Below are 120,068 nucleotides of genomic sequence, written 5' to 3'. Positions count from 1 at the left end.
TCTCCTTGTTGAGACGGGCTCTCTCCTTGTTGAGACGGGCTCTCTCCTTGTTGAGACGGGCTCTCTTCTTGTTGAGAAGGGCTCTCTCCTTGTTGAGACGGGCTCTCTCCTTGTTGAGACAGGCTCTCTCCTTGTTGAGACGGGCTCTCTCCTTGTTGTGACGGGCTCTCTCCTTGTTGAGAAGGGCTCTCTCCTTGTTGAGACGGGCTCTCTCCTTGTTGAGAAGGGCTCTCTCCTTGTTGAGAAGGGCTCTCTCCTTGTTGAGACGGGCTCTCTTCTTGTTGAGAAGGGCTCTCTCCTTGTTGAGACGGGCTCTCTCCTTGTTGAGAAGGGCTCTCTCCTTGTTGAGACGGGCTCTCTCCTTGTTGAGAAGGGCTCTCTCCTTGTTGAGAGGGGCTCTCTCCTTGTTGAGAAGGGCTCTCTCCTTGTTGAGAAGGGCTCTCTCCTTGTTGAGACGGGTTCTCTCCTTGTTGAGAAGGTCTCTCTCCTTGTTGAGAAGGGCTCTCTCCTTGTTGAGAAGGTCTCTCTCCTTGATTCTCATCTTCATTCTTCACACCGTTTGCTGTAGCTGCATGGCTCTTGTCCAGTCAGAATGACAGGCTCTTCCTGTTCCTCTCGCTCACTCTCCACCCCAGGCTCTGAGTCTACACTCCTCTGAGGTCTAGAGACTGTCTTTACCCCAAGCTCTGAGTCTACACTCCCCTGAGGTCTAGAGACTGTCTTTACCCCAAGCTCTGAGTCTACACTCCCCTGAGGTCTAGAGACTGTCTTTACCCCAAGCTCTGAGTACACTCCCCTGAGGTCTAGAGACTGTCTTTTCCCCAGGCTCTGAGTGTACACTCCCCTGAGGTCTAGAGACTGTCTTTACCCCAGGCTCTGAGTCTACACTCTCCTTAGGTCTAGAGACTGTCTTTACCCCAGGCTCTGAGTCTACACTCCCCTGAGGTCTAGAGACTGTCTTTACCCCAGGCTCTGAGTCTACACTCTCCTGAGGTCTAGAGACTACCGGATTGGGGTTGGGTTGATTCACTGACCTTTGGGAAGTATTTTGACATGTACATGGGTACCTTGGTCGTGTAGTGTATCTTGTAGACCAGGCCCATTGCAAGTTGGTGTACTCTGTCATCTACTCTAAGCCATCCTAGGTTGTCAAAGTGGGCAGGGGTGAGGTGGGTTCTAGGAGTAAGGTCAAGCAGTAGTCTGACCAGTTTGTTTTGAGATGTTTGTAATTTTGTTTTTAGCGCCTTTGAGGTGCTTTGGTACCATGAGGTGCAAGCATAGTCGTAGTACCCTTGAATGCGTGCTCCTGCCAGAGTCTTCAGGGTATTCTTGTTTACCAGTGAGGAGATCCGGTACAAGAATCGAGTTCGTTGGTTGACTTTTTTTATTACATTGGATGCCATTTTGTCACAGGAAAGATTTTCCTCTGGGATGGAACCCAGGTAATTTCTTCTTTCCTTGTGACAATATTGTCACCCACTGTAACTGAGAAGCCGCCGGTCTTGCTGAGTTTGTTATTTGAACCGAAGAGAATGGACTCTGTTTTGCCCATGTGTAATGATAGTTTGTTATCAGCGAGCCATATGCCGATTTTGCCTAGTTCCGAGCTGAGGGTTTTTTCAACCTGTAACTTGTTCTTGTCAGAGACCAGCAGGGCTGAGTCGTCCGCAAACAGGAACAAGTTGCAGTCACAAGCTGACGACATGTCATTTGCATAAATTAGGAACAGTAGCGGTCCTAGTATGCTTCCTTGTGGAACACCACAGCTCACTGTGAGGGGGGGGCATAGGGTACCGTTTACCTCCACCATCTGTTCTCTCCCCTCCAGGTAGGATTGCATCCAGCTCACTGATAGACTATCAAAACCAATTGCTTTTAGCTTGTCAATCAGAATGGTGTGATTGACAGTGTCGAAGGCCTTTTGTAGGTCCAGCATGACCATGCCGCAGTATTTGCCCGCGTCCACCTCTTGTTTGATGTGGTCGTTTAAATAGAGAAGGCATGTGTCAGTGGAGTGGGATGTTCTGAAGCCAGATTGGAATTCGTAGATTAGATTTTTTCCCGCAAGGTACTTTTCGACCTGTTCGTATACAATTTTTTCCATGACTTTCGAGATGGAGGTAAGGATAGAAACAGGGCGGTAGTTGCCTGGGTCTAATTTACTGCCCTTTTTGTGCAGGGGTGTTACTCTCGCAATTTTGAAGTCCTTGGGGACGTGTCCCTGTTTTATGGAGAGGTTTATTATGTGTGTGATGACTGGGGTGATGGCGGCTGCTGAGTCTCTGAGGAATTTGGAGGGGATGTTGTCATCGCCAGTGGCCTTGTTAGGTTGGAGGGCGCTCAGTTTTTTGAGTACCTCATCTGTTGTTACCATTTCCAGTTTGAAGTCGTCTTTGTCACCCCATAATGCCCTGAGTGGGAGGGTAGTTTGTTTACCAGTGTTGTGGCTATGTTTGTGAAGAAAATGTTTAAGTAATTGGCTACATCCAGCGTAAAGTACAAACCTACTTTCTAGAGGCAGCTCGGAGGTGCGCTGTTTTAAGTGAGCGTGTGTTATTGGATTGATTGATTTTAGGCCCTCTTTCGAAGTCGGTTATGCTTAGAGTTTGGAATCAGGGCTGGTGGTCAAGTTTCAAGTTCAAGTTTCTTTATTAGTTGTCATACAGAAGTACACAGTGGCGTCGTTTCAGTAAAAGCCAAGGTATGGCAGGCGGTTAGGTGGCCGAGCGGAGATTGCGTTCGTCACCAGCCCCGGAGCTGTGAGCTGGATTCGCCTGTTCGAATCCAGCTCACAGCTCCGGGGTTGTCACCAGCTTGGCTGGCCGTCTGCACTAATACAATTGGCTGTATTAGAGGGTGGGAGAAGCTGGCGGGGTGGGTCCGGGTCGTTGTAAACAGCGACTCCTACAGTTCGGTCGGGGCGCCTGCTAAGCGCGGATTGGACTTGAGGGGGATAGTGTGGTCCTCCCACACGCTACGCCCTCTCAATGAGAATCCGCGCTGCCAGGTGAAAAGAAGCGGTGATTGGCTGGACGTGTGTCGGAGGAAGCACGTGGTAGTAGGGCGGGCCATACTTTTTTTTTTTTTGGAAAATCAATCGAATGGGGTGTCTAAAATACGTGTTTTTTTGTGGGGAATTCAAATATGGGATTATTTTTCTAATCGGATAACTCCTACCTACATTGTTTTGGATTTCAAAATGGCCGATTTGACCATTTTTCACCCCTTGGCCATACATGGATGCCAACATGAATCTGAAGGAAATCATAACATGCAAGGTGTCTAAATGATGTGTTTCTTAATGGGGAATTCAAATATGAGTTCATTTTTGGGATAGGATAACTCTAACCTACATAATTTTGGATTTCAAAATGGCTGATTTTACCATTTAAGTGATGTCATAATAGAACCGGCTAGAACAGGCTAGAACATTAGCTCTGCCACAACATTCTGGAACGTTCGTGATGATGTCATAGCTGAACATTCTAGAACCGCTCACGTCCCTATATAAGTGGAAGAAGAAGCATATGGAAAAGAGGGAAGAATGTTGAGTATTGTTTAAAGCAGGTACAAAGAGCTCTGGGGGATGTAGAGGAATGGGGAGACAAGTGGGGTTTTAAAATATCCGCCTCTAAGTCTAATTATATGATTTTTGGTTTTAGAAAGAGGGTGCCTAGGGGAAGGCTGGTTATGTATGGATCTCCCTTAGAGAGAGTAAAGGTGTTTACATTTTTGGGAGTTTGGTTTGACGAAAGATTGAATTGGGCTGTTCATATAGAGAAAATCCTGGCAAAGTGTGAAAGAATAGTGAATGTGCTGAGAAGTTTGGCTGGGAGTGGGTGGGGAGCGGATAGAGAGACCACGTGCATGCAGTGGCGTCGCGTGGGTAAAATAACAGGGGAAGCCAAAAAAAAATTATTAAAAAAAAAGTATTCAATATTTTTATTAATAGTTTTTTTTTTTTTTTTTTTTTTTTTTTTTTTTTTTTAAGTCAAGCAGTCACCATGTACACTACAGTATGGCTCGGCGGCCAGTCAAACGTTATTTTTATTTATTTAACAGATTGCAGAATGGGTACAATACAGTACGGCTCAATACACATTTACGATGAATTGAAAATGGGGGACCCTGATGTAAACAAGACGAAAGTCTTTCTCTGGTCTGCATCCCCTTAACAATTGTATGTATTGAGCTGTACTGTACTGTACCCATTCTGCAATCTGTTAATAAAGTTTTCATTCATTCATTCATTCACACACAATTGTATAAGGGGATGCAGACCAGAGAAAGACGTTTGTCTTGTTTACATCAGGGTCATTAATACTGCTGGAGCATTGGTTAATTTTTGGTCCGATTTTTCCTTGCGCGATTTTGCGCGCCGCGTGGGAGCAAATTCGAGACACATATTCGGTTGCAAAAAGGTGTCCCACGGTCTCCTCTATGGCCGTGAATATTTTCACGCGGATCGGAATCACGGCGCGCCCGTGGGACACTTTTCCGTTTCGGCGAGTTTATTCCACGCTTTCTGTTTTCCTTTTCTAAGCATTTTAGGGGCTACATGTGAATCAGTAAAAGTTGCGGGACGCCCAGATGTTTCCACGATAGAAAGCTCGCGTGGATCCCATAATAGGCTCACTTAATACAGCGTTTTTAAAATCACACGACATTTTCAGGGTCGCGAGCCGACCTTTTCCCCTCGTTTTCGATGATGGAAGTGATTTAGGAAAAGCTTCGGCACGCCGAGAGGTCCCCGTGGATTTAATCTCGCGAGGATCGGGGCAATATTCGGCCCGTGGGAACAGTTACGGGTTAGTACAATGTTCAGAGTGCAGAGGGGAAAATATGGCACCTGCCCCGCCTCCAGGTGGAATATTATGCTGAACGTCTTCCTCCCAGCTCCGTTTTAAACTTTTAGGGTGTGGCCCAGTGGCAGTCAGCTCGAATCTGATTGGCTAGGATCGGATTTGGAGTTTGGACTCACTCTATAGTGCTGGAAGCCTGGAGAAAGAGACCTACCCACTGCTTCTCTCCTATACTAGCTGCAGTAGTGAGCACAGTCTGACAGTGTGTTAAAGGGAGTGAGAAGGAGAAGAGGGAGACATTAAAAAAAAAAAAAAAAAAAAAAACACAGATGCACAGATGAAAATGAATGTAAACTATATTAAAAAAAAATTATATTTTTTTTTTTTTTTTTTTTTTTTCATATTTCATATTTCATAATTTGATATGAAATTTATAGGGAGGCATGGCTTCCGTTGGCTTCCACAAGGATTCGCCACTGCGTGCATGATATACCAGGCGATGATCAGGTCAACAATTGATTATGGTTGTTATGTGTACGGCTCTGCGGCCAAGTCTAATTTGCGAAAGCTGGATGTGCTTCAGTGCAAGGCTTTGAGAATCTGCTGTGGAGCTTTTAAGACCACCCCTGCTTCAGCACTATTGGTGGAAATGGGGGAGTTGCCCCTAAACCTGAGGAGAGTAAAGTTAGGGCTACAGTACTGGGCAAAATTGAGTGGGACAAGTCTGTCCTTCCCAGCTAGGTGTTTACTTTCAGGAGATGGGGATAAGTATAAACCTTTTTTGGCCAGTATTGATCAGTGGGCCAGGAAGTTGAGACTGCATCAGGGGGGAGTGGCGGAGCACACTCGGTGGCTATCAGTGCCATTTTGGCTATTGCCTGATCGAGTCATTGAACTTAGGTTCTTGAAGGAGGAGGATAAGGGCGAGATTGTGGAGGAAATAGAGAGGTTCCTTCTGGAATCAGGGGCTCTGGAGGTGTACACTGATGGCTCTGTGGATCCTGAAAGTGGGAGGGCAGGATTTGGGTGGTGGGTGCCTTGGTTAGGGATCGGTAAGGGACAAAGAATATCCGATGGCAGCTCAGTATTTGTGACAGAGTTGCTTGCCATCCTCTGGGCATTGTGGTGGGTGGAGGAAGTGGGACCAAGCCAGGTGATTATATGCTCTGACTCGGCTGCTGCACTGATGGCTCTGAGTGCAGGTGGGTCTAAAGCTCGCCCTGATCTCATTCAGGAAATAATGTTGGTTTTATATAGGATTGCGAAGGCAGGCTGGTCAGTGGAGTTTTGTTGGGTCCCGGGACATGCTGGGATTGCGGGGAATGAGATGGCTGACTCCCTTGCCAAACAGAGCCTGGGAAGGGAGGAAGAGATAGGTATTTCAATGGGAAGAGTAGAACTCAGAGATAAGATAAAGAAAGGAGTTGAGGCTGAGTGGCAGGATGAGTGGGAAAGGGGGACCAAGGGAAGGCACTATTTCTCTCTGCAGCCTCGGGTCAAGATCAAGGTGGAGGGATATGGGTCAAGGAGTGATAGGGTGAAGATGTGTAGACTGAGGCTGGGGCACTGTGGGTTGAACAGTAGCTTGTTCATTGTGGGCAAACATCCAGATGGGGTGTGTGAATGTGGAGAGACTGAAACTGTCGGGCATGTCTTCCTAAAATGTGAAAGGTATAGGAAAGAGAGGGAAATCTTTTATAAAAGTCTGGTAGAGCTGGGAGTATCTTCCTTCTCCCTTAAATCATTCTTTGGCATGGATAATGAGAACCACCAGTTGATCACAGAGGCAGTGCTGACATTTCTGCATGCTTCAGAGTTGTACCAGAGGATATAGCGTTAGTGTATGTATTAGTATTGGACAGGCAAGAGGAGCAGAGAAGAAGGAGAAAGTGTGAGTTGAAGAGGCCTAAAGATGGAACACCACTAGTGTAGTATAAGAAATGAGGAGGGAAGAAATACGCCAAGAAAGAAGAAGAAGAAGAAGAAGAAGAAGAGATCATCAAAAGAAGTGCGGAGGGCAGTAATACGCCACGATGCGTCTACTCTGCCGGAAATTCAAAAGAAGAAGAAGAAGAAGAAGTAGAAGGAGAGGAAGAATCTGCTACAGTCCATAATTTCCTCTCGTATTGCATGCAGCCAATAAGGTACGTTTGGGGTCGTAAATGTTGCTATGTGTAGGCCCATAGATGTAAATTACCTTGTTGTATATTATTTGTGTTAGAATAATTTATGTGGTGCATCGCTAGCTTGAACTAGCTACTAGCTAGCTAGCTAGAACTAGCTAGCTAGCTAGGAGCTACATGTGAAGGAAAATAAGGACTTGTGAAGAGAATATAATATATCTTCTTTTTTTATTTTAGGTTGAAAATGTCTCACGTCAGAACAAGGACACAATCCTTTTCTCATTTAAATAATCTTGTTGGCACTGGGCGAGAGCTGTTGGTGTCTGACCTGCCAACTGTGAGGGATATCCTGAGGTATGGCATCTACTTGAGGGAGCAAAGTGAAGATGACAGGAGGAACTATCCAATGGACCAGCTAATGAGTGACATCTACTCCGGTCTGATTTGTCAGTGGAAGAAAGCTAATGCTCTTTTCAAGTCACCTGTTGTCAATAAAAAGGTGACCATCATGACCAAGCTCAAGGAGATGTGGAACCAGGCAGTGAGCTTTTATCTTGGGAGAAGCAAACTTGAGAGTTTAATTGTCAAGTTGGACAAGTTATTTGATATTTTAACTTGCAAGTGCCATATTACTAGTTGTGAGGAGGCAGGTTGTGAGGGTTGTGTGATGCAAGCCCACATTAACTGTTGCTGCAGCAAAGACAAAAAGATTCCTGTGAAAGATATTGCCTACATCAAGGGACAGAGGGAAAAGGTTGGAAGTAAAGGACCACACCAAATGGCTGGAGCTGATCTGCCTGAGCACAAGAGACAGGTGAAAACATTGGAAAGGGAGGGGATGGAAAAGAAGGCAGAGAAAAGGAGAAGGGGCAAAGAAGAAAGCTTTGCAGCAGCAGACAAGGTTGCCAGGAAGGATGTTGAGAGCTTCCTTACAGTCCCTGAAGTTGAGCTCATTCCTGAAACTGACCCTGCAGCTTCAGCAAAGCTACGGAAAAATTATGATGAGATTCCAAACATCGCCCTTGCTAGTGTAAGGTATGGCATAGGTCTAAGGCCAACTGCAGCTATAGCAACTGCAGCTCTGATTGATGCAGGACTCATCTTAGAAGATGACACAAGTAAAGTGATTGATAAGAACAAGGTTAAGAGAGCACAAGAAAAGTTGATGCAAGAGCTGGGGGAAGAGTTTGAGTAGAAGTGCAGGGAGGAGGGGGGGATCTCCTGTATCCTCTTTGATGGGCGGATTGACATGACCAATGTGATGATGGAAGCTGAGGGCAGTGACCAATCTTTTCCTGCAAAGATCAAGGAAGAACACTATAGTGTTGCTAGTGAGCCTGGCAGCAACTATCTGTTCCACTTTACACCAGAGAAAGCAACTAAAGAGGAGTCCCATGCAGAGAAGATTGCTAAGGTCCTGTTTGCCTGGCTGAAAGAGAGAGCTTCTGATAAGACCTTGTGGGCCATTGGAGGAGACTCGACCAATGTCAACACTGGAGTGAAGGCAGGTGTAATGCGGAAGCTGGAGCTGCACCTGGGGAGAAAGCTGGTCTGGTTGGTGTGCAACCTGCACACTGGTGAACTTCCACTGCGCCGTCTCATTATTGAAGTTGATGGGGCTACTCTGTCAGACAACAAATTGTCTGGGCCAATAGGACAGCTCCTTGATTCTGTTACAGACTTGGAGATCAATCCTAACTTCACCAGGATCTTTCTTGGCCCTCCGCTGATCAAGCTGCCTGAGAAGATCATTCAAGATCTCTCAACTGATCAACACTATGGCTATAAGCTGGTCTGTGCAATCAGGGATGGAGTGCTTTCTGCAAGGCTGGCTCTGCTGGAGATTGGACCGGTAAACCACAGCCGCTGGCTCACCACAGCAAACAGACTCCTCAGGCTCTGGGTGTCAAAGCATCAACTTAAAAGAAAGAACCTGAATAATCTACAATGCATTGTGGAATTCATCATTGGAGTGTATTATCCATGTTGGTTCAACATGAAGGTCAAGCACTCCTGGATCGAAGGGCCTAGGCACATCCTGTTTCAGCTGGACTGCCTCAAGTCTCAGAGGAAGGAGGTGCTGGATGTTGTGATGCCAACTGTGAGAAGATCTGCTTGGTATGCCCACAGTGAAGCCATCCTCCAAACACTGCTGTGCTCTGAGGATAAAAAAGAGAGAATTGAGGGGGTGGAGAGAATCCTGGCCATCAGGGGAGAGGGGGATCCAGACACTCAGCTGGGAGACTCCTGTGTCAGGATCAGAAGAACACCTCACATCAATAGTGACGCTTCCAGCATTGGTGGCTTAATCAGCTGGTCAGAAGATGTGTCAGAGCCACCTCTCACCTGCTCCCTAAGCACCTCCGAGGTGAAGAACTTCATCAACACCCCCATGGAGGTTCTCGACTGGCCTTGCCACACACAAAGCATCGAGAGGGTTGTTAAAATGGTGACTGAGGCCTCTGCTAAGTACTTTTCACAAGAAAAAAGGGATGGAGGGATCAGGGCTCAGGAGACCAGCAGGAGGCTGATGTCCAAGAATGAATCCAAGCAGGACTTGTGCAACCTGATCAAATTTAAGAAGATAGATGATTGATGGAGCCCCATGGATTTTCTCAATAGGCTACATTGAGACGTTTGTTAAAATGGTTACAGAGGTTTCTGCTGAGTAGTTCTGGAAAGAGCTCACCTATTTTGTAAGGTTTGGTTCTTTCCCCACCACGGGCTTCTTAAAGTACTGTGATGATTGGTCTGCTGCTTAAGCCTACTCGCTCTTTCCTTTTGTTTTCTGTTAGTCTTTGCATTCCCCTATTCACACGCTTCTTCCCATAGACGTCGTTGATTGGTGCTCCCCCAACCACACGCTTGTCAATCACATCCCTCAGCTGTCACTGCTTGTCAATTAAGCATTCCCTGATTATTTATACCCCGTTTCCCCATTCAAGTTTTGTTGGATCGTTTTGATATTTCAGTTGCATTCGCCGTTCCTGCTGCCTGCTGTTGTTTCCCTGTGCTTTGCCTCCAGGATATTCAAGAAGCTTTCCTCTTGGACACCCTTTCCCCGAGGCGACGCGCTCGCTCCATTCTGTTCCAACGCTCTTTACGCACAACGCCTGGGTGAGTTTTTTATGACTGTCTTTGATCCAATTCCGTTTTTCGTGTGTTTATATAACACTGAAGATTTCCAGCTTTTTATCAGACAGTCACTCACCCAGCGTTTAGCCTTTTTTGGATTGTTTCATTGGGATAATATTTTTGGCCTAACATCTCCCACTGTGTGTTTACACACCGAAGATATTATCACATTGGATTTGTATTTTGGGACTTCGCTCACAGTGTTTATTTTGCACCGAAGATATCTATCACTTGGGATTGTGTTTGGAACGTTACTCACAGTGTGTATTTACACCGAAGATTCAGTCACTTGGATAACTCTGTTTTCGGGTACAAGTCACCTCTCCTGTTCACCTGCTCTGTTCCACCTGCACTCTGAGTTAACTCGCTCCCTCTCTCTCTCTCAGTCCCGCAACCACCTCGGAGATTCTGCCGAGAGAAGTCTGCAGAGCGGCTCAGACGTCAGCGTCTGCTTCCCCTGACTACCATCCCGGGAGAAGCTGCAGAGCAGCAACATTCATCCTTGCTTGTATTCCAATCTTTGTTTGAACTCTTCCAAGTCTGTGCTGTTTATTTAGTCTTAATAAACAAGCCCTTGTTTTTTGGCAACTCTGAATCCTACTCTCTTGTGTCGTTGCGTTTGGGGTCGGTGTCAAACCATAACATATTTATGGCTGACGTTGACTTTAAGTTTGTGTTTGTAGGTTGGTGGCTAAAGCAGTACAGTAGGAGATCTTGCCATCCAAGAATGAGTCCAATCAAGATATTGGAACCTGGCAAAGTTCAAGAAGTCAGGAAATCGAGATTTAGCACTTAGGTGTTTGTGTGCATTACAAATACAATTTATTATTGTTAGTATTATTATTATTGATCTTTGGAGTTGTATCCAGTTATATACAGTTCACTTGTTAATAAATTTGATGGCTTTGTCATTATAAATGATTTCCCATATATTTTTTATCTTTGCAATTTTGTAATACAATACCAATGGGTTCAAATGGTAAAATCAACCATTTTGAAATCCAAGATTATGCAGGTTATATTTATCCTATCCCAAAAATGACCTCATATTTGAATTCCCCATTAAGAAACACATCATTTAGACATATTGCATGTTAGGAATTCCTTCAGATTCATGTTATCATCCATGTATGGCCAAGGGGTGAAAAATGGTAAAATCTGCCATTTTGAAATCCAAAATGATGTAGGTTAGAGTTATCCTATCCCAAAAATGAACTCATATTTGAATTCCCCATTAAGAAACACATCATTTAGACACCTTGCATGTTAGGATTTCCTTCAGATTCATGTTGGCATCCATGTATGGCCAAGGGGTGAAAAATGGTCAAATCGGCCATTTTGAAATCCAAAACAATGTAGGTAGGAGTTATCCGATTAGAAAAATAATCCCATATTTGAATTCCCCACAAAAAACATGTGATTTTTTTGGTCAAATCAGTTGCGCAATAGTCACTTTTGGTGAGTTGTTTCTATACAATTCACTTATATGACATTTAGGTATGACACAGGACTACACAAGCATTTTTAGTATATAAATGTGTCAACAGACTAAAGCAGGGAACCACAATATTTTGCATACAAATTATGCAGAATGTAATATCATAACTGTCTATTATTTTTCTTGCAATTGAGCCAATTTTCCTTAGGTACGGTTTTGAGGTGTGTGTTCAACAGAATGTAGTATCAAAAATACGTTCACAAAAAGTATGGGTTACTGAATGCTGAACTGCACTGTTATAATCACTAGGCCATTATAAGACCTTACCTGTGTCCCTGTATCACTTGTCTCTGCTGCCCTTTGATTAAAAAACATCTGTATGTCCTGTAGAAGCAGAAACCGACTTGGTGGATTTATATATTATTATATTATTATTATTATTATTATATATATATTATATTATATATTAGAACCATGCACTGTTTAGACTGTCTTATTTATGTTTGGACACTAGGGGGCTCACCACCCATTACAGCCCCACCTCTATAAGTAGCCTAGCTAATTACTGTGATCCCATGCACCTGCGGAGGTTTTACCTTAAAAACTGTCTCACTGTTGGAACTGACCATGGAGCAATTGACGACTGTTCTGATTTAACCCTTCATTCACTATCATTTACCTTTGGACAACAATAAACCCTGTAAACCGTACCAGCAGCAAACTTTGGACATTCAATTCATTCAACATCACAACTTTGGCACAGCGTGAAGAGAAATAATTGCGGGTGCATCGTGGACCTCATATTTGAATTCCCCATTAAGAAACACATCATTTAGACATATTGCATGTTAGGAATTCCTTCAGATTCATGTTATCATCCATGTATGGCCAAGGGGTGAAAAATGGTAAAATCGGCCATTTTGAAATCCAAAATGATGTAGGTTAGAGTTATCCTATCCCAAAAATGAACTCATATTTGAATTCCCCATTAAGAAACACATCATTTAGACACCTTGCATGTTAGGATTTCCTTCAGATTCATGTTGGCATCCATGTATGGCCAAGGGGTGAAAAATGGTCAAATCGGCCATTTTGAAATCCAAAACAATGTAGGTAGGAGTTATCCGATTAGAAAAATAATCCCATATTTGAATTCCCCACAAAAAACACGTATTTTAGACACCCCACTCGATTGATTTTCCAAAAAAAAAAAAGTATGGCCCGCCCTAACGTGGTAGCCTCCACTCTCCCAGATGATCTGACTGTGGGGGGTAAGTGCGCAGCGACCAGGAAGGGACTGGGAATTGGCATACGACTAACATTGGGATGGGAGAAAATCGGAGGAAAATGGAGAAAAAAAAAAAAAAAAAAAAAAAAGCCAAGGTATGGCAATTAGGGAGGGTGGGGGGGGTGAAGGGGGGGTTTCCCCCCCTTGGTGATTTTTTTGGTCAAATCAGTTGCGCAATAGTCACTTTTGGTGAGTTGTTTCTATACAATTCACTTATATGACATTTAGGTATGACACAGGACTACACAAGCATTTTTAGTATATAAATGTGTCAACAGACTAAAGCAGGGAACCACAATATTTTGCATACAAATTATGCAGAATGTAATATCATAACCGTCTATTATTTTTCTTGCAATTGAGCCAATTTTCCTTAGGTACGGTTTTGAGGTGTGTGTTCAACAGAATGTAGTATCAAAAATACGTTCACAAAAAGTATGGGTTACTGAATGCTGAACTGCACTGTTATAATCACTAGGCCATTGTAAGACCTTACCTGTGTCCCTGTATCACTTGTCTCTGCTGCCCTTTGATTAAAAAACATCTGTATGTCCTGTAGAAGCAGAAACCGACTTGGTGGATTTATATATTATTATATTATTATTATTATTATATATATATTATATTATATATTAGAACCATGCACTGTTTAGACTGTCTTATTTATGTTTGGACACTAGGGGGCTCACCACCCATTACAGCCCCACCTCTATAAGTAGCCTAGCTAATTACTGTGATCCCATGCACCTGCGGAGGTTTTACCTTAAAAACTGTCTCACTGTTGGAACTGACCATGGAGCAATTGACGACTGTTCTGATTTAACCCTTCATTCACTATCATTTACCTTTGGACAACAATAAACCCTGTAAACCGTACCAGCAGCAAACTTTGGACATTCAATTCATTCAACATCACAACTTTGGCACAGCGTGAAGAGAAATAATTGCGGGTGCATCGTGGACGACTGTCAGCACACCCAGGAATGACAGTCGGCCACTACATGTCCATTTTCCAAATCTGTAAAGGAATGTGAATCCCTACCCACATTCAAAACCGCTCTTAAAGAGCACCTACGGGAGGCTGCATTTAGAAACTGGCCACCGTAAATGCCCAAACCCCCCACCACCTCCTAATAGACAGTCTCCTCACCACCGCATGTAATTATTCTCTCCCCGCCGTATGTATATTTCTCTCCCACCCACCCACCCCCTCCAAATGTACAGTCTCCACCCCACCGTATGTATATTTCTCTCCCACCCCCTCCTAATGTACAGTCCCCTCCCCATCATATGTATATACTCTGTCAGGACCTATGGGTAACAGTACTGTATATTTGAATACTGTTTGTCACAAATGTATCAGTACTAAATACCTGTATGTCCCTATGCCATAAATGTCATGTATGTTGTGTATGTCATAAATGTCGATATGAATTGAAAATGGGGGACCCTGATGTAAACAAGACAAACATCTTTCTCTGGTCTGCATCCCCTTAACAATTGTGTGTATTTGTGATGGTTTCGGTGTGGTATTGAAGAGGAGACCCCAAATGCATTTACACGAGCAGAGAGAGAAGAGACTGAGACGACGTACTGAAGTGAACAGGCTTTTACTAAGCAGTCAGCAAGCAACAATGAATACAAACGGTATCAAAGGTTACTAAACAAAAGCGAACTGCAAACCCGAAAACAATACTCAGCAATGCTGGAAAAATAAGAACTAAATAGGAACGGACTCACGGGGAATATAAGAGACAAGAGGTGAGTAAGTGACCGAAACCAACTGTGATACAATACACTGAAACAAGGCAATGGTGCGACAATGAATGTGAGGAACGGGCAGCAATAAGTACTGCCCGTGATTACTAACAAGTGCCAGCTGGTAAAAGGCCAGGCATGGCCAAGGTTGAGGAACACAGGATTAGTAAAGAAACTCACATCATAAATTACAGCATGTGTAAAGGGAATATCTTAAAGGAACACCTATACAAAAAGAACAACCCTTAAGGAAACATATGTAAAGATGTTTAACACTATAAAAGACATGTGTAAAGGGGTGAACCTTAAGGAACACATGTAAAGTTAAACACTTGCAAAAACATATGTAAAGGAGATGAACCTTTAAAGGAACATGAAAAGATAAACCTTTTAAAAACACAAGCTAAAACGCACCACACAACATGAACAGAGAAAACACAGTAGCATTAATAATATCCAGAAGACCTAGGACTACAGGCCTGATGATAAGGTCCAATATCTGGAGCTGCTGCGTTTGGCCACGAGAGGGCGGCAGAAAACGACTGTTCATATTGTTCAAGCATGATCCCTGGCCGGGACCATGACAGTACCCCCCCCCAAAGGGTCGGATCCCAGACGACCGGCAAGACCGTCCGGGGACGGGTGAGGCGGGGGGCCGAGACCCCGGAAAAAACGGGGGGCGAGGACCCGGAGAGCCGGGACCGGGGGGCCGCGAAAAGAACCCAGGAGGGGCAAAGCAGCAGGGGACCCGAGGAACAGGACCAGAGGGAAACACGGGGAAGGGCGGGCGGGGCAAAGGGCCAGGGCGGCCGGAGACGGGGACAAAGGCCCGACGATGGGGGCCGAAAACGTGGACAGAGGCCCGGTGAGGGGGACTGGACACGAGGACGAAGGGCCAGTGAGGGGGACTGGAAACGGGGACGGAGGACCGGTCAGGAGGCCTGGAGCAAAGGGGCGTGGTCGTCAGACCCGGAGCAGGACCCCGGATGAAGGACCCTCCAGGCGCAGGACTCGGGGCCGGACCGGAAGGGCCGGAGCGGAGGCGCGAAGACGACAACCCTGGAGCAGGACCCCGGATAGGAACCACTCCACGTGCAGACCTCCGGACCGGGCGTGGAGACCGGACCGGGCGTAGCACCTGGGGCTAAGCTAACAGGGGCTAGGCTGGCAGTAGAGGCTGGGTTAGCTGAAGAAGCCCTGCTAACTGTGAGGGCTTTACTAGCCTTTCTAGACTTGCTAGCAGTAGCAGGGGGAGCTAAGCCTGTACTAAGGGCCGGAACCACACTGAGTCTCCTAACTGAGGAAGCCAAGGGTTTAGCTGTAGGGCCTGTAGAACTAGCAGTGGCTAACCTAGCAGGGGATGCTAAGGAAGTAGCTAACACGGCTATATTGGCTACAGGGGCTACAGGGCCTGGGCTAGCAGGGAGAGCTGAGGTGCTAGCTTTAGGTGTTAAGTTGCTAGCTGAAGAGGCTAAACTAGCAGACAGGGCTGGACTAGTTGAGAAAGCCTGGCTAGCTGAAGAGGCTAAACTAGCAGACAGGGCTGGACTAGTTGAGAAAGCCTGGCTAGCTGAAGAGGCTAAACTAGCAGACAAGGCTGGGCTAGTTGAGAAAGCCTGGCTAGCTGAAGAGGCTAAACTAGCAGACAAGGCTGGGCTAGTTGAGAAAGCCTGGCTAGCTGAAGAGGCTAAACTAGCAGACAGGGCTGGACTAGTTAAGAAAGCCTGGCTAGCTGAAGAGGCTAAACTAGCAGACAAGGCTGGGCTAGTTGAGAAAGCCTGGCTAGCTGAAGAAGCTAAACTAGCAGACGGGGCTGAACTAGTTGTGAAAGCCTGGCTAGCCGAAGAAGCTAAACTAGCAGACGGGGCTGGACTAGCTGTGAAGGCCTGGCTAGCAGAAGAGGCTAAACTAGCAGACAGTGCTGAGCTAGTTTAGAAAGCCTGGCTAGCAGAAGAGGCTACACTGGCAGTCAAGGCTGGACTAGCTGTGAAAGCCTGACTAGCAGAAGGAGCTTTGCTAGCCTCCCTAGTCTTACTAGCAGTAGCAGAAGGAGCTAAGCTAGAGATACAGACTGAGCCCACAGTGAATCTCCTAACAGAAGAAACCATTGACTTGGTTGTGGGGGCAGAGGTTCTGCTAGCTGAGTTAGCTACGATAGCTATGCTAGCGGCTATGCTAGTCGCCTGGAGAGTGTTAGCAGAGCTGGCGTTAGCAGAACTAGCTGGGGACGCTAGGCTAACGGCTGGGCTAACAGCCTGGACAACGTTAACAGCGAGAGGAACAGCACTAGCTGGGGACGCTAGGCTAACGGCTGGGCTAACAGCCTGGACAGTGTTAACAGGACGAGAGTTAGCAGCACTAGCTGGGGACGCTAGGCTAACGGCTGGGCTAACAGCCTGCGCAGCGTTAACAGGGCGAGAGTTAGCAGTACTAGCAGGGGAAGCTAGGCTAACGGCTGGGCTAACAGCCTGGGCCGTGCTAACGGCGAGAGGACTAGCTGTACTTGCGGAGGAAGGCATGCTGGTAACCGGGGCTTCGGAAGCAGAGGACAGGAGCTCCCGAATCAGCCAACGGATCACACGCCGTGTGCTTCCAGCTGGAGCGCCTGCTCGGCGCTGCGCTCACCGACAGAGATGAGCAGCGTGTACACAGTCCATCTCTCCTCTGAGGACGAGGAGAGAAAATCCCCCTTGAAGAATCTCTCCATCGAGAGGAGAGCGTCGCTCGCTCCTGCTGTCTTCGTGCGTGCTGGGATCATTGAAGGTCGCACCATTCTGTGATGGTTTCGGTGTGGTATTGAAGAGGAGACCCCAAATGCAGTTACACAAGCAGAGAGAGAAGAGACTGAGACGACGTACTGAAGTGAACAGGCTTTTACTAAGCAGTCAGCAAGCAACAATGAATACAAACGGTATCAAAGGTTACTAAACAAAAGCGAACTGCAAACCCGAAAACAATACTCAGCAATGCTGGAAAAATAAGAACTAATTAGGAACGGACTCACAGGGAATATAAGAGACAAGAGGTGAGTAAGTGACCGAAACCAACTGTGATACAATACACTGAAACAAGGCAATGAATGTGAGGAACGGGCAGCAATAAGTACTGCCCGTGATTACTAACAAGTGCCAGCTGGTAAAAGGCCAGGCATGGCCAAGGCTGAGGAACACAGGATTAGTAAAGAAACTCACATCATAAATTACAACATGTGTAAATGGAATATCTTAAAGGCACACCTATACAAAAAGAACAACCCTTAAGGAAACATATGTAAAGATGTTTAACACTATAAAAGACATGTGTAAAGGGGTGAACCTTAAGGAACACATGTAAAGTTAAACACTTGCAAAAACATATGTAAAGGAGATGAACCTTTAAAAGGAAACATATGAAAAGATGTTTAACACTATAAAAGACATGTAAAGGGGTGAACCTTAAGGAACACATGTAAAGTTAAACACTTGCAAAAACATATGTAAAGGAGATGAACCTTTAAAGGAACATGAAAAGATAAACCTTTTAAAAACACAAGCTAAAACGCACCACACAACATGAACAGAGAAAACACAGTAGCATTAATAATATCCAGAAGACCTAGGACTAACAGGCCTGATGATAAGGTCCAATATCTGGAGCTGCTGCGTTTGGCCACCAGAGGGCGGCAGAAAACGACTGTTCATATTGTTCAAGCATGATCCCTGGCCGGGACGCGTGTAGCTTAATCCCAGCCGAAGAGTGCAAGAGCGCTTCCGCATTTTGCCCTGATTGGCCGCGGTAACGCCCTCCAAATGCGCATTTTCTTTCCCCCCGCTCAGATGCCGAAATGGAATGCATGTAGTACATTGCAACGTAACACAACGCAGCTGTCAACTGTACTTTACATATTATCCAAACGAGGACCACATAATGTTATTTCCCTGTACATTGTAACGTTAACACAACGTAGCTGTCAACTGTACTTTACATATTATGGAATACATGTATATTATCGCGACACGATTCACACAGATAAACTGACAGCCCTAATTACAACCTTTATTTAATGGTTAATATTTTGATAAAAGGTAATTTACTATATTTGTATGGCATTTACACTTAAAGTAGAAAAACAAAAATAATTGTGAATTTCCTGTGAAAAAACATTTATTTTTTACAGTACATTACACACACAAATGCTACAGTATGACACATTTTTACAAAGAAAGTATATTTAGATTCAAAGACTATTTTAATAGCTTTCTTTGAATACACGGTTTCTCTCCTGTGACGTACAAATGTTCAACAAAACCATCAACATTGACTCAGCTAGACCTCTTTGTTATATCTGCAGCACTAACAGAAATAAAAACAACCCAGGCCTATGTTAAAGTGCAGCTTGGCTTAGAGGATAATGTCTTGTATGAACTACCAGTAATATAAATCATATTAACAACAAAAATGTGTTCCATCTTCATGTCAGATGATTTTCAAAAAGGAAAATGTACTCTGTCGTCTACTCTAAGCCATCCTAGGTTGTCAAAGCGGGCAGGGGTGAGGTGGGTTCTAGACCCATGTTACTGACCAGACACTCTATATCAGTGATGTCTGTTTACTGCAGAGTGGGCGGCGCGGCTGAATAACAGTAGCAGTGATCGCCTGCTGCGTCCATCGCGTGTATATATGTGTGCTAATATGGCGCGTTAGCGTTAATATGTGATTAATATGAACCAAAGCGTCGAACCAAGCGGGGATCTCATGCGCATGCGCGCGCGAGCACCTGGGCGAAGGAAAAGGAAATGCGCATTACCGTACTGGCGTATGGCGAAGAATGCGGAAGTGCTCTTGCACTCTTCCGCTGGGATTAAGCTACACGCGGCCGGGACCATGACAGTATTGAGCCGTACTGTATTGTACCCATTCTGCAATCTGTTAAATAAAGTTTTCATTCATTCCAATTTCTTTGTGGCATATTTGAGTTAGTCACCTATAGTAAAAGTCACCTAGTAAAAGTGAGATAATTGACAATATCAAAACATGCTAGGGCTGTACCGAATAGTTCGAAGCTTCGTTCATAATGTTGACATTCGAATTCCAAATCAACATAAAAAAAATTGTAATTATAAAAAAAAATATATATATACATTTTTTATTTGCCAAGGTATGGCGAGTGCCATACCTTGCCATACCAGAACGACGCCCCTGGAAGTACAGAATACTTTTATACAAAATGCTTCTTTCTGTTACGCTCCAGAAACTGTGCTAGACAAAAATAGATAATTACAAAATAAGTATAGCAAGTATAAAATAGAAGTCAAGTACGTAGACAAAAGTGTTCAGTATATACATATATACAATGTACAATGCAGAGTAGAAGTACCTGAGTTACAATACAATATACTATACAGTACAAAGCAGAAATGGGATGAGGTACAATTTAGGTAAAATTTAGAGTAAGGTGTAATGAGGTATGGGTTGTAGTGCAAATTCTTTACCAATAAATATAAAGTGTGTTTAGGTGTTCTAAAGTGGGTGTGTGAGTTGTTTGTTTAAAGTGAGTGAGTGGGTGTGTGTGCTGTGAGTGCATTTGATGGTTGTTACATAGTGTTATTGTCATTTAGCATTCTGATGGCCTGAGGATAGAAGCTTCTTCTGAGTCTCTCTGTGCTTGCCATGAGACTCCGGTATCGCTTGCCTGACCGCAGCAGTTCAAAGAGGCAGTTGTTTGGGTGGCTGGAGTCTTTGATAATTCTCTTAGCCTTACCCATGCACCACTTGTTGTAAATGTCCTGGAGAGTGGGAAGCCCCCCTCCAATTTTGCGTTCGGCTGAACGGGCCACTCTCAAGGTACCCATGTACATGACAAAATACTTCCCAAAGGTCAGTGAATACCACGATCACAACACCAGAGGGAGCTCCACAAATCATGTTAAACCCAGATTCGGCTCAAACAAGGGACTAAACACGTTTCGCAATTATGCCACATCAATGTGGAACGCCCTACCCAAAGCTGTAAAGGAATGTGAATCACTACCCACTTTCAAAAACACTCTCAAAAAACACCTAAGGGAGACTGCAACTCGAAACTGGCCCCTGTAAATGTCCGAACACAACCCCCTCCAATGTACAGTAAATTACCAAGTATGGTCTTGTCAATAATCCAATGTACAGTGTTGTTTGTACAGTTGTACAGTGTCCCCCACCCACCCCTCCTACCCAACCCCCCCCACTCCTACCCAACCCCCCCCCCCCCCCCAACCACCTCCAATGTACAGTCCCCCCCCACCTACCCAATCCAATGTACAGTTTCTACGCCTAATGTATATACTCTTTTCTTTCTGGACTCTTTTTGTATCACAAACAGTACTGTAATTGCAAATCTGGTATGTCATAAATGTATAGATGTAGCAGTACTGTCTATCTGTATGTCATGTATGTCATATATGTTACGATGAATTGAAAATGGGGGACCCTGATGTAAACAAGACGAAAGTCTTTCTCTGGTCTGCATCCCCTTAACAATTGTATGTATTGAGCTGTACTGTACTGTACCCATTCTGCAATCTGTTAATAAAGTTTTCATTCATTCATTCATTCACTCTGTAGTCTGCTACGGTCTTGTGCGGTGCTATTCCCAAACCAGGAGGTGATATTGCTCTCTTCAGGATGCTCTCTATTGTGCATGAGTAGAAGTTCTTAAGGATCTTCTGACTGACTTGGAACTTCCTTAGGCGCCTGAGGAAGTAGAGGCGTTGCCGTGCCTTCTTCACAACACTGTCAATGTGTGTGGTCCATGTCAAATCCTCGGATATGTGGACTCCGAGGTACTTGAAACTGTTCACTCTCTCAACCGGTGCCCTGTCGATGCTGAGGGGGCTGTAGTCCCTGACCCCCGACCTCCTGAAGTCCACAATCATCTCTTTTGTTTTGCTGACGTTCAGGGAGAGGCAGTTCTCCTGACACCACTGCGACAGATTCTCTACCTCTTCCAGGTAGGCCCTCTCGTCGTTGGCAGAGATCAGGCCCACCACTACTGTGTCAATCAAATTTGATGATTGTGTTGTTGTTCCGCTGTGCCACACAGTCATGTGTGTACAGGGAGTAGAGGAGGGGACTCAGAACACAGCCCTGGGGGGCCCCTATGTTGAGCGTGATGGATGAGGAGGTGCAGTTGCCTGCTCTCACCACCTGGGGTCTACCCGTCAGGAAGTCCAAGACCCACTGGCAGAGGTCATAGTTCAAGCCCAGGTCCCTGAGCTTGGCTATGAGTTTGGAGGGGACTATGGTATTGAATGCTGAGCTGTAGTCAATGAACAGCATTCTCACATAGTTCCCCTGCCTCTTGTCCAGGTGTGATGCTGCTGTGTGCAGCACATGGGGGCTATGGCGTCCTCCGTGGACCTGTTGGGGCGATATGCAAATTGCAGGGGGTCCAGGTTGATGGGGAGGGAGGAACAGATGTAGCCCTTCACTATATGCTGGGCAATGTCGTTCTGTGACGCCTGGATCTCAGTCTGTTTCGGACACCAGCTCTCCTTCCTCGCCGTCTCCCCCCTTCCTTGTGTGGGGCGCAACAAAGGATCTCAGCTGGCCATTGTTGTTGTTCAGCGATCCGATCCAGAGAGCAATCCAGTCGGTAAGTTTTCCTTAATCCAATGTCAATGAGTGACTGACGGTCATACACATTTAATGCACCAACAGTTGGTACAAATAAAACTTTGAAAATATAAAAATTAACAAAAGTAAGCACAGTCTCGACGGAGCTAACAGAACGGCGGCCGGCCTTAGCAGCGCCATTTTGAATTTTTTTTTCTTGGTCTATCGCCCTGCTCTAAAGATAAACTCTAAGCATAACCGACTTCGAAAGAGGACCTAAGCATAACCAGTTCGAAACAAGGCGGACATTAATAAATTTTTCAATCAATCAATCAATCCAATAACACACGCTCAATTAAAACAGTGCAGGTTCGTGGCTGCCACAGGCTTGCCCAGTGAGATGATTCTCCGGCGCTGCAGCTGGACCCTACTCGGATTTAAAGGGGAATAGCCACCATTTTAAGATTTCACATGTTATCCCTCTACCCCAGAGTTCAGTTCACTCACTTGTAAAGTGAAATGGCTTATTCCGTGGTTGGTAATGGAACGTTCATACAATGTTCATCAGACAATATTCCGACTTGGTTCCATGGTACTTTGCGTCAGTGTTGTAGTGCTATTTTTGGAAGTGGGGGAACACCTACTATGCAAATGTTAGTCTAACAAAAGTCTAACAAAAGAAATACTCAAGGATGAGCCAAATTAGGTCCATGACAGACCCAATACTTTTATGTTCTCAACAAGCCTGGATGAGATTGGTACAGCTATGACATCACCAACGCTTGTCATGAATCAAACACAACACACTTTTATAAATGAAAAAAGGTTTATTTGTTAGTGCTGTGTGTAATTGAATGCTACATACATACAGTTAATCTTGAATGTACACGTACTGTACGTTGCCACAATGTTTTTTCTTTTTAACTACATCATTCACATAACTACAGTACAATTTGAAAAAGCTATAGGAGGGAGCGGTAGCCGTGAAAGGAGGCCCACCGGTTCTCAGGGACAGTATAACAGGAACTAACACAGCAAGCATGCAGAGAGCGAGAGACCAGGGTCTGAAGGGTTAAGCTGGCAGGGGGAGGAGACAGCCGTGGTCCATTTGTTCACAACAGGGCAAAGAGATCCCAAGCCGGATAACTCAATCATTCCTTTCCCTTTTAAATCTATAATAAAAGGAAATGGGTTAAATTCAATAACATGGAAGATGTGGGATTCTTATTTTTTTTGCGGTACAGCACTTCACCTTCCACTTCCTCATTGTGTGTACTGATCACATCCCTGAAAACTACACCAGGGGGAACTATTGTAATGTTAGACCACCGACATTACAGTATACTTATGTGTTGTTAAATTTTTTATTTTTTTTTAAGATTAGGAAAAACTGAGAATTTGATTGTGTAATTTGGCATGACTGGGTCAAGTTCAGCGAGTTTACAGAATAACCCACCGGTTGATTCGCATGCCATATCCTCAGTCCCATGCCACCCTCAAGGCCCTGATCTTTCCTTCCAAGAATATAGATGATTCATATAGATTTAAAGAATATTAATAGAAAAAGAAAAAAAAATGAATATAAACACAAGCTTGAAAACATAAAAAATAAAAAAGATACAGTACTTCTTTTTTTCTCCTCACTGAATTCCCAGCTGTTCTTTGATGATTTTAATGCCAGATAAAAAGGAAATCGACTAGAAACAAATGACAGGAACTGTCCAAACCTCGCACTGTGAGAGAAACAAACAGACGGCAGAGAAAGAGGCTATCAATGTGGAGGCAGAGGCCTAAAAAATAACATTTTGCTCAGCTTTACTTGCCTCCTCATTTTATTAAATACTTTTCAATACTGCACTCAAACAACCATTCAAAATCACCACCGAAAGGGGGGGGGGGGGGAGACGACGACACAGACGTCTCCCCTTGAAATACTCACATCTGCCGAAAGGGAACAAACAGAATAAGAACAACAAGCATCACTGCCCTGACATCAGAACGGACCGCTGTTCCAGCCTGGGCTCTTCTCGGGTGTCTCACTGGAAGTCCCATAGCATTCACAAACAGAGTACATCAACTCTGGCATAAAACCCCACCAGACAAGACAGTATTTGAAGTTGAACATCACATGTTAGTGAGAAAAACAAGTCTTTCAAAAAATAAAATAGGAACATAACCGAACATAAAGATGCAGGATCTTCCCCCACAAACACTCCGATTGACTGAAACGGTTAAGAAAATAAAAAATAAAGGCGCAGATCTGCAAAAAAAAACAGTTGAATTTTTTTTTACATTCTCTTCAGTCTGGACCTCCCTGTTTGACAGAATTCAATGTTCATTCTTCTCTCCACCTCAAGGGGAGAGCGTCATACACACACACACACACACACACAGGGCACTCTCGAAGAAGCCCTGCAACATACCCAATACAATCACTAGTAGGACTACAAAAACAACAAAAACAAAAAGCATTTTTGTTAAAACATCTCACATGGTAAAAAGTAGCGAGAATACAAAAAGAGTCCATGGAGGGTCCCCCCCCCCCTAAAAAAGACAACTTTTGACAACTTTACCAATCGAACTGGTAAGCAGACTTGTTCACTCATCCATACTATGTACAGGCTGAAAGAGTACATGTAATTGACCGTATTCACAACACCGCCATTTTGCTATTTCTTTATTATTATTATCTTTTCCCTCCATTTTCTGAGATTTTTTTCTCCCATCCCAATGTTAGTCGTTATGCCAATTCCCAATCCCCCCTTCCTGGTCGTTGCGCACTCCACCCCCTACCGTCGATCTGGGAGGGCAGAGACTATCACATGCTTCCTCCGACACATGTGTACCCAGCCCACCTCTTCTTTTCATCTGGCAGCGCGGACTCTCATCGGGAGAGTGTAACATGTGGAAGGTCACACTACCTCTCCCAGATCCTTCCCTTGCTGTGCAGGCGCCCCGACCAAACTGTAGGAGTCGCTGTTTACAACGACCAGGACCCACCCACGCCGGCTTCCCACCCGCTAACACTGCCAATTGTGTTAGTATGGACGGTCGGCCAAGCCGGAGGCACCACAGCCGGATTCGATCCCACTGGCTCTGTGGTGGTAGACAAGACGCTTAGTCCGCAGCGCTACCCAGCCGCCCTCGCCATTTTGCTCTTATGTTGCAAAATTAGGAAAGGAATCCCAACCGGAGCATGACACAAAAACAAAATGGCAGCCGTGTGAACATGGTCAACGGAGAACTCGTTTCCAGCACATAGTCCAACAGCACTGATCTCTGTGTGGGAATATTCAGAGTACAATTAGTGTGAAATATATATTTCTATATAAGTCTATATTGAAGGGCGAGATCGATGTCAACCATAAGGTTTATTTCTTTTTTATCTTTTCTTTTTTTATGACAATAACTTGGGCTGGTTGGTTATGTCTCTCCACACCTTTTAGGGCAGGGGCGCTGCATCATATTGGTGTTTTGGTTCAAACTAGAGCGGCTACGCAGTCGTGGCCCACGTCAACATCCACATCCACTCACAAACATCATCATCGTAATCATTTCACAATAGCACAACATAACCCCCCCCCTGCCATCCCCTATCATGTGATAATAAAATAAAATTTTAAAATGAAAACAACCCACAAACACGTCTAAGCCGTGGAGCATACTGGATACTTCTTCATACATAAAAAGCCTAAAAATACTAAAGCAAAGGAGGAGGGGGGGGGGGGGGGGGGAGGAAGGAAGAACGTGAGGAGTCCGGGTATTACTGCAGGAATACGAAACAAATAAGTATTTAGTCACCCTCCATCCAACCAAAGAAACACGCACGTCAGGGTTTGTAGGACGTTGTAGTCTTTGATCCTAAGCGACAATAATGAGGTTGTCGGTGATGGGAACAGTCCTGGTATCCATCCAGAAGGGGATGGCAGAGGGGGGGTGCAGGGAGGGGGAGGAGGCAAAAGGGAGGAACGGATGGAGAGAGAGAGAATGGAGGGAGGGATGTGGTAAGAGGAGAGGAAGGTAGAAAAAAAAGTGATGTAGAGAAAGATGGTTGGAACAAAAGAGGGAGATGGGGAACAAAAGACAAATAAAGGAGGGGGCAAAAGACACAAGAAAGGGATGCAATGAAAGAAAGGGGGAGAGAAAAAGAAGGGGTTGTCCTCCTCCACTGGATGTCCAGACGGTCTCAGGTTTGGCCAGGTCAATTTAGTCCAGACGGTCTAAAGTTTGGCCAGGTCAATTTAGTCCAGACGGTCTCAAGTTTGGCCAGGTCAATTTAGTCCAGACGGTCTCAGGCTTAGCCAGGTCAACTGAGATGGACTGGAGGCGCCAATGTGATTCACTTCCCACTTCACCTCTGCAAAACATACTGCTAAAACCTTATTTACAAAACACAAAAACGAGTGGTTGCTTGCTTGATTGGCTGGTTGGTTTAGTCAAGATGGTTAATTGAGTCTGATGTGGCGATTTCAGATTCTCTTGCTCTTCTGGGGGGGGGGGGGGGGGTGGAGAGGGGTTAGCAGTTGGTCCATGTTGAGGAAGGTAGAGATTAAAAAGTGGTTGCCTGGACAACCGGAGTGATGGCAGCTATTTCTGTACACAAACAGTCAGGCTTTGTTGGCAGTAAGACAATAAGATGCGCATTGCCCCTTTTTCAACCTACATCAATGTCATCAACTGTCTGTCTGAATATGGGAACCGGGGTGGAGGTGAGGTAACAGACGAGGAGAAGAGAGACGGCAGGCAAGGAAGGAGGGCAATTGTCTCAGTGTAGGAGTGATGGGGTTAGGGGTGACTACTAGCCTTCAGGCAGGGTAGCAGACTTATTGGGGCCTTTAACACATTGAGTGCCAACGACGAGATTAGTTGTTAACTCGCTATGCGTTGAGTGCCAATGACGAGTTCTCGTCTTTTTCTTTTTTGCTTTTATTAGCAATATCCATTAATTTTTCATCCATCCAGCCTAACGTTATCATTGGGAATGGGTCTGAGCTCGAAAAGGGCAAATACCACCACCTATCGTCTCCCGGATGGTATGGCACATCATTGGATTGGATTGGGTGGGCATGTGCATCAGAAAAAAAGTCCGGTCCGGGGTTTTCCCTTCTCTGGCAAGCAGTATCTGTTACTACATTCACTGGGGAGGCTGGGAGCAGCTTTCGATTATGTGTTTTGTACTATAACGTTGGATTAGGGCTGGGCGATATGGCCAAAAATGTTATCGCGATAAAATAAAATAATTTTCATATCACTCGATATCGATAATTATCGTCGATATACATGAAATAATTATTTCTGTCAAGTTTAATTAACTTCTTATGCCCGGCACCGGCGGGCTATTAATAGATAGACTCACTTTTTTTGCTGCGGTAGAACGAAGACGTCACTACGAGACGAGTTGGAGAGCCGCCGCGTGTCGAGCCAACCCTTTGAGAAGCTTTGTGGTCCCGGCTTGAATTATCCATGAATGTGTCCATATAAATCCATTTTGTTAGATCCAACTGTACTGTCTGAATGAATGTTTCTTGTGATTATGGGTGATTTCCGACCGCCAAAACAACTGAATGTCTCGTCTCGAGTTGATGTCGTCATCAGTCCGCGCACCTTCTTCTAACGCAGTAACCGCCCCGGGCCCAGTGCATAGATTATTATATTCCACCAGGGGGCAACCTACCGCCACTGGATCATATGCATTATAAGAATGGAACTGTGTAGATTTCATTCACGGACGGTTCTTGCTGCATCCAAATTTAGTTGGCTATAAGGCCATTTATAGGCCTATGGTATTCTATATTCTATAATAATATTTCAAATAGCATGTGTCCGGATGGCAGAATTCAGTACTGTATCTAAACATTGTTTAATTAATAATCTTATTCCCTTTATTAATTTGCTTAGATTTTCTAGTATCTGTGGTCAATAACTTTCATTAGCTTCTTGAATCCCATATTTTCTACTGTGCTAATTGGCGTCATGTCTTTTACGATAAAATAACCTATTGCATTTGTAATGTCTGTGCCTTTTCGATTTTTTGTCGTAAAAGAGTGTAAAAGCAGACACTAGCGTTTGTTGCTGCAAGCCGAAAAATTACAACGTGTTTTGTGTATTCCACTAAAGAGCTATTATCACGGAATTTCTCTGGAATTACTAGAACTCTCAAACTATACTCGTATTCAAAAGAATCAAAACGGTATAAAACGGAAATGTACCAATGAAAAAACAATCCGTTTCGTACATGTTGACTGCAAGCAAGTCATTGATAAGCAAGGGGTGTTTTAGACCCATAATTTAAGATATAGTTTAAGCCTTCGCAAATTTCCCCGACCTCCCATTGACTTCCTTACTGGCACTCTAGCCCATATTATGGTCAAAGGGGGTGTGGCACTCAATGTGTTAATGTAGGACCATTGGGGAGTAAATGGGTTAAAAACCGCCAGGCTTGTCCTGCAAGTGTGGAAAATTGTATGTTTTTGAGTTTGTGAGTAGCCTGCAAGGGATAGGGGCGGTAGGGGCTGCATGTTGCAGGAAAAGGGTAGTTTTAGTATCCACACTAAAGGGAGGAATATGCTAGTGGGCCTATATGCAGGGGGCCACTGGGTAGCCCCCTGCCTCAGCAGTGTGCTGCACAGTGTGGGCCTGCAGTGATCCCAAGTCGCTGAAACGCTCACCACACCACACACACTTAAACTGGCCTTCTCTGGAGTGTGTGGTCTGGTGCTTAATCATGCGTTCCCTCTGCTTGAAGCCCTTGTTGCAGGTGGCGCACTTGTACGGCTTCTCCCCCGTGTGCACACGCCAGTGGCGGTTGAGGTCAGAGGAGTACTTGAAGCACTTATCGCACTCGGGGCATTTGAGTGGCTTGTCGCGCGACGGGTCGCAGCGGTGCTGGACGAACTCGGACGAGGAGAGGAAGCGGCGGTCACAGAGGGAGCACTTCAGCGGCTTCTCCTTGCAGTGGGAGTTCTGGTGGCGCTGCAGCGTGGAGCTCTTCTTGTAGCCCTTCCCGCACACGTCGCACTTGTAGGGCTTGTCGGGCGAGCTCGAGGATGATTCACCGCACTTGTGCCTGAGTAGCTCTCCCGACTGGCTGAACTCCTTCTGGCAGGAGGCGCACTTGAAGAGGTTGTCCATGCCATGGACGTGCTGGTGGTACAGCAGGTGGGAGGGCTGCAGGAAGCCCTTGTCGCACAGGTTGCACTTGAAGGGCCCGTCGGTGGGGTCCCTGTGCGTGCGTCTGTGGCGCACCAGCGCATACTGCTGCTTGAAGCTCATCTGGCACTCGTCACAGTGGAAAGGCCTTTCCTCGGAGTGCGTGCGCTCGTGCTGACGCAGGTCGGACGGGCGCTTGAAACCCTTACCGCAGGTGGCACAGCGGAAGGGGCGGGCGCCCTGCGGATGGCACGGGTGGTGGAGGAGCTCAGAAGACTCCTTGAAGTGCAGCTCACACAAGTTGCACTTGAACAAGTGCTCTGCGGAATGGGTGTACATGTGGCGCACTAGGTGGGAGCGGTGCTTGAAGCTCTTGTCGCACATGGCGCACTTGTAGGGCCGCTCGTTGCTGTGCGTGCGCTGATGGTGCTGCAGGTGGGACGACTGACTGAAGGCCTTATCGCAAGTATCACACTTGAAAGGCTTCTCTCCCGTGTGCACCCGCTCATGGCGCTGCAGCTCCGACAGGTGCTTGAAGCCTTTCTGGCAGACCGAGCACTTATACGGCCTGTCACGGGACGAGGGGAAGGGCAGGATGGAGGAGCTCCCACTTGCAGATGCCCTGCCACTGTTGGGATGTTGGGGATTGGTTGCCCTTGCCGAGGAGGTGGACGCGGCGTTGCGTGAGGAACCGGGGCGGTAGGTCTTTTCACGGGTGGAGCACTTCATGGGGTGGGTGCTATTATGAGACTTGTGGTGATGGGCCAGTGAGGTGAGAAGCGAGAAGCCCATCTTACACACGCCGCAAACAAACGGCTTCTGCTCCACCTGAACGCACTGGTGCTCCAGCAAGTCCGTGGCTTGGTGGAAGATCTTCATACACTGAGTGCACTGGAACGAGCGGTCCTGGCTCACCATGCACTGGTGTTCGTGAGGGTTCGCCAGGTGGGAGATGTCATGCCCGCAGACGCCACACTTGTGCCCACCCTCGATACCCACCTGCAGGGAGGGCTGCTGGGCCTGGGCAGGGTGCTGTGGTTGGCTGTGCTGGCCTCCGCTGTGCTGCTGACCCCCCACGTGCTGGCTGTGCTGGCCATGCTGAGCCTGCTGCTGCTGGAGAGACGGGGGGTCCGGCTGCAGCACAATGCCGTACACGGCGCAGCCCAGGGCGTTCTCGGCGCCCGGCGGTATAGTGTGGACGACCGGGGGTGGAGCGACAGCATGCTGCTGCCAGGCCTCCGTCATGCGGGCTCGGGTGTAGGGATTCAGTTTGGCAGCTGGCAAGGACCAACTAGGGTGAGAACGGGAGATTATTGGGAGGTTTTCTTGACCAATGCGGCGACTGTCTTTTTCTTTTCTTTTTTTAGCAAGGGTATAGAGAGAGGATCTTACTCTGCACTGAGCAAATGACGCAGGTGCTCTGAAGGGCGTGAGGGACCGAGGACTTTGTGGCTGAAACTGCGATGCAGAGAACAGGTGGAGCTGTGTTGAGCCTGGGCTGTGTGAGATAAGAGATGGAGGAAAATCCACTGGTTTCACTTCCGTCAATCGGTTCCCAAATGATAGCTGCAGCTTCTACTTCTATTCATGTGAAGAAAATAGAAGAAAAAATTCAAATTAAAAATAAATACGACATATTTTTCACAACTGGACTTAATTTATTTAACTAGACCAGTGGTTCTCAAACTGTGGTACGCGTACCACTGGTGGTACTTGGCGGTAGTTGAAAAAATTATAATATATATAGTATAATTATAATTAGATAACCTAAGTGGGGAACAACCAGGAGACCACTGTGACAGAGAGTAATGCAGTCTAAACAGTCATAAATATTTTATTCAACTTCAGCCCTGATCATAACCATTTTTATTTTTAGATTTTTTGTAATGTCAGATAAAAAATGAAATACTCCCACTTTTCTGAAAAGAGTTGTTGTTAAATCTGACATTACAAAAAACCCATCAAAATCTGTTGTTGCTAATCATTGACACATGCCTAGCCTGTAATAATCCCCCCCAGAAAAATTTACTTTGCATTTGATATATTGAAAATACTTTACTTTGTGTGTTTTTTTAACAATAATTTGTGATGCCATCACACAAACTGGCATTTAAAGGCTTACAATTCGAAAATATATTGATTTTTTTTTTTTTTTTACAAGAATTTGTGATGCCCATCACAAACACTGGCATTTAAAGGGTACATTTACAAAAATTCCTGCACCAGAATGCAGGAAATTAAGTCTTTGTAACAAAATATTTCCTGGTAGGGTACCCCCACTTAGAAAGTGACCTGACTGGGGCTATATTTAACACTATATTTCCCAGCCTGAATTATTTACCCAGTCCGGCCCTGCTTATGTGAGTTGTCAATGTCAAAGAGAGAGAATGAAGAGTTCCTGCGTGAACTGTGCATAGCTGAATAGACTGTATTTTAACGTCGGTCATATGGTGGTACTTGGAGAGCCAGCTACGTTCTCAGGTGGTACTTTACTTGGCGTAAAAAGTTTGAGAACCACTGAACTAGACTGATTCTGCAACATCAGATAACTGGAGGGGGGACAAACTGGAGGAGAGGAGAACTCAATCAGTTAAGATACATATTTTGTATTCGTTTATTCCCTGTAGCACACCTCTAGCGTAAGTGCTGTTGCATAATATTCTATATTCATAATTCATTGATTTCTTATTTTCATGTATAACGTAATAATTAGATAAATAATGTGATGCATAAATAATTTGATGTAAAAAGCTAAATTCATTGGTCAACAGTTAAACGTGATAAGGCACAAAGTCTCACGAGAGTGTCACATTTAACCGTGGAAATGACAGAGCGGCCGTGCTCTGATGGACGTCGGTTGAGCAAGTGTAAAACGCTGCTCGACAAGTTTTAAACTACATTTTATGGACGTCTGGAGTTGAAGCAGACGTCAAATGTATTTCATAGAACAAGGACTCAAGAACCTCTTTTCTTGACAAGCGGCCAACGAGGTATTTTATTTCTTTTGAGTAAATGCACCATTGTATTTAACTGATGCATTTGTACTGTGTTCATTCAATAAATATAGTTCTCACGGCGTGAGAGGGACGAGGAGTTGTGATGAGCCCAAGATAATAAACGCCCATTTATAAAGAACCGACCTGTGTCCGTGTGTCATTGTCAGTTATCTAGGTCTGAGTAGGGGTGTATATATCAGCACTGATTATCTGATTAGATTTCGATTTGATATTGGTTCAAATTAGGCTCAATGGTGCCGCTTCCAGGGAGCCAGCACCTGCCATTGTTGGCAAAATATGTAATTTGAGTCAAACTGAGTTACTGTAGTTGTTCAGCAGAAACTAGAGACGTCCGCGGGATGGGAGGCGGGCCAGGAATAACGTGTCAGTGAACATCTTCACACATACGCTGAAAAAATATCACAGGCTAAAAGACGGATGTTTGGATTTTATGATTGGATTCAACAGACGGGAGACACTCACCTTGAGGATCTTAACCACCACCTTATCATTGTTGTTGATGTTGATGGCCTCAAACACCTCACTGTACTTCCCTCTGCCCAGTTTACGAACCAGCTGGTAGTCCTCCTGGTTACTGCACAGGGCCAGACAATGAAAACTTGAAAAACATTATATATATGTATATACATAATATATATATACAGTTTAGACACCTATATATAAATATTTACGTTTTTTTATGCGTTGGCAAACATTTTCTTTACATGTTCCATGCCAATAAAGTAATTTGAATTGAACATAGTTGAAAAAAAGAGAACAAGGGATCAGAGAGAAGGGTATAAGAAATAGAGCTAGTGTACAGAGATTGCTCTGGTAACTATTACCCACACAAGGAACGAAATAGAGAAACACTTGGGGATCAATGAGCCCCGCACGGTGCACCCCTCGTCTGCTGTGAGCCCCGCACCCCTCGTCTGCTGTGATTGGACGTCACTACAGTACTATATACCTGTATGTCCCTATGCCATAAATGTCATGTCATGTATGTTGTGTATGTCATAAATGTCACTGAATTGAAAATGGGGGACCCTGATGTAAACAAGACAAACGTCTTTCTCTGGTCTGCATCCCCTTAACAATTGTGTGTATTGAGCTGTACTGTACCCATTCTGCAATCTGTTAAATAAAGTTTTCATTCATTCACATCCATATATTCAGTTCATGTTGCCTGTATATCGGGTATCGGCTATAAAATAAGTTCAGGGGGGAAACTGAAACTGTCTGTATTGCTCGGTGTATTGGATGAAGCCTGGCCACGGTACATAAAAACCACCTGCGTGTATCCATTCTATCGGAGTCGCTCACGTCCAGCTGGGGACGTGAGCCTCGTAGTCCCAGTATTCTCGGCTCTTCAGCGTGTTCACGTCTGCGTACACACGGGACTTGCTACCGGCCACTGGACCCGGCATGGCGACACCCGGGGGACTCAAGTGTTACGTGGGAAGGGGCGAGTGCAACGGAGAAAGAGGGGGGCGAAAAACCAATAACCACAGTCGCCGTTTTTAGGTGATGAGATTCTCGCTCCGTCTGTCCAGTTGAGGAGTCGGCTAGCTACCTTGGATCCCTGGAGAGAGCCAGACAGAGATGGAGATCCACAGATGCCCCTCCGGGGTTCACTGGTGTCAGTGGCGGACGAGCAGCGCCCCTTGCTCGGATTGTCAGGAGCAGAAAAGCAGACGAAGCTCGAGTGGATGATGATGTTGGTCGATCAGGACAGGACGACGATAGTGCAGCTAAAGTTACATATGGGAATGAGGAGAAAACATGGGTGGAGTGTTGAGGTAGACGAGAATAAACTGACTGGTTGTTTAATTTAATCACTGGTATTTCATTCAAATTTACCCAAAACGAAGAGTAGGGTATATCTGCAGAGCCGCAAGCCCAACGTCTGGGCGGGGCTTGTACTCTGTGTTGTTTCCTGTAAAACCGGAAGTAGTCAGTTTGTGCTGTTTATTTTCAACCCTAACCATAACCCTAACTCTAACCCGCAACACGGAACACAGAAATGCAAATGCTGTCGAGTCCTCACTGCTTGTAAAAAAATAAACAGCACAAACTGACTACTTCCGGGTTTTACAGAAAACAACAGAGTACAAGCCCCGACGCCCCACCCACGCAGTCACACAGAGTACAAGCCCCGAAGCCCCGCCCAGACGTTGGGCTTGCGGCTCTGCAGATTTATGCTATTGCCTGAATTAGAATAAAGCTACAAGGAGGGGATCCTCACTACGTTACCCGAATTTTTGCAAGTCCGAAGGCCAATAAAACAAATCCCCTCGGTGGTCCAGTATTATCAAGCAGTTGTTGGTTTGACAGACGACCAGTAGCTGGAGAGGAGAGGGGGTGGAGGAGGAGAACTCGATGTTGCGTTAGTTAGCTAGCAGGTAGCTAGCAGGGAGCTCCGGACCCAGACTTCGCACCGCCGGGGAGCGCGCGGCGCCTCGCACCGTGGGCTGAGCGCGTGGCATGTGCGAGCGGCGCGCAGGAACACAGCTCGGACTCCCGGCACGAGCCCGACGGAGGTTGGGGTTCAGGGCTCTTTCTGCACAAACAAAACCCCGGCCGAGAGAGACCGCAGGGAGGCGGATAGCGAATCGAGAGCGGAGCCACCCGGACGCAAAACAAATCTTCTTCCGGGGTAAATTTGTGGAATGCCCATCTGGCTGGCCTACCTCCGTGCTAAGAAAACACTGCCATCTAGCGTTCAGGAGATTGTCGCTTAATCGCTGCCGCGGATTTAAAGGGGAATAGCCACCATTTTAAGAATTCACATGTTATCCCTCTCATGACCCAGAGTTCAGTTCACTCACCTGTAAAGTGAAATGGCTTATTCCGTGTTTGGTAATGGAACGTTCATACAATGTTCATCAGACAATATTCCGACTTGGTTCCATGGTACTTTGCGTCAGTGTTGTAGTGCTATTTTTGGTAGTGGGGGAACACCTACTATGCAAATGTTTTGATTTAACAAATTGGCAAAGAACTTTCTTTCCATTTTTCAGATTAGCTTCTCACTGGTCTAACAAAAGAAATACTCAAGGATGAGCCAAATTAGGTCCATGACAGACCCAATACTTTTATGTTCTCAACAAGCCTGGATGAGAGTAGTACAGCTATGACATCACCAGTGCCTGTCATGAATCAAACACAACACACCTTTATAAATGAAAAAAGGTTTATTTGTTAGTGCTGTGTGTAATTGAATGCTACATACATACAGATAATCTTAGCATGAATGTACACGTACTGTACGTTGCAACAATGTTTTTTTCTTTTTCTTTTTAACTACATCATTCACATAACTACAGTACAATTTGAAAAAGCTATAGGAGGGAGCGGTAGCCGTGAAAGGAGGCCCACCGGTTCCCAGGGACAGTATAACAGGAACTAACACAGCAAGCATGCAGAGAGCGAGAGACCAGGGTCTGAAGGGTTAAGCTGGCAGGGGGAGGAGACAGCCGTGGTCCATTTGTTCACAACAGGGCAAAGAGATCCCATGCCGGATAACTCAATCATTCCTTTCCCTTTTAAATCTATAATAAAAGGAAATGGGTTAAATTCAATAACATGGACGATGCGATTCTTTTTTTTTTGCGGTACAGCACTTCACCTTCCACTTCCTCATTGTGTGTACTGATCACATCCCTGAAAACTACACCAGGGGGAACTATTGCAATGTTAGACCACCGATGTTACAGTATACTTATGTGTTGTTAAAATTTATTATTATAATTTTTTTTTAAGATTAGGAAAAACTGAGAATTTGATCGTGTAATTTGGCATGACTGGGTCAAGTTCAGTGAGTTTACAGAATAACCCACCGGTTGATTCGCATGCCATATCCTCAGTCCCATGCCACCCCCAAGGCCCTGATCTTTCCTTCCAAGAATATAGATGATTCATATAGATTTAAAGAATATTAATAGAAAAAGAAAAAGAATATAAACACAAGCTTGAAAACATAAAAAATGTAAAAGATACAGTACTTTTTTTTCCCTCACTGAATTCCCAACTGTTCTTTGATGATTTTAATGCCAGATAAAAAGGAAATCGACTAGAAACAAATACAAAATGACGGGAACTGTCCAAACCTCGCACTGTGAGAGAGACGAACAGATGGCAGAGAAAGAGAGGCTATCAATGTGGAGGCAGATGCCCAAAAAATAACGTTTCTCAGCTTTACTTGCCTCCTCATTTTATAAAATACTTTTCAATACTGCAATCAAACCACCATTCAAAATCACCACCGAAAGGGGGCGGGGGGGGAGACGACGACACACAGACGTCTCCCCTTGAAATACTCCCATCTGCCGAAAGGGAACAAACAGAATAAGAACAACAAGCATCACTGCCCTGACATCAGAACGGACCGCTGTTCCAGCCTGGGCTCTTCTCTGGTGTCTCACTGGAAGTCCCATAGCATTCACAAACAGAGTACATCAACTCTGGCATAAAACCCCACCAGACAAGACAGTATTTGAAGTTGAACATCACATGTTAGTGAGAAAAACAAGTCTTTCAAAAAATAAAATAGGAACATAACCGAACATAAAGATGCAGGATCTTCCCCCACAAATACTCTGATTGACTGAAACGGTTAAGAAAATAAAAAATAAAGGCGCAGATCTGCTAAAAAAAACTGTTGACATTTTTAGTACATTTCTCTTCAGTCTGGACCTCCCTGTTTGACAGAATTCAATGTTCATTCTTCTCGCCTCCTCAAGGGGAGAGCGTCAGTCATACACACACACACACACACACACACACACACACAGGGCACTCTCGAAGAAGCCCTGCAACATACCCAATACAATCACTAGTAGGACTACAAAAACAAAAAGCATTTTTGTTAAAACATCTCACATGGTAAAAAGTAGCGAGAATACAAAAAGATTTCCCCCCCCCCCCTTAAAAAAGACAACTTTTGACAACTTTACCAATCGAACTGGTAAGCAGACTTGTTCACTCATCCATACTATGTACAGGCTGAAAGAGTACATGTAATTGACCGTATTCACAATGCCGCCATTTTGCTCTTATGTTGCAAAATTAGGAAAGAAATCCCAACCGGAGCATGACACAAGACCAAAATGGCAGCCGCGTGAACATGGTCAACGGAGAACTCGTTTCCAGCACATAGTCCAACAGCACTGATCTCTGTGTGGGAATATTCAGAGTACAATTAGTGTGAAATATATATTTCTATATAAGTCTATATTGAAGGGCGAGATCGATGTCAACCATAAGGTTTATTTCTTTTTTATCTTTTCTTTTTTTATGACAATAACTTGGGCTGGTTGGTTATGTCTCTCCACACCTTTTAGGGCAGGGGCGCTGCGTCATATTGGTGTTTTGGTTCAAACTAGAGCGGCTACGCAGTCATGGCCCACGTCAACATCCACATCCACTCACAAACATCATCATCGTAATCATTTCACAATAGCACAACATAACCCCCCCCCCTGCCATCCCCTATCATGTGATAATAAAATAATTTTTTAAAATGAAAACAACCCACAAACACGTCTAAGCCGTGGAGCATACTGGATACTTCTTCATACATAAAAAGCCTAAAAATACTAAAGCAAAGAGGGGGGGGGGGGGGGGGGGGGCAGGAAGGAAGAACGTGAGGAGTCCGGGTTAAAGAGAATCTGTTCCGTTTGTCACATACACTGTTCTGGTATTACTGCAGGAATACGAAACAAATAAGTATTTAGTCACCCTCCATCCAACCAAAGAAACACGCACGTCAGGGTTTGTAGGACGTTGTAGTCTTTGATCCTAAGCGACAATAATGAGGTTGTCGGTGATGGGAACAGTCCTGGTATCCATCCAGAAGGGGATGGCAGAGGGGGGGTGCAGGGAGGGGGAGGAGGCAAAGGGGAGGAAAGGATGGAGAAAGAGAGAGAATGGAGGGAGGGATGTGGTAAGAGGAGAGGACCGAGAAGGTAGAAAAAAAGTTATGGAGAAAGATGGTTGCAACAAAGAGAGAGGGATGGATGTAGCGAACAAAAGAGGGAGATGGGGAACAAAAGACAAATAAAGGAGGGGGCAAAAGACACAGGAAAGGGATGCAATGAAAGAAAGGGGGAGAGAAAAAGAAGGGGTTGTCCTCCTCCACTGGATGTCCGTAGCCATTTAGTCCAGACGGACTCAGGTTTGGCCACGTCAATTTAGTCCAGACGGTCACAAGTTTGGCCAGGTCAATTTTGTCCAGACGGTCTCAAGTTTGGCCAGGTCAATTTAGTCCAGACGGTCTCAGGCTTAGCCAGGTCAACTGAGGTGGACTGCAGGCGCCAACGGGATTCACTTCCCACTTCACCTCTGCAAAACGTACTGCTAAAACCTTATTTACAAAACACAAAAAAGAGTGGTCGCTTGCTTGCTTGGCTTAGTCAAGATAGTGAATTGAGTCCGATGTGGCGATTTCAGATTATCTTGCTCCTGTGGGGGGTGGGGGTGGAGAGGGGTTAGCAGTTGGTCCATGTTGAGGAAGGTAGAGATTAAAAAGTGGTTGCCTGGACAACCGGAGTGATGGCAGCTATTTCTGTACACAACAGTCAGGCTTTGTTGGCAGTAAGACGATAAGATGCGCATTGCCCCTTTTTCAACCTACATCAATGTCATCAACTGTCTGTCTGAATATGGGAACCGGGGTGGAGGTGAGGTAACAGACGAGGAGAAGAGAGAGGGCATATGCAGGCAAGGAAGGAGGGCAATTGTCTCAGTGTAGGAGTGATGGGGTTAGGGGTGACTACTAGCCTTCAGGCAGGGTAGGAGACTTATTGGGGCCTTAACACTTTGAGTGCCAACGACGTGGTTTCTCGTTATTTCATGCCAACCGTTCAGTGCCAACGACGAGAAATCTCATTATTAATCGTTATTTTTTTATTAGCGATTTCCATTCATTTTTCATCAATCTAGCCTCACGTTACCACTGGGACTCTCTCTGAGCTCGAACAGGGAAAATACCGCCCCCTATCGTCTCCCGGATGATAATGCACCCATTGGATTGGACTGAATGAAAACGCATGGGGAAAAGAAAATCCGGAATCCACATTTTACTTATCAGGCATATAACCCGAGCCGATTGTAGTCATCGCCGACCCTCTGAACAGCGTGGAATATGTGTTTCCAGTACCCAGCATTGGATCAATAAACGCGATCGATATTTGGAATGGCGATCAGGAATTGGAATAATCTTTTTGTAGAACATCTGATCTGAGGTAAGGAATCTATTTTACCAGTCTTGGGATAATCAGAGCTTTTTTCACAGATGTGCTGATCAGGAAATAAGATAATCGATTTTTCAGCCAGCTTCTCTAGCGTGCATAAGTACACATATACTATAGATAATCTAGCGTTTATTTGAAAACAATTCATAAATAGGCAGAAAAATGACAACGTTTTTTGTGTATTCCGTTTATCACAGAATCTCTTTGTCTGAAAATTTTCAAAAACGAGCGTTTTTCAAAATGGTATAAACGGAAATGTACAGATGAAAAAACAATCCGTTTCGACAATGTTGACTGCAAGCAAGTCATTGATAAGCGACGGGCGTATTAGACACATAGCCATAATTTAAGATATAGTTAATGCGTTCGCAAATGTGCTCGCCCTCTCATTGAATAGAGCATTGGCACTCAAGCGCTAAATCGTGCGCCCCCTGCTGGCACTGAAAGTGTTAATGTAGGACCATTGGGGAGTAAATGGGTTAAAAACCGCCAGGCTTGTCCTGCAAGTGTGGAAAATGGTATGTTTTTGAGTTTGTGAGTAGCCTGCAAGGGATAGGGGCGGTAGGGGCTGTATGTTGCAGGGAAAGGGTAGTTTTAGTATCCACACTAAAGGGAGGAATATGCTAGTGGGCCTATATGCAGGGGGCCACGGGGTAGCCCCCTCCCTCAGCAGTGTGCTGCACAGTGTGGTCCTGCAGTGATCCCAAGTCGCTGAAACGCTCACCACACCACACACACTTAAACTGGCCTTCTCTGGAGTGTGTGGTCTGGTGCTTAATCATGTGTTCCCTCTGCTTGAAGCCCTTGTTGCAGTTGGCGCACTTGTACGGCTTCTCCCCCGTGTGCACGCGCCGGTGGCGGTTGAGGTCAGAGGAGTACTTGAAGCGCTTCTCGCACTCTGGGCATTTGAGTGGCTTCTCGCGCGACGGGTCGCAGCGGTGCTGGACGAACTCGGACGAGGAGAGGAAGCGGCGGTCACAGAGGGAGCACTTCAGCGGCTTCTCCTGGCAGTGGGAGTTCTGGTGGCGCTGCAGCGTGGAGCTCTTCTTGTAACCCTTCCCGCACACGTCGCACTTGTAGGGCTTGTCGGGCGAGCTCGAAGATGATTCGCCGCACTTGTGCCTGAGTAGCTCTCCCGACTGGCTGAACTCCTTCTGGCAGGAGGCGCACTTGAAGAGGTTGTCCATGCCATGGACGTGCTGGTGGTACAGCAGGTGGGAGGGCTGCAGGAAGCCCTTGTCACACAGGTTGCACTTGAAGGGCCTGTCGGTGGGGTCCTTGTGCGTGCGTCTGTGGCGCACCAGCGCATACTGCTGCTTGAAGCTCATCTGGCACTCGTCACAGTGGAAAGGCCTTTCCTCGGAGTGCGTGCGCTCGTGCTGACGCAGGTCGGACGGGCGCTTGAAACCCTTACCGCAGGTGGCACAGCGGAAGGGCCGGGCGCCCTGCGGATGGCACGGGTGGTGGAGGAGCTCAGAAGACTCCTTGAAGTGCAGCTCACACAAGTTGCACTTGAACAAGTGCTCTCCGGAATGGGCGTACATGTGACGCACTAGGTGGGAGCGGTGCTTGAAGCTCTTGTCGCACACGGCGCACTTGTAGGGCCGCTCGTTGCTGTGCGTTCGCTGATGGTGCTGCAGGTGGGACGACTGACTGAAGGCCTTATCGCAAGTATCACACTTGAAAGGCTTCTCTCCCGTGTGCACCCGCTCATGGCGCTGCAGCTCCGACAGGTGCTTGAAGCCTTTCTGGCAGACCGAGCACTTATACGGCCTGTCACGGGACGAGGGGAAGGGCAGGATGGAGGAGCTCCCACTTGCAGATGCCCCATCACTGCTGGGCTGTTGGGGATTGGTTGCCGAGGAGGTGGGCGTGGCGTTGCCTGAGGAACCGGGGCGGTAGGTCTTTTCACAGATGGAGCACTTCATGGGGTTGGTGCTATTATGAGACGTGTGGTGCTGGGCCAGTGAGGTGAGAAGCGAGAAGCCCATCTTACACACGCCGCAAACAAACGGCTTCTGCTCCACCTGAACGCACTGGTGCTCCAGCAAGTCTGTGGCTTGGTGGAAGATCTTCATACACTGAGTGCACTGGAACGAGCGGTCCTGGCTCACCATGCACTGGTGTTCGTGAGGGTTCGCCAGGTGGGAGATGTCATGCCCACAGACGCCACACTTGTGCCCACCCTCGGTACCCACCTGCAGGGAGGGCTGCTGGGCCTGGGCAGGGTGCTGTGGTTGGCTGTGCTGGCCTCCGCTGTGCTGCTGACCCCCCCCGTGCTGGCTGTGCTGGCCATGCTGAGCCTGCTGCTGCTGGAGAGACGGGGGGTCCGGCTGCAGCACAATGCCGTACACGGCGCAGCCCAGGGCGTTCTCGGCGCCCGGCGGTATAGTGTGGACGACCGGGGGTGGAGCGACAGCATGCTGCTGCCAGGCCTCAGTCATGCGGGCTCGGGTGTAGGGATTCAGTTTGGCAGCTGGCAAGGACCAACTAGGGTGAGAACGGGAGATTATTGGGAGGTTTTCTTGACCAATGCGGTGACGGTCTTTTTCTTTTCTTTTTTAGCAAGGGTATAGAGAGAGGATCTTACTCTGCACTGAGCAAATGACGCAGGTGCTCTGAAGGGCGCAAGGGACCGAGGACTTTGTGGCTGAAACTGCGATGCAGAGAACAGGTGGAGCTGTGTTGAGCCTGGGCTGTGTGAGATAAGAGATGGAGGAAAATCCACTGGTTTCACTTCCGTCAATCGGTTCCCAAATGATAGCTGCAGCTTCTATTCATGTGAAGAAAATAGAAGGAAAAGAAAAAGAAAAAGCAACCATTATTCAAGATGTCATTCAATAAGAAATTACAATGTGGTTTCAGATTTGAACCTTCTGCTCAATATCACACAACAAAGACTGGTATGTGTTAATTTTTCAAGGCGTTTATTGGCAAGCTACCTCCTTATAACGGTTATACATCATTAATGGAATGGAATTTTGGAACCCAATATGGAACCTGACGGGATGCACAGATATGAAAATTTGCGGCCGATACCGATATTTGTGGCAACATTTTTAATTTTTTTAACTACTGTATATTTGTATGCAGGGATTAAAGCAAAAAAAAATCTCCTGACTGAAATTTTTTTCAGGCCAAGTCATATTCTTATTTTAACCTCCACTGTATTTCTTTTTAATAGCGTTGGCGTTTTAAGGGAGCCTACTTGTTTCGGTTTCGTCGATAATCCAATGTACAGTTACCCCCCCACCCTGCCTACCCAACCCTTCCCTCCCCAACCACCTCCAATGTACAGTCCCCCCCCCCTCCACCCAACCTCCTCCAATGTACAGTTTCTTCGTCAAATGTATATGCTCTCTTTTTTAGACTCTTATTGTATCACAAACAATACTGTATTTGTAAATCTGGTACGTCATAAATGTATAGATGTAGCAGTATTATCTATCTGTATGTCATGCATGTCATATATGTTATGATGAATTGAAAATGGGGGACCCTGATGTAAACAAGAGGAAAGTCTTTCTCTGGTCTGCAACCCCTTGACAATTGTGTGTATTGAGCTGTACTGTATTGTACCCATTCTGCAATCTGTTATAACAATCAATCAATATTTAACCGATTGCAGAATGGGTACAATACAGTATGGCTCAATACACACAATTGTTAAGGGGATGCAGACCAAGAGAAAGACGTTTGTCTTGTTTACATCATCAGGGTCCCCCATTTTCAATTCATAGTGACATTTATGACATGCATGACATTGACATCATGACATTTATGGCATAGGGACATACTACAGGTATATAGTACTGTTACATTTGTGACATATACGATATGCAAATATACAGTAATGTTACCCATAGATCCTGACAGAGATTATACATATGATGGGGAGGAGGACTGTACATTAGGAGGGGGTGGGTGGGTGGGTGAAAATATACAGTACCGTTACCCATAGATCCTAAGAGAGATTATATGCATATGATGGGGAGGAGACTGTACATTAGGAGGGGGTGGTGGGAGAGAAATATACATACTGTGGGGAGAGAATATATACAGTGGGGAGGAGACTGTCTATAGATACACCTGTGTGATGTTGCTACGGAGTTAAGCTAATAAACGTATTGTACTGTGAAGTAACACGACAATGACAACGTGTTGTTCTGTTTTTCTTTTTGACATTGTTGCGGCACACGGAACAAGTTAACTCACCACTACAGCCCCCAGTAGCGCTGCCTAGCCAGTCTCTTCAAATGTCCTCTCCCTCTCGATCCTTTTCATCTGAGAAACCCGCGGTGGGTTCTCTTTTTAGTGGCCGGCTTACTCCTTCCATTTAAACCGACGCTATTAAGCTAACGTTAGCTAATCGGTATATAGCAGCGAGCCGAGTGCAAGCAGCGTGGTGACTGTGACGTTGGTAAACAAGCAGTTGACGCGTGAGGCTGCAAAAAAGGCGACTCGTAAAACCAAAACACACCGCAGTTTTAATTATTTTACATGACTATTTTGTTACCCTGCCATGTGGCGGACAAACTTCTCAGACCTCGCAATTGTCACTCGCCCAATAGCCTGCAGCTGCAACCGCGGAGCGAGCCTCCGGAGTGAGCAGCGTAATCTGTCTCTCGAGTCGCTGAGTGATGATGACTGCTTGGCGCGATAGGGGAAAAAAAGCCCTTTTCCATATTTGGCGCCTCTGATTGGCTCAATTTTGTTTCAATCTGTATGCATCTACAAATCATATTATACCAGGTAGCCAATTCCGTCAGACTGCGAATCAAATGGGACGGATCTCCCAATCAAATTGACGGAAATCCGTCTGGAGACGGAATGCTTTAATGCATGTGCTATGTCTCTAAATGTTTGATGAATTGAAAATGGAGGACCCTTATGTAAAAAAGCCGAAAGTCTTTTTCTGGTCTTCATCCTCCAGTCTTAGCACTGTTGTTGTATTGAGCTGTACTGTATTGTACCCATTCTGCAATCTGTTAATAAAGTTTTCAATCAATCAATCAGACAAATGTATAGAAAAGCTTTTATTATAACCATAACAAAATTATATTATTGTTTATGAAAATGTGTTAGCCCTATGCTTGACTTATTTTAGGCATGGCAACAAATAAAATAATAATAATAAAATTAATAAATAAAATATTAAATAAATAAATAGGCTACACGTCTCTCTTTTTGTGTTACAAATTGTGCTCACCGATATCAACATAGGCCTCTTTACTTACTTAAAAAAGTTAACATCAAGAAATATGTTTATGGTATTCCATCATGCCATGTGTGTTTTTTATTATTTTATAATGCTCATGATTATTGCTGAAGTCTTGAGTCATACAATACCCACTGGCTTTCATCTTCAACAGACTAACTTGACTAAAAAGACAAAAAAGTTATGAGTTTTAAGAGTTTAAGAGACAGCACTCACTGTATCTCTCTCAAACAAAGCTCCATGTTCTCCAGTAATATCTCCATAATCTGAGTTTGCAATGCATGTGTCGTGTCAGGAACAGAACCATTTTGATTGACAGTCGATTCTGCCAATTACGTCACACCGCTAGCACCCACCTCCTGCTGTTCTTACCACCAATCGGCAAGCACGTATTCGTTTTTTACTTCCGGGACGCCCGCCATTGATTTTGATGAGAGATCAACAACAACCTACCGGCGCTAATAACGTTAGCTCTCCGCTGCCCCCGAGTAGACTTACCCAGCGCTCCGCAGGATGACTAAACGAGGCATAATGATTTTACTGCAACGGATGTTATAATAAAGCTGTTCTATACATTTGTCTGATTGAAAACTTTATTAACAGATTGCAAAATGGGTACAATTCAGATCGGACTCTCTGAGCAAAGGAAGATGTGAGATATGAATGAGTAATGCTTGCTATCTGGTCGGGTAAATAATATGCTGTGCTATTGAACGTGTAACTATATAACGTTAATGCCACAAAACGAATGCCTTTGTTAAGTAACTTTGATGCAGTAGCGTGTGTGTGGGGGCGGCGTTGTGCAGGTCGCTTGACTGAAACTTTTCAAAGTTTGAACGTGTGGACCAGATTGACGCGACACAAATTGATGGATATTTATTGGCTACTGCCATCGGCACATTGAGCTTATCGGCCGATACCGATACCCGACCGATATATCGGTGCACCCTAGCAACCTGTTCTAGTGACTGGGCTGGTCCTTCGAGTTTGCTCGGATATGGTGAATCTGCATTTTGCTATGATGCCCCTAGCTCAGGGGTGGCCAACCCGCAGCCCGCATGTGGCTCTTTGCCCGCCAATGTGTGGCTCCTCCCTCCAAAAAATAAAAATAAAAATTTCGCCTGTTCGAATCCAGCTCACAGCTCCGGGGTTGTCACCAGCTTGGCTGGCCGTCTGCACTAATACAATTGGCTGTATTAGAGGGTGGGAGAAGCTGGCGGGGTGGGTCCGGGTCGTTGTAAACAGCGACTCCTACAGTTCGGTCGGGGCGCCTGCTAAGCGCGGATAGGACTTGAGGGGGATAGTGTGGTCCTCCCACACGCTACGCCCTCTCGATGAGAATCCGCGCTGCCAGGTGAAAAGAAGCGGTGATTGGCTGGACGTGTGTCGGAGGAAGCACGTGGTAGCCTCCACTCTCCCAGATGATCTGACTGTGGGGGGTAAGTGCGCAGCGACCAGGAAGGGACTGGGAATTGGCATACGACTAACATTGGGATGGGAGAAAAATCGGAGGAAAAATGGAGGGGGAAAAAGATCAAAAAAAATTTATATATTTTTTTGTCATTCATTCCATAAGACATAGAATAAACATTTACAGACTTAATTTTTAAAAATGGTTAATTTGCATGTTCTTGGTATATCTGATTTTAGGGACATCTATGGATCTCAGGGAATGTATTCCCAGTGTCAGAAATATTGTGTATGTTACTAGGCTTGAGTAAATTGTAATTAACCAAAAGGAGAATATCAATTCAATTATATATATTTTTTCTATATTTGACTGTGAATAACACCATGCTAAAATTGACCAGACCTGAAAAATCTAAGCAAATGAATAAACGGAAGGTGATTAAACTGAAGGTTTTGTAGATCTGAATTCTGCCATTCGGACACATTAAATTTGAAATACGATTATAGAATATCAGGCCTATAAATTACCTTATTATGGCCATGTCGCACATCTATGGATGGGGCCAAATCTCCCCTTTCCAATGGCAGAATTCAATCTGGATTTAGTATCACCAGGCGTGATTCACAAGTACAGTTACTTTTTTCATCAGATTGCAACGTCGTTTTTTGCTAGACGTTCACAGAAAGGTAAAGAAACTAACGGTGTTCTGTATTATGGCAATACGTTCAGGTTTGTGGGAGATAATCCCGAAAAATAAGAGAAATAAAAAAGTTTATCCAGAAGTCAGATGATTGACAGGAGCTGGGTAGGGTAGTTTTTCGAAATTCGAAAGTCCATCAAAAGCCCTGGGTCTCTTCCTTCAAAAGTCTACACTCACTTTGGCTGCACCACTTCCTCCCATCAATATGTGCCGGTTTCCGACTCAATGCCCTGAGATTTCTATAATCATATATTTCACTAATAAGGGATGTCCGATATTAGGCCTGCCACGATAACACATTTTGCTGGGCGATTAATTGCCCCCGAAAATATCGCGATAAGCGATATTATTGCGACCGGTTAGAGAATTTTTTTGAGAAATTTATTTCCCAAAACTTTTATTTTGAAGCCCACCGCTCCGTCTTTTCCGGTGTTTAAGACTTTTATTTTGAAGCCCACCGACCGGACCGGAAGTATTGTTGTGATTATCCTAGCCGACAACTTGTCTCGTCCGGTTGTGTTTTTTAGTTTTAACGTTAGCTACTAACGTTAGATGCAGCTACTACAGGCAATCAACGATGAGGAGGAAGCATCAAAGCAGTATTATAATAGAATAGCTGTGGTGCGTAGGCACTGCAGCACGACTCGAAAACGACCTGTTATAATAAATTAATTCATGTTTAACTTGTCCCCGTCTCCAGTCCTTTGACTAGCCCCACCCGTTCATTGTAAACAATGATGCATGTAATTGTATTAACGTTATTCTGTGTTATTCTAACGTTACACTACAAATAACGCTACTTGGTTAAAAGGAGCAACACTATTGAGAAATGTAGTTAAGCTATGTGGTGTTGCCCCACGGAGCTCCTGTGCTGTGCTGTAGTAAAGCCAGCGGCCCGCCTCCCAACACGGACAGTGACTGACAAGGGGCACTGGTTCCGCCTCATTAAAACAAACGCGCAAATAGCAATTAATCGCGTCCGTCAAAATCATTGCATTCATTTAAATTATCGCGGCAATTAATCGATTTATTGCTTATCGCGGCAGGCCTATCCGATATTATCGGCCGATATCGGCATTAAAATGTGATATCGGAAAATATCTGTATCGGTTTAATTTTTTTTACATTTCTATAGAAATGATGTCCGATATTATCGGCCGATATCGGCATTAACACTTTAACTGCCGAAAACGCCGGAACTCGTCATTCCCCGCCATGCTCAAGTTGCCGAGGACGCCGTAACTCGTCTTTGATATCAATATTTCACAAATCTGTGATCGAAATCATATTTCCCCTCCGCAGCCTTGACACACAGTGCTGATCTCCTCTCAACCCTCTAGCGGTTCAAGAGCGCCATCTGGTGGCCGATCGGCAGATCGAAACCGGATGTCAACCTTTGAACCGGCAGGACTCACTCCATATGGGGTCCGGGCACTCGCTAATGTTAGAGAGACTCTGTCTTCACACAGTGAACATCGATCGGTGGAAATAACTCGAAAAAACAACATGATTTGGACGTATATACTATTATACAGCCTGGAAATAGATCGGGCATTTCAACATCCCATAATTGAAAACTGTCTACTCCACGCTGATCGCCCAACGGCCCGAGGAGACTGGGGTGAGTTTTAGCGTGTAGTATTACCGTGTTCGATATAAACTGCTATGATGAACATATGACCCACATTAGATGAATGGTATAACGTTGCCCACGGAATTATAAACGCCCCCTCGCCCATCCGGTCAACATCAGATGACGTGTAGTAAATTCTAGAAGTACGTCCACTTGAATTTTTTTATCTCGCACAGATTCCTACCAAACTGTATTTGATCATCAATATAATGCATTTGGGGCTATAAATCACGTTCTGGAGAAAGCTGCAGAAAGAGATGAAAACATACTTATACTTTAGACCATATTTTAGTATGAATATGTGAATGAAAAAGTTTAACGTTGCTACACCATGAACAATAGATATAGGACTTTGAATGGGCCCTAATAATGGCAATCTAGCAATAGAATTTAAAATGTTATAGCTCTGCAAAGAAGGGGAACTTCTCCATGTTAAATAGAGCTGGCAAGGGATGGTATATCATGAATTTAACCATGGCAATCAAAGTGTTAAAATGCGATATCGGTTGATATCGGTATCGGAAATTAAGAGTTGGACAATATCGGTATAGGTAAAAAAAGCCAATATCGAGCATCCCTAACAGTTACAATCATTGGTAAACAAACGTAATGCTTAAAATATACACTTTGACTGCTGTTTTGACAGGGTTAGGGTCTTTAATCTTAGTTACATTTGAAAAGAAAACGCAACATTAATTCATACATTCTGTAGAGATTTATGGCCTGATGTCATTTGCGGTTCAGTACCGGACCGCTCGGGCTTAAGAGGTTAACCCTGTGAGGCCCAAATAAAAAAGACATTAGCAACATCAGAGGCCAGAGGGTGGGACCTATAAACACATGAAGGGTGCCGTGACTGAAAAAAAGGTTGAGAAACGCTGGTATATGGTGTGGCTCTTTGTGGTACCACAGTAATTTTTGTGGCTCTTAGTCTCTGACTGGTTGGCCACCCCTGCCCTAGCTCATGGAATAAACTCCAACAATCCTTAAAGCTTGAGATTCTCCCCTGTTGCAGAACTTGCAGTTTAAAACGTTGATCTCCAACCATTGTCAATCAAGTAGTAAATATTTGTTTATAGATTGTTATCCTTACTTATAGTTATGATTTTATATTCTGTGTGATTTTATATGCCTTTTTGCTTAACTCTATGTTTTGCTTAACTCTGTAATAGGGGTGCACCGATGTATCGGTCGGGTATCGGTATCGGCCGATAAGTGCCTTGTTGACTGCAATCGGCCTATCGGCCGATAAGCTCGAATGTGCCGATGGCAGTAGCCGATAAGTTCAGTCGCGTCCTGCACAACGGTGCCGCCCCCAGTCCCCCACACACACACAAGCTACTGCATCAAAGTTACTACTAAATATTCAACATTCTCTTTTGAGTCTCCGCTTCAGACTTTTATCATTTGGCACTAAAAGCTAAACATTGTCACCGATATGGCTGTCCGCAACATGTCATTAATTGTGTACGCGAGGTGGTCGCTCAGTGACGACGCTAACATGAGCTAGGTTAGCTAGCATGAGCTACCGGGAGATGGAAGACTAACGTTACTGGTGAAAATGTGATTTACGTTGGAATACTCCTTTGCCAACTTGCTGTACTTTGCTTGCAGGTCTGCAGCCATTATTGCTGGATTATGAATAGCCCCAACTTTAGCCAAGGTAGGGGTGGACGGTATAAACGGTATACGGTATAAACGGTATTAATTTGCTCTACGGTATGGATTTTGACTATACCGTTTAACCGGTAGAGCAGCTCTAAAATAGCAATGACGTCATGTAACCACAGCGCGACTATTTCAATCGCATTTGCCCCTAAAAATAGATAGAATTAGTCATAGATAATAGATATGTGCAAACTGGAAAAAGTTATTTAGGAGGCTTCGCGCAGTGGGCGTGTCAACACGCAATTGTCATTTCATAATAAACACATATCACCGCGGCGCACAGCAAGTTTCAATTTCAGTTCCTGGCATTTTTAACCAGTGGAGAAAGGTAAGATATTTCCCTATCGTTTTTCTTATATGAATTATTCTACGTTAATAAAACATACCTGGTGATCAACTACAGTTTGCTGTAAACATTACGATATGTGTGTAGTGTTATGATAACGACGGCAGCAGCGGGAGCCGGGAGGAAGGCGTGCAGCAGTGGATTTGCGAATAGCATGCAGCTGCAGAGCCGCAGAGCCAGTGGCTCTTTCAGGTCTGGTCACAGGCCCGTCAAACAGCGCCCCCCCACCCTTGCGCCGTTCTGACCCCCATCGTCTCTAAGCATTTTGTGTGTCAATTTGTTGACACATGTGTCAATTTGTTGACACATGTGTCAATTTGATGACACAATTGTCAATTCTTAAAGCTGAGGATGAGTGGCACCTTTGTCTCAATTCTTATTCAATTAATTTCGCTCTGCGGCTCTGCAGCTACATATGCTTCTAGCAAAATCCAGCCCCGCTGTTTGCAATGGGAGCAGGAGTCTCGACTCGGGACTTATTTTATTTGGAATATAATGACTTTATACGCAAAAGTAGCCTAGTTTTAAGTTAAAATATTATAAATCTACATGCCTTGAGGATGTCATTCTTTATATAGCCTGCCTATCAGGCAAAAAAAATTATTCTAACAGAAACACTGATACCGTGATATATACCGTTACCGTCCATGCTTCAAATTATACCGTGATATAAATTTTAGACCATACCGTCCACCCCTAAGCCAAGGTAACGTTAGCTTTCGGTTAGCTGTTCAATGCTAGTAATAACACAACCAAGCGAACCCATCACAGCTCCCCGTCAACACCCCTCTCTCGGGAAGATGGCATTTAAGAAAGTATCTGCTGTTAAAATGACACAAACATTCGTTTTGTGGCATTAACGTTATATAGTTAGTGTTACACGTTCAATAACACAAGCATAGTATTTACCCGAACTACTAGCTCAGTTCCTTCCGTTGCTCTAAGGCCCCGTTTAGACGGAAACGCTAGCAGGTGAATCCGCAAAAATATTTTTTCAGATGTGCCTTTCGTTTATACGGAAACGGCGTTTTTACGGGGTGAAACCGTAAAAATGTGAGACCACCTTCCAGGGTGGAATTCCTAGAAACGGTAAACCTTTGCGCTCTCGTCTAAACTGTCAAACCGCATAAAACGATGACGAAAGGGTCGTCAAGGCTCTCGTCGCGCCTACTGCTTACATCACAGGCATGCGCCAGTAGCCTAGAAGCGTAAACAAAGCATATCTGGTTCTATCCATGGCGATCACCTGAAGGCTACATTGGCAGTGCTTTTAAATACACAAGAATCTGTCCCGCGGCTATCACAACTATTATGACTGGACCCACTGTCTGTGAGTGACTCTGCTTTGGTCCAATCACATTCCCCACCCACACTCTGCGAATCAGAGGCAGAGTAGGGCGGGTCTTCACAGCACGTCATGTGACATATGCGGTAATCGTGCGACAGCGGGGCTCCGTTGTCTCGAGTTGTTACAGCCTCGTCTGCACGGAGAATTCCACCCCAAAACGCTTGTCTAAACGCAAAATTAAAAGTGAAACCGCAAGACGACTTTTGCGGTTTCTGTTCAGACTTCCATCCCAAAACGCTCGTCTAAACGTAGCCTTAGTCTTAGAGCCCTGAGAGTTGTGTACCCAATCCATTCTGCAATCTGTTAATAAAGTTTTCAATCAGACAAATGTATAGAAAGGCTTTGTTTTATTATAACATTAGTTGCAGTAAAATCATGCCTTGTTTGGTCATCCTGTGGAGCGCTGGTCGGCGGGCAGCTATCGTATTAGCTACCGTAAGCTTGTTGTGGATTCTCGCAAGCAGATCAATGGCGGCATGCCCGGAAGTAGAAAATGAATAAACGCTTGCCGATTGGTGGCAAGAACAGCAGGAGGTCGTGATTTTGATTGGCAAGAAGCCTGGGCAAATGTTCGACTCACATCAAGGAACCCGGACCATCAACAAATCAATCTTAACTATATTCACAGGACATACTTGACTCCTATAAGACTGAAAAAAATGGGTCGTATACAAGACTCCAAATGCTCTTTATGTACAAATGGGGATGAGGGGACATTTATGCACATGTACTGGGACTGCCCACCAGTTAAGATATTCTGGAAAGAGGTGACCCAGCAATTATCAAATCTCGTAACTTGGAATATACCTGTACACCCCTCTGTATTACTGCTGAATGATGTTTTTGAGTGTGCAGTACATCCACAGCTAAAGAGATTGGTTTTATCGGGTATCACAGTGGCTAAAAAGCTGATAGCATCACAATGGTTCCAACCGGAAAAAATTTGCCGAAAGGTCTGGATTATTACATATCTCGATGTGATCTATCAAGAAATATCTACAGCAAGAATTTTGGGTCTCAATGAATCCAAAATGACATTGTGGTTAGAAGTGGTGGAGAAAATAAAAGCTAGCATATAATGGTAATGTCTGGTTAGGAGCGAGGGAAAATGGATGGATTATCCAATGGGGGGTCCGGGAGGGGGGGGTACGAGCTGGAGCATATGTGTGTAGGTTTTTAGATAACAGGTATTAAGGGTATATCCTATATATGACAATTAACTAAAATGTGATTTCATTGGATGTGCACTGTCAACTAATGCTTGTGTATCTTATCGTGTGTTGTCATGTTTGTTTATATGTTTGTTTAAAAAATAATAAAAAAAGAAAATACAAAAAAAGAACAGCAGGAGGTGGGTGCTAGCGGTGTGACGTAATTGGCAGAATCGACTGTCAATCAAAATTGTTCTATTGCATTGGTTGAGAGCTCTGGTTGTCCAGCTGCAGGCCGCCGGACCATACTGGGAGGGGGATAGTGCTACATGGCATGGTGGAATTAATACCATAAACATATTTCTTGATGTTTCCTTTTTTTAAGTAAGTAAAGAGGCCTACAAATACAAACATACAAATATACAGTAGTTTCATTAAAAAAAAATATATATAAAATATATCGGTATAGGCCGATTGTGTTAGTTGAACAATCGGTATCGGTGGCCAATTTTCATATCGGTGCATCCCTACTCTGTAATATATACACTCGATGTGACTATAAATGAGGGAAACCTCAGTTGACTTTCAAGTTTAAATAAAGGTTTGAAATTTAATTACTTCATGGACCTCTAAATATCAGCCAAAATGCACTCCTCCCTCTGGTGTTTTAGGGAGGACGCTTTAAATCTCAACTAGAATGGTGGGACCAGAATAAAAGTATACTGATATAGTGATATTCAGTTTTTGAGTGAGACTTGTTAAAACATACCAGCACTTTCCTCATACCAGCAAGTCCTGCACAGCGTTATGTGCAGCAGAAGACTTTTTTTTGGTGCACCTCACCATGTCCATATTAAACACTTTGGATGATTCCTGTAAGTCTTACAAGTTACAAGTCCCAATCTGTCTTCAGTTTAGCACCAATGTTCCCATTTGAAAGGGGGGGGGAATTGAAAATCTGTGTGCAACATCCTCTGAACTCTGGGAAGGTGTATGAAACTATAGCTCGCCAGAAAGATTTAACCGGTACCCACTACCCATGTATTTTGTCTGCAAAACGCACCAGGACTCAATTGTGCACCTGCAATTAGTTGCTGCATTATTATTTTTTTCTAAAATTATGTTTTTGGTAGATTTTTATTTGTTTGTACTACCGGGCAATCCGGTAGAGGGAGAGGAAGAACGGGAGACAGAGTGGGAGGAAGAAATTCGGCAAAGGACGCCGGTTCCGGGAATCGAACCCGGGTCGGGCGCTTCGCGACACAGCGCGTTACATGGGTCGCCACTTGGGTGCCCTAGTTGCGACATTGATTCCCATTCCGATGCTCGTCCATGTGGTGCGGCGAGTTCCTGGCATCGTCCGCAGACAAAGACTTTAAGTTGAATGCAGCAGCCAGGTAGTGATGCCCTCACTGATACCAACTGGTAAGGAATGTCCGGCCAATATCAGGCTCAGAATCAGAATGTCCCCAATACTTAATTTCCAAAACCAAAAGCCATGTCAGAAATCAAAGACGTCTTGAACTTGAATTTCCTAACACTTATGAAAGCATGTTGGATCACCATGCCTACATCACAGTCATTTCTGTCCAAAGACCTCAGACTAATGGGCGTGTAACTAAGTGTAACCTTAGTGTCCACTGTCCAGTAATGAATCGGAACTCACTTTCAAAGGACACTTCAAATTCAGCACTGTGTTGCTAGGGTGTTTCTAGGTGGTTGCTAGGGTGTTATAAATTCAGCACTGCCAATTGGTAGTGACAAAGGCTGCGGTATCGGTGCATACTTAGCGACAGGTAAACAATTAGTTTCACACCTTTCCGGCATTCCAAGGGTGCAGATTTTCATCTCTCTCTTTTTTTGTAATCTGAAATGGGAATATTAATAGTTTAAATGAAGATAGTCATGGACTTTGAGACTGAATTGTGCATACGTACATACTGGTAATGCTGTGGAGACTTGTTTTATTAACTGTGCAGAAGTATATACTGGTAATGCTGACTGGGACTTGTTTTATGAATCACCTGAACTGTGCAGAAATACATACTGCAGACTTGTTTTATACCGTCTCGTCTGTCTTCCCACCATACTGCAAGAACAACAGACCAAACCACCGACCATTTGGGGTCCTCCTAACCTATGGGTCACGAATTGCTACAATACATAAATTCAAACACCTGGATGTCAGACTAGATTAACTACCTAGCCCGATTGCTGCTGCAAAAAAATAAACATAATTCCACAACACTTCCTCACACAACAGCGTTGGATGAGTGTCAAATGAGGGCGACACGTCAACTATATTGATTATCAAAACATCCGTTTTACAGAAGAAGCCTTGAGAGATCATCTAAAGATGCGGAGCGATGGAATCAAATCTGCACAGCATTTCTATTGAACAGGGTGTCGAAATGTTAGCGACCACTTATAAAGCGTCCAATCCAATAACACCATAAGATTAATGTTGAAAAGATCATATCTAACGCTGTATTGTGTGTGTGCTTTTGCAAAAAATTCATTTGAATCGCAGACATCAATCAACCTCTATAAGCTATAACATCAGTTAGCAGGCATTACAGTTACTAAATATCATTTGTGATTTTTAATTTTTTTTTGTAATGATTGATATTCTGCCTCTTTTCATTTATCAGGAATACCGTAAACAAACTACCTATTGAATGTGGGTAAAAATACAAATGGAAAAAAGACTGCGCATCATCATATCGTCTACAGGGCTAGGTGGCTGCTAGCCTCGGAGCTAACAGAGAGCTAACAGTTAACTAGCCTCAGAGCTAACAGAGAGCTAACGTTAACTAGCCTCGGAGCTAACAGAGCTAACGTGATTCTCGCTAGGTGGCTACTAGCATCGGAGCTAACAGAGAGCGAACAGTTAGCTAGCCCCGCCGTCAAGCCGACACCGGGAAACAGGTTGGTTATTAAAGCATGTAAACACAAACATATGGAAGAATAAAACAGTGTGATATGTACCTCGGTCGCCTGAAAGGGGTTATTATTTGAAGCGTCTGAACATTTCCCCGCAGTTTCTTCGTCGTAAGGTAGAAGAAATTAGGCCCGAAACACGTCCCCCCGTCTTCTTCACCTCCGCAGCTCGGATCCTCTTCTCTTGTTCAGAGGCTCCAGGGCCGCCGACATGTTTACCATTTCGGGATCATCAAAATGGGCGAGATTCACTCGCGATATTCCAATTCGCCCCACAAAACCCCTATCGTTTAACACGAGCAAACCGTTTGATTGCTAGGCCATTCTCTTGGCCGGCGGAAAAGACGATGTTTTTTTGCTATACTTCGCTAGCTGCTATCGGCTAGCTTCAGGGGTGCTGCCCGAGCACGGGAACATGAATATAATAATAACCCGACAGTATTCATTAACACGCTCACAACACACCCGGGAACATGAATATAATAATAACCCGACAGTATTCATTATCATGCTCACAACACACCCGGAAACAAGAATATAATAATAACCCGACAGTATTCTTAACATGCTCACAACACACCCGGGAACATGAATAATAATAACCCGACAGTATTGATTGATTGAATTAATTGAAAATTGTATTAACAGATTGCAGAATGGGTACAGTACAGTACAGCTCAATACATACAATTGTTAATGGGATGCAGACTGGAAAGACTTTCGTCTTGTTTACATCAGGGTCCCCCATTTTCAATTCATCAGGACATATAATTATGACATACAGATAGACAGTACTGCTACATCTATACATTTATGACATACCAGATTTACAAATACAGTACTGTTTGTGATACAAAAATAGTCCAGAAAAGAGAGTCCATTTGACGTAGAAACTGTACATTGGAGGAGGTTGGGTAGGTGGGGGACACTGTACAACTGTACAAGCAAAACTGTACATTGGAATATTGACAAAACCATACTTGGTCATTTGCTGTACATTGGAGGGGGTTGGGTTAGGATATTTACAGGGGCCAGTTTCGGATTGCAGTCTCCCGTAGGTGTTCTTTGAGAGTGGTTTTGAAAGTGGGTAGTGATTCACATTCCTTTACAGCTTTGGGTAGGGCGTTCCACATTGATGTGGCATAATTGCAAAACGTGTTTAGTCCCTTGTTTGAGCCGAATCTGGGTTTAACATGATTTGTGGAGCTCCCTCTGGTGTTGTGGTCATGGTATTCACTGACCTTTGGGAAGTATTTTGACATGTACATGGGTACCTTGGTCGTGTAGTGTATCTTGTAGACCAGGCCCATTGCAAGTTTCTGTACTCTGTCGTCTACTCTAAGCCATCCTAGGTTGTCAAAGTGGGCAGGGGTGAGGTGGGTTCTAGGAGTAAGGTCAAGTAGTAGTCTGACAGCACCCCCTTTGATTGATTGATTGAAAAGTTTATTAACAGATTGCAGAATGGGTACAGTACAGTACAGCTCAATACATACAATTGTTAAGAGGATGCAGACCTGAGAAAGACTTTCGTCTTGTTTCCATCAGGGTCCTCCATTTTCAATTCATCATATGACACACACAACATACAGATAGACAGTACTGCTACATCTATACATTTATGACATACCAGATTTTCAAATACAGTACTGTTTGTGATACTAAAAAAATCCAGAAAATAGGGGGGGGGGATACTTATTGATATCACTATGAAACTTTCCCAGTTTGTTATGTACATATAAACTAAGAAAACATATTACAAGTGTTCTGAATTTTATGTTTATATATGCAAAATGAGGCACTTCCCCATTAAATATGTGCACATTTATGGATGCAACCAGGCAAAATGAAGTAAAATAAACAACTAAATGTGTGTTATTGACGTTTTGTTGTCACTAGTTTCATAGAAGACATGTTTAGGAAGCAAAATATAACAAAATATCGATATCGTAGAGGGGAAAAAGCAAAAAGGCAATTTTGGGGGTGCTGTCTCAAAAAACGATTAATAAGTTAACATCTAATAATTTTAGACAGGTATAAGAAAAAAACATGGGCTGTCGCTATTCATCAGCAAATCTGCCAACAGTAATGTAGTATCTGGTCTCTGGTATCTGGTGTACCTGGACCAGGGTCTGAAGTGGAACTCATTAATTACGGAGACGATGTTTCAGCGGGACATGAATGATGATGACAACAGGTTGTTTACATGGAGCGGCTCTGCAGATATACCCTACTCACACAGGACGCCACTGATTGGACACAACGCTGCCGCTGCGCTTTAATTTCGACGAAAAGTCTCTGGCTTTTATTATTTTATTATATTAGTTGTTGGGGTGCCCCGTTTATTTATTCATTTATTTATATGTGTTCTTGGTACCACCAGCACCCAAATGTGTTATCTAAGATTTTTCTTTTAAACACAAATAAGGTATTTGATGTCTACGTACGCTTCTTGAACTTCACTATGAATTGAAAATGGGGGACCCTGATGTAAACAAGACAAACGTCTTTATCTGGTCTGCATCCCCTTAACAATTGTTATTGAGCCGTACTGTATTGTACCCATTCTGCAATCTGTTAAATAAAGTTTTCATCCATTCAAATTGTGTAGGATGTTGGTTGGATACAGCAGCAGCTCAGAAGAGGAGGGTGAGGAGAGCCAGGGAGCTGCAGCCACGGAGGATGCGAGCAAGACGCGCCCAAGAACTCGTCAAGAAGAGAAAGACAACGGCGATGATGACTACTCAGCGAGGAAGAAGCTGAAATCAGAGGAACAGCTCCTCAAGACGAGGTGTGTGTGTGTGCGTGTGCGCGCCATGGGTTTTGAATGAATGAATGAAAACTTTATTTAACAGATTGCAGAATGGGTACAATACAGTACGGCTCAATACACACAATTGTTAAGGGGATGCAGACCAGAGAAAGACTTTTGTCTTGTTTACATCAGGGTCCCCCATTTTCAATTCATATTGACATTTATGACATACACAACATACATGACATTTATGGCATAGGGACATACTACAGGTATTTGCCCACTTTGACAACCTAGGATGGCTTAGAGTAGACGACAGAGTACAGCAACTTGCAATGGGCCTGGTCTACAAGATACACTACACGACCAAGGTACCCATGTACATGACAAAATACTTCCCAAAGGTCAGTGAATACCACGATCACAACACCAGAGGGAGCTCCACAAATCATGTTAAACCCAGATTCGGCTCAAACAAGGGACTAAACACGTTTCGCAGTTATGCCACATCGATGTGGAACGCCCTACCCAAAGCTGTAAAGGAATGTGAATCACTACCCACTTTCAAAAACACTCTCAAAAAACACCTAAGGGAGACTGCAACTCGAAACTGGCCCCTGTAAATGTCCGAACACAACCCCCTCCAATGTACAGTAAATTACCAAGTATGGTCTTGTCAATAATCCAATGTACAGTTTTGTTTGTACAGTTGTACAGTGTCCCCCACCCACCCCTCCTACCCAAACCCCCCCCCCCCCCCCCACCCACCCAACCACCTCCAATGTACAGTCCCCCCCCACCCCCACCTACCCAATCCAATGTACAGTTTCTACGTCAAATGTATATACTCTTTTTTTTTTCTGGACTCTTTTTGTATCACAAACAGTACTGTAATTGCAAATCTGGTATGTCATAAATGTATAGATGTAGCAGTACTGTCTATCTGTATGTCATATATGTTACGATGAATTGAAAATGGGGGACCCTGATGTAAACAAGACGAAAGTCTTTCTCTGGTCTGCATCCCCTTAACAATTGTATGTATTGAGCTGTACTGTACTGTACCCATTCTGCAATCTGTTAATAAAGTTTTCAATCAATCAATCAATCAAGTACTGATACATTTGTGACATATACGGTATTCAAATATACAGTACTGTTACCCATAGATCCTGACAGAGAATATATACATATGATGGGGAGGAGACTGTACATTAGGAGGGGGTGGGTGGGTGGGAGAGAAATAAACATATGGTGGGGAGGAGACTGTACATTAGGAGGGGGTGGGTGGGAGAGAAATATACATACAGCGGGGAGAGAATATATACATGCAGTGGGGAGGAGACTGTCTATTAGGAGGGGGTGGGGGGGTTTGGACATTTACGGTGGCCAGTTTTGAATTGCAGCCTCCCGTAGGTGCTCTTTAAGAGCGGTTTTGAATGTGGGTAGGGATTCACATTCCTTTACAGCTTTGGGTAGGGCGTTCCACATTGATGTGGCATAATTGCTAAACGTGTTTAATCCCTTGTTTGAGCCTGTCGTGGAATATATTATCATGTCATTATGAGTCTCTGTTATTTTATCATGTCATACAGCTAGAGTTTCAGTCCAACCAGATTTACTGGTTAATGTGTGTATGTCTCTTTAAGATACTCTATCATTCTCTCAGTCGTAACGAAGTTGCTGTTCCTACCAGCCATAGAGCTATAACCCAAGGTCATGGGAACTGTAAGATGGAGCTGTTTTTTCCTTCCAGGCTTAGCCATAACATAGTCGTATTATTAATTTCTCTAACCAGCCATTTTGTTTTCTTCTACGTAATTTCATGTATTCAATTGTATGTCTGACCAGGCCTCTAGGCCAGTCCCCTGTCAGACGCTAGTGGGTTAACATGTCTGCCTCTGGGGGGGTGACTGGTCTGGCAGCGTGGCCACGCTGTCATGAACTTTCTTTATTAAATAAACCTTCTTATTATTATTAATAATGACTCAGAATGATTAATGTAAACGGCTCATCGTTTGTCCTTTAATAATTTCCATTACAGCCGAATCTGGGTTTAACATGATTTGTTGAGCTTCCTCTGGTGTTGTGGTCGTGGAATTGACTGACCTTTGGGAAGTATTTTGACATGTACATGGGTACCTTAGTCGTATAGTGTATCTTGTAGACCAGGCCCATTGCAAGTTGCTGTACTCTGTCGTCTACTCTAAGCCATCCTAGGTTGTCAAAGTGGGCAGGGCTGAGGTGGGTTCTAGGGGTAAGGTCAAGTAGTAGTCTGACCAGCTTGTTTTGAGATGTTTCTAATCTTGTTTTTAGCGCCTTTGAGGTGCTTTGGTACCATGAGGTGCAAGCATAGTCGTAGTACCCTTGAATGAGTGCTCCTGCCAGAGTCTTCAGGGTATTCTTGTTTACCAGAGAGGAGATCCGGTACAAGAATCGAGTTCGTTGGTTGACTTTTTTTTATTACATTGGATGCCATTTTGTCACAGGAAAGATTTGCCTCTGATTGAGAATAAACATCACACAGAAATAAAGATGTATTGAAAAAGATGCAAAGCACACAGTAAGCTTAACTTCTAACTAGGTCAGGACACCTAGATTCAGCATAGGGCTAACTCAAAAAGGATGTCATCCCTCAAATTGCTTCATGCTCAAACTTAAATCCCTGTCTGTGATGAAAATACCACACACCTTTTATGTTTTGGTACAACATTATCAGTTCATTACTTTATCCCACTACAGTATTTTCAAATAAATTGGACAGATCTGATTGGAATGTATTCCCCAGGCTTCCCATCCCTGGCTGCCTATTGGAGATGTTCCCAGAAGAGGTGGAACCACAAACTGAGGACAGCTCTCTTCATGGTGGACGTATCCGCTCCTTCAAACATGAAAGGGGAAACTGGGCTACCTATGTCTACCTGTCATGTAAACACACACACACACACACACGCACGCACGCACGCACGCACGCACACACACACACACTGTAAGATACACAAATTAAAGAGAAATTCCACCACAAAGAAACATTATTGTAATTTACCAGATTGAGGCATAACTGCTTAATTATATTCTAATGTGGCTGACCAAAACGATCTCTGCTCAGAAACATCGACCACGCACAGTGCTAATTTGGTAGAGCTAAACATCATATTAATGCAATAGAAGGTGCTAATTTGGTAGAGCTAAACATCATAATAATGCAATAGAAGGTGCTAATTTGGTAGAGCTAAACGTCATAATAATGCAATAGAAGGTGCTAATTTGGTAGAGCTAAACGTCATAATAATGCAATAGTTGTGAAATAATAGTTATGTTTCATACTGGCTGCACGTCTTGCTTTGCCTATTGGACTATGCTTGCGCCAATGAGCACTCACTGAACTTTTAATCATGCACCCATCACTGACCAGGACACATCCACTACCTGCCGCTTATAAGCAGGGGCAAAGAAAATAAGAATATGATGGATCAGAATCCATGCCCCAAGAAGTCCTTTTCGGGGCTATCCCACTACAAACGCTCAAGCCTCCAGCGTTTCCTGCCCCAGTGACTCCATGGAGCAACGCACCCTCTTTATGTTGATGTTGCTAGTCGTCATGTCGTGTGTCAAGTCATGTCGGCGGCCAGCAACGACCAGCATGTGGCGGCAAGAACAGCCACCAGTCTTCTAGGCCCCATCTCCGGTGGTATTCCAGGCCAGTAGCGCCACCAGTCTTCTAGGCCTCATCTCCGGTGGTATTCCAGGCCAGTAGCGCCACCAGTCTTCTAGGCCTCATCTCCGGTGGTATTCCAGGCCAGTAGCGCGCCGGACCTTCCCAGCTTCCTGCATCCTGTGGCTTGATGTCAGATCATCTCAGGCTCATTTTGGAGTCCCGCACTTTGTGCACCAAGACTTTGGTGAGCGAGAGTGTGGAGGAGTCCATCGATGTGGAGTATGAGCTGTTGGACCCGTCCGGCACCGTGGCTCCACTCGTGGACTTAGGCGGGGGCTAATGGGGAAGTGGGGGCGACAGTGGCTCAGGAGGTAGAGCAGTCGTCTGGTAATCCGGAGGTTCCCGGTTCAATTCCCGCTCCTCCCGGGCAGCATGTCGAAGTGTCCTTGAGCAAGCAAGACACTTAACCCCTAATTGCTCCCGATGTGCAGGTTGGCACCTTGCATGGTTGCCTCTGCCATCGGTGTGTGAATGTGTGAGTGAATGGGTAAAAATGTGAGGAACAAATTGTAAAGCGCTTTGGGTAAAGCGCTATATAAATGCAGCCATTTACCATTTATCATTTATGGATGAAGGCAAGAGTTATTCCCAGTTGAGCGTGTCGGAGCTGGCCTTCACTACAACCCTGCTGGATGTCTCCCTGGAGGAAGAGAGGCAGCAGGCTAAACTCCTCCTCATCCTCCCCCTTGTGGCCACAGCCTGTGATGTTCCACTCCCAACCCCCTCACCAGCACTGCCACCCAATGCTAGGGTGGGGAAGTATTTTAGGGAGCCAGCATGCCAGGATCAGGTGTTTTCGTGCCCTCATTTTCCCACCTTTGACCCTTATGTCTCCAAGAGACATGAGAACGTGTGTCAAGCGTGAAGGGACTTTCCAAGGCCTTTCTACTCTTAACCCTTTCACTACCACACTGCCAAACTGTTAACCCTTTCACTGTGACAATACAGAAGGTTAACCCTTTCACTGCCACACGACAAAGGGTTAAGTCAAGTCAAGTAATTTATTTATATAGCACATTTAAAAGCACAAGAGCCAACCAAAGTGCTGTACAATCAAAGCTTAAAATCAATGTCCTAATATAAAATACACAAATACAAAAATACAAAAAGGCACAGCAGGACAAGACAGTACATTCAGAGAATAGGACAGTAGGACAACACACGGATAGGGGAACACAAAGTACAGTAGCACACAGGGGACAGAGGAGCATAAGAAGAGATACAAGAGGGAGGATAAAATTACATGGGAGTGTGTGAGTTAGGGTGTGGGAGAATCAGGGTTTATTTAAGGCCAGGGAATAGAAGTGGGTTTTTAGACGGGCCTTAACTGTCTCCAGCGAGGGGGCAGATCGGATCTCCAGGGGAAGCTGGTTCCATAGCTTGGGGGCCACGGCCTTGAAGGAGCGATCGCCTCTCTTTTTGAGTCTGGTGCGGGGGGGGACCAGCCGAGCCTGGTTGGAGGATCTTAGTGACCTGGGTGCTGCGTAGGGGGTGATGAGCTTGGTGATGTATAGGGGTGCTGCACCCGATAGTGCCTTAAAGGTGAGGAGGAGGATTTTGAAGTCTATTCTAAGTGGGACTGGGAGCCAGTGTAGGGAGGCTAGGACTGGTGTGATGTGCTCTCTCTTTCTGGTGCCGGTAAGGAACCTAGCTGCAGAGTGCTGGACCATTTTGAGGCGGGACATGGCTGCCTGACTGATGCCGGTGTAGAGGGCATTGCAGTAGTCAAGGCGTGAAGTGATGAATGCATTGACTACCGTTTCCAGGTCGACGGGTGAAAGGATTGGTTTTATTTTACTGATGTTGCGGAGTTGGAAGAAGCATGATTTGACTACGGCATTTACCTGCCGGTCGAATTTGAGCTCTTGAGTTAACCCTTTCACAACCACACTACAGAAGGTTAACCCTTTCACTACTACACGTTAGGGCTGCACGATTAATCGATTTAAAATCGCGATTTGGAATGATGCAAATATCAATTATAACTTTTTTCTTTTACTTTTTTTTTTAGATTTGTTTAACCAGGAAGTCCCATTGAGATACAAGATCAGTTTGGGAGAGGGAGGTAAGGGGTTTTAGATTGTGTGTTGTGAAGTTTAGACTTCAGAGAGGGAGAGTAAAGTATAGAAAAAAAGGTACCGTTGGGTACCGGTATCGATTCCCAGGTAAAAATAAAACATTTCAGACTCGGTGTCCCAAAAAGACCCACCGCGTAGGCCAGATGCAAGCCACATTTTACAATAAACCTCTGTGGGGCTGCTTAAAAAAAAATATTATAATCGCAAATTTAATCGCAATCGCAATATCTGTCAGAAAAATCGCAATTACATTATTTACCAAAATCGTGCAGCCCTACCACACGTAGAGGGCCGTGTGCAAGGGCAGAGGGCCGGAGTGCCACGGATAAGCCTCCAGGCATTTGTCTTCTGTCCCCAAATGATGTAAATGCATTTATATAGCGCTTTTATTCACCCATTCACTCACGTTCACTCACCATGCTCAGACGAGACGTGGGACACCTGACCAGTCTGGGCGCTGCTGTAAACTGGAAGAAGAGTTTCTTCCCAGCCAACAGGTGGAGTTTATGGGCACATGTGAGCTCTGGTTATGGGCGTCTCTCCATCTGCTCATCTCTCCACATTCCAAGAGTGGACAATGTGGGACCCAACCTTATCAGTGGGACTATCAGTGCCCCCTATGGTTTTCAGCCAGCCAGAAGAACAACCCCCCTCTGGGAGTGGATGCCTCCTCACAGTGTAGCCATGGCCACACTGGCTACCCCCCCATCCACCTGATAATGTCAGCTGTTGAAGAGGGCGTGTCTTATCATCCGGATGGCTCCAGATTGGGGGTCAGCTCGCTGGTTTCCTGTTCTGAATCTGATGCCGTTCCTAGTGGCTCCACCATGGCTCATCTCATGGTCTTCAAGAGCCCTGTCTCAAGCGCACGGCACAGTGTTCCATCCTCCTGTCCTGTCACAGATGTTTTGAGGGCAAGCCTCCTTTCAGCCAACCTCTGGTGAAAAACGCTCTTTGCTTGGCGCACGGCGCTTTAAGCCTATTAAGCGTTCTCTGTCCTATAGCTGGGCCCGCCCTCTGATCTTGGTCAGACTACTGGGTGCTCCTTTTGAACGGCTCGATCAGGCGCCTCAGCTGTCGCAGATTGTCGCTTAGCTGTCGGCTAAGTGCGTAAGTGAGCTGTGCACTCTGTCGATTCAACCAGAATGCCTGTCTATTTATGGTGAGAGTAGCAGTGCTACTCTGAGACCCAATACTGCCTTTGTACTAGGGCTGACCTCGAATAGTCGACTAATCGATCGAAAGGAGCCGTAGTCGACTGCAGACCTCTTAGTCGAATGCAAAAAAAAAATAAAAATCTAATTTCTTAATTTTTTTTTATAAATCATTCTTTCCAAAAGCAAAGAGGCCTAGAAGCGTGGCTAACGCTAATGGCGCACATACCAGCGAGGCTAACTGCACAAGAAAACGGGCACAGAGGCACTGAAAGAGGATTTTACACACTAGACATATCAAGATGTATCCATGAGTGGACCAATTGCATGCTTTCGCAGAGGACAAGAAGCCTTCAAGTTCAGTCAACTTCTTCAGACATTAAGCACCCAAGGACATCCGGAGCACCTATCATTCTAGGGATGTCATGCTCAGGGCTTTCCATCTTCCTTCACCTGCGGTGTCCCGTTCACACGCTTTCCGTTTATCTGAAATGCACAGGACTTCAGGTTTACCCGACAACTGTCGGTGTGTCATGGAGGGGCCCAACAAAGGCAAGGCTCTGTCGAAACAACACCAGTCTGACTGCGTAGTAGTTTATTCCTTGGTTTTTTATTAAGTTTAGGTGTGTTAAGTGGTGTTCTGTCCAAGGCCAGATTAAGAATTCAGAGGCCCCTGGGCCAGATTCTTGTGGAGCCCCCCCCCCCCCCCCCCGACGCCTGAATACTTTTACCAACGGATTTCCAGTTCCGCGTTCGCGTTCTGCGCTCTGATTGGCCACTGACGTTTCTTAGGCGACTCTGGGTAGGGAGGGGTTGGGGGGGGGAGCTAATGGAGTAACCAGAAGTAAAAACTCCTCCCCTCCTTGTGTGTGTTAGGTAGGATTGGCAGCCTTTGACTGGCGTTGTCTGACGCCTGCCTTTTTTTCGCCTCAGTGTAGTCCTTTATAAAGCAGGAAGTTGGAGCATGTGCAGAGGTTTAGGGTTATTACTCTGGCCTGACTGTAAAGAGCTGGCGGTGTGGGCTCATTTTACTCTGTAGTAAAGCAACCTTTCTACAAATACAAGAGAGACCCAGAGTGGAATGCCCCTTTAACATTGGCACAATCATATTTTCGCACTCAATCTTTAATAATGGAATAGAAATACTTTTATTATCCAGAGGGAAATTTGACACTGCAAATCGCTCAACATTAAACATTGAGACAGAACAGGTCACGAATAAGAATAACAAAACAAATAAAATTGCCTAAGATAATGTTGAATGCCCACGCTCGCTCTTAGGTCAGATCGATAACTTCATAACTCATTGGTCTGCCTATCTACACCTCAAACAGCGTCCTGTGAAGTGGTTGACACGCAGAACCAACCGAGTCTACAAAATGTTGTTGTTACCACTGACCGACAAGAGACAGCGAATGCACCGTTCCGACCCCCGTCAGTCATCGACCTTTAACGTCGAGTGATTGAAGTTGCGGAATCTTTTATTTTATTTGCACTGGGACGGACTCTCTTTAATTAGATGAGGTCCATTTCCCTTATCCGTTACACGTATTTATCACTGTATGGATTTACTTGATAATCCCATTATACAGAATCCACCTTTAGTCCTTAATGCAGGGATAAAGCCACTTATTCTATTTTGCATTAATACATAATCATATGTCTCCTATTACTCTACTTGATAAAGCCTATAGTTATAGTTATATCCCCATTATAGCTAGGGATAAAGCCACTTACACATATTATCATTAATCAAAAATGCAACAGGGTGAAGTTACAAATGCAGAACACATTTCAATGCTTACCCGGCCGTCTGAGAGTGAAGAAAAGATACAAAGGATACGAGCGGCACGGTGGTGTAGTGGTTAACACTGTCGCCTCACAGCAAGAAGGTCCAGGGTTCGAATCCCGCTTGGGGACCAGGTTTCCATGATGCCAGTTACCCAGGTGGGGTATCTCCCAGGCCTTTCTGTGTGGAGTTTGCATGTTCTCCCCGTGCTCGCAAGGGTTTCCCCCCCCCGATAAGATAAACCCAATGGAAAAACATGCACAACAACAAGATCGCTAACGCTGTGGCGTCCTTGACGAAGACGGACAGGAGCACTTGGATTGGTCCCCTGGCGCGGCTCACGTGGCGCCTGTCTGCTCCCGGCTGCCCTTGGGGGGGAAGGACGACGGGATGGGTTAATCGCAGATACGCATTGTATGCATGGTTCGCATGTGTGCCAAATGGTGACCTCGGAGTAGGTCCTAAATTATATTAAATTATAAATTATTATTATTATTATTATTATATTATTATAAATTATTATAAAGAGGTAATTTTAATTAGAAAAAGCTAGTTACAAGAAGAGACTGAAGTGGAAAAGTGTCCATTTCAGTTAAAATATGCACAGAACAAAACATCTCATCTCTGCACGGCTTGTGCCCCGTGTCTGGCAGCATTCTTCTCATCTCTCAAAAAAGTCTGATCTGGCACGGCTTGTGCCTCTTCCTCTCTCTCCAGCTCAGTGTAAAAATCCCCCTGTGCTCTCGCCAGTTGGCCCTTATAAAGGCCCCCAGGGTCTCTTCTGCTTATTGGTCCAAATACAGCGCTGTCACCGTGATGTCATTTCACCAGCCAGTCAATGCACGGCTCGTGGGGACTGGCTCTCCTCCCATTTTACTCCACTAGGCCGTAACTCGAAAGTAATTGTAACGTTTTCGCTGGAACAGACTTCCTTTGTTCTCTGCTGTGGAAAGTCCCTTCACTCCCCATCTCACTCAGACCCCACAAAGGGTTAACCAGTTTAATGCGTCTGCCGGCCGGAGAGGAGGGAGAGAGACAGATGCATAGTTCATAAGAATACAATGCCCCTCTGACTGGAGCTCCCTCTTCATGGCCTTTACATTCCAGCCATTCACTCCCTTACTGCATGGGGCCACTCTCGTTCTGACTCACTCTAACAGTAAGAGAAACAGGCATAACAGGCAAGGGTTATGATACCTTCTGTAGGTATCATCGCCAAGCATATCATTCTTTTTAAGCAGATAATTATGAAACATATAATTAATATAGCATTATATATATATACCTTTATACCAACAGTATATATGTTTCCATAATTATTACATGTGAAAAATAGTTTATACGACTATAGTGGCCCCTCTCTTCTCCACTCCTTTCTGACTGGGCATTACCAGCCCAGGCCTAGATACTTGTTCAAAGCGTATATGCATATATATACGTATACACATATATATGTATATATATATATATATGAATACATATCACATCTAGACACCTACAGTAACATATGCCTAGATTTAAAACAGATATATACAATAAACCTATTAAATCATACAAGGGACAGAGAGAACAGGATGTCATTTATACAAAGTGTCACTCGTTGACTGGTGGCACTTAAAATGTGTTTACACATAACGTGTTTCTATTCCATTGTCCAGGAAGAATCTACAGACATTCCCCATAATCATATATAAGATCAGGATGTCATACCCAGTGTCACTTAGTTGGCTGTGACACTTTACACCCCCTCTGTCATCCTGGTCGGTCATTTTCCATTGTCTTAATAGCGTCTGTACTGGGGGACGAGATGGCGATTGTGGGGTCACGTGGCTGTGACTCTCCACACCCCCTCTGCCATCTTGGTACCTTGTTACCCTGGTAGCCGGCGGGAAGACTTGCATCTGTTGTTCCCTGGCTGGACGGCTCGACAGGATAGGGGTCACGTTGTTGCTTGGTATCCGGCGGGAAGACTTGCATCTGTTGTTCCCGGCCGATGCACCCAGGTTGTTGTCGTCTTCGTCATCTTGGTCATCTTGGTCATCTTGGTCATCTTGGGGTCACCTTGGTCATCTTGGGGTCACCCCCTCTGACCTCTTGGATCTCTCCCATAGTTTGGGGCAGGTTGATTTGTCACTTCTCGGGCGACCCCCACGGGTCCCCGAGAATTGTAGCAGCAGTCCTCTATTGAAGTGTGGTTGGCCTGGTCTTGTGACCCTGTCCGTAGGCCTCGCAGGACATCACAGATACAGTCCACAGAGGACTCATTTCTTTTCTCTCTTTCAGGTCCATTCAGGGCTCTCGTCGCCCTGTAACCCGGGTCCAGGCCGATGTCTCTCTGTCCGGTCTGGGAGGTCTAGGAGGTCTGGGAGGTCTGGGAGGTCTGGGAGGTCTGGGAGGTCTAGATGAGGACCTTGAGGATGCTCTGGAGCTTGACCTATCCCGGTCTTCCTCCATTTCCGATTTCTGACCTGAGTCAGTATATTCCTTCTTGCCATTCGCTGCGTCGTCCGCTGACTCCGGGGGACCCCCCCCCCTTGTCTAAGAATGCGGCACTGGTTCAGGTTTTGTCCCTTTACCAGCGCACCTTTACCAGCGCACATTGTTCACAGGCCTTTCGGACTGTTATCGCTCTTTGTTTGGCTTTATGTATGAGAATGTTGTTAGTTCTCAGGTATACCAACATCCTCCTACTTCCGGCATGTCCAAGGTTATCATATACCTGTCTGATCATGTGAGTAGCCTCGTCCTGTTAGCAATGGCTAGTTAGCCTGCTATTCGCTCCTATTCGCAATGGCTATTTCAGCCTGCTCGCAATGGCTATTTCAGCCTGCTATTCGCAATGGCTATTTCAGCCTGCTATTCGCAATGGCTATTTCAGCCTGCTATTCGCAATGGCTATTTCAGCCTGCTATTCGCAATGGCTATTTCAGCCTGCTATTCGCAATGGCTATTTCAGCCTGCTATTCGCAATGGCTATTTCAGCCTGCTATTCACAAAGTAGAGTTTTTTCTACTTAAGTTCTGACTTTAAGTAAGCATTTAGTTACTTCAAGTTCAAGTGACTTTAGGGCTCCCTAGCCCTATTAGTCGCGAGTAAACGCCACTTCAAGTGGTTTCTTATGAACCCTCTCTTGTTCCTGATAGATTTTTTACCTCTTAGGCTGTCTGCTGCGCTTTGCAGACCTCTACGTCACTCATTGTTCCAGATCTCGAGCACTTAGGAGGAGTCTTGGTTGGAGAGGATTGCTTGCTGATAAGATCACACTTGAGTAAGGTTTTAACTCAAATCTGTAATAAATTTTACTCCAGAGGCCCCTGACCGCAGTTATTTCAGTTCATATTCTTTCGGCTTTTGATACCTATTCAATTAGCATAAAGCCCAACTCACGAATGTTCTAAGCCCCAGAACCTCCAATCCGTTTTGACAGACCTATAAACCAGTGACTCGGCCGCCCAAGCACCACAGCGTCCTGTATGCTGAAGCTTCCGAGTCCCCACAAATCTGATAGGCCCGTCGGATATAGAGACCCTGATGCTCGCTCTGTCCCCCCGCGTCAAGGTGCTAAGCTTGATGAGAGTTTGCAGAGTCTCAATTTTTATCCATAGGCGCTGGTGAGTGTACATCTCACGCAGCTGATATGGTTGGTACAGGTGCTAACCTACCAGATGGTAGCTGTCAGGAAATCCCCATTGCATGAAATAGATTACAAATTCTTTCGTCCTCTCTACTCTGGTTTAGAGAAAAGACGGACATCTTTACAGTATTTGTGTTGAGAAAGCATTTTGACTTGGTCATACAGCATGCATTCCGTCCGTAACTGGTCTCGGGACCATGCTGCGCATTTGGCTGCAAGACGGTTACCACCTGGTACACAGATGAATAGCTTTTCAAGCAGTAAGCCTGATCTTCGCCTAGGCGTTCCACGTATGACTGATTCTGCTGCAACAGTGAGAGACAAGCTCCCGTCTCGCACCTGTGGGATTAGTTTCTCCACCATATTTTCCCCTGGATCTTGACCGGGGATTCTTACTTCCATTTCCATCATTTGGGCCATTGAAGCCCCTTCGGGGACCTCCAGTCCTTTGAGGTGTCTCAAAATGCGAGCGGCCTCCGGGTCATCATAGAGAGGTGACCCATGGAAAATCTGAGCACACTTACGGATATAAGCAGCCTGGGTCTCCCCTCGAAGCATTTCTGGGGCCAGTTTTTTGAGCACTTGGGTTTTGCTTAACAATTCTTGTGCTTTGTTGCTTTCTCCATATTGGGTGCTGTCACGCAGACTCCTGCCTGTATGTGAACTCTTTCCTCTCGGTCGGTAAATGTCTCCGGGAGATTGGGCTAGTATGGAGTGAGGGCTCACTTCCGGTCGGTGTTCCTCTGTGCTGTGTCTCAGGGCTCGGATTGGGCTTATGGACGGGGCCTCGTTCAACCAGTTTCTTTCTCTCCTGGCTATTTCAGCCATGGCCCTGTCTAGCTTGTACACCTGTTCACGTAGTATGTCATAGCCTGCATGTAAGTGTGCATGCTTGTATGGTTCTGTTACCCCAGGGTGAGACAACACTTTTTCTGCCACGGGTGACCGGGCTAAGGCCTGAGCCGTTCCCCATCTCACGGGATATGCTGGCATAATATCCCCTGTTTCCTTTCCTTCCAAGTCTCCTTCACTCTCTTCGGAGACGTCCTCCAATCCTGAGCTCCAGGTCAAGCCCGAGGGTGACTGAAAGGTGGTGCCTTTCAGAGTAGGCCCCTTGCCTATAGGTCTCAGTTTGACCGGTTTCGCTCTCTTGTTTCGAGGTCTAGGAGGTTCGCCCCTCGGGTACCGAACTCTCTCCCTAGATCTTGATCGAGATGAAGACTTGGAGGATGCTCTGGAGCTTGACCTATCCCGGTCTCCCTCTATTCCTGAGTCCTGATTTAGATCAGTATACTCCTGTTCGCTACTTGCTGGGTCGTCCCCTGAGTCCGGGGGACGGCCTAGAAGTCTATGGATACTCCTGGCCTGAGATCGCGCAGGTTCCGCCTTTTCAGGTTCGAACGGTACTGTCGGTCTCCTGGGTGTGGATGATCTCCCTCTCTCCGCTGCTCGGGAGGAGTTCTGGGAGTTGGACCTTTCTTTCCTGGGTACGGGTCCCGATCCCTTAGGGTTCGGAGGGGGAGTGAGAGGTACCAATGCAGGCTCATCGTCCTCGTCTTCCTCACCCTCCCCGGCTCTATCCACGGCCAGGGTTATTGACTCATGGTCCCTAGGTTCCATCATGAGACGGATCTCCGTGTGCCCTGCACTCCTTAGGCTTGAGATCGCGCTGATTACGGCTTTCCCCAACCATATGCCTCTTTGGCCATATCCTCGAGACCTGCCCCACATCAGGTTTATGGCTAGTCGGTAGGGCATGTCCTTAGTACCGTGGCCAGCATAGATTTCCCTTTTCTGCAGTAGTTCCTTTATACGGGACACCAGTCTGTCCCAGTTTATGTGTGAGGACTCTATCTCCTTGTATTGGTCTTGACTTAGTGTCACATGGACAATTTTCTCTGCGTGAAACACCTCATAATCACACTCTGTGATTACTGCCTTGCCTGGTTTCAGGGGCTTTTTGGTCCTTTTTTCCATTACCTGTTTCCTCAGGTTTCGGTAGTAAGAGCCTCCTGCCGTTACCATGCTTGTTTCCCATCTACCATAGTTCGTCAATGACGGTCCAGTGAAGGTGAGGATTGACCATGGTGTATCAGAGTTATCGGTCCAGACTGGGTGGTTAGTGACTGTTATGTTTGGTGATTGTCTGTGAGACCTTGTAGATGTCACTCTCACCCCTGAGTGTTCACCACGGGGAGATATATAGGTTGCTCTCGCTTGCCTCACTTCCTCGTGACCACGTGGTCCTGGGCTTATGCACTGCAGGGAGTGATCTCGCTCCTGCAGCTCCTTCAGCTCCTCCTCAAACTCCTCCTTCTCCAGACGAGACTGCAGCAGCTCCTGTTTGGTGCTTCGCAGTTCGTCTCTGGTGGTGTGGAACTGCTCCATCCAGTGGGCACTCTCATCCCTGCAGTCCTCTAGCTGCTGCTGCAGGGAGCGCACCGAGGTGTTCACACGCTGCCGCTCTGCCTCGATACCTGCCTGAGACTGGGACACCTGCTCCATGCTGCTCCTCAGCCTCTCCATGTCGGTGCTGTACTGCTCCCTGAGGGTCTCGGATCTCCCGGTCGTGCGTGGCCACCTCGTCCTTCAGCGCCCCCTTCAGGGCCGTGAGCTCCCGCTCCCGCTGCCTCAGCGTCTCCTGGAGCTGGAGGTTGTCATCCAGTTAGCATTCAGTTCACTCCTGGCTTGTCAGCCCATGTTCCAGTGAACACGCCGTTTTAGCTAGCGTCACGTAGCCTCGGGCTAGGTAGCCATCCAGGGAACATTCAGTGAACGGTCGTCTTGGCTGCGTGTCACGTAGTCTCCCCTCCTCACAAACAGTATCTTTGGGCTAGGGGAGCCATCGCCTTTCTGTGAACGGTCGTTTTGACTTCGCTTCACATCCAGTCTCCCCTCCTTACAAACAGTGTCTTTGGGCTAGGGAGCCCTCGCCTTTCTGTGAACGGCCGTTTTGGCTTCGCTTCACATCCAGTCTCCCCTCCTTACAAACAGTGTCTTTGGGCTAGGGAGCCCTCGCCTTTCTGTGAACGGCCGTTTTGGCTTCGCTTCACATCCAGTCTCCCCTCCTTACAAACAGTGTCTTTGGGCTAGGGAGCCCTCGCCTTTCTGTGAACGGCCGTTTTGGCTTCGCTTCACATCCAGTCTCCCCTCCTTACAAACAGTGTCTTTGGGCTAGGGAGCCCTCGCCTTTCTGTGAACGGCCGTTTTGGCTTCGCTTCACATCCAGTCTCCCCTCCTTACAAACAGTGTCTTTGGGCTAGGGAGCCCTCGCCTTTCTGTGAACGGCCGTTTTGGCTTCGCTTCACATCCAGTCTCCCCTCCTTACAAACAGTGTCTTTGGGCTAGGGAGCCCTCGCCTTTCTGTGAACGGCCGTTTTGGCTTCGCTTCACATCCAGTCTCCCCTCCTTACAAACAGTGTCTTTGGGCTAGGGAGCCCTCGCCTTTCTGTGAACGGCCGTTTTGGCTTCGCTTCACATCCAGTCTCCCCTCCTTACAAACAGTGTCTTTGGGCTAGGGAGCCCTCGCCTTTCTGTGAACGGCCGTTTTGGCTTCGCTTCACATCCAGTCTCCCCTCCTTACAAACAGTGTCTTTGGGCTAGGGAGCCCTCGCCTTTCTGTGAACGGCCGTTTTGGCTTCGCTTCACATCCAGTCTCCCCTCCTTACAAACAGTGTCTTTGGGCTAGGGAGCCCTCGCCTTTCTGTGAACGGCCGTTTTGACTCGCTTCACATACATTCTCTCCTCCTTACAAACAGTGTCTTTGGGCTAGGGAGCCCTCGCCTTGGGTAGGGCCAGTTCGCTTCCTGTGGGCAAAGCACGAAATTATGCTGCACTTGTAACTCCCCCCAGAGCTCTATAAACATTATGTTACCCTTTAGTTGTGAGTAAACGTTGCTTTAATCACCAAGATAGAGCTTTCTATTCATTTGTGATATCCCCGAGTAGAGCCTTCCACTCGAGTCGCCAGTAGAGCTTTCTACTTTAATTTTAGCCAAATCTGTGATTTAATTTTACTCCAGAGGCTTTTGACAGTAGTCCTGTCTTCTTCGGCCGTTTAGCACCTATTTTGGTTAGTATAAATGCACACCACCCAGGGACGCCATGTTGAATGCCCACGCTCGCTCTTAGGTCAGATCGATAACTTCATAACTCATTGGTCTGCCTATCTACACCTCAAACAGCGTCCTGTGAAGTGGTTGACACGCAGAACCAACCGAGTCTACAAAATGTTGTTGTTACCACTGACCGACAAGAGACAGCGAATGCACCGTTCCGACCCCCGTCAGTCATCGACCTTTAACGTCGAGTGATTGAAGTTGCGGAATCTTTTATTTTATTTGCACTGGGACGGACTCTCTTTAATTAGATGAGGTCCATTTCCCTTATCCGTTACACGTATTTATCACTGTATGGATTTACTTGATAATCCCATTATACAGAATCCACCTTTAGTCCTTAATGCAGGGATAAAGCCACTTATTCTATTTTGCATTAATACATAATCATATGTCTCCTATTACTCTACTTGATAAAGCCTATAGTTATAGTTATATCCCCATTATAGCTAGGGATAAAGCCACTTACACATATTATCATTAATCAAAAATGCAACAGGGTGAAGTTACAAATGCAGAACACATTTCAATGCTTACCCGGCCGTCTGAGAGTGAAGAAAAGATACAAAGGATACGAGCGGCACGGTGGTGTAGTGGTTAACACTGTCGCCTCACAGCAAGAAGGTCCAGGGTTCGAATCCCGCTTGGGGACCAGGTTTCCATGATGCCAGTTACCCAGGTGGGGTATCTCCCAGGCCTTTCTGTGTGGAGTTTGCATGTTCTCCCCGTGCTCGCAAGGGTTTCCCCCCCCGATAAGATAAACCCAATGGAAAAACATGCACAACAACAAGATCGCTAACGCTGTGGCGTCCTTGACGAAGACGGACAGGAGCACTTGGATTGGTCCCCTGGCGCGGCTCACGTGGCGCCTGTCTGCTCCCGGCTGCCCTTGGGGGGGAAGGACGACGGGATGGGTTAATCGCAGATACGCATTGTATGCATGGTTCGCATGTGTGCCAAATGGTGACCTCGGAGTAGGTCCTAAATTATATTAAATTATAAATTATTATTATTATTATTATTATATTATTATAAATTATTATAAAGAGGTAATTTTAATTAGAAAAAGCTAGTTACAAGAAGAGACTGAAGTGGAAAAGTGTCCATTTCAGTTAAAATATGCACAGAACAAAACATCTCATCTCTGCACGGCTTGTGCCCCGTGTCTGGCAGCATTCTTCTCATCTCTCAAAAAAGTCTGATCTGGCACGGCTTGTGCCTCTTCCTCTCTCTCCAGCTCAGTGTAAAAATCCCCCTGTGCTCTCGCCAGTTGGCCCTTATAAAGGGCCCCAGGGTCTCTTCTGCTTATTGGTCCAAATACAGCGCTGTCACCGTGATGTCATTTCACCAGCCAGTCAATGCACGGCTCGTGGGGACTGGCTCTCCTCCCATTTTACTCCACTAGGCCGTAACTCGAAAGTAATTGTAACGTTTTCGCTGGAACAGACTTCCTTTGTTCTCTGCTGTGGAAAGTCCCTTCACTCCCCATCTCACTCAGACCCCACAAAGGGTTAACCAGTTTAATGCGTCTGCCGGCCGGAGAGGAGGGAGAGAGACAGATGCATAGTTCATAAGAATACAATGCCCCTCTGACTGGAGCTCCCTCTTCATGGCCTTTACATTCCAGCCATTCACTCCCTTACTGCATGGGGCCACTCTCGTTCTGACTCACTCTAACAGTAAGAGAAACAGGCATAACAGGCAAGGGTTATGATACCTTCTGTAGGTATCATCGCCAAGCATATCATTCTTTTTAAGCAGATAATTATGAAACATATAATTAATATAGCATTATATATATATACCTTTATACCAACAGTATATATGTTTCCATAATTATTACATGTGAAAAATAGTTTATACGACTATAGTGGCCCCTCTCTTCTCCACTCCTTTCTGACTGGGCATTACCAGCCCAGGCCTAGATACTTGTTCAAAGCGTATATGCATATATATACGTATACACATATATATGTATATATATATATATATGAATACATATCACATCTAGACACCTACAGTAACATATGCCTAGATTTAAAACAGATATATACAATAAACCTATTAAATCATACAAGGGACAGAGAGAACAGGATGTCATTTATACAAAGTGTCACTCGTTGACTGGTGGCACTTAAAATGTGTTTACACATAACGTGTTTCTATTCCATTGTCCAGGAAGAATCTACAGACATTCCCCATAATCATATATAAGATCAGGATGTCATACCCAGTGTCACTTAGTTGGCTGTGACACTTTACAGATAAGAATAGAATAAAATAGAATAAAAATGGAATACAATATACAGTAAATAAATACAGTAAAAATATACTGAAGTCTACAGTAGGTGAAATATTGCACAGTGCTGTTTCAAAAGTAAGAGTCAGTGATGCAGTGAGGCACAGTGATGCATTGTATAGTCTGATGGCTGTCGGAATGAAGGACTTCCTGTGCCGTCCAGTGCTGCATTTAGGTAGTGTGAGCCTAGCACTGAACATGCTCCTCCTGTCAGCCAAGTCTGTGTATAGTGGGTGGGAGGGGTTAATTGAATAGTGATGACTTACACCATTGAAGTAAAAATAGGCCTACATATCATTTCATCTTAAGAAGACTAATCTTGATCTTCTTTCTTCGTGTCCTCATCTCTTTCACTCCTTTCCATTCATCTTCTCTCCCCTCTGCTGCTCTCTCTTTCTTGTCTCCTCTCCTCCTCAGACCCCCCAGAGGAGGAGTTTGAGGAGCTGCTGGAGCACCTGGTGTCGGCGGTGGGGGCCCATGGGGCGGTTCTGACCCGGCAGGAGGAGTTCCACCTCAGCCTCTCTCAGACGGTGGTGTTGACACACCACTGGATACAGCCCTTCACACAGAGCCTCAGGGCCGGCCTGGCTCACTGTAAGAGGTCAGTGCCCATGGATGCTGCTGTACACATGGTTGGGTTTTTTGCAGTCATGCCTGCTGCACACAAAGGCTTCATACATTCTCATACTGATATCCAGTATAAACATTTTTGAGATCATCATCAGTATATAAACATCTACCCAAATCTCCCTCTGTCTCTCTCTCTCTCTTTTAAAATACATTACAATTTTTTTTATAAAATAATAATAATTAGAAATAATATGCTTATAACTCGACAAACTCATAGAACCTAATTTATCCAAACTTTAGAAATGGTCATTTGATATCATATAAACAATTCGTATTTACCCAGCCATGACAAAGAAGAACACATTCTTATTAACGGCAACAACGTGGGGAAGTAGTTTTTTCAGTGGGGAGGGAGGAATAGTTAACAACACATTTTGAAATTTGAAACATAACACACTCAAAATGATGGAATTATTTTTTTTATTTGAAACTGTCTGTGTTTCTGGTTGCCAGGTTTGTGTGTTCGGCAGGAAGATTGAAGGTGTACTGTAACGCAGAGAAGACCAGGTACAGTGAAGGGATTTCTGATGTCTGTAGTGTCCTAGGGTGGGTGGGTCTGTATGTCTTGTCTGTGGCCTGCCTGTTTGCCTGACCTGTATGTATCTTTCTCCTTCCCAGACTTTCAGTCTGTTATGGTCACCTCGTCTGTCTCTACGTCTGTGTTTACATGATTGCCCGTCCATCAACAGTATATTGGGAATGGGGGGGGGGGGGGGGGGGGTGCGGTGGTGTATTGGTTAGCACTATTGCCTCACAGCAAGAAGGTCCTGGGTTCGATGCTCTCCCCAGGTTTGTGTGGGTTTACTCCGGTTTCCTCCCGCACCAAAAGACATACATGACCATGGTACTGGCATGACAACTTGAGTTGGACCCCTGCTGGAGCCTGTCTGTAGCTGCCCACTGCTCCTAAGTGGTTAGGATGGGTCATGAAGAGGAATAGTCTTGGTGTGTGAGGAAACCAGAGTACCGGGAGGATTAATAACGTACAACCTTATCCTTAACTTCACTTCACTTCACTTCACTTTCTTGGTCCTACAGGACATTCCTGGCGATGGAAGTGTCTACTGGGCACGCTGGCTTGCGGGAGCTGGTCCGGTCGGTGGACAAAACCATGACGGAGTTCCGCTTGGACACATTCTACAAGGTTACTGATCACTGCAGTGCAGCTCTAGTGTCTCACGGCCCTGAGTATCTAGAGGTTACTGATCACTGCAGTACAGCTCTAGTGTCTCACGGCCCTGAGTATCTAGAGGTTACTGATCACTGCAGTACATAGCTACAGCTATAGTGTCTCATGGCCCTGAGTATCTAGAGGTTACTGATCACTGCAGTACATAGCTACAGCTATAGTGTCTCATGGCCCTGAGTATCTAGAGGTTACTGATCACTGCAGTACATAGCTACAGCTATAGTGTCTCATGGCCCTGAGTATCTAGAGGCCCAAACCACCACTTCACGTACAGTATGCCCCCAGTTGCCCTATTTAACCATGCCATTACTAATGTAGACAGAACGCATATAGAATAGAGTAGAAATACTTTAATCATCTAGAGGGAAATTTGGCACTACAAATCGCTCACAGTAAACATTTAGGTGGACAAAACAAAGTCACGAATAAGAATAACAAAAAAGATTGCCTAAGAATAAAGAATAAAATAAGCCTAAGAATAAATTCACATTTCCTATGTTATGTATATACATTCTAATATAAAATATACAGTAAAAAAAAGTTGAAAGATCTCAGCCTTCTGAGGAAGTAGAGTCGGCTCTGGCCCTTCTTGTAGAGTGCCTCTGCGTGTTTTGATATTACTGTCGCATGAAAGGGGGATGAATGCCACTCATCTTGAAAACAACAGGAGCTGTATGGAAATCACCTTTTTGTAAATTGACAAAATAATAATAATACAGATTTCAGCAGTAGTGCGAGTGTAGAAGTCCACCGATAAATGTAATGTCTGAGCCTCGTTTTTTATTTATTTACAAAACAAACATTGCAAAAGAGCAAATTCCTCCTTCACTTTGTCTACAAAGCTCCGTTTGCCAAATACAATGAATGTAGAGGAATTTGTTTGTCTCGATGACCATGATGTAAACCCTCCACAACCTCCACAATACAGACAGACACACTTGACGCAATGACAACAGGACCTGGCATACAATGCACAGGGACATCCCAGACAGATAGAAGACTACACATGTCACTTTCCACATATAGTATATTAGCATGCATATCTATGTCTGCAGTGTGACAAGACAGTATGGTTGTGACTGTGTTGGGAGGACACTTAATACTGAACAGAGCGTCACAGAGCACTTACACCATTCCTGATTCCCCTTCTCCTGTACTAGGATCCCTCATTCCTGATTCCCCTTCTCCTCTGTACTAGGATCCCTCATTCCTGATTCCCCTTCTCCTCTGTACTAGGATCCCTCATTCCACGTGAGTCTGGGCTGGTGTGTTGGGGACACTGTGGAGCAGATGAGCGGCTTTCTTCAGGAGCTGCAGGTATTGTGTCCTCACCACCATCACCTCCCACCTACACAGTGGGCCATTTGTTCACATTTGGTTTGGGACACACTAGTCTGACTGAAAGGATAGGGACGTATAAGTCTCCCAATGGCCGGCTATTTCCGTACTTCCCTTCCACCCAGTTCTTGTCTCCTTTTCGCTCTCTGCCGCCATTTTCAAAATCCCCTCTCTATGCGACAAGCGCTTGAGCTAGCTATATGCTTGTGATGGAAAACTTGGGACACGGATTTGGATTGTTCCACTAAGGCGAGCTTGCTTGGTTCATTCTGTGGACTGTTTTAAAGATATTCAGAGGATATGTTTTAGAAAATGATGTACTATCTAAAAGGGACGTTCTCGCATGTTTGCAGATTTCTTTTAATCGCTTAACGTTCTGCTCCATCTGAGGCTCGTTTCCCGACCACCTCCAGCCAAGTCTAGCAGCGCGGCTGCATTCAGTTAATTTCCAGTGTAGAGGAGCATCTGCAGTACCTCACACGTATCTCGTGGCTGCAGATGCTTCTCTACATTGGAAATTAATGGAAAGCAGCTAGACTTGGCCGGAGTCGGTCGAAACGGGCCGTAAGCGACTGCCATCTAGCACGCGTCCGTATTTGACAGGTCTGTCCGTGTAGGATCCATTTCTTCTATATGCCGAGTCTAGTCAGAGAGTGCCCAGCAATGCTCTTCTGTCTTTCTCTCCGTCTCCCTCTCACACACACACAGCCTGCAGTGACAGGTGCAACAGAAGAGGAGTTATGATGCCAATTTTAAGATCATAATAATAATAATTCATTTTATTTGTATAGCGCTTCTCAATGACCCGAAGACGCTGACAGTAGTTAGGAACATAGTAAAAACAAAGAAACAAAAACAAAGAAACAAAACAGAAGGAACATGAGACCATGGGGGGAACAGGGGAAAGCAGCATGAGATAGCACAAAAAGACAGAGCGATAGGAGACAGACATCAATCGGGTTGGAGGGGGGGTTATGGGTGGGGGGGGGGGGGGGGGGGGGTTGAAGGCAAGGGAGAACAGATGGGTTTTGAGGCGAGCTTTGAAGGTGGAGAGTGTAGGGGAGTCTCTGATGGACTGAGGGAGGGAGTTCCAGAGTCGGGGTGCAGTGCGAGAAAAGGCCCGATCACCAAAGTTTTTGAGTTGTGTGGTGATCAACGAAGCAGTCATCAAACAACTGTCGAGCAGCCAGGAAATATGATGTTACAGAGTGTAGTGTTAGGAGATGATCTTACCAAAAGATGATCAAAATAACAGCTTATATTATTAGATTTGGTCCTTTTTGGAAAGTATTTCTCCAAGAATTAGTCGTCAATAAGGAGGGGTCATCTTATAATCAGGGACGTCTTATATTCGGACCAATAGTAGTTCATTTCCCTCATATGTCATCCAAAATCTACAGCTAATGAGGCAGTAATTCAGTCATTGTGCAAACGAGGGAGATGTCGTCATAATGCCCTTAGCCCCCCCCAGCCTTGAACTCTGTCATTACCTTAGTCTTTACTGCAGGGATAAACGGGATGTACCAAACCGTATTCAATCATGTTAATCTTTTTGGCAACAGGGCTGATTGGTCATCGTGGCTAAATTATGAATATATATATATATATATATAAGTGTTCTCAATCTTGTGTTATAGACATTTTCAGTCTGCTCTGCCTCCCCTAATATGTCTGCCAAGTCTGGTTTCCTGCCAAAGTGATTAGTAGAATTGATGAATGAATGAATGAATGAAAACTTTATTTAACAGATTGCAGAATGGGTACAATACATACAATTGTTAAGGGGATGCAGACCTGAGAAAGACGTTTGTCTTGTTTCCATCAGGGTCCCCCATTTTCATTTCATATAGACATTTATGACATACACAACATACATGACATTTATGGCATAGGGACATACAGGTATTTAGTACTGATACATTTGTGACATAAGCGGTATTCAAATATACAGTACTGTTACCCCTAGATCCTGACAGAGTATATACATATGATGGGGAGGGGACTGTACATTAGGAGGGGGTGGGTGGGTGGGAGGGAAATATACATACGGCGGGGAGGGAATATATACATGCGGTGGGGAGGAGACTGTCTATTAGGAGGTGGTGGGGGTTTTGGGCATTTACGGTGGCCAGTTTCGAATTGCAGCCTCCTGTAGGTGCTCTTTAAGAGCGGTTTTGAATGTGGGCAGGGATTCACATTCCTTTGCAGCTTTGGGTAGGGCGTTCCACATTGTTGTGGCATAATTGCGAAACGTGTTTAGTCCCTTGTTTGAGCCGAATCTGGGTTTAACATGATTTGTTGAGCTTCCTCTGGTGTAGTGGTTGTGGTATTCACTGACCTTTGGGAAGTATTTTGACATGTACATGGGCACCCCGGTCGTATAGTGTATCTTGAAGACCAGGCCCATTGCAAGTTGCTGTACTCTGTCGTCTACTCTAAGCCATCCTAGGTTGTCAAAGTGGGCAGGGGTGAGGTGGGTTCTGGGGTTCAGGTCAAGTAGTAGTCTGACCAGTTTGTTTTGTGATGTTTGTAATTTTGTTTTAAGCGCCTTTGAGGTGCTTTGGTACCATGAGGTGCACGCATAGTCATAGTACCCTTGAATGAGTGCTCCTGCCAGAGTCTTCAGGGTATTCTTGTTTACCAGAGAGGAGATCCGGTACAAGAATCTAGTTCGTTGGTTGACTTTTTTTTATTACATTGGATGCCATTTTGTCACAGGAAAGATTTGCCTCTAGGATGGAACCCAGGTAGGTAATTTCGTCTTTCCTTGTGACAATATTGTCACCCACTGTAACTGAGAAGCCGTCGGTCTTGCTGAGTTTGTTATTTGAACCGAAGAGAATGGACTCTGTTTTGCCCATGTGTAATGATAGTTTGTTATCAGCGAGCCATATGCAGATTTTGCCTAGTTCCGTGCTGAGGGTTTTTTCAACCTGCAATTTGTTCTTGTCAGAGACCAGCAGGGCTGAGTCGTCCGCAAACAGGAACAAGTTGCAGTCACAGGCTGACGACATGTCATTTGCATAAATTAGGAAGAGTAGCGGTCCTAGTATGCTTCCTTGTGGAACACCACAGCTCACTGTGAGGGGGGGGGGATAGAGTACCGTTTACCTCTACCATCTGTTCTCTCCCCTCCAGGTAGGATTGCATCCAGCTCACTGATAAGCTATCAAAACCAATTGCCTTTAGCTTGTCCATTAGAATGGAGTGATTGACAGTGTCGAAGGCCTTTTGTAGGTCCAGCATGACCATGCCGCAGTATTTGCCCGCGTCCACCTCTTGTTTGATGTGGTCGTTCAAATAGAGGAGGCATGTGTCAGTGGAGTGGGACGTTCTGAAGCCAGATTGGAATTCGTAGATTAGATCTTTTTCGTAGATTAGATTTTTTTCCGCCAGGTACTTTTCGACCTGTTCGTAGACTATTTTCTCCATGACTTTCGAGATGGAGGTAAGAATAGAAACAGGGTGGTAGTTGCCTGGGTCTAATTTGCTGCCCTTTTTGTGCAGAGGGGTCACTCTCGCAATTTTGAAGTCCTTGGGGACGTGCCCCTGTTTTATAGAGAGGTTTATTATGTGTGTGATGACTGGGGTGATGGCGGCTGCTGCTTCTCTGAGGAATTTGGAGGGGATGTTGTCATGGCCAGTGGCCTTGTTAGGTTGGAGGGCGCTCAATTTTTTGAGTACCTCATCGGTTGTTACCATTTCAAGTTTGAAGTCGTCTTTGTGGACCCCTAGGTTTTTGTAGTATGCTAGACTTGATAGACTTGACATCCAGCATTTGGCTGGTGGTCAGTGTTAATTACTAGCGGTGTCACGATACACACATCTTCAGAATCAATACAAAAAAGAAAAAGAATTGCGATCTTCGATTCTTTGTGTTAAAATATATTCCTACTACAGAGCTCCAACTATATATTCTATGTATACAGTACACTACATAGCTTGGTTTGGCAGTGTGTGTGAGAATAGCATACCCTTCCCTCCCCCTTAACACTGATAGGATGCAAGCATATTTGGGGTGTGCAGAGACTTCATTATCTGTATCTGTTCAACCAACAAAACGATCTGTATCTGTATTCGGGTAGAAACCGGAAGTGGGTGTGGTTTATACCAGACGTGTGTTTTTCTTTTAGAATTCTTCTCTTTGCTTTGAAATGCCTTTTCTACTCATTCAAATTGGCCCATGTTCAACATTTTGTTTCTAAAGTCTATCATCTAATGAATTATTCATACATAAGAATAATAAATGGCCTAATTATGAAATTTGTGGGCTGAATGAGGAGCGGATACCGCCCTGGTTCCAATAAAATAGGTCTCCAAAGGCATGCACACATGCGGGAAATATAATACATTTCACAGGCATAACTCATGATGATGATTTAAGCCAAGACAAAGCTTTCTCTAGGCTTTTGAAAATGTAGGGGAGATATTGCTCGGCATGGCACAGCCGAGATACGAGGGAAAACTCAAGAAAATGCAAGCCTTTGAAAATAAGGTTACTAATATTTCCGTGGGTCCAAACGAAGAGACAGGGCAGTCCTACAGGTAGTTTTTGATGGCAGTCCTATATGTCGTTTTTGATGGCAGTCCTACAGGTCGTTTTTGATGGCAGTCCTACAGGTAGTTTTTGATGGCAGTCCTATATGTCGTTTTTGATGGCAGTCCTACAGGTAGTTTTTGATGGCAGTCCTACAGGTCGTTTTTGATGGCAGTCCTACAGGTCGTTTTTGATGGCAGTCCTACAGGTCGTTTTTGATGACAGTCCTACAGGTCGTTTTTGATGGCAGTCCTATAGGTCATTTTTGATGGCGAACAGATGGTGCGCCTAGGCATAATTTTCTTTACAGAATAATACAATTAATTAATATTAATAATATTAATATCTGTGTCCATCTCATTATCCATGCTTTCTTAAATTCATATTGGGATTCGGGCTCATCCCTAAAGCAGATGCCTAGTTCAGATGACAAATGGGGGGGTGGGGGGGAATGAGAGGAGAATCGTCTATACAGATTTCAACTTCAATACACTGTATTAAATGTACATTCTTTTCATTGAATTTTTGGTTCTGTATTGAGATTGTTACACTCCAATGAATGAGCAGCCCTGGTTATTGGTGTGTTTGTCCTATCAGAGTCTCGTGGATAACCACGAGGAGGGCTCCTTCCTACTGAGGCTGGACTGTCGGGAGCTGTGCTGCAGAGCGGGGAACAAGACCTTCAGCTTCCCTCTGACGCTAGAACCCTAGGAACACCTGGTTGGTAGAACCTGACTAGTAGAACCTGGCTAGAACAGCTGGCTGGTAGAACCTGGCTAGAACACCTGGCTGGTAGAACCATAATCATCTACAGTTACACATAATTTCAATGCAACTTTTGAGATCTGATCATAAGGATCCTAAGTAGTGAGATTGCATTGATGTGTGTCCACACTGAAACTGCCCGTTAAGGCGTCTCCCCTGCTCCTCCTCTCCATCTCTTTATATTGCTCATAAATTCATGTGAATTGTGGTCAGATTGTGTCCAGACTATATATATTATATATCCCTCCATATTATAGAGTTCTGACCACCTCGGGATGCAGACTAGCTCATGGGATCACAGTGAGCTAAATCCAATTGGGGATCATACCAGACGTAAGGCTTTTCGGCTTGATCGGACGATGAAGTCAAATTAATTTGTATAGCCTCATATCACAATACATGTCTGTGTATGTATTAAAAGATAAATAAAAATCCATTGAAATGACCGTCTGTAGTGTGTGGTAGTGAAAGGGTTAACATTCTGTAGCGTGGCCGTGAAAGGGTTAACTGTTTTCAGGCGAAAGGATGCAATGCTGTAGCTTCCCGACAGTTAGGTCTAAGATTAAAACATGTTCTTAACGCTTAGCTTCTCCAAGCTCTTAAAGTGAAACATATTTGACCTTTAGTGAAAAAGAAAGTGAGTTTTAGTTGGAGGATTGCCTAGTGCAGTTGTTGTCAACTTTCTTGGTGTCAAGGACCCCTCAATTGTTACACATTAGGCGTTAAGACTATTTGATCAGATGTTGTCTCAGAGACTCATAACATGATACGATTTCTGCTGTTAGATATTACTATAATGCAAAGTTCTATAGCTATACTACATATATTCTATACCAGTGGAGAACATGCGACCTATGATCAGAATAGTTACTCTTATTGGCATAACTCCTAGTCCCAATTTTGATGACATTTCTTCTTTAACACCATTCATCACCTCCTCCTCCTGTTTCCTTGCCCCTTTCTTCCTCCTCCTCCTGTCCTACTGATACAGAACCCTGAAGACTCAAACAGAACACCTCCTCCTATCCTACTGATACAGAACCTCGAAGACAATCACGTTGCAAAAAAGCAGTATGGATTCAAGTGTATTAGTGCAACAAAACTGTTTCCAAATATTTTCCAACTGATGTAAATAAAACTTTTTTTTAAATGATTTTGTTTTCAGTGAACACTTCACAGGAAAAAACGTAACTATGTATTAGTCATCACAAAGCCTAGATTCAGACCTTACTCAGAATTTCAACACTGAATTATAATGTGTGTGTGTGTGTGTGTCTGGACAGGCCGATGTGTGAAGAGCTCAGAGAGGAAAGAGGTTGCGTGAACATTGCAACTGAAACCTCACCTCAAGTGTTTCCTGTCCAAAGTGTCATCACACCCGCACACACAGCAATGTGTCTCAGTGTAAGGGGAATCGTAGGCGGGCCTTCGACGTTTGGGGAGAGAAGTGTGCTTACAAAACACATTTACTATGTCATTATTTGAATGATTCCATGTCATCATAAACCAAAACTAAATCATTAACACATCCTGCGCCAAAAACGAGTTTACTCGTTATTGCCCGCCAATCTAATAACGTCAACGAGTTTACTCGTTTTTATGATCGTTATTTCCTTTATTCGCTGTCGGCATTCATAATTCATCCAGGAAGGCTACGGGAGCCAGCTGGACCCTGTCTGATATTTCAATGCCTCAATACCGCCGCCTGGTGGATTTCTGGCAAGTTGCACTCCACTCTAAACCGGATGTGGCGCTCTGTGCATCGGGGAAAATTCTCCGGCAGAGCTATCTTGTTATGTTGATCAAGACAAACACTCAAGTGCATTTGATTGCTTTCGAGACGCAAGAATCAATATGCTTTCGGTGTTTATTGCGTCATACAAACGGAAAATGGATCTAGCAGATCGACATCAAATAATTGGAATTTATTTCTCTTCTCGTAAGAGGAATCCAACGTTAATTCCAGCTCGAGTCCATTTATTTCATTGCAATCCATCTGCTCAACGTATGATGTCGTACTAAGGAAAGCCGTTACTGATGACAATCAAGGAATCATAAACGACCCCCCCCCCCCTTTCCTTCACGCATGATGGAGCATAATGTATAGACTATACATGTGGGGGCCCTGCGAAGGTGAAAGGTGACTTTCTTCATGAATGCATGAGGCTGAATAAAGGCAATATTTAAAATCACATCTTTACTTAATATAAGGCAGCACATGTGCACAATACACATCTTTTGATAGTTCACAGCAATTATGATACATACTCTTGTTCTGGCCCAGCAAGGGGCCGATGGCAGTCAGGTCGGAGAGCTCAAGGCTGGGTTCACATAGGAACAGAAAACCGGTTTTGTTTTACATCCAATTTTCATAGCCATGTGTCGCCCTGTTTAGACGGTCATTATAAGAACAGTTGTGTTCCTCAATCTGTTGGAAACAAGCTCTTTTGCACCCGTGTAAAAACCCAGCCTGTTTCTCTGGGCTTCGCACTAGAACCACACCTGGGAGAAAATAGTAGTTTAATACAGTACATTTCATGGTATGGAGCTACATACCTTATCAGCTCTTAGAGGGCAAGATGATAAATGATAATGATTTATACTGAACTGAGGTGATATCATTGGAATGGACTGCACTTAAATTACAGCACCTTTATCCAAAGCGCTTCACAATGTATGCCTCACACTCACCCATTCACACACACCTATGGCAGAGGCAACCATACAAGGCGCTGACCCAATTGTCGGGAACAAGCCAAGGTTCAGTGTATTGCTCAAGGGCACATTGACACACTGCTGAGGGGGGGGGGGGGGGGGCGGAATCGAACCGGTGAACAGTCAGATCACCGGACTACCGCTCTACCTCCTGAGTCTGCTGCGATGAATGGGAGGAGGGCTGTGTGGCCGGGCTTCTTATTGGAACTCGACGAGGATGAGTTGATCAAATGGAGCTCGCCTCACAAACCCAATGACCCCAGTTTGACAGAATTTGAGGTCAAATCAAAACTAAAAACAACTTCTAAATCAAGAAGACCCAAAACGGTTCCAAAATAACATGTATTTTTATCCCAGGTATCGTTCAAATCCTTCCAGAATCTATCTCAACACCGAACATGAATTCCACAGTTAAAATAGAAACAATAAAAGGCACAAGGCATCAGCTTGGCTGACATGCAAAACAATCACTAGGCAAGAGAAATGATTAGGAATAAGCAGACTTAAGGAAACGACGCATACAAGTGGTTTTGGTAAAATGCTGATTAGTTCGGTCAAATGCTATACATTGTTATAAATGTACTATGCAAGGTAAAGGTGCCGACTTATTGTATTGAATGAGGTGGAAATGTGTCCTAACGGCAGCATTCAATCATCTCTTAGTTTGACCTGTGAAATATGTCACATATCCCTGTCTTTTATCATATTATGACGTCCTATCCTATTAAGTACATTTCCTTAACTATCGTGCTATATGGATTCATTGGGTAAAATCAGCAATCATTTATATAAAAAAATAATAATAATAATCGAATCCCAATACAAATTCCCATTTTGGGGGGGGGGGGGGGGGGTTCTACTCAACTGTAAACAGTTTGACAAAAGTCAGTACTTCATTCGAATGAATTTAACCTGTAAAAACTCCCGGGATTAGGGCTATAAAATTGAAATTAAATAGACAAGATTACAATAATAAAATGAGATTCCTGATCAGTGCGGCGTGTAAAAAGGGGACAGCCAACCAGTCGACGATCAGAGAGGCGAAGCGGAGAATCATCCACTTCTCTGGTCCCTGTCTGTCCTACACATGGCTGTGTGTGTGTGTGTGCGTGTGTGGAATGTGTATGCATGTCTTATCAGTACAGTTCCCTGTGTGTTACTGTGTACATATACCAGTATGTATGTACATATATATATACACGTCAGGGGGTCAGTGTCAGGGAGAGAACAGCACGTTCTTGATGTAGGCCACGGTGGTGAGGTTCAGCAGCATGTTGACGTGTTCGTTCCCCGGCAGCTCCAGCAGAGTCACCGGCTGCTTCTGCCGCCCCACCCACCGCTGGCACTGGGTGGCGCTCCGCAGGTTCACCGTGCCGTCGCCGTCCCCGGTGAGCACCACGGTGGGCTCCACGTCGGGGAACTTGTCGGAGTACTGGAAGGTCTCTGCGGTGGGCACGCCGCTGCCGTAGAGGCAGTGCACCGCCACGCCGGGCGGCTTGAGGTCGGCCACCAGCGACTCCGTGTCCCGCCTCATCTGCCAGCCGTCCTGGAAGCCCAGGTCACTGAAGAAGCGCTGGTAGTCCTGCACCGTGTAGTTGGCGCTGGGGGTCTGGACCAGAACCTGATTGGGTCGGGAGAGGAATCATGGGTTGATTACTTGTTCCTAGGGCTGAACTTCGAATTCTTTTTTTTTGGAATTCGAAGCCGAGATTAGATTTTTATTCAAAGCTTCGAGATTAAAAAAAAATTATTTACATTTCGTTTTTTTTATGTTGTGGGACTTGTACAGCACTTTGTTCAACTTTGTCAGTGCTGTAAAGTTTAAACCTTTTTAAATCTTAGACAAACAAAACACTTTGCTTTCATGAAATATTGTAGGGATGTCCAATATTGTCGGCCGATATTGGCATTAAAATGTGATATCGGAAAATATCGGTATCGGTTTTATAACCTTTATTTACCCAGGCAAGCAAGTAAGAACTAATTCTGATTTTTATTTATTGTCAAAGGTATGCATAATGTTATGTTAATTCCACAATTGATTGATTGAATACTTTATTTTGACACAAATCGTATGACAAAAAAACATTTTAAAAGACAAGACAATAACAGTGTCAATAACGCTGGTCAAAAATGGATAAAACACAATAAAGCCAAGGCTTGTTTCCATTGTGGTCCATACATGGAACATAAAAAGGCACAGAAACACAAATGGACATGTACACTGACAGGACACATTCTAAAAGAAAATTATAAAAACACCTAACCTGACAACTCATAGGGTTAACTAATGTTAAAAGAAAATCCGCAAACCCTTAAAAGCAACTCATGATAAAAGAAATAAAAGCCAAGTTATGATAAAAGAGATAAAAAAAACATTTTAAAACCAATTTGAGTTGCTGCTGAGCCATGTTTTTAGGGCGGATTTAAATCCGAGGGGGGAGTTCAGGAGTTTTATAAATGTTGGCAGGGCATTCCACATTACCGTAGCCGAGTAAAAAAATTCATCTTTCCCCATGCATGTCCTGACTCTCGGCGGGACCAGGTCCGTGGGGCTTCCTCTTGTGGCGTGTTTGTGGATATCTCCTACTTTATTAAAATAATTTACTAGGTACTTGGGGACCGTTTCTTTTAGTACTTTAAAAACCAGTAGCATTTTAAGCTGGTGTACCCTTTCTTCAACCCTAAGCCATCCCAGCCTGCTAAAGTGGGCTGGCGTTAGGCGAGTCCTAAAGTGAAGGTTGTGCAGGAGTCTCACTAGTTTGTTTTGGGAGGTCTGGAGCTTTGTCTTCAACAAGACATATGTAATGTTAATTACCTGAAATTATTCAGTTTTTTGGGGGGAGAAACCCTGCATATATCGGTATCGGAAATTAAGAGTTGGACAATATCGAGCATCCCTAAAATATTGTAAGCAGTCATTTGAGGCTTTATAAAAGCAGCACAATGAACACAAATCTGTCAGTGCCGAGTCCGACCTCATCTTAAATAACAAACAGCATTGCTTGTTGTAGTTAACAAAGAGAGGCAGAGTTGATTTTGCACAAAAAAAAGATTATCAATTTTTTTTTTTATAATCGTTGTTCTTATTCAAACCTTTATTTATTCTCGAAAAGGACAATTGAGGTCACCCTCATTTTCAATGTCGTCGAGACTTTACAGACATTTATTTCAATGTATACAGTTGAGGCCAAAATTATTAGCCCCCCAGGAATTATGAAACATTTTCCTAAAATTTGTCCCAATGTTTGCAGCATTGATAAAACTTGATATAATAAAACATTAACCAGTGCTATTTAGTAGCTTTTGGTACATTTTGGAATATAAAATATGTTTTTAGTCTTGCTTTATATCAAATATAGTGAAAAATGCGTTGGTCAAAAATATTAGCCCCCATGTGCATTTTTGCTTTCAAAGCACCTACCATCAACCAATGAGCTTTCAAACCACACCTGTACAGTCAATTGGCTTCCTAACAACACCTGAGCATTCAATCAGCATAAAAGGACTCCAAGAAACAGGCCACTTGAATACATTATTGAGAGAAATTATACTACTACTCTTACTCACCATGCCAAAGGAAATCGGTCTTGAGCTCAGAAAGAAGATGGTGGAGGCTCAAGATAAGGGGGAAGGCTATACTGCCATTTCCAAGCCTCTCACAGTGTCTAGAACTGCTGTATGTTGCATCATTGCTAAGTACAAGGAGACAAATTCTCTAAGAAACAAACCTGGGCGCGGTCAAAAGTGCAAGATTTATTTAATTTTTTTCTACTTTTTCTCCCCATTTTCTATTTTTCTCCCTTCCCCAATTTTCGTATTGTCCCCTGTCTCGAACGCTGTTGGCCATGCCTCCCACAAGCCGGCTGCAATGTGGACGAAGCCTTGCATCACGTGTCCCCTCCGGTACTCGAGGAGGCAGCCGTCGCATCTTTTCACCTGAACAGCGCAATCTCTCAGCGGCGAGGGTCTGTGTGGGAGGGACACGCCGCCCTTGTTGCTTCCTGATTCTACTGCGCAGGCGCACCAACCGACCTGTAGGAGTCACTGTCCACAACGTCCGATCCCCACCCACCAGCTTCCCACCCCCTAATACTGCCAATTGTATTAGTATGAACGACCAGCCAAGCTGGTAGCAACGGCGAGAGCTGGGCTCGAACCCAGCATCTCCTGCATTGGTGGCGAGCGCCTTGCCCACTGCGCCACCTAGCCGCCTAAAAGCGCAAGATTTCTGAAGAATTCTGGAGAGGAAATTAGTCGGAGGTGTCAGCAAGAAGCCCTGGACATCTGCCAAGATTATTGTTGCTGACCTGGCCTCTTCTGGAGTTGATGTTTCAAGGAACACAGTTGTGAGTGCTCTGCATCGTGGTGGGCTTCAGGGCCATCGTATCAGAAGAACCCCTTTACTCAAAAAGTGGCACCAGACTTAGGTTTGCACGTGAACATTTGAAAGGTAAAGATGAGTTTTGGAAGTCTGATGAGACTAAACTGGAACTGTTTGGGCACATGGATGTTGCTTTTATGTTTGGCGAAGAAAGGGAGAGGCCTTCAACCCTAAGAACACAGTTCCCACAGTTAAACATGGTGGTGGAGCATCATGCCGTGGGGCTGTTTGCAGCCTCAGGCACAAAGAGCCTTGTTCGGGTGCATGGCATCATGAAGAAATTGAATTATGTTGACATTTTGAGGGATAATATGAAGAAGTCTAGGCTTAGGTCTTCCAACTGGGTCTTCCAACAAGACAATGACCCAAAGCATAGATCAAAATTGGTCCAACAGTTCCTAAAGGACACCAAAACCAAGGTCCTGGAGTGGCCTGCACAGAGCCCAGATCTTAATCCTATTGAGAATCTGTGGCGGGTGCTCAAAGTGAATGTCCATGTTCGGAAACCACGCAATTTGGACCAGCTGGAACAATTTGCAATGGAAGAATCCCTCAAGAGACCTGTGCCAACCTAGTAAAGAACTACTCTAAGAGGTTCTCGTCAGTTGTGGCTCAGAAAGGGTGGACTATTGACTATTAATGGCCAGGGGGCTAATCATTTTGGATGTGTCATTTTTGCCATTTCTTGTTTTAACTCTTTCAGTGCCACTCACGAGATTTCTCGTGTTTTTTTATAGGTGGTTGCTAGCCACTCACGAGATTTCTCTGATTTTTTTTTTTTTTTTGCGATCTGAAAAATTATTGCATCACCCGAGCCTACCCGAGTATAGCCGAGGGGCGCCGACGATCACTGTGGAAAAAAGCGCCCCCTGTCGTCTCCCAGATGACATAAGTGATTTTGGAATGGACTCAATGAAAATTAATGGGGGAAAAAATCCGGTACTCCACATTTTCCAGTTCACTGATCCAGCCGGGGTTACTAGAGTTCATTCTGGAGCCTCAGATCCCCCCGGATCATGGAGTTCTACTGTATCGCGTTGGATCCATACACGTATCGATTTTTTCGAATGGTGATCAGGAATTGGAATATACCAGTTGGATACCATCTGATGTCAGGTAAGGACTCTATGTTATCAGTGGTAGGATAATCAGAGTAAGTTTGATGAAGTTATAAGCTGTTTTGTGAAATGTCTTCTTTCGGTTTCACTGTAAAAGTCTGTGATGAAATCAACGGAGCGATTATCAGTGCGCGGCCGTAATGTGCGTGCGTGCACGTATAATATTGATCATCTAGCGTATATTTGAAAACGATTCATAAAAAGGCCGACGAATATCAACGTTGTGGAATATTCCACTAAAAGACGATTTTCATAGAATGCTCCAGAATGAGCTGTTTTTTATATCAAAACAGGGGCTTTTCTAACTGCTCTGAAACGGCAACGACGCGATAAAAAAACAATCTGCCTTCACAGCACTGACTGGAAAATAGTCTTTGATAATGCGATGGGCAGATTAGACACATAGCCATAATTTAAAACATAGATTAGGCGATATTAACGTTAACATTGGCGCCGATGGTGGCATTCAAGCGGTAAAACGGAAAACCAGGCGTGGCGCTGAAAGTGTTAATATCCTAATTAACACTTTGGGTGCCGGGAGCCGTCTTTAGACGTCTTTGCTGGCCATGCTAAAGTTGCCGGGGGACGCTGTACGTCGTCTTTATATCAATATTTCAAAAATCTGCGATCGGATTCATAATGTCCCTCCGCTGGCCTGAGATCCACCAGCAGGACCCACTGAGCTCTCTGGCGGTTCAGGAGCGCCATCTGGTGGCCGATCGGCGTAAGCGCTTAACAGGAAGCGCACTAGAGGTTTTGCTAGACGTCCGTATTGCTTCCGGCCACTCGGTACATGTCCCGTGACTCTAGCTCGTCACTCTACATAGCGATCGATTGCCAATAACTCGATAAACAACATGATTTGGACGTATATACCATTATACAAGCTGGAGATGGACCGGGTAATAATATATCCCATAATGATAAAATTTCTACTCGACGATGATCGCCCAACGGCGCGCGGAGACTGGGGTGAGTTTCAGCGTGTAACGTTACCGTCTTCGATAATAACTGATATTATCAACATTTGACCCACATTAGATGATTGGTATAACGCTGCCCACGGAATTATAAACGCCCCCTCGCCCATCCGGTCAACATCAGATGACGTGTAGTAACTTCTAGAAGTACGTCTAGTTGGAATTTTTTATATCGCGCTGATTGCCATCAAACTGTATTTCATCATCAATATAATGCATTTGGGGCTATATATCACGTTCTGGAGAAAGCTGCAGAAAGAGATGAAAACATACTTATACATTAGACCATACTTTACTATGAATATGTGAATGAAAAAGTTTAACGTTGCTACACAATGAACAATACATATAGGACTTTGAATGGGCCCTAATAATGGCAATGTAGCAATAGAATTTAAAAAGTTATAGCCCTGCAAAGAAGGGGACTTTCTCCATAGACAAATAGCGCTGGCAATCTATGGTATATCATTAATTTAACCTTAGGCAACCAAAGTGTTAAACTTAGTGGATATTTTGTCTTTATTATTTTGGAAACAAATACACTATAAACACTTGTTGTTAATGGTAATTTCCATGGAGAAGTCAAGGGTTTTGTTTGATTTCACAAGAGGGGCTAATCATTTTGGCCTCAACTGTAAATTGTTTACAATATAATAATAATAATAAATAATAGTAACTAAATCTATATAGCACTTTTCACACATGGACCGCAGCCCAAAGTGCCCCACAGCAAATAGCATAAAATGAACATAGGGATTGCATCCTTCTTATCTCTTATCTTATTCTCTTCCTACCATGGACATTGTAGTGCAGTACCTTGATTTCCCTCCAGGGGTGACATACATGCTCTCTTCTCTTATCCTAGGCTTGTGTTATTTTGTATCCCTATGACCCCCCCCCCCCCCCCCCCCCAACCGAATCAAACCAAATGCTTCCTAGTTGAGACATAAAATTAGTTTCTCTCAAAATGACCACGGACGGGAGGCGCGACGTCCCGAGATCAAATAAAAGGCAGACGTTGCCGCCTCATCGCACGCCACGCGTGTGCCCCGTCAGCATTGGCACCGCACGCCACGCATGTGCCCCGTCAGCATTGGCACCGCACGCCACGCATGTGCCCCGTCAGCATTGGCACCGCACGCCACGCATGTGCCCCGTCAGCATTGGCACCGCACGCCACGCGTGTGCCCCGTCAGCATTGGCACCGCACGCCACGCGTGTGCCCCGTCAGCATTGGCACCGCACGCCACGCATGTGCCCTGTCAGCATTGGCACCGCACGCCACGCGTGTGCCCCGTCAGCATTGGCACCGCACGCCACGCGTGTGCCCCGTCAGCATTGGCACCGCACGCCACGCGTGTGCCCCGTCAGCATTGGCACCGCACGCCACGCATGTGCCCTGTCAGCATTGGCACCGCACGCCACGCGTGTGCCCCGTCAGCATTGGCACCGCACGCCACGCGTGTGCCCCGTCAGCATTGGCACCGCACGCCACGCGTGTGCCCCGTCAGCATTGGCATCGCACTTGTTGATTCTGCTTTGTGTGGTTGTATATTTCATACCAGTGAAATGCATCTGAATTGTACCTTACTACTATGTTACCTACTGTACTTATATACTACGTCTCTATACTACTATGTTACCTACTGTACTTATATACTACGTCTCTATACTACTATGTTACCTACTGTACTTATATACTACGTCTCTATACTACTATGTTACCTACTGTACTTATATACTACGTCTCTATACTACTATGTTACCTACTGTACTTATATACTACGTCTCTATACTACTATGTTACCTACTGTACTTATATACTACGTCTCTATACTACTATGTTACCTACTGTACTTATATACTACGTCTCTATACTACTATGTTACCTACTGTACTTATATACTACGTCTCTATACTACTATGTTACCTACTGTACTTATATACTACGTCTCTATACTATGTTACCTACTGTACTTATATACTACGTCTCTATACTACTATGTTACCTACTGTACTTATATACTACGTCTCTATACTACTATGTTACCTACTGTACTTATATACTACGTCTCTATACTACTATGTTACCTACTGTACTTATATACTACGTCTCTATACTACTATGTTACCTACTGTACTTATATACTACGTCTCTATACTACTATGTTACCTACTGTACTTATATACTACGTCTCTATACTACTATGTTACCTACTGTACTTATATACTACGTCTCTATACTACTATGTTACCTACTGTACTTATATACTACGTCTCTATACTACTATGTTACCTACTGTACTTATATACTACGTCTCTATACTACTATGTTACCTACTGTACTTATATACTACGTCTCTATACTACTATGCACTCAGAGTGCAGCACTCAAGTTCGACACTATCTGACTAACAATGCTACTGACCCTTAGCTGCCAGAGATGTTCCCCTGCTGCTGACTTGTTGTTCACAATTTGTAAGTGGCTTTGGATAAAAGCGTCAGTTAATGACTAAATGTAAATGTTTAAATGTAAATTGAACTGAGAGAGAGGAGGTGGGGTTTGGAGAAAGATAATGGGAAAAGGAGGCTCTTTCCTCCTATTGGCAAACTCATGAACATACACACATACACGTGCAGACACAGACACACACAGAGACACACACACGCAGACACAGACAGACAGACACACACAAACGCACACACAGACCTGGTCTTTGGGCCAGGAGTGGGCGTAGGGGAACATCCAGGTGGTGGAGATGGCGGAACGCTGCTGTGAACGGATCTTTAAGGAGCTGATCACCGGAATACGGTTACTGTCACCTGGAGAGAAGAGACACATGGAGAGAATAATGTTTTAACTATGGATCAATGACTGGTCGTCCAGTACGCCCCGAATGGGCTATATTAAGAATTCAATCACAATTAGGGATGTCCCGATCCGATCACGTGATCGGGGCCGATCACGTGATTTTCAGAAAATCGGGATAAAAAAAAAAAATAAAGTTTTTTATTCAACTACCATGACCATGTTCACGTCTTAACCATTTCTCTGCCACGCTTATATCCATCCTTGTAGCCAGTCTGCCAGCTCTATTTGTCTATGGAGATGTTCACCTACTTTGCAGGGCTATAACTTTTTAAATTGTATTGCTAAATTGACATTACTATGGCCCATTCAACATCGATTAGCTATCGTTCAGGGTGTAGGAACGTTTTACTTTTTCATTCACACATTCATACAAAAATATGGTCTAGAGCAGGGATCGGCAATAGGCGGCCCGCGGGCCGACATTGGCCCGCCAGCAATAATTTCTGGCCCGTCAGATTATTTTGAGAATATGATATTTATTTTACGCGCGGGAAATATTCACTCGGGACGCCAGGGTGTTTTTTATTGTGAAGCTGTATCTATCTACCGGTAGTCATCAAAAGCATGTCTGTCACTATAGCCAATTGAAATGCTAGAAATGGTCACGTGGACTGGGAGAACCAATGGAATAGTCCCACCGGGCCACGTGTATATTTCCCTAACGCACTTTCACTTCCGCGTTCGAGATGGAGCGAGTAACAAAATGTGTTAAAAAAACAAAACAAACATCTTTGGATAGCTTCTTTGCAACGGGGAAATATAACGCTTCTTTTAATAAACAGGAGCCATACTTAAAATACGGGTTTATCGCAACAGGTCGGTGATTCTTGCGTGCCGAGCCGACGTCCTCTCTGCATAATATGTGGCGACAACAACAACAACGAGGAAATGATGACAACTGTGTTCAAGTTGGCAGATAAAGTAGCTGCATTCAACGCCAATCTGGAATTGGAGGGCGGCGAGTGGATATGTGACATGTTTCAAACATTAGCAGGGATTTTGGAGGACTTAACAACAAACAAGGTATGGTGAGTCGTGTTTTCATGCATTCTGTCTTCTGATCTGTTCATCACGCGCCGCGGTGATCTGCAACAGCTGATCTGCTGTTCATGAATGAATGAATGAATGAAAACTTTATTTAACAGATTGCAGAATGGGTACAATACAGTACGGTGCAATACACACAATTGTTAACACTTCGACTGCCACTCACGGCTAATCTCGGGTTTACGATAGTTACGTTGAAAGCCACTCACGAGATTTCTCTGATTTTTTTTTTTTTTAGCGATCTGAAATCATATTGCATCACGCGAGCCTACCCTAGCCTACCCAAGGGCCGCCGGCGATCAGATGTGAAAAAAGCGCCCCTATCGTCTCCCAGATGGTAAATGGACTTTTGGAATGGACTCAATGAAAATGGATGGGGGAAAAAAAATATTCCAGTCCACATTTTCCAGTCCACTGATGCAGCCGGGGTTACCAGAGTTCATTCTGGATCCTCTGAGCCCCGCTGATCATGAGTTCTACTGTATACACGTTAGATCTATACACTTATCGATTTTTTTGAATGGTGATCAGGATTTGGAATATACCATTTGGATACCATCTGATGTCAGGTAAGGAATCTATGTTATCAGTGTTAGGATAATCAGACTCGTTTTCGAGGAGATATAAGCTTTTTTCTGATATGTGCTCTATCGGTGTCACTGTAAAATCCATGAGGAAATGAAAACGGCTATTATCAGCGCGCGCCTCGAACGCGCGTGCGTGCACGTATACTATTGATCATCTAGCGTTTATTTGAAAACTATTCATAAATAGGCCGACAAATATCAACGTTCTGGAATATTCCAGTAAAAGGCGATTATCACAGAATGGGCTGTTTTTCACCTGAAAACGGGCGCTTTTCAAAATGCTCTCAAACGGAAATGAAGCGATAAAAAACACTGACTGGAAAATGATTATTTGATAAGCGACGGGCAGATTAGACACAATTTAAAACATAGATTAGGCGATATTAACGTTAACATTGGCGCCGATGGTGGCATTCAAGCACTAAGTCGTGCGCCCCCTGGTGGCACTGAAAGTGTTAAGGGGATGCAGACCAGAGAAAAACGTTTGTCTTTTTTCACTATATTAAATTAGCCATTGTTTTTGATCCTGGCCCGCCAAGCAATGGCTTGGGGAAAATCTGGCCCGTGGGCCGTGGCCAAACCTAATTGCCGACCCCTGGTCACTCTAGAGTATAAATATGTTTTTATCGTTTTCTGCAGTATTTCATAGAACGTGAGTTATAGCCATTTATGCATATATTAGATCATCAAATGCAGTTTGATAGCGATTGACACCAGATAAAAAATTTCAATTGTACAAGGTCCTAAACGTCATGACTCATCATCTGCTGGTGACCGGAGGGGGGGGGGGGGGTCGTTCATAATGCAATGACCGACGTTAAATGTTTCATGTAGTATGGGTGATATATTGATCATAGCAGTTTGTATGGATAATAATAATCAAAAACGCTGAAACTCACCGCAGCTTCCTCGTAGCGATGATACTGGAGCAAAAAGATCGCTATTATGGGATGTTGATCTAGGCGAACCATTTCCGGGTTGTATAATACTATATACGTCCAAATAATGTTGTTTATTGAGTTATGGCAACGGATCGATTATCCAGTGTGTCCAGATGGAGTCCCGCGAGCGATAGCGAGTGGCCGGAGGGAATAGGGAGACACACCGGCGTCACAATTATCAACATCCGGTTGTAACTCGCCGATCGGCCACCAGGTGGCGGTGTTGAAGTGTTGGAGAGTTGAGCGGAGTCCTACAGCACCAGTCAATGATCCGTGGGTGAAATATGAATACCATGACAGAAATTAGAAATATTGATCTCAAAGACGCTGTAAAACGTCATTGGCAGATTACGCATGGTGAGGAATGACGTCTTAACACGTCATTGGCGATTAAAGGGTTAAACTCATACTGAGGCCTTAGTTTTGGTTTTAAATTGCATATCATCATTCAGTTTTTAGATTACTCCGGTTGCAATGCCTCGCTTGAATGACGTGATGCAAGGCTTGGTCCTCACTGCAGCCGACCAGTGGGAGGCATAGTCTAGCAACGTTCTAGACAGGGGAGGGGAGAATTGAAGGAAGAATTGGTGAGGCGAAATTGGGATGGGATAAAAATAGAAAAAAAATGTATTTAAATTTTATTTTTATTTTTTATTTTTATATCGGATCGGGAAAGATCGGTATCGGTAGATACTCAAAATCACATGATCGGGAGCAAAAACATTTTGATCGGGACATCCCTAATCACAATATAATTAATAACTATTATAATACAGCAGGGGCTCTAAAAGTTGAACCCAGATTGAGAAGATGTAGATCTTGAGGCCCCCAGATCATTAACCCTTTCACTACCAATGTAAACCTTAACACTTTGAGTGCCGGGACCCGTCTTTAGACGTCTTTCCTGGCCATGCTAAAGTTGCCGGGGGACGCTGTACAGCGTCCTTATATCAATATTTCAAAAATCTGCGATCGGATTCATAATGTCCCTCCGCTGGCCTGAGATCCACCAGCAGGACCCACTGAGCTCTCTGGCGGTTCAGGAGCGCCATCTGGTGGCCGATCGGCGCAACCGCTTAACAGGAAGCGCAGTAGAGGTTTTGCTGGTCGGCCATATTACTTCCGGGCACTCGGTATAGGTTCCGGCACTCTAGCTCGTCACACTACATAGCGATCGATTGCCAATAACTCGATAAACAACATGATTTGGACGTATGTATACCATTATACAAGCTGGAGATGGACCGGGTAATAATATATCCCATAATGATAAAATTTCTACTCGACGATGATCGCCCAACGATCTGGGGTGAGTTTCAGCGTGTAACGTTACCGTCTTCGATAATAACTGATATTATCAACATTTGACCCACATTAGATGATTGGTATAACGCTGCCCACGGAATTATAAACGCCCCCTCGCCCATCCGGTCAACATCAGATGACGTGTAGTAACTTCTAGAAGTACGTCTAGTTGGAATTTTTTATATCGCGCTGATTGCCATCAAACTGTATTTCATCATCAATATAATGCATTTGGGGCTATATATCACGTTCTGGAGAAAGCTGCAGAAAGAGATGAAAACATACTTATACATTAGACCATACTTTACTATGAATATGTGAATGAAAAAGTTTAACGTTGCTACACAATGAACAATACATATAGGACTTTGAATGGGCCCTAATAATGGCAATGTAGCAATAGAATTTAAAAAGTTATAGCCCTGCAAAGAAGGGGACTTTCTCCATAGACAAATAGCGCTGGCAATCTATGGTATATCATTAATTTAACCTTAGGCAACCAAAGTGTTAAATGTACAATACATAATTTTTTTTTATCTACTTTTCTCCCCATTTAATTTTTTTTTCTCCCTTTCCCCAATTTCGTATTGTCCAATTCTACCCTCCCCTGTCTCGAACGCTGTTGGCCATGCCTCCCACAAGCCGGCTGCAATGTGGACGAAGCCTTGCATCACGTGTCCCCTCCGGTACTTGAGGAGGCAGCCGTCGCATCTTTTTCACCTGCACAGCGCGATCTCTCAGCGGCGGGGGTCTGCGTGGGAGGGACATGCCGCCCTCGTCGCTTCCTGATTCTACTGCGCAGGCGCACCAACCGACCTGTAGGAGTCGCTGTCCACAACGTCCGATCCCCACCCACCAGCTTCCCGCCCCCTAATACTGCCAATTGTATTAGTATGAACGACCAGCCAAGCTGGTAGCAACGCCGAGAGCTGGGCTCGAACCCAGCGTCTCCTGCGTTGGTGGCGAGCGCCTTGCCCACTGTGCCACCTAGCCGCCCTACAATACCTTTTTCTGTAATTTTTGTGTATTTTACTTGTTACTGCATTGTATGTGTTTTTATCATGTCCTACCTGTGAAGCACTTTGGTTGGCTTTTAGTCATTGTAAATGTGCTATAAAAATAAAGCTGACTTGACTTGAATACAAAATGGTTAACCCTTTCACTGTGACAATACATAAGGTTAACCCTTTCACTGCCACACAACAAAGTGTTAACCCTTGCACTGCCACACTACAGAAGGTTAACCCTTTCACTACCACACTACAGACGGTTACTCAGTCTCTCTCTCTCTCTCAGTCTCTCTCTCTCTCTCTCTCACCAGAGGCCACCACGCGGAGGGTCTTGGCCACCCCAGCCCAAGGTGACCCCAGGGAGATGAAGGATTTAATGTACTTGTCCTTCCAGGCCTGGGGCTGCTGGTTGAGGAAGTACAGTGTGTACATGTTGCCCATGCTGTGGCCCATCAGGACCACTGGACCACCGGCCTTATGCGCCATCTCCTCGATCATCTTCTGCAGAAGCAGGAAGTACTGCTTGTTCTCATCTGGACGGGACGGATAACGGGACAGACAACAGGACAGTTAGGGTCAGTAGCAAGACAGGGCTGGACACTGTGTACGTGAAGGAAAGAAGGAAGGAAGGAAGAAAGGGTCGGTGTGAGAGAGAGAAAGAGTATGTGATCTTACTGGGAGCTTTCCTCCAGTCATAGGGGGCTCCTCTGACGTCATCATCTCTGGTGTAACCCCACTCCACCAGCGCCTGCACTATGGTGAAGAAATACATACCTAAAGAAGACACACATGCACACACACAGAATTAAACAGAAGCAAGGCATTCTAGACATAGGCCCTTTGGCCAAAACATTGACCAAAAAACCCACAAACAAATCAATTGTAAACTACTTCGCATTGGACCCAAAGTAGGTTTCAGCGTTTATTTGGCTCCATTGACTTTGCATTCGTTTTGTCACTAACTAGAAGAAGCTGTGGGGATCCAGTATAAAGGAAGGATACTACCGATCAACAACACCATTGGTAAATAGGACACAGGGCTAGGGTAAAATATTCTCTTTTTAACTCTTTAATCGTCTCAGACTCAACAAACTGTGTGACTGTGCGTGTGTGTGTGTGTGTGTGTGTGTGTGTGTGCGTGCGTGACAAGGGTTCAGGTCTGAGACTCACCCACACTGCGCTTGCTGGGGTCCAGGTACTCCAGTGAAAAGGTCTTTCCGAACCCTGGGACCCGGATATCAACACCGGGGGGAGATGAACTCGTATGGCTGGTACTGTTGTAGATCAACCTGGTCTCACACACACACACACACACACACACACACACAAATTAGAGACATACTGTATATACACACACACACACACAAATTAGAGACATACTGTATACACACACACACACACACACACATTTGAATACTTTATTTGGTTCCACAAATTATATTACAGGGGAATATAACAGGGAATCAAATATATCAGAGCCAAGCAGCACTGAACACTTAAGGGTACACATAGCACCTCCTTCTCCACGCGGCTAAGCTGCCAATAATAGCTGAGACAGAGCAATATTTGGCAATTTGTTTGGCTTTTCACACACACACACACGCGCGCAATTCCCTTTTTTACCCTACGTTGATACGATGGGTTTGATTCCAGTGATGCATAAAGAAGAAGGTCAAACACAAATTGAGCAAAGTGGCTCAATTTCCTTTTTTCCAAGCCAATTTCAGATTAGTTGCAGGTTAAATGCATCGCAGCTTGACACTGACTTGCTTGGGACACATTGATAAACGACTGCCAAGCAATCAGCTAGATTTACAGCGTCTGCGTCTGGAATGCCTCGACTCAGCAGGTTTGTATAATTTAAATGAGGGGGGGGGGGTACCGTCTGCCAGTCAGGGTCAAACAATGTCTGAGGTGAGAATTGATTTAAAACTACATTTAGTAGGGGGGAAAAACATAGCCTTCACGCCACTGTACTTTTCATTATGGTCGTTATGGAGAAATAATGTCAGCTGGGGCTGGGGGTATGAGAGAGTATTCCCCTTTTTTTTTATTGTTGTTATCAGGAATAGTGATCTGATGCTAAGGATATAAGGATAGGGTCATAACACAAGGAAGCTTAGCCCCTTACGTGACTGCAAAAATATATCAGATATGAATTTCAAAGATACCCAGCGTACAACAATATGGGTTTAACACAGCTTTACAGTGGGGTCTGGAAGCTCGGAGTTGCTAATAAACAGTTTAAATCATTGTTACTCCACGAGTGGTACTCACAGAGCGAGCCATGTATTTCCGCCATTGGTGTCACTGCGCATGCGCACCAGGCATTTGGCTGCCTGGTCCAGGCATTACAGGCGGAAATACACAGCTCGCTCTGTGAGTACCACTCGTGGAGTAACAATGATTTAAACTGTTTATTAGCAACTCCGAGCTTCCAGACCCCACTGTAAAGCTGTGTTAAACCCATATTGTACGCTGGGTATTTTTGAAATTCATATCTGATATATTTTTGACACACCCCCGCGCCCGCGTTCACGCTTGGTTGGTATTTTCTAAAGTGGTCGCGTCCCATGAGCAAGTGACTGCGGTCACAAAAGCCCCAGGCTTGCAAACCGCAGTCACGTAAGGGGCTAAAGGAAGCTCTGCATGCATGTGGATATCATGGAAAATGAGAGCAAGCTTTGCAAACACAGAGTGTGGTTTATACTGTATGTAGCCTGACCTACGTGTTTCAAAAGCAGCTCCCAAGGGACTTCATTCTGGCTTTTGCCGTTGAGCCCTGGTGATATCTGGACTTTCGCTTTTTTTACTTTGTCTTTTTCAAGTCTCAAAGACAGTTCTACAACCACATGACCACACAGAGAGGGGTTGGCACATGCCATAGACACACACACACAGCTACAAAGTGGATGTGATCCTAAATTAAAGATTAGTTTGTTACAGCGTCAGCTCTGTTTCTGAAGAGGAATGGAGTCAATATGTGGCAGAGGTAACTATAGGCCATACAAAGCCACACCTGGTCCGACTGTCTGAAATACACACAACATAGTCTAACTCAATATATATAGGCCTATGTGTGTGTGTGTGTGTGTGTGTGTGTGTGTGTGTGTGTGTGTGTGTGTGTGTGTGTGTGTGTCTGTATGTTAATGTACTCTGTGCATATGGACGTATCGGTGCATGTTGTTGACAAGGAGTGCAGGATTCAAAGGTCAGTTTGTCCAGTGTAGGTTGATAACCCGGTTGACTCAGGGAGCAACAGACAGGGTCATCCACCCTCCATCTCCTCCCACAGCTCAGGAATCACTCAGGTTCATATAGGGGGCGTGTTCCTGCCCCAGCGACGTCTCAAGACTAGGGCAACAGTTTCTGCAGTCGCCCCCCCTGGTGCACCTGAACATGTGAATCTACTGAAGGGTCCACTGTAGCAGCAGAGGGTTTCTGATGGAATGACAGCCACACTAGGACTTAAAAAAAAACTAGAAGTAGAAAGAACAAACACATATCGTCAAATATCATGATTGTGAAGGCTACTGCACACACAGCCCTCTCCTACCTCATGTTATCTATCCAGCAGTCTATAGCCACAGGCACCAGCAGCTCCAAGTTGAGCCACAGGGTGAAGTAGGTGTCGGTCTTCTTGTAGCAGATGTAGTGGACCACGCTGGGCTTATCCAGCTTCGCCTCCAGCTGGTTTCCCAGGTCCCCCGGGACTACAAACAACAACATCATCATCATTAATAACAACAACAACAACAACAACACCAGCATTAACCCTTTCGGTTGTAAGTGTTTCAGAATGTTCTCTCGGAAATCTTTTGAGGAGATGCTAGACCTCCATAGTTCAGCAGCGGCCATTTGTTACGTCATCGTTAGAATATTCAGTTCTCAGAATTATATCCCACATGTGGGATTGTACAACACCTGAAAGGGTTAAGAGCATCATCATCATTAAAGACAACATCAACAACGGCATCATCATCATTAACCCCTTGAAGCCGTCTTTCACAGGCTCTAAGCAGGCTAATCTTTTAAGCTAGCATTAAGGTCATCATATGGAACTAGAGATCTTGAGGAAGTCCCTTGACCTCTGACCTCAAGCTATCTGAATGAAAAGGGGCGATATCTCAACCATTTTTGTTTAATGAAAGGTTCCAAACTAAATTTGGTCTAATAGTACTGCTCAGTAAAAGTAATGATCGGTACTCGGAATCGGACTAAAGGCCTAGGGTGCATCCATAGATGTTAAGACTGTTTCTTTCAGTAGTTTAGTATTGGTATCAGACGGTGCATCCATAGATGTTAAGACTGTTTCTTTCAGTAGTTTAGTATTGGTATCAGACGGTGCATCCATAGATGTTAAGACTGTTTCTTTCAGTAGTTTAGTATTGGTATCAGACGGTGCATCCATAGATGTTAAGACTGTTTCTTTCAGTAGTTTAGTATTGGTATCAGACGGTGCATCCATAGATGTTAAGACTGTTTCTTTCAGTAGTTTAGTATTGGTATCAGACGGTGCATCCATAGATGTTAAGACTGTTTCTTTCAGTAGTTTAGTATTGGTATCAGACGGTGCATCCATAGATGTTAAGACTGTTTCTTTCAGTAGTTTAGTATTGGTATCGGACGGTGCATCCATAGATGTTAAGACTGTTTCTTTCAGTAGTTTAGTATGGATATCGGACGGTGCATCCATAGATGTTAAGACTGTTTCTTTCAGTAGTTTAGTATGGATATCGGACGGTGCATCCATAGATGTTAGACTATTTCTTCCAGCAGTTTTGCCTTTTTAAAGAGTTGAAGTTGTTTATGTGTCAAAATAAGCAACATTTATTAAATTCTTCATTCCTTGACTTATGATTGCATTTCTATGGATTGGACACTGCTATCCAACATGCAGAATGACCAAAACAAGAGATTATTATGAAATTAATTTTTTTTTTCAGTCATAATACTAACTGGTTAATGGCACTTCTTTGTAATCTACCTGCAGCAACATGAGTTGAATCATGTCAGCTTTTCTCTCTTCCCCAACCGTTCTGTTAGTTTCACCAGTAAGGTTCCCAACACATTGCCCTCAGGAGCCCCCAAACTGACCCCTGATCAGAACTACACCAGCCATTCCTCCTGTCATCATCAAAGTCACTGAAAACAGGATGTAGACTATTGACATGTTCTTTAGGTACTCTACTAGAGAAGACATCTAAACATGTTTGGAGAAAATAGCCAAATGAGATTATTTTGACAGATATTGCAATTATGATATTGGAGGGCGGCTTTGGCTCAGGGGTAGAGCGGGTCGTCCAATGATCGAAGGGTTGGTGGTTCGAATCCCGCTCAAGCCCATGTCCATCCCATTGCCGTTGTGTCCTTGGGCAAGACACTTAACCTACTTGCCTCGTATGAATGTGTATGCATGTGAATGAATGTTGGTGGTGGTCGGATGATTATTCGCCACGCTTCCGTGAGTCTGCCTCAGGGCAGCTCTTGCTGCAATTGTAGCTTACCACCACTGGTATGACTGTGTATGAACGAATAATGGACTCTGTAAGTGCTCTGGGGTCACTGGGGTGTCATGAAGAGTGCTATATAAATCCAATCCATTATTATTATTATTAGGGAATGATCGATATTTGCATCATTATTCTCATTTTCATTAAAAACATTAAAATGATCATGGCATGATTTTTGCGGGATCTGTACCAAATAAAAATGGGAACTATTTCAAAATACATGTAATTCCTCTGGTCTAAGACAGTCCAAAAATGTTAGTGAACATGAACAATTCTCTCCCAAATCCAAAGACCAGAGTGCTAAAACTCAAATGTGTTATGTTATCATGTATAAAGTCTAAAGCTGCACCATAGTCAATGAATTTGGAGCGATGATAAAGGTGACATTGAGAACACCCAGGGGAATGTTCCGAGTATATGGGTAAATTTTCTGTTTCAGAACTGAGGACAGAATATTCAAGTATAAAAAATGAAACAAACACAAATATTGATTGAACTTTCCGAGGCCATGAAAATAACATATTGGAATTTTTTATTTTGGTGGTGTTTCCCTAATTATATAACAACAGATAAGATCTTTGCAGCAGCACAGTACTACATTTAGAATGGTATTCTGACACACATTTCACCTTCAGATTTGAATATTACACTAGACCAAACTATTGATTTTGATTCATTATTCAGCCCCACATTACTCATTTTGCCTAGACAGCTGAGCTTCTTCCCATTAGTATTCCTTTGTCTCAAATTCTGAAAGACATTTTTGCAGGTTCATTTAACAACATGTGCCCTCTTTTAATATCCTACTAGCCTACAGTATTTTATTAAGCTGAACAAGGGATACTACTGCAACATAACATAGCCAGCAGCTTCTTACAACATTTGAATTCTCCACAAATTGCTTCTCAATAATGATTTTTGGAGCCATTTGAATCTTCCTGTGACATAACTTTTGAGTTGGGATCCATGTGGCTGTCGTCAACAAAAGAAATTAATAGATGTTGTCAGACTTAATCATAGATCTGTAAAATTGTGTTTCCCACACACACAAAGATAGACCTCTTTAAATCTCATGCCGCTTAGTAGAGATGTTCTTATAATTTTTTCAGTTAATATTATATTAGGCTAATCGACTAAAGCTGGGAGTAGACTTGAAATAAGAAAGAACTTTTTTACCCAGGGACTATGCACATCAATCAGGTTCATGTGCAGTTTCCACGTCAATGTAATGTGCCAGAGTTAAGCTAATGAGCTAGTTTCCATCCGTAGTCACTGCCTAACATGCAAGTCTTTTGGTGATATGCAAAATAATCCCTGGCGAACAGGCAATGAATACCGTTTGCAGTACAGTCAATACTTTCAGTACAATATTTACTTTATTTTGTGATGCAGAGCCATACCAGCTATGACATAATACTGAAGCCCTCTTTCTGTCTGTATTTCAAATATTTTTTTTGTATTTTATTTTTTTATTATTTTTTAAACATAACATAAAATTAGACACACAAGCATTAACAGTAAACATCCAATGAAATCACCATTTAAATAAATGTAGTATACGAGATATATACCTAATACTTGCTATCTAATACCCTACATACATATGCTCTCGCTCGCTCACCCCCCCCGGACCCCCACTTGGATAATCCATCCATTATCATTCGTTCCTAACCAGGCACTACAATTCATATGCTAGCTTTTATTCTCTCCACCACTTCTAACCAGATTGCAATTTTGGTTTCACTGACACCTAAAATTCTTGCTGTATATATTTCTAGATAAATCACATCGAGATAGGTAAGAACCCATACTTTCCGACACATTTTTTCCGGTTGAAACCATCGTGATGCTATCAGCTTTTTAGCCGCTGTGAGACCAGATAAAACTAGTCTTTTTAGCTGTATAGGGGCTGCAAACTGAAAAACATCATTCAACAGCAATACAGAGGGGTGTACAGGTATGTTCAGAAATAAGACATTTGATAATTGCTGGGACACTTCTTTCCAGAATATCTTAACTGGTGGGCAATCCCAATACATGTGCATAAATGTATTTCAAATCTTATAGGGATGTCCCGATACTAGTGATGCACGATATATCGGCCGCCGATATAATATCGGCTGATATGGCAGTTTTTTTTTTACACATCGGTATCGGTCCGATATCAAGATATGGGCCGATATAATATTATAATATATATATATATTTTTTTTACATGTTTTGGCCTTAAATAGTTTCAAAATATCAGTCATTTCTGAAAATAAGTTACAAAAGCGCGTTTTGGAAAATAGCTCTTTATTTGATTATCATAAAAAAGTGTTTTCTATACAGAGATATCGACATCGGTAAATATCGGTATCGGCCAGAACAGAAATATTAACCCATTCAGTGCCAACCACGAGATTAGTCGGGTTAACTCGCCATGCGTTGAGTGCCAAGACCAGAGAAAACCAGAGAAAACTCGGGTTTTAATCGTTATTTCTTTTATTAGCAATATCCATTCATTTTTCATCCATCCAGCCTGAGGTTATCATTGGGAATGGGTCTGAGCTCGAAAAGGGCAAATACCGCCGCCTATCGTCGTCTCCCGGATGGTATTGCACATCATTGGATTGGATTGGGTGGGACTGTGCATCAGAAAAAAACTCTGCTCTCTGGGTTTCCCTTCTCGGGCAAGCAGTATCTGTTACCACATTCACTGGGGAGGCTCGGAGCAGCTTTTGATTATGTGTTTTGGTGCTATAACGTTGGATCAATAAACGTGATCAATATTTGGAATGGCGATCAGGAATTGGATGAATCTTTTTGCAGAACATCTGATGTGAGGTAAGGACTCTATGTTACCAGTCTTGGGGTAATCAGATGTTTTTTTCTCCGCCATCGCAGCATGTGTGTGTGTGTGTGCGTAACGTTAGCCGTATCCATGGCATAGATAATCGATTTTCAGCCTGTTTCTCTAGCGTGCATAAGTACACATATACTATCGATAATCTAGCGTTTATTTGAAAACGCCATAATTTAAGATAGTTTAGGCGTTCGCAAATTTCCCCGTCCTCCCATTGACTTCCTTACTGGCACGCGTCGCTAGCCCTAATATGGTCAAAGGGGTGTGGCTCTGAATGAGTTCATATCGGTATCGGCCACAATTTTCACATTGGTGCATCACTACCCGATACCACTTTTTTTTTGTTCAGACCAAGTACAAGTACTTACATTTGGGTACTTGCCAATACCGAGTACCAATATGAGTACTTAAATACTATTACAGTTCTGACTTTGAAAAACGTTTTATTTTCATCAGATGTTCCCCACTTTTCAGATTAAATATACAATATGATGCTGTTGCTGACATTTTAAGTAAAAATTATATAATTAATATAAATATAATAATACATGAGCACTATATCAGAGCCGATACCGATACTATCAGGACGTCCCTATTTTGTACTTTGTTGTCATAATTAGGTATAGCCGTATAGGCCTTCGTGTGCTTCCTCGACATTATCTGTATTTAAAAGAAAGCCTTAATTTAACCCAAACTCTTCGTTTACTATGAGACACTATGCTTAATTTGCTTTGGAAGGACTCTTTCTGACCTTAATACACGTTTTATAACTTTTAACAACTTGTTTATGTTTACTGAAGTATGATTTTAATATATGGATTGCTCCAACCAATGCCGTTGTAATCTTATCATATAACTGTTACTGTTTGTTATTATGTTATATATGTCTGCATGAGTATATACATGTGAGTATGCAAGTTGATATGTACACTGTACAGATGTATGCATCATTGTTTTTTAACCTAAATATGTTACGGTATTAAGCTACTGTCTTTCTTGGAGGGGGCGGGTTGCTTGTAAGCATCAAGCGACCCCATCTCCTGCAAATCATTATCACTTTATTAAATGTATTGTTTCATTTGTAAGTGCAAATAAACTAAACTTAAACTAAAGTGAGACATTCAGCTCCAAAGATCAGACCCCCTCACATAGCAAAAACACCAGTTGCATATTTCATGTGGGGAATTGGAGGACAACGTATTTGTCTTTCAAATCTCTGTGTGATCGATCATAAAGGTGAGAATGTCAGTGCACAAGTTCAGCAACTCTTCATCGAGTATTCATCTCATCTCACAAGCTATGTCGGCTACATTCACAACTACAGGAAAGAAACACAAACGCAGTCAGTAAGTGAGTGAGCTCGGCTCTATCTGGCCGGATTCCATTCATGCAATCTTTCAGCACAATCCATTCTGTTCTCCATACTGTATACCCGCCTAAGCCTTTCTGGCTAATGCAAAGTCAATGAGGTTGTGCTCCTATCTGTACACAAGCCCTGATAAGAATGCTGATTGAGATTTGATGAACCCTTTAAGAGGTTCAACATATAACCTAAGTGTAGTAATGTCCTATCTGTGTCTGCACATGCGTGCGTGTGTACACAAACAAACATACACTTTGTAACCCTCTGTAACCACAGACTGGAACTAAGAGTCAAAATACCCAGGTTTTCATCACACACACGTTTGTATGTCTTTTCTTTAAAACAAACAAAACGAGAACAAAAATATATACGATATACATACATACACTCAGGGGTGCAGTCGTGCACACACGCGGTTACACGCCGTGTTATTAGATCACTGAGGCAGAACTAAGTACGCGCGATCGCGCACGGATGTGTACTCGCGTGTACGCGCACACAAAAATGCGCTGTATCCATTCGTTGTGAATAAGTACCCGGCCGGCGACCACCGTTTTACATAACAAAAAGCGCAGGTAGACTAGGTGTCTGGGTGTTGGCTATCTGAATGCATCTCCCCTTTCATTCGGTGTGACGGCAGTGGAGGTGAATACTAATGTGGCTCGGAATTCGTGATGGGGGTCTACCTGCTTATGATTGAATCAAGCGTCTGCCGTGCTGCGCGCCAGCTTTCCAATTGCTCTCGTGCGCGCACATTCACACAAATAGAGAGCAAAAAGAGCGTGTATGATAGAAAGATTGCACTTGCATATATGCGCTTGTGTGTGTGTATAACTGCGCGCGCGAGTGGGTGTGAGCGCACCACAAGGTTCATCACCAAACCTCCCTTGCTGTGCACTAGGAGTCATGCACACACAAACTTCAAGTAAACACAAGTTGTCTGATTATTTTAAGTTTGCTTTTGTGTTTGTGTGTAAAACAATTTCTTTAATTGAATTAACTTAAACTAAAAGTAAATACAAACTAAATTAACAATGTAACTTACATTGTTAATTTAGTTTGTATTTACTTTTCTAGTTTAAGTTGATTCAATTAAAGAAATTGTAACTACTATTACATTTAAAACATTGTTTGTTTTTCAACCATATCTGTTGACAATATAATTTCTTTATATATTGAAGGCTACATCCTGCTACCTTTTTCAGCTTCTCTATTTAAAAAAAAAAAATAAAAATCTGTGCGCATGCGGCGTGTTACCAGTTCCCATATTACGACTGCACCACTGCATACACTACAAACAAAGGGCCCAAACCCCAAACTAACTTAAAAGAACCAGCACAATGATTTTAATGTCAGGTGTCATTTTTTCAGCTTCCGATATATCATTTGATTCGTTTTATAACCATTTTGTGCACCCTCTCTGAGCACAGCCAACTCTCTGTATGTTGAAAGGAGATGTCAAGTTAGTATCATAGTACATGAAACTTTCAAGTGTAAACAAATGCATGAGCCCAGTGTGATCGGTTGTCACAGTTGCTGTGGATGTTTTTGAACCACTAAAATTAACTAAATTGTAAGCAAACTAGTTTTACTATTTGAATTACTAGTTTAAACTGAGTGACAACTGACAGACTGACTGATTCGCCAATCAGGGTAACCGGTGTATATTATGCAATATTTCAAAGTAAGTAGATTGTAGATCTGAAATGGCTTGATTTTGTTGATATCCAGGGGGATAGACATCAAAGGGCAACAGTTCTATTTTGGGTCATTTTTACATTAACATACCCATTAAGAAAATGCAACAAGATTGAAAAACAAGATAGTCATTGATTGTACTGAATCTTAAAAAAAATCTGTATCACACACATTTACTTGTGCAACTTTTGGGGGCATACATTAATTCCATATCACCTAACGAACCCAGACCCATAGATGCCAAACCCCTAACATTACCCCAAAATCTGATTTTTTACAAATCAACTGTCAATACCCACCCATGTTTATGTTAAGCACACACACACTTGTCCGAACACAAGAAAGACCTATGGAAATAAATGACGTTTTATTGGAAGAGGCGAGATGGGGAACAACATACATTGGAAAACAAACTTTACTCTAAGTTGTTAAGTTAATAAAACGTGTATTAGGCTCAGGTCAGAAAGAGTGTGAGTCTTTGTGGCTCTAGCCCTGAGTGTTTACTTCGTGGAAACATGATGACAGTCATATGACCACCACTCCGCCTCACCGCTGCTGCTGGTCAACAATCAACACACTAACGGTAAACGTGGGTATACGGTCCACGGAGGCTCCACCACATACAGAAAAAAAGATGCACAGATGATCGTAAATACGACGTACTTGTACTTAGGTCTTGGTTTGGGCAACAAACCGTCCGGTGCAGTTGCGCAATCTACATGATGGTGGCGATCCAAAAACACAAACAATGGCTAGTGTGTAGGTACAGTTAAATACATTTAAAATATACAATGAATATACTTACTGAGGACCACGGGGGGTCTTGCGGACTTGTTGCAGTTGAGACATTCTTTCAGAGAACTTCCACTGCTCAACAACAACAACAACAACAACAGAGCGACTCGGAGCAGCGAGGAGAGGGCACTCGCCATGAATCCCGATGATCTTTCATTACGGCACAGTCATACTCGATATGGAGTAGTGTCTGTTAGTGAAACATATACGAGTCAAATATGAACTGGTTGTGTAGTCACCTTAGATGTTGCTATTTTTTCAAACCACGACTCCACGTGAAAACACTGAGTGTAGATGATGGTGCCGAGTGGAGATCGCGGTGTGTAGCTACAGGCCTACAGCCACCAATAGGGGATATCTGCAGAGCCGCAAGCCTGGGCGGGGCTTCGGGTCCTGTACTTGGTTTGAGGCGGGACTTCGGGTCCTGTACTCGGTTTTTGACCCGAAGCCCCGCCCAGCCCCAGACGTTGGGCTTGCGGCTCTGCAGATATACCCTACTTACAGTCACACTAGAACCTGTGGTGCCGTCCAACAGATTACAGAGCAGCTCACGTCGATGTTCCTGAAGAAGCCGAGAGCAATCGACACCAGATCAAGTCGAACGTGGGAAAAGCGCCACTGGGGGGCGCTGCGGCGCAGGAGACAGAAGATTCTTATTTTTTTTTGTTTTAATGTGACACCAGATTGATTGATTGAAAATTGTATTAACAGATTGCAGAATGGGTACAATACACAACTCAATACACACAATTGTTAAGGGGATGCAGACCAGAGAAAGACTTTCGTCTTGTTTACATCAGGGGTCCCCCATTTTCAATTCATCATAAATTGAAGAAGACCAGAAGACCAGGGTTTTCGTTCAAACTGGACATCTTTAATGTAATGTTTTTGTTAAATATTAAAGCAAACACAGCCGGTTTTCTGGTTATTTTAACTTACAGCAATATTCATCCGAACAATGTATCAGTTCCTGCACCTCTGAATTCAAGTCACATCTATCACAACACCGATGTTACAGGGCTACGCCATGTTACATTTATACCATTGATTGAATTGATTGAAAATGTTATTAACAGATTGCAGAATGGGTACAATACAGTACAGCTCAATACACACAATTGTTAAGGGGATGCAGACCAGAGAAAGACTTTCGTCTTGTTTACACCAGGGTCCCCCATTTTCAATTCATCATAACATATGACATACAGATAGACAGTACTGCTACATCTATACATTTATGACATACCAGATTTACAAATACAGTAGTTTGTGATACAAAAAGAGTCTTAAAAAGAGGGGCTTAGGGAGTTCAGAATTCACTATAACGTAGGCATATATATAAGGTATATAAGGCCAGTGTTAAGGTTTGTAACCGACCCCAATCGCACAACACAAGACAGGTATGAGAGTAAGCCAAGACAGGGCATTTATTGAATACAAACAAAAAAGCGGCACTGTCCCTTTAAGGGAGAACACAAAAATACTGGAACAAGGAAAAAGGGCAATGTGCCTTTAAGAGGCGAGCAGGCTAAGGGGAAGGCTAAGGGAGAACACAAAATACTGGAAACAGGAATTAGGGAAAATTGGCACTGTGCCTTTAAGAGGCGAGCAGGCTAAGGGGAAGGCTAAGGGAGAACACAAAATACTGGAAACAAGAATTAGGGAAAATTGGCACTGTGCCTTTAAGAGGCGAGCAGGCTAAGGGGCTAAGGCTAAAGGAACAGGGCCAGGGCAAAGGACAGGGCAGGAACAGGGGCACTGGAGAGGGAAACAGGGACAGAGGCCCGGGGAGGCGGGCTGGAGACAGGGACAGAGAAAACAGGGTAAGGCCTCGGACAGGGCGAGGGCCAGAGCTGCTTACAGGGATGGAGTAGGAGCGCGCAGGCTAGACGTCTGGAGTGGAGTAGGGCGAAGTCTGGAGTGGTGCGCGTCGGCTTGGAGAGCGCGCCGGCTCGGAGAGACGCATCCTCCCGTAGAGAATTAGAGAGCGATGCGCGTCTGGAGTAGTAGCGAGCCGGCTAGAAGTCTGGAGTGGTGCGTGTCGGCTTGGAGAGCGCGCCGGCTCGGAGAGCGCGCCGGCTCGGAGAGACGCATCCTCCCGTAGAGAATTAGAGAGCGATGCGCGTCTGGAGTAGTAGCGCGCCGGCTAGAAGTCTGGAGTGGTGCGCGTCGGCTTGGAGAGCGCGCCGGCTCGGAGAGCGCGCCGGCTCGGAGAGACGCATCCTCCCGTAGAGAATTAGAGAGCGATGCGCGTCTGGAGTAGTAGTGCGCCAGCTAGAAGTCTGGAGTGGTGCGCGTCGGCTTGGAGAGCGCGCCGGCTCGGAGAGCGCGCCGGCTCGGAGAGACGCATCCTCCCGTAGAGAATTAGAGAGCGATGAGGGCGGCTAGGTGGTGTAGTGGTCTAAGGCACTCGCCACCAGTGTGGAGACGCTAGGATTCGCGTGTTCGAATCCAGCTCTCCACATTGTTTTTCAGTTTGGCTGGTCGTCCGCAGTAATACACATTGGCCGTATTACGGGGAGGGAAAAACTGAAGGGTGGGGATCGAACGTTGTGAACAAGCGACTCCTACAAGTCGGTTGGTGCGCCTGCGCAGTAGAATCAGGAAGTGTCGGGGGCAGCGTGAGCCTCCCACGCGTTACTCCTCGACACTGAGAGGTCGAGCTGCGCAGGTGAAAAGATGCGACTGCTGTTACCTCAAGTACCGGAGGGGACTTGTGCTATGTATGACTTAGTCCTCACTGCAGCCGGCTTGTGGGAGGCAAGAAACAGCGTTCGTGACAGGGGAGGGTTGAATTGGATGATACGAAATTGGGATGGGAGAAAATATATAGAAAAATGGGAGAAAAAGTGGATCAAAAAAAAAGAGAATTAGAGAGCGATGCGCGTCTGGAGTAGTAGCGCGCCGGCTAGAAGTCTGGAGTGGTGCGCGTCGGCTTGGAGAGCGCGCCGGCTCGGAGAGCGCGCCGGCTCGGAGAGCGCGCCGGCTCGGAGAGACGCATCCTCCCGTAGAGAATTAGAGAGCGATGCGCGTCTGGAGTAGTAGCGCGCCGGCTAGAAGTTTGGAGTGGTGCGCGTCGGCTGTAGGAGCGCGTCTGCGCAGGGTCTGGAGTGGAGCGCGTCTGCTGTAGGAGCGCGTCTGCTGTAGGAGCGCGTCTGCTGTAGGAGCGCGTCTGCGCGGGGTCTGGAGTGGAGCGCGTCTGCTGTAGGAGCGCGTCTGCGCGGGGTCTGGAGTGGAGCGCGTCTGCTGTAGGAGCGCGTCTGCTGTAGGAGCGCGTCTGCTGTAGGAGCGCATCTGCTGTAGGAGCGCGTCTGCGCGGGGTCTGGAGTGGAGCGCGTCTGCTGTAGGAGCGCGTCTGCTGTAGGAGCGCGTCTGCTGTAGGAGCGCATCTGCTGTACGCGGGGTCTGGAGTGGAGCGCGTCTGCTGTAGGAGCGCGTCTGCTGTAGGAGCGCATCTGCTGTACGCGGGGTCTGGAGTGGAACACTGGAATACCTCCCGTAGAGAATTAGAGAGCGCAGGCTGTGTCCCACTCCAGGCAAACGGCGACAGGTGGCGAAGGCTGGCACCTCGTCTCACGCCGGAGATGAACCAGCATACAGATACAGATAAGATACTGTTATAGAGAATCTCCCGTAGGAGCTTACAGATAGAGAACGACCCGAACAGGACTGGGGGGGAGATCCAGGTATTTAAAGCCCACTGGGGCGCTAATTAGAACACACATCAGGTGCGTGATGGTAATTGATACTTGACTTAGAAGTGTGTGTTCGGCACGGACCAATCAAACACATAATGAAAGGTAGTCCAAGGGTGTGGGCTGCTGAAGAGCAGACGAGAGTAAACAAACGCGAGGGTGGGGGCTGGAGAGGTGAGGAGACAGGGAATTAAAGGTCCAGGGAACAGGAATTAAAGGTCCAGGGAAGAGGCGAACCTCACAGTAACGACAACGCGAGGGTGGGGGCTGGTGAGGTGAGGAGACAGGGAATAAAAGGTCCAGGGAACAGGCGAACCTCACAGCCAGGCTGCGTGAATACTTTCGGCAGCCAACATGCCCTTCCGCGTTGCTCTGATTGGCCAGCGATCACGCAGCCCTCTACGCTCGCTTCCCCCTACGCCCGCGCATGCGCGCGAGTTAATCAGCAGGTTAATCAGCAAACGTTAATAATAATAACCACGCAGGTTAATTAGCAACGCTCGCACAATACCTACTGTAGGTTAATAATAAGTAGGCAATTGGATTTGGCACAAGTGTAAATTATACATTCGTCACTCAGTTTTAACATTGACGCACTTAGCTCAATTCGTTCGCCAGCTTGCTGTGGAGCCTATGGTCACAAGTTCAAATCACTTAATTTTTTTTTTTACGTTTAATTAATTTATCATCTCTCTATATTAACGTAACTAGCTATTCATATCAATCGAAATAACGTTCATCTCCGTGAGCCTTCAGAGCTGCTCTTATTTGTAAATAGAAGAAAAAGGAGTTTTTCATTGTTCAAGAGTGGATATATGTTGCAGAACATGCCTGTTAATTACCTTTTAAATATCTGTTATGTGGTTAGGGTATGTATGTTTTTTAAATAAATGCCCAGTCTTGTGCTTTGTCACCACCTGTCAATCTGTTCTGTTATTGGTCCATGATGGCAATAAGTGGATGATTTTTACAGCCTGGTGGGCGAGATTATGCATGACCAGCAGCCTGTGATCTAAATATTACCTATGTGTTGATGGAATCGCGTCAATATAGAGAGTAGTGACGAATGCATAATGCCGCGGCGGCAAAACCTATTAATATTACCTATGTGTTGATGGAATCGCATCAATATAGAGAGTAGTGACGAATGCATAATGCAGCGGCGGCAAAACCTATTAATATTACCTATGTGTTGCAAAACCTATACAAAAGCGGCTTGTGTGTGAGCTTGTGGCTGTGTGCCGTCAAAAAGAAAATGCGCATGCGC

At 44.7% G+C, this 120,068-nt stretch overlaps 4 protein-coding genes across 7 annotated transcripts; 1 reads left to right on the top strand and 3 right to left on the bottom strand.

Moving 5' to 3' along the window:
- Positions 1 to 22,947: 22,947 nt before the first annotated feature.
- LOC311231078 (uncharacterized protein) lies at positions 22,948 to 34,856 on the bottom strand. 2 transcript variants are annotated; one of them, XM_084317559.1, is made up of 5 exons: positions 34,518 to 34,856; positions 33,838 to 34,015; positions 32,745 to 32,856; positions 30,658 to 30,846; positions 22,948 to 30,556 (listed from the first exon to the last, which is right to left on the bottom strand). In XM_084317559.1, exon 5 carries the CDS (start codon positions 30,508 to 30,510, stop codon positions 28,693 to 28,695), a length of 1,818 nt encoding a protein of 605 aa, XP_084173685.1. In that variant the 5' UTR covers positions 30,511 to 30,556; positions 30,658 to 30,846; positions 32,745 to 32,856; positions 33,838 to 34,015; positions 34,518 to 34,856; the 3' UTR covers positions 22,948 to 28,692. The 2 variants fall into 2 exon arrangements, with proteins under 2 accessions (XP_084173685.1, XP_084173684.1); XM_084317558.1 differs by having other exon boundaries at positions 22,948 to 30,846.
- Positions 34,857 to 38,694: 3,838 nt separating this feature from the next.
- Positions 38,695 to 56,309, bottom strand: znf319b (zinc finger protein 319b). Its single transcript, XM_084317456.1, has 2 exons — positions 55,981 to 56,309; positions 38,695 to 42,290 (listed from the first exon to the last, which is right to left on the bottom strand). Exon 2 carries the CDS (start codon positions 41,959 to 41,961, stop codon positions 40,150 to 40,152), a length of 1,812 nt encoding a protein of 603 aa, XP_084173582.1. The 5' UTR covers positions 41,962 to 42,290; positions 55,981 to 56,309; the 3' UTR covers positions 38,695 to 40,149.
- On the top strand, positions 55,799 to 87,054 carry usb1 (U6 snRNA biogenesis 1). 3 transcript variants are annotated; one of them, XM_084317458.1, is made up of 9 exons: positions 55,799 to 55,920; positions 58,541 to 58,720; positions 61,449 to 61,612; positions 77,892 to 78,075; positions 78,558 to 78,611; positions 79,143 to 79,248; positions 80,530 to 80,610; positions 85,766 to 85,888; positions 86,925 to 87,054. In XM_084317458.1, exons 2-8 carry the CDS (start codon positions 58,542 to 58,544, stop codon positions 85,877 to 85,879), a joined length of 882 nt encoding a protein of 293 aa, XP_084173584.1. In that variant the 5' UTR covers positions 55,799 to 55,920; position 58,541; the 3' UTR covers positions 85,880 to 85,888; positions 86,925 to 87,054. The 3 variants fall into 3 exon arrangements, with proteins under 3 accessions (XP_084173584.1, XP_084173585.1, XP_084173583.1); XM_084317459.1 differs by lacking the exon at positions 55,799 to 55,920 and adding an exon at positions 58,196 to 58,357 and having other exon boundaries at positions 61,473 to 61,612; XM_084317457.1 differs by lacking the exon at positions 55,799 to 55,920 and adding an exon at positions 58,196 to 58,357.
- A 1,917-nt stretch (positions 87,055 to 88,971) lies between these two features.
- On the bottom strand, positions 88,972 to 115,441 carry pla2g15 (phospholipase A2, group XV). Its single transcript, XM_084316327.1, has 7 exons — positions 115,117 to 115,441; positions 106,449 to 106,605; positions 104,063 to 104,181; positions 103,568 to 103,666; positions 103,201 to 103,425; positions 97,841 to 97,953; positions 88,972 to 90,269 (listed from the first exon to the last, which is right to left on the bottom strand). The coding sequence occupies exons 1-7, from the start codon at positions 115,241 to 115,243 to the stop codon at positions 89,865 to 89,867; spliced, it is 1,245 nt and encodes a 414-aa protein (XP_084172453.1). The 5' UTR covers positions 115,244 to 115,441; the 3' UTR covers positions 88,972 to 89,864.
- Positions 115,442 to 120,068: the final 4,627 nt, after the last annotated feature.

Source organism: Notolepis coatsorum (genome assembly GCF_963971535.1).
Source record: "Notolepis coatsorum genome assembly, chromosome: 6".
NCBI classification, from domain to species: Eukaryota; Metazoa; Chordata; class Actinopteri; order Aulopiformes; family Paralepididae; genus Notolepis; species Notolepis coatsorum.
This window is presented reverse-complemented; position numbering and strand designations above follow the sequence as displayed.

Bases quoted from the DNA above. Each gene is read 5' to 3' on its own strand.
- LOC311231078 (XM_084317558.1), bottom strand. From the start codon at position 30,510: ATGACGGAGGCCTGGCAGCAGCATGCTGTCGCTCCACCCCCGGTCGTC.
- znf319b (XM_084317456.1), bottom strand. From the start codon at position 41,961: ATGACTGAGGCCTGGCAGCAGCATGCTGTCGCTCCACCCCCGGTCGTC.
- usb1 (XM_084317458.1), top strand. From the start codon at position 58,542: ATGTTGGTTGGATACAGCAGCAGCTCAGAAGAGGAGGGTGAGGAGAGC. The intron at 78,076-78,557 runs GTCAGTGCCCAT...TCTGGTTGCCAG, and splicing joins GGCCTGGCTCACTGTAAGAG to GTTTGTGTGTTCGGCAGGAA. The intron at 79,249-80,529 runs GTTACTGATCAC...CCTCTGTACTAG, and splicing joins GCTTGGACACATTCTACAAG to GATCCCTCATTCCACGTGAG.
- pla2g15 (XM_084316327.1), bottom strand. From the start codon at position 115,243: ATGGCGAGTGCCCTCTCCTCGCTGCTCCGAGTCGCTCTGTTGTTGTTG. The intron at 104,182-106,448 runs GTAGGAGAGGGC...GTGTGAGACCAG, and splicing joins TGCTGGATAGATAACATGAG to GTTGATCTACAACAGTACCA. The intron at 97,954-103,200 runs GTGAGAGAGAGA...TCTTCTCTCCAG, and splicing joins CCTCCGCGTGGTGGCCTCTG to GTGACAGTAACCGTATTCCG.